This window comes from Brassica rapa, chromosome A02, assembly GCF_000309985.2.
Source record: "Brassica rapa cultivar Chiifu-401-42 chromosome A02, CAAS_Brap_v3.01, whole genome shotgun sequence".
Classification (NCBI taxonomy): Eukaryota; Viridiplantae; Streptophyta; class Magnoliopsida; order Brassicales; family Brassicaceae; genus Brassica; species Brassica rapa.
The window spans coordinates 14682218-14826396 of record NC_024796.2 but is presented as its reverse complement, the minus strand read 5'-3'; the positions used below and the strand labels follow the sequence as shown (position 1 = coordinate 14826396).

At 33.5% G+C, this 144179-nt stretch overlaps 16 protein-coding genes and 3 long non-coding RNA genes across 27 annotated transcripts in view; 9 read left to right on the top strand and 10 right to left on the bottom strand.

The window, feature by feature from the left end:
- Positions 1-1249, bottom strand: part of LOC103853138 (B-box zinc finger protein 22) — a 1988-nt gene extending 739 nt beyond the window's left edge. Inside the window, exons 1-2 of the mRNA XM_009130055.3 lie at positions 550-1249; positions 1-361 (exon numbers count right to left, since the gene is read on the bottom strand). The exon at positions 1-361 is cut by the window's left edge and continues 65 nt beyond it. Of these exons, the coding sequence (XP_009128303.1) occupies positions 1-361; positions 550-732 (544 nt within the window). The 5' untranslated portion in view covers positions 733-1249. The remainder of the gene's footprint in view (positions 362-549) is intronic.
- Positions 1250-1633: 384 nt separating this feature from the next.
- LOC103853136 (NADH kinase) lies at positions 1634-3855 on the bottom strand. Its single transcript, XM_009130054.3, has 5 exons — positions 3652-3855; positions 3084-3329; positions 2704-2784; positions 2475-2626; positions 1634-2214 (listed from the first exon to the last, which is right to left on the bottom strand). The coding sequence occupies exons 1-5, from the start codon at positions 3742-3744 to the stop codon at positions 1833-1835; spliced, it is 954 nt and encodes a 317-aa protein (XP_009128302.1). The 5' UTR covers positions 3745-3855; the 3' UTR covers positions 1634-1832.
- A 13934-nt stretch (positions 3856-17789) lies between these two features.
- Positions 17790-20439, top strand: LOC117131754. The gene is made up of 2 exons (XR_004455088.1): positions 17790-19404; positions 20037-20439. It is a non-coding gene; the product is annotated as an uncharacterized LOC117131754 (long non-coding RNA).
- Positions 20440-20893: 454 nt separating this feature from the next.
- Positions 20894-23180, bottom strand: LOC103853449. Its single transcript, XM_033284163.1, has 3 exons — positions 22931-23180; positions 21610-21770; positions 20894-21541 (listed from the first exon to the last, which is right to left on the bottom strand). Exons 1-3 carry the CDS (start codon positions 23121-23123, stop codon positions 21332-21334), a joined length of 564 nt encoding a protein of 187 aa, XP_033140054.1. The 5' UTR covers positions 23124-23180; the 3' UTR covers positions 20894-21331.
- Positions 23181-38462: 15282 nt separating this feature from the next.
- On the bottom strand, positions 38463-39898 carry LOC103853448. Its single transcript, XM_033285215.1, has 3 exons — positions 39791-39898; positions 39440-39628; positions 38463-39269 (listed from the first exon to the last, which is right to left on the bottom strand). The coding sequence occupies exons 1-3, from the start codon at positions 39896-39898 to the stop codon at positions 38463-38465; spliced, it is 1104 nt and encodes a 367-aa protein (XP_033141106.1).
- Positions 39899-44134: 4236 nt separating this feature from the next.
- LOC117131746 (alpha,alpha-trehalose-phosphate synthase [UDP-forming] 1-like) lies at positions 44135-45522 on the top strand. Its single transcript, XM_033284155.1, has 4 exons — positions 44135-44566; positions 44851-44948; positions 45032-45420; positions 45495-45522. Exons 1-4 carry the CDS (start codon positions 44182-44184, stop codon positions 45520-45522), a joined length of 900 nt encoding a protein of 299 aa, XP_033140046.1. The 5' UTR covers positions 44135-44181.
- Positions 45523-49993: 4471 nt separating this feature from the next.
- LOC103853134 (alpha,alpha-trehalose-phosphate synthase [UDP-forming] 1) lies at positions 49994-53574 on the top strand. 3 transcript variants are annotated; one of them, XM_033284126.1, is made up of 11 exons: positions 49994-50170; positions 50276-50377; positions 50464-50614; positions 50812-50900; positions 51060-51108; positions 51194-51294; positions 51375-51562; positions 51668-51785; positions 51859-52239; positions 52308-52395; positions 52826-53574. In XM_033284126.1, exons 2-11 carry the CDS (start codon positions 50342-50344, stop codon positions 53440-53442), a joined length of 1818 nt encoding a protein of 605 aa, XP_033140017.1. In that variant the 5' UTR covers positions 49994-50170; positions 50276-50341; the 3' UTR covers positions 53443-53574. The 3 variants fall into 3 exon arrangements, with proteins under 3 accessions (XP_033140017.1, XP_033140015.1, XP_033140014.1); XM_033284124.1 differs by lacking the exon at positions 49994-50170 and having other exon boundaries at positions 50178-50377; positions 51859-52035; positions 52117-52239; XM_033284123.1 differs by lacking the exon at positions 49994-50170 and having other exon boundaries at positions 50178-50377.
- A 3386-nt stretch (positions 53575-56960) lies between these two features.
- Positions 56961-64168, top strand: LOC117131753. Its single transcript, XR_004455087.1, has 2 exons — positions 56961-59193; positions 59284-64168. It is a non-coding gene; the product is annotated as an uncharacterized LOC117131753 (long non-coding RNA).
- Positions 62815-75107, bottom strand: LOC103853132 (putative F-box protein At1g67390). The gene is made up of 4 exons (XM_009130050.3): positions 69362-75107; positions 67874-68500; positions 65108-65281; positions 62815-64557 (listed from the first exon to the last, which is right to left on the bottom strand). Exons 1-4 carry the CDS (start codon positions 69686-69688, stop codon positions 64219-64221), a joined length of 1467 nt encoding a protein of 488 aa, XP_009128298.1. The 5' UTR covers positions 69689-75107; the 3' UTR covers positions 62815-64218.
- Positions 75108-76806: 1699 nt separating this feature from the next.
- On the bottom strand, positions 76807-87052 carry LOC103853131. 6 transcript variants are annotated; one of them, XR_004455059.1, is made up of 7 exons: positions 80143-87015; positions 79658-80066; positions 79494-79581; positions 78961-79171; positions 78680-78793; positions 78240-78500; positions 76823-78137 (listed from the first exon to the last, which is right to left on the bottom strand). It is a non-coding gene; the product is annotated as an uncharacterized LOC103853131 (long non-coding RNA). The 6 variants fall into 6 exon arrangements; XR_004455058.1 differs by having other exon boundaries at positions 78961-79152; positions 80143-87011; XR_001957197.2 differs by having other exon boundaries at positions 76807-78162; positions 78961-79581; positions 80143-87052.
- Positions 87053-87071: 19 nt separating this feature from the next.
- On the bottom strand, positions 87072-89021 carry LOC117131960 (zinc finger BED domain-containing protein RICESLEEPER 2-like). The gene is made up of 3 exons (XM_033285214.1): positions 89007-89021; positions 87125-88888; positions 87072-87080 (listed from the first exon to the last, which is right to left on the bottom strand). Exons 1-3 carry the CDS (start codon positions 89019-89021, stop codon positions 87072-87074), a joined length of 1788 nt encoding a protein of 595 aa, XP_033141105.1.
- A 2266-nt stretch (positions 89022-91287) lies between these two features.
- Positions 91288-92365, bottom strand: LOC103853445 (hypersensitive-induced response protein 1). Its single transcript, XM_033284157.1, has one exon. The coding sequence runs from the start codon at positions 92291-92293 to the stop codon at positions 91430-91432; it is 864 nt and encodes a 287-aa protein (XP_033140048.1). The 5' UTR covers positions 92294-92365; the 3' UTR covers positions 91288-91429.
- A 1743-nt stretch (positions 92366-94108) lies between these two features.
- LOC103853128 (gibberellin 2-beta-dioxygenase 1) lies at positions 94109-104060 on the top strand. Of its 2 annotated transcripts, XM_033284151.1 has the most exons (5): positions 94109-95521; positions 95822-96176; positions 96656-101654; positions 101766-102092; positions 103448-104060. In XM_033284151.1, exons 1-3 carry the CDS (start codon positions 95172-95174, stop codon positions 96911-96913), a joined length of 963 nt encoding a protein of 320 aa, XP_033140042.1. In that variant the 5' UTR covers positions 94109-95171; the 3' UTR covers positions 96914-101654; positions 101766-102092; positions 103448-104060. The 2 variants fall into 2 exon arrangements, with proteins under 2 accessions (XP_033140042.1, XP_009128297.1); XM_009130049.3 differs by having other exon boundaries at positions 96656-102092.
- Positions 102582-103355, top strand: LOC103853444 (glutathione S-transferase T3). The gene has a single exon (XM_033285213.1). It carries the CDS (start codon positions 102582-102584, stop codon positions 103353-103355), a length of 774 nt encoding a protein of 257 aa, XP_033141104.1.
- Positions 104061-104637: 577 nt separating the features above from the next.
- Positions 104638-105878, top strand: LOC103853443. The gene is made up of 3 exons (XM_033285212.1): positions 104638-104727; positions 104922-105240; positions 105517-105878. The coding sequence occupies exons 1-3, from the start codon at positions 104638-104640 to the stop codon at positions 105876-105878; spliced, it is 771 nt and encodes a 256-aa protein (XP_033141103.1).
- Positions 105879-106334: 456 nt separating this feature from the next.
- LOC103853127 (E3 ubiquitin-protein ligase DA2) lies at positions 106335-109209 on the bottom strand. Its single transcript, XM_033284150.1, has 9 exons — positions 108894-109209; positions 108479-108828; positions 108342-108393; positions 108214-108259; positions 107940-108021; positions 107702-107846; positions 107539-107617; positions 107141-107198; positions 106335-107044 (listed from the first exon to the last, which is right to left on the bottom strand). The coding sequence occupies exons 2-9, from the start codon at positions 108671-108673 to the stop codon at positions 106574-106576; spliced, it is 1128 nt and encodes a 375-aa protein (XP_033140041.1). The 5' UTR covers positions 108674-108828; positions 108894-109209; the 3' UTR covers positions 106335-106573.
- An 830-nt stretch (positions 109210-110039) lies between these two features.
- Positions 110040-112826, bottom strand: LOC103853126 (VQ motif-containing protein 10). The gene has a single exon (XM_009130047.3). The coding sequence runs from the start codon at positions 110838-110840 to the stop codon at positions 110376-110378; it is 465 nt and encodes a 154-aa protein (XP_009128295.2). The 5' UTR covers positions 110841-112826; the 3' UTR covers positions 110040-110375.
- A 15488-nt stretch (positions 112827-128314) lies between these two features.
- LOC103853125 (9-cis-epoxycarotenoid dioxygenase NCED9, chloroplastic) lies at positions 128315-135266 on the top strand. The gene has a single exon (XM_033284127.1). The coding sequence runs from the start codon at positions 131038-131040 to the stop codon at positions 132799-132801; it is 1764 nt and encodes a 587-aa protein (XP_033140018.1). The 5' UTR covers positions 128315-131037; the 3' UTR covers positions 132802-135266.
- A 6006-nt stretch (positions 135267-141272) lies between these two features.
- Positions 141273-141895, top strand: LOC103853124 (glutathione S-transferase U19). The gene has a single exon (XM_009130045.3). It carries the CDS (start codon positions 141344-141346, stop codon positions 141686-141688), a length of 345 nt encoding a protein of 114 aa, XP_009128293.1. The 5' UTR covers positions 141273-141343; the 3' UTR covers positions 141689-141895.
- The last annotated feature ends 2284 nt before the right edge of the window (positions 141896-144179 follow it).

The window sequence follows — 144179 nt, the reverse complement described above, 5'->3', positions numbered from 1 at the left end:
TCTCCTCTAATTGCCACTGACCAGTAGCTGATCCACTGCTTGCAATAGGAAGCTTTGTGGAAACATGATCACTGACTTTAGTTTCAGGTAAACCCACCTGATGATGATCAAAGTCCATCTTCTGAGGCTCAGATGTAGTTAATGTAAACTGTTTGGTCTCCATGGCTTTATCATCATTAGATGCTGGTGATGATGATTTTGTAGAAGGACCTGTGTCTATAGCTTCAAGACCAACCCTGATCCCAGTCAGAAGAAACCTCTGGTGAGCTGAGACATGAGGGTTCACAGTGTGGATTGCCACATCGCATTTCCGACATAGTAAAGCTCTGTCTTGCAGACAAAAGAAGAATCCAGAAGCTTCCTGTCAAGTTCACATCACGAAACAGAGCATTAAACAGAGCATAAAACAGAACATTAAACAGAGCAATGACCTCTCTAAACGTATAAAGGTTCAAACTTTTTATAACAAAAGCCAAAAACTCAGACAAACTTTTATGTCAGAGCTTAAAGCCTCAAAACTTTTGAGATGCAAGAGAGATGAGTTCAGACCTGACAAATGTCGCATTTGGGTATGGAAGAGGAAGAGACAGAGAGAGGGACTCTCTGGTGTTTTTCAGCGAGTTTATTAGCGGCGTGAATTTTCTCATCGCAAGCCCAACACAACGCAGCTTCATCGGCGCAACATAGCACCGCCGCTTCCGCCGCCTCGCAGACGTTGCACTGTATCTTCATCCAAAAAACCAAAGATTCAAATCTTGAGAAAACGAAACTTATCCTTTCGTTTCTTTGATTTTGTTGTTTCGCTTGTGGATCGCTGTCGGAGACTTGATTTGTCTCCTCAAGACTTTGAGGTTTATGGTTTTAAGAAACTCTTACGTTCTACCAATTTGTCTGTATGAGAATTTTCTGATAAATATTTTTCTGGTCAAAATGAATTTATTTATAACTTCCTGATTAAAAAAAATGTTTATTTGGATTCTAAAGAAAAATAATTTTACAATATCAAGATTATATTCATACACGTATGCTTACACAAGCCATAAACAAATTAATCAACAGTGAGAATCTTAATCAACCAATCATTAATAAGATCCCATTTTGAAAATAAAAATAATAATTTGTACATTCGAATTCTAGATTAGTCGTTGGCCTTTGAGGAAAAGTATCATATAAATTAATAGATTAATAAAATAATAAATAGTGGTGGGTGTCTAAGCACAGTATATAAGCGGTGGGGTAGAAAAGAAAATATGAAGGAGTCTAGGGGATATTTTTTAGACTGATGAGTGAACACTGGGAGTACACGTGGCAGTCTAAGTACATGTGTCTTAATTGCAGGAGACCATCTTAGCTGTAACTTGCAGAGTAAACACATCTCTGCATCACTTGAATTTTCTTGTACTCATGCTCAGAATATCTACCGTTTGCATTATACAATCTACATAATATAAATACTATAATTATGGGATGATAACGAAATTTTTACAAAGAAAAATATCCAGTCTTATAATGTCAACATTATATTCAAACACGTATGGTTACGCAAGCCATAAACAAATCAATCAACCAATCATTAATAAGGTCCCAGTTTGAAAAAGATCTTTCTCCAAAATCAACAATTTGCACGAGAAAAGAGATTATTCTAGATGATTAATTTATTTTTATTCAAGAGGATCAGACACATCCACGTTCTTGGTTCAAGAAAGATAGCTACTGAATCAAAGAATCAACGAATCTTTCGGTCCAAGGAACCTTTGCCATAACTATCTACAGACAAGTGGGTTGAAAGCTGTCTCTCAATGCACCAACTCTTTAACTTTAATGAACGCATTCTAGTACCTTGATCTGATCTGAGTAAAGCCTTGAGACAAGAACACGTTTAAAACCGGCGCATCAGATGATATCTCGATTGTATCGCCGAGCTGCACGTTGTAGTTAACCTGACAACCGTCGATGTAGATAGTTCCATGGTCTGAATACCAGTTAACATCCAAGAATTGGTCCGGTTTAAACGCTGAATGCATTTGAGAAAGGGTTGGACCGGGAGAGATGGGCTCTCTAACCATAAACTGTAGATCACGAGACAACATAGGCATCAGGAACCCACCTGCTGACAGCATTGCTGCAGTTGACCCAGCTGCTGTGCAGACTCTTAGACCGCTCGAGCGGCAGTTCACTGTCTTTGGATTGGTATCACAATCTTTGTTCTTTATCCTGCGCATGTTGTGAAAACATTGGTACATAAAATTACTTAGAGAAGGTTAATGTATAAAACAGTGTTCTAAAAATCTGTTTAGGCAGCGGCGCTGCCCATATAGTTCAGCAAACAACACGATTTTTTTAACAAACCGGTATAGGCATTCCTAGACGCCCACCTAAACAATAATACTCTATAAGGCGCCTAACCACCACTGCCTAGTTTCCTTAACATTAGTCTAAAAATTGTATACTTTGTGATTCTAAGAAACTCTTACTTGAACGAGAACTTTGAAACAGCGGCAGGGCATGGGTGTGCGATCAGAATGTCATTAAGTGCGTGTGAAAGAAGAGGTTCTGAGTTTAACTTTACTGATATTCTCGATACTTTGGAAGGAACTACTCTGCCAAACAAAATGTCATCTAGTACCTGTGAAACAAATAGCTGAATGTTCAAAACCGATAAGTAAACAAATAGGCTTATTCCTCTATCAAAGCTTTACTTACCTGTTCAAAGTTATCAACTGTTGCAGCACAAAGATGACCAGTGCTTCTACTAGCGTCAAACTGATCACTTAGTTCTTCCACCTATAGTTATTATAAACAACACACTTGGTTCTTTCCACATTCTTTACGAAAAGCTAAATCCAATCAGGTAATATGAGAAAAACCAGTCTAGATGGCCTCGAGGCGCCTGCCTAATCGGGCAAAATCTGGTTAAAATGAAACTATTTTGCTAAAACAATTTAAAAAGAAAAGCATAAAAACTGTGTAGGCGTTCAAAAAATCGGTCTACGCGCACGCCCACCTAAACAATAATCCTCAAAAATCGTCTAAATACGGCCTAGAGATTTCTTGAACATGGAGAAAAACAGAGGCTAAAAGACCTCGTGAGCTTGTGTTGGGTCAGAGTTGACTCCAAGAACATGAACAGAATCGTCTATAAAATGACTAGCGTGCAAGAGGGTGCCATCTCCACCAACGGTGATGACCATATCAACATCACGAATGGGATGTGATAAGTCATTACGTGAGATGGGTTTCCATTCGACTGGCTTCTTATTTAGTATCTCCTGACAAAAGGTTATAGCATCCCTGTGTACTTTGCACCTGCTCTCTAGATACTGAAGAACCTAAACAACAATAACAACATCAAAAAACAAAACATGAGTCAACAATCTTCTTTGTAATTAACACATCTTGTCTTCACATTGAGAACCAAAGATGGAAACTTTTTTTCTCAAAGGGGACACGAAGGAAGCAGAAAGATTTGTAATTTACGTTATTACATATACGAGTTCACAAGACCCAACAAGAGTTTCTCTTCACGACATTATCAAAACGTTACGGTCATGCTCTCTCAGGAATTACGTCGAACATATTCGATTCGAAACGAAATAAACGTGATCTGGCTAGAAAAACTTCAAAATCAAGATGACACGAGGAGGGCGATACCTGATGATTTTTGATGAGCGAGACACCATCTGTTTCAAGGAATGGGTACAGATCAACCGGTTTCAATAGAAGTAGAAGCTTCCTGATCGCCATTCTCCTTCAATCAATCTCTATAGAGAGAATGAAGATGACGATCTCCATAAAGGCATAGGACCCTCCTCTTAAGTGAGAGTGTTTCTTTCTTGAAAGTGGCAAAAGATTCAGGCCCAAATACAAGGTCGGCCCATTATAAACTCTACTGAAGTGGCCCAATTACTCGGATCTAAATTTCCGACCGGTTTAGCTGCATCTAGGGGTGGGCATTTCGGTTTAGTTTCGGGTTCGGTTTAGGTTCGGTTTGGTTTGGGTAATTTGGGTTTTATAAAACTCAAACCAATTAAAACCAAAGTAGCTTTGGTTTGGGTTCGGTTTGGGTTTAATTCGGTTCGGTTCAGTTCGGTTTGGTTTAGATTTAGTTCGGTTTACATTATTATGGTCTAGTTTGGTTTGGTGTAGTTCGGGTTGGTTATAAAATATGAAGGCATCAGTTTTATAGTTTTATTAAAAAATAATCAACTCATAAACGATAGAGTAAGAATATAAAAACTTATGCTACATGATTTTATATATAATAGTATTATTTGAATCGTATTTATAATTTTTTTAAAAGATATGGAAGCTATGAAAAAATGAAAAACGAAACTTTAACTAAAATTTGCAATATGTTAATACATATATATATATATATTATATATATTTTTACTATATATATATTAGATTATCGGTTTGGTTCGGTTTGGTTCGGTTTAAACCCAAACCAAACCAAACCGTTCGGGTTGAGTAAAACATGAACCAATTGGGTTACATAAAGAGCACGGTTTGGTTTGGTTCGGTTTAACTTCGGTTTGGTTGGTTCGGTTCGGTTCGGTTTGGGTTTTTTGCCCACCCCCTGCATCTAGCTCCCTCTGTAGTGGCTCTAGATTTTTTTTTTTTTTTGAACTTTAGTGGCTCTTGATGTTTAAAATATATTTTCCAATTTATAATTTTGAATTTTGTAGTTAATTTTAGTATTGTGTTTTAAGTATTTTATGTTTCTTGTATATGAGCACTTAATATTTTAGATGATTCAAAAACAAATTTAAATTTAAAAATCGGATTATTTTTTTAATCAAATATTTGAGATGTTTGGGTATTCATTAATGGTACCATGTCAAATCCTAGGATCCTAGCCGGTACTATTCAGATCTAAACCTGGTCTCCGACGTTTTGCCTATCAGGAACAATCCTTAGTAGGATCACATCATTCGAATCGAGTGGGCAGTCCTTTAAAGATTGTTCGGTCTAGAATCTGATCTTGAAGTGGGGTTAGTTTTGAGATCGCACCGGACCGGTTAGGATCCACGTGTTTTCATAATGGTGATACCACCACTATTGCCGAACCGAACCTATGAATTTGACCTAGAAATATCAGAATTCACGTGATTGTCTCTGATTTGACCAATTGATGTAGTAAGCTACTGACCTACTGTACGAGAAATCTAGTTGAACAACCTAAGACATATCTTATAGTTTGTCCAAAAACATTTTGCTTGTTTATAAAACATTTGTGTGTGTATGTATATGATTTGAATGAGACAAAAATAAATAATGCTCTAAGATAAGAAAACTATACCTAACATTATACAGACAAATTATGGTGGATTGTACGAGAACCACTGAACCACATGAAAACAATTACCCATCCATGTAATTATGTGCATGATCAATAAACTACTCTTGTCCATGTTGTCATACTGGTGGGCTTTTGTGCAAATTTAAATTACTTTATCTTATTTGTTAACATGAAAATAAGTAAATAACTAATAACCACATCCATGTACTTATATCTGCATGGATAAACTACTCTTGTCATACTGGTGGATTTGTGAAAATTTAAATTGTTTATTTTTTCTTAGTTATAAAAATGATAAACATAAATCATGTGTTAAGATTCGACACACCAAAATATGATACAAGCCAAGAAAAATTGGCTTTTATAGAATGTGTGATCAAAATGGAAAATATTCGCCTGTTCGAATTATTCGCCAAAGCACTTGACTATGATCTTTCTATTAACTAGATCTTTTTTCCGCGCTACGCGCGGATAATATATTTAAATTTGTTACATTTATCATTTTTATTTGTATGTAAATTTTTCTATATTAAATTATATATAACTAATTTTTAAATTTGATTTTTTTTTCGTTTGAAGTAAATATTTCTATTATATGTAACATAATTAACTAATAAAATATGAAGAATCAAGTCCGAGATTTTGGAGTTATGTAAAAAAAATATAATTATGTATAGAACACAAATTATCTTAGTTTAAAAGATCAGAATCTCATCTCGAATAAATTTACGAAAAGAAAAATTACTCTAATAATCTACTTAAAATATAAAACCTCCTTTAAAAAAAACGTACTTAATAATATTTTTTTACGTGTAATAGTTGAAAACTGACAATTGAATATCGATCTAGAATATTATTTTAATATATCTAATGTAAAATATTAATTGTAATAAACAAATTTTGAATTTTGTAATATTACATGAATTAGAAGTCTATAAAATCTAAAATCTATCTTATTAACATACTATATTTTTTATTCATTTATTATTTTAACGTTACAAAATATTGCTTTAGTTTTATTTGTATATTTTTTTTTAATAATTTAGTTTCTTTTTAAGTAATTTTAAAATTATCAAGAATATAATATATTTAAAATTATTTATTTAAATATATCCAAATATGATGTCTCATTTTTATGTGTGTTTGCGTTGAGCATATTTAATTTGTAATTTGTATATTTAATAACACCTTATTGCGTGTCGTTATATGGTTTTAATAAATGTGTTGTCATTTCATTTTTATTACTACTAACATGATTTTTTAGTGATCAGTGATAATGTATTTTTAACGTTATGTATTATATTTTTTAGTATATTTTTTAACTCTTCGTGCTGGCACTTTTTTTAGAATCATTTTAATTAGATAATAGGTTTCAAGATGTAAATAAAACTGTGTATGTTGTAAATTTAGACTTTTTAGTGTGGGTGAGCACTATCAATTATGGAAATTATATTATGATTTTATTTTACTAAATCTTTCTTTCTGTGTATTTTTTTTGTTTTATTTTGTATTTTTACAATTTTATTGCATTATTCTTTAAATGCAGAGAATTGATATTTCCAATTTTTGTTTCATATACCTTAAAAGTCTTCGGTTGATTTTTGTTTGTTTTCTTTCTCCAATTATAATGTACAGTTCGACCGTTTCTTCTTTTTTTTTGGATCAAACTACTAATATCATCAGATAGAAAAGCTTAAACTCTAAGAATGGAGTGAGTATTTGTGCTAGAGAAAACTGATTTAACCAATAATATAGTGAGATATTATAATATTAGAAGGTATGGAAACTCTTCTATGTTGTCATACGCTGGACATAATTAAGTTGTTGTCAATTGATTCTATATTTGTGATAACTGGTATATTTGTGATAACTGGAAATACATCTTTATGTCTTTCTTACATAATCCTTAATTGGTTTACGGTTTGACTATTTTTAATATACTGAGAGTAACATAAAATTAGATGTTGATTATTTCCTACCAATTAGGAATGCACAGAATGAGAGAAATTCAAGATGAGACCATTTTACAATTTTGTCCTCATATTTATATAGAGTTAGTTTATAGATTACTCTATCTGTTTCAAAATGTAATCAATTTTAGTTAAAATATGTAATATTTAAAAGTTATTACTTTAGAAAACTGTCATTTAATATATAAATTTAATCAATTACACATTAATTTACATAATTTAATTAGCTACACAATATCTAATAAATATAAAGTTATATTGAAATATAAAAACAATTTATATAGTGAAACAAAAAATACTTTTAAACCATTATATTATAAAACAAAGAGAATATTCAAATTATATTGAAACATTAGAATAGTAAAAATCAGAAAAGCTGAAATCTCAACGTCGATCATTTACGTTGGCCATGTTATTAACTTTGAAGATAACGTGAATGATCAAGAACAAAAAAATTAATTTTAGCTTCAGTTTTTTTTTAAATCATTTTACCAAAAAGAAAAAAATAACAGGAAGATAACTAATAAAAGAAGATACAAACAGAGTACTGTAAAAATGTGTTGATCACAATAGCAAACATTATAGTCTCAAAAATAGTTAACTTTATATTAAATATTAGTCAAAAATAATAAAATATAGAATATTAATAAATTTTATTTTAAATATAATTTAACTTTTAAAAAATATATCATTGCACATGGTACAGAAAAGCACCTAGTATTATTTGAATTTCAAAAACTATCTGATGCACTAACTTTTTGTGACAAAACAAATTTAAGGAACTGGGCAAGAGATTGAAAGAAGGGATGTGGAGAGGTACAAAGAGTCTTCACTTCATGAGTTATAATGAAGCATTGAAGTGCCATTGTTGTAGTCGTAGGAGTTACACCGGTGAAGTTGGATAGACGAACATATTTGGAGTCGCTGGAGACGTCTGAGGCAAGTAGGCTAAAGAAAAGGAAGCTATATGTTATACAATGAGCTGACTATTTTGATGGGTTTGGATGGTTCGAGATCCATCATCTAAACATTCGCGATGACGTGGCAGTTTGATTGGTGAAGAATATTTTGTCCTATGTGGCATTCTTAAGAAGCCTCAAAATTAGTAGCTTTTATATAGTAGGATTATATTATAAAACAAAGAGAATATTCAAATTATATTGAAACATTAGAATAGTAAAAATCAGAAAAGCTGAAATCTCAACGTCGATCATTTACGTTGGCCATGTTATTAACTTTGAAGATAACGTGAATGATCAAGAACAAAAAAATTAATTTTAGCTTCAGTTTTTTTTTTAAATCATTTTACCAAAAAGAAAAAAATAACAGGAAGATAACTAATAAAAGAAGATACAAACAGAGTACTGTAAAAATGTGTTGATCACAATAGCAAACATTATAGTCTCAAAAATAGTTAACTTTATATTAAATATTAGTCAAAAATAATAAAATATATAATATTAATAAATTTTATTTTAAATATAATTTAACTTTTAAAAAATATATCATTGCACATGGTACAGAAAAGCACCTAGTATTATTTGAATTTCAAAAACTATCTGATGCACTAACTTTTTGTGACAAAACAAATTTAAGGAACTGGGCAAGAGATTGAAAGAAGGGATGTGGAGAGGTACAAAGAGTCTTCACTTCATGAGTTATAATGAAGCATTGAAGTGCCATTGTTGTAGTCGTAGGAGTTACACCGGTGAAGTTGGATAGACGAACAGATTTGGAGTCGCTGGAGACGTCTGAGGCAAGTAGGCTAAAGAAAAGGAAACTATATGTTATACAATGAGCTGACTATTTTGATGGGTTTGGATGGTTCGAGATCCATCATCTAAACATTCGCGATGACGTGGCAGTTTGATTGGTGAAGAATATTTTGTCCTATGTGGCATTCTTAAGAAGCCTCAAAATTAGTAGCTTTTATATAGTAGGATATGAAGTTATCTTTAATTATTGTTATGCTAAGCTCAAGCGTCTTGGACTAATAATTTTCTTTTTTTTTTTGAAAAGGGGCTGTCTTGGACTAATGAGTTAGGTAATCCTTGCTATATCCCATATGGTGTGAACGGAACAACAGATTGAATAAAGTGCTCATGTACTCTTAATGAGGCAAAAAATGATCCGGCGTACTTTCACGTGATCTGAGCGTTTAAAAGCAGGAGTACCTGAGCGTTTAATTCCAACAGATTACACAACAGCGTCTCCTCTTCACCGGTGACCTTGTTCAAAGAAGGACTCTTGCGTCAGTGGCTGGCTAACGAGTAGGCAGTAGCGACCTGGTTCACCTGATCTGTTTGATACCTGTTATAATTCAAAAAAAAAAGTTATAATTCAGGATTTTACCATGTTTTTATCATTTTTGCCATGGTTCTTCCCTGTTAGCTTAATTTTTTTTCTTAAGCTTAAAATCTTTGTACCACACAAACAGCGATCATTCTTGTAATGCAATTCATATTCTTAGTAAAAAAAAAGCTTGCTCTATAAGAATCTCAAATCATATATGTGATATAATTCGTTGTGCTGATGAATGATTTTTCCTATAAAAATCTTCAGAAGCTGGCAAACAATATTAACTTTTTTTTTTGCTTTTGTTAGAAAAGGAAGCAACCAAAAAGGTTTGTAAGAACTAGAGTAATAATTTAAAGCTAGCAACGCTACGTGCATGGAAAGATCAGACTAGAAACCGTGACAATTCTCTAAGAGCAGGCTTAGACCATAATTAACCACCACTACAAGAAAACAGCGGTATTCTGACGGACGTTCCGACGGAAAATGAATTACTCGGAATATACAGAGGAATTTCCGAGGCAATTCCGAGGAAACACAAAATTTGGCTTCCTCGGAATTTCCTCGGAATATTCCGACGGAATTCCGAGGAAAATTCATCTCGTCGGAATATTCCGACGGAATACCGAGGAAACTAGTATTCCTCGGAAAAAACCGATGAATTCCGAGGAAATATTATAGACGTTAGAGAGCCGTTGGAGAGCCGTTGGGGGATTTTAAAAATTCCGAGGAAATTCCGACGAACTAGCCGTTTGCATCGGAATTCCGTCGGAATTTCCTCGGACTGTCGGCAGGATTTCAACTATAAATACAAGCACCCCTCTTCCTCTTCATTCACTCCATATCTTCATCCTCCCTCTCACTTTCTTTACACACGAATTTGATTCATAAAAAACATGTCTTCTTCAAATTATTTTCGTTCTTGGATCGATCGACCTCATTTGGATCCGAACACGAGATTGCTTACGGAAGAATACCAACAAGGTATAACCGAATTCATGGGGTTAGTTCACCGACAACCGGAAGCAAAAACAGGTATGTTAAGATGTCCTTGCTCTAATTGTAAAAATAAAAAAGTTATTAAACAATGGGATGTTTGGACTCATCTATATTTGAGTGGGTTTACACGAAGTTACAAAATTTGGTATCATCATGGAGAAACTGATTATGAACATGGTAGTACTAGCGAACCTCAGCCAGCGGTTAGATTAGAAGATCCAATTAGAACGGATGTAGATTACGGTGTAGGTACTGAGCAGATGGTAAATGATCATTTTAGAGGGGAAGATTTACCCAATGCCGAAGCTAGGAGATTTTATGATATGTTGGATGCTGGAAAGCAACCATTGTACGAAGGTTGCAGAGATGGTCATTCAGCTTTATCATCTGCTACAAGATTGATGGGCATTAAGACGGATTATAATTTGGCTGAAGACTGTGTGGATGCGATTGCTGATTATGTAAAAGGTATTCTACCCGAAGATAATGTAGCTCCTGGCTCATACTACGAGGTTCAGAAACTCGTAGCTGGTCTTGGTTTATCGTATCAGGTAATAGATGTATGCAGAGACAACTGCATGATTTATTGGAGGGCGGATGAACAGCGGGTTTCATGCAAATTTTGTGGGAAGCCTCGTTATAAAGATACGAGTGGAAGAGTTCCAGTACCATATAAAAGGATGTGGTATTTGCCTTTGACGGAAAGGTTGCAGAGGCTGTATCTGTCTGAACGCACAGCGCAACCAATGAGATGGCATGCGGAGCACTCAACAGATGGTGAGATCAGACATCCTTCAGATGCAAAAGCGTGGAAGCATTTCCAATCAAAGTATCCCGACTTTGCGTATGAGAGAAGAAATGTCTACCTTGGATTATGTACTGATGGTTTCAGCCCGTTTGGCAAGAGTGGAAGACAGTATTCTCTATGGCCAGTCATTCTTACACCATACAACCTACCCCCAAACTTGTGCTTGCGACGAGAGTTTTTGTTTCTCTCGATTCTCGTTCCCGGACCAGAGCATCCTAAGAGATCACTTGATGTGTTTCTTCAGCCACTAATATATGAGTTGCAACAACTATGGGCTCAAGGTGCTGAAACATACGATGTTTCGTGTAAAGAAAACTTTCAAATGCGGGCAGTACTAATGTGGACAATAAGTGATTTTCCAGCATATGGTATGTTATCTGGATGGACAACGCATGGAAGGCTATCATGTCCATATTGTCAAGATAACACTGATGCTTTCCAACTAAAACACGGAAGGAAAACGTGTTGGTTTGACTGTCACAGGAGATTTCTACCACCAGATCATCCATATCGTAGAAGTAGGAATTTGTTTACGAAGAACAAGAGGGTGTTTGACAGTCCACCTCCGGAAATTCGTGGGAAAGATTTGAAGACACAACTTAGAGATTTTGGTGCAGAAAGGACGCCAGACGTCGGTGGACATGAGCGTTTTCCGGTAGATGGTGTTGGAAACCTACATAACTGGCACAAAAAAAGTATTTTTTGGGATCTGCCATACTGGGAGGATCATCTACTAAGGCATAATTTAGATGTCATGCATATTGAGAAGAACTTTTTTGACAATCTCATGAACACGATCCTTAATGTTCAAGGTAAAACAAAGGATAATTTGAAGTCAAGACTGGATTTAGTCGATATATGTGATCGTTCAGAACTTCATGTTGATGAGAGTGGTAGGGCTCCTTTTCCCATATACCGACTTGATGCAGCGGGAAAGGATGCGTTCTTTGATTGGATTTCAAACGATGTGGAATTTCCAGACGGTTACGCATCTAATTTGCGTAACTGTATCGACAGAAAGGAAGGAAAGTTTACTGGCTTGAAAAGCCATGATTGCCATGTAATGATGCAGCGCCTCCTTCCGTTTGCCTTCAAGGAACTATTACCACGAAATGTTCATGAAGCAATTGCAGGGATAAGTGGTTTCTTCCGCGATTTATGCACAAGATCAGTGACTCTTGAAGGTATTGAAAATTTGAAGACTAACATAGCTGTGATTCAGTGCAACCTTGAGAAGATATTTCCTCCCTCATTTTTTGATGTTATGGAGCATCTTGTTATTCACCTGGTAAGAGAATTGGAACTTGGTGGTCCTGTGCAGTATAGATGGATGTATCTGTATGAGCGGTATATGTTCCATTTGAAGAAGATGGTGAAAAATTTAAGTAGGGTGGAAGGGTCTATAGTCGCACAGATGATCAATGAAGAAACTTCAAACTTTGCCGAGTACTACTTTCCAGCAGAAGTTCAGACCAAAAACAGAAGACCTGCTCGGCATGATGATAGAGGCGAACGGGCAACATATCATTGGAAGGTTCCAGACATTTTCACAGACGTTGGACGACTTAGCGGAAAACCAAAGGACCGTCGACTTACTGATCAGGAGCGCAGTCATTTGCAAACATATTTACTCACCAACTGCGAAGATGTTCTTCAATATGAAAGGATTTTCATGGCAGAAAAGCGGTTCGAATATAGATACGCCACAGAGGACGAACTAGAAGAAATGAAGCAGAGAGAATTTGGTGGATGGATGTTTACTTATGTGAGTGATGGTTTGGCAGAGGTGAAACATTTGACGATTGGATACGCGAGATGGTCGTTGGACCAAACTTTGTTGTGAAGTCATATCCGAGATTTTGTACTCGAGGATATGCATTCACAACTCAGAAGAGGAGACGTTCGAGTACGACTTACGATGCTGGTGTTTGTTCTGCATCAGGAGATGATGTATACTACGGACACATAAATGAGATTTTGGAAATCAAGTATTTGGGCATGGTTGGATTGCGCTGTACTGTTTTCTATTGTGATTGGCACGACAACACTCCAGATCGAGGTGTGAGAACAGATGCATTTGGTGTTACATCAGTAAATTCAAGACGGAAGCTGCAATATTATGATCCTTTCATTCTTGCTTCTCAGGCCGATCAGGTTTGTTATATCAAGTACCCCCGGGTAAGGAACAGAGATGATCCATGGGTTACTGTTACAAGACTCAACCCGAGAGGCCGAGTTCAGGGAAGTTCTGAGCTGGAAGACCCACTACAACCAAGCACATCCGGCAACTTAAGTGCAGCAGAAGATTTAGGTGGAGTTGGCCTTGTAGTCGATTTAACCGACTTCGGAGAGGAAGCCGCCGTTCACGTAGAGGATGAACCAGTGATTGGAGAGTTTCACCAAGATCCAGATTCAGATTCATCTGGTGATGACGACTCGGAAACAGACTAGCGTCGACTTTTTTTTTTTTTTTTAAATATAAATACCGAGGAAATTCCGAGGACAGATAGGTTTTCCTCGGAATTTCCTCGGAATAGATCTTCTCGATTTAGGGACTTGATTATAGATTCCTTTTCCTCGGAATCTCCTCGGAAGTTTCCGAGGAAATTCCGACGAAGTAAGAAATTCCTCGGAATTTCCTCGAAAATTTCCGAGGAAATCCCGAGGAACATGGGATTTGATTATAGATTCTTTTTCCTCGGAATTCCTCGGAATTTTCCGAGGAAATCCCGACGAAGATAATTGTTTCCTCGGAATTCCCTCGGAAATTTCCGAGGAAATTCCGAGGAACTTGGGGTTTTAAACCGAAAACAACGTTTTACGGATTGAATAACACGTATATAACCTTCATTAAGTGTCTTAACCAGATTATGATGTTTGGAACTAGGAACTTTGGTGTTTTATCCAATAACAAACACTTTTACGATTCCATGAACGAAAACCACACAACATAAGAGAAACACTTATACACTTTAATAAACGGTAAAGGGAATACTTACAATTATTTTTGAAATTGTGTTATTTCATGGTTTATGATCATCTATACAAAGAATCCTCAATGGTATGCATTATAATTGTATAAGAAATGAAATACGGCGAAAATAATCGATGTTTTAAAACCCCAAACCCTGGTTCCTCAGAATTTCCTCGGTAATTACCGAGGGTATTCCGAGGAATCATGGTTCCTCGGAATATTTTCATTTAACCGGGTAAACCAAGCCGCCAAATATTTCGCGAAAATTGAATCAAAGAATTCCGAGGAAATTCCGACGGATGCATTAAATAATTCCGACGAAATTCCGACGGATAGTTTCCGTCGGACGCGTCATTTTATTAGGTCGAACGCGATCTTCTTCCCCATTTCTCTCCGCCTCACTTTCTCTCCCTTGCGATTTCCGCCGACTCCTCTCTTCTCCCTTGCGATTTCCGGCGATTTCTCTCTTCTCCCTCGCGATTTCCACTCCCATAATCATGTAAGAACCCTATCCCACTCTCTTAGGGTAGATTTGTATGGTTTTGAAGTAGATTTGATGATTTTGGAATGAGATTTATAGATTTTTGTTAGGTTGAATGGTAGGATTGTGTAAAATCGAGTTTGATTATGTATTTCACTTGATTTGGATTTTTTTTTGGTTTTTATTGATTTTGTGGTTATAAAAATCGAATTTGTAATTATATATGTATATATTCAAAACGTTTTTTGTATATAAAATCTATTTTTTGCATTTTAAAATCATTTATATATTTATTAATGATTTTTAAAATCTATAAAACTTTTTTGTGATTAAAAATCATATATATATAATATTAAAATCATTTTTTTGTGGTAATAAAACGTTTTATGTATTTTATATATAAAATATAAATTTTTATATTTATTTAACATTTTTAATATTATTAAAACTATTTTTTGTAATTATTAAACATTTTAAATATTTTTAAAACTATTTTTGTAATTATTAAACTGTTTTTGGGGTTTATTAAAACTATTTTTTTAATTTTTAAACTATTTTTTATTTATAAAAACTTTTTTTGTTAATTATTAAACTATTTATATTTTTGTGATTAAAAATTATTTTTAATTAAAACTATTTTTTTTTTAATTTACAGGTCTAATGATGATCAGATCCGGCCTCGCCAGCGTCGTAGCCGGGGTGGTATGGGGAGCCAGTCTCGGGGTTCGTCCAGCCATGTTCAGGATTCCGTTTCGCCCCACAGCTCCTACCATACATCTCCTTCTCCATTACCCGCTCCTGCTGCTCCCGCTCCCGCTGCTATACCCGCTCCTGCTCCTACGGGTCCTCCGGGAGTGATGAGTGTTGCGGAGTTGGTTCGACAGCCCGGTCGTGACCATCTTCCCTATCTCACTGAGTATCCACATGGACATGGTCAAACATGGTAATTAAACTTTTATTTTTTTTCCTTAAAATTTGATTGATTATTAATAATTTGTTCTTTTTATTAGGTTCAACCGATCCGGGAACGGGATCAGCGCATGGATCAACCGTATGATGTACTCTGCCCTCGACAAGGGACATCCGACTTTCACTCACTTCCCCGTCGAGAAGCAGCATCTGTGGTTTCGTCAGTTTGCGGTAAGTATTCAAATTTTTTACTTATATTTTTTATTTATTAAAACTATTTTTTGTGATTATTAAACTATTTTCTATATTTATTAAACATTTTAAATATTTTAAAAACTATTTTTTTAATTATTAAACTATTTTTTATTTATTAAAACTTTTTTTTGTAATTATTAAACTATTTTCTATATTTATTAAACTATTTTTTATTTATTAAAACTATTTTTGTAATTATTAAACTATTTATATTTTTGTGCTTAAAAACTATTTTTAAACTATTTCAGCAAGAATTCAACTGGAATTCCGATGATACGCTCTCTATCTATAACCATTTTGTCCATAAAGTTATGGACAACTATGGGAAGCAGATGTACGAGTGGAAGAAGAAGTGGGAAGTAAACAAGGTAGTTTTTAATTTATTAACAATTTTTAATTTATTAAACTATTTTTTAAATTATTAAACTTTTTTTTTTTAATTAAAAGGTCCCAAAGTCGATGAACGACACGGTATGGAAGGAGTTGTGTGAGCATTGGGATAAGGAAGAGACGAAAGAAACTTCTTCCACCAACTCCAACAACCGCAGGAGCGACCGTAAAGGGAAGGGCATCTACAAGCATAACTTGGGTGCCCAATCTATTGCCACTCTCGCGGATCGCATGGTAAGTTCAACCGCTTTTTCTTTAATTATTTAAGTTTCAGAATTTTATTTTTTATGCATTTTTTCAAATTTCTAATGTTTGTTTAATTTATTTTTTTTTCAAGGCGGAAGAAAATGAGGGCGAGCCGGTTGATGATCTCGCCCTAATGAAAAGGGCGTATACCAACAAGAAGACCGGTCAGATTGATGATGGTCTTGTGAGGGACGTGGTCGACCTGGTCCAAACTCAGGTGTACGACGAAGTGTCTCAGCTTCAAACCGATGATGACGATTCGACGGCTTCGACCAACTTGTCCCGGGTTCGAATCAACGAAATCGTTGAATCGGTAAGTTTTTTTTTTAAAAGTTCAATTTATTTATTTCTTGATTTTTATTTTATCATCAATTTATATTATCTAAATTTGGTTTTTTATATTTCAGTCGGTTCCAAAGAAGAAGGGACGTATGGTCGGTTTGGGTCGTCGCTCCCGGTCGGCTGCTCCTTCTTCTGCACCACCGCCATATGTTGATCCGGAAGTTCTTACGGCTCAGCTGAAGGACAAGGATGATCGGATATCTGCGTTGGAGACCCAGATGGCAGCTCAACAGGCGGGCTATGAGACCCAGAAGAGGCTCAACGAGCAGATGATGGAGATGATGAAGAGGATGTACCCGAACGAGGTGTTCCCGAACATCCAAGACCCGTAGTTTTTTTTTTTTTTACCAAAAACTCTGAATGTTTTATTTAACTTTGAATATTATCTACTATGTTTTATTTAATGTTTTATTCAATTTTAATTTTAATTTTAAATTTTCAAATTTAAATTTAAAAAATTTAAATTTTTTTTAAAAAAATAAATTTTTTCGAAATTCCGAGGGAATGGAGTTCCTCGGAAAATTCCGAGGAACTTTCTTCCCTCGGAAAATTCCGAGGAACATATTTCCCTCGGAATTTTCCGAGGGAATGGAGTCCTCGGAAAATTCCGAGGGAGTTTTGTCCCTCGGAATTTTCCGAGGAACTCCATTCCCTCGGAAAATTCCGAGGGAAATATGTTCCTCGGAATTTTCCGAGGAACATATGTTCCTCGGAATTTTCCGATAAACATTCCGAGGAATGTTTTGTCGAAACTTCCGAGGATTTGACCATCGGAATTCCATCGGTATATTCCGAGGAACCATCCGACGAACATATGTTTCTCGGAGTTTCCTCGGAATTTTGTTTCCTCGGAATTCCGTCGGAAATTTCCGACGGAATTCCGAGGAAGTATGAATTTCCGAGAAGATATTTCCGAGGACTTTTTTCGTCGGTATGTCGTCGGAATAGCGTTATTCCGACGACATACCGACGATTTTTTCCCTCAGTATCCCGATGTTTTCTTGTAGTGCACATTCTCTTAACTGAAATTCTTACCTTCAGATAAGAGACGATTCTTAAATTTTCTTAGATTTTAACTAAAAAAAATAAGAACTATCTTTTAAATAAGAGATATAAATATATAATAGCTGTTTCTTAACCGAAAAATATAAAAAGAAAAAACAAAAAAATATCAAATCATGAATTAAGAACTCCATGCCCACTAGTGAAGAAATCCATAATAGGTTCTCATTGTTTTTTTTATATTATTATTTGATGCACTTTTTGTAAATAACTAAAAAAAAATTTCAGACTAAACTACACAAATAAAAAAGTGCCACTTTTTTTGCTAAACTACACAAATGAAAAAGTGCCAAAGTAAATATGTAAAAATGTCTTAATCAATTCTCTACCCATATACGGTATGACCATCTCACCTCTCACTTTTCTTATTTTCTAATATTATAACGTTAGATATCTGCCTCCATCCTATTGATGGAGGTGCTCTAACCTTTTATCCTTTATTATTGAGTGTGATACAGTCTCCGCAGCAATTGGTCTCTGAAGCAATTTCTCTATTTCTTTGGAAACGCCATACAAATATCAGAGCAACCTCAATGGTGGCTAGAACAACTTCGATGGTGGATTTCCACCATTAAATTCTCAAAATACATATACTAAACATATTTGTGTTAGATATTTTTGGCTTTCTTGTAAAATTAAAATATCCACAATTTAATAATATATATATATATATATATATGCTGTTATGCAGCCAATCAACTTATTCTACTAATTTATTTAACGTCAAAATATTAATTAAGCTTTTGCGACATTTGTAAATTTGAGATTTAGGGATGTTGTCATGTCGAACCTTGAATGTTTTGCACAATAGATTGTCACTTAGTTTTACGTTTTTCTATCTATAATACTTTTAGATCAAAACCAAGTAATAATTGATTATGGCTGTTTCACAACTCATAACATTTCTCCTTAATATGATTTTTTAATTTAATTTATATGTTATTATTTTGATTATTTTAGATGAGTAACTTCTGTGAAATAATGTTTTTTCCAGGATAATTACTACTTTGACTTAGCAACAAAGATAATAATTATATTTACAGAAAGCAGCCAGCATTAATAATACGAATTTTTTTATATCCTTACTTATAGTTTTGTGAGAGTAGTCCTTTTATTTTTGGCTATGTTTTGTTAAGGAAGAGAATTACCAATAAAAAAAAGAATTTCAAAGGTGAAAAAGAGAACAAATTCCCTCCAAATGATTGGGCCATAAACCACAGAAGGCTTCTCTCTCAGCCGAAAAACGAGAGGAGCCAAACACATACACTCCTCATAAAACCTTCACAAAATCTCTACTGATCTCTGATATATTGTTGGTGACTAGATCGCTTTTGTTGCTTTCTCCGGCGGCTGCATCGTTCCTCGATCTAGGTTAGTTTTTTTTCTGCACTCGTTATATTGCAAACCGTTTCCGCTTAGTTAGATTTGCTGATTTTGATTTTGATTTTCTCAAGCTAAATTTCCCCTTATCTTCGCGATGATTAGGCTTTGGTGGTTTTAGATAACTTGGTGATCGTCTCTTGATTTTTGCCTGACCGGTGATCTGACTTCCTGTTCAAATTGATTTTGTTTTGTTTGATCTCTACCCTCTGATGAACTAAGATGAATGTATTTAGCCGTGTTATTAAAACCGGACCCACCCGATGGTTGAACCGGGTTCGACCATAAATCGGTTAAGATTGGGTCTACTAATCGGTTTTTCAAGTAGCTGGATTGGATCTCAGAATTATTAAACTGATAAAAACCATTAAAACTATCAAAAATCTATAGAACATCCATATAAACATAAAACTAATTTATATTAAGAATATTTTATGTTTTAAATTCATTTATATTTTAGTTATGTATCATATTTACTAACATTACTTTTAAATTTATACACTAAAAATATATTAAACTATATTACTGAACTAGGTTTGATCCGGTCAAACCATATTGAACCGTGACCCAAAAATTATCCGTTTTTCATCTTCTGATCCGGTTTTTAAAACACTGATATTTAGGTTCTAATAGAGATGGCAAAATTTGAACCTGCCCGCGGGTCCAGCCCGTTTGGACCTGTTGCGGGGCGGGATTGGTTACTAAGATCCAGGCCCGAATTTTTAGCGGGCCTCGCGGGATGAGCTTGTGCGGGATCGGACCAGAAGCGGGATGGGTTCAGTGTATCCCGCGGGACGTGCGGGGATCCGCAAAGACTGGTCTCTATCATTGATCATCGTACGTTCTTTCACCACTCCTTTCAGTACATCGAGTATTTGCTTCGGTTAGGTCATAAACAACTTGATCAACTCAAAAGTCCTGATATGGTATGTCTAAGCAATTTGTTTTGTATTCTTTCTGTTGTATTTCGTTGGTTTGTGCTGAACGCTGTAGTGAACGATCAATACATAAATTATGTTGCTCAAATGTAATCTTATAAAAGTGAACGATCAAGCCATCTAACACAACAACACTAAACAGTTACACGACTAAAACTACGAAAAGATTGACCTAAATCATCCCAAAACATATCGTTTTCTTGCGTCCCAAACAATCTGATTAGTTCTCTTGGGTGTGTCTAGTAACTCTGTTTTCTCCTAAAACCCATCGCCCTCTTTTCTCTCAATCCCAATATCTGGTAATGCCTCTCTGAGCTGATCAACGTTGCTGGTTAGAACTCTCGGTTTCATCTGAAAGAGAAGGACAAAAAAATATCATGTGAATATTCAATACCCTCTCAAGACGCAAACGAGCCTGCCTCCTCTCATTATCTATCCGTAGTCTACGTTCCTCCTGCGCTTTCTCTTGAGCCTCTCTGTTCTGCCTCTCCATATCTGCCTGTTCTTGAGCGTTAACGTTGCGGTTCTCTGGAATCTAGTTTGAAGGAAAAGAAACCAACTTATTCAAGGACTCAGGATCAGTAAACCAAAATAAGAACATGATCTTGTTTCTTTACCTCCAATCTCTGTTCCGTTTGACTCCCTCCTTCGCCGGATTGAACATTGGGATCAATTCTCAAATTTTCCACCCTCCTCTTCTTCTGTTTATGTTCCTCCAGATCATGAGCTTGCCTCTCCTGTGAAGAATTAAGTCAAAAACAGAGAAAACAAACAGAATAAGGTGCTTATCTCATATTCTCTGTTTCATTTCCTTACAATAACTCTCGTCTGAGAATTAACTTAAAACAACAAACAAATGTAAAGATTTAGCTTACTTACCCTCTTCCATGGCCTAGAGCTTGACTTGGCTGCGTGTCTTTTCTTACCCCAAGTTGTATCCTGAGTACCAAAATTAAAATAAAACGTTAAATGAATAAAATTTAAAGTTTGGCTGATAAGAATAATATAATAGTAACCACAACCTGACGCATAGGTTCTGCTTCTGCACCATCCCTATATATATATATATAGCATAATAAGAAGAAGAAAAGATGCAGTATCACAAACATCCATGAGAGGGTTATGAGATTGATCAAAGTTGGTGGGATTATAGTTGTAGCAGATATATCAATGACCGCAAGATTCCCCACCTGCACAGTTTTTAATGATACAATGAGTGAGATTCATAACCAGTACAAGCACATGTGCATTCAGTTACCTGTAGTCCTCGGTCAGTGACAATCTTCAGTGCACCAAGGGACTTGTACTTTTGTCTAAGCTGTCTTTCACAAGCTTTCTTAGCGTCAATCTCATCTCCTAATTCAACAGCGACCTTCATATCTTTATGAACAACAAACACAAGGAGAAGAACGGGTGTCACTGCCGTGGCTTGGACGGGACTAACGTTTAACGCTCATATTTTTTTCCATACAGACGTATGACTCATATTTGCGTAAACTTACGGTATGAGACTTGATCTTTTAGTCTAATAATTTAGGAGTAATTCTTGGGTTCACCCCCTAAGGTGAACCTCTAGGTTCACCGACCAATAGGATTTCATTATTTCAAATTCGATATTTTCTAAAAAAGGAAACAAAATATTGTCAAGTTATATTATGTTTTTAAAATAAAAAGGTAAAAAAATAATAGTTACAAAAAAAAAGATTTTTTTTTTAAATATTGTTAACCGTCAGCAAAACACTAAACCCTAAATCCTAATCCCTAAACCCTAAATCCTAATCCCTAAACCCTAAATCCGAAACCCTAAACCCTTGGGTAAATCCTAAACCCTTGGGTAAATCCTAAACCCTTGGGTAAATCCTAAACCCTTGGATAAATCATAAACTCTAAATCAAAAACACTAAACACAAAAATCCTAAACCCTTGAATGTTTTAGTGTTTTTGATTTAGTGTTTATGATTTATCCAAGGGTTTAGGGTTTATCCAAGGGTTTAGGGTTTCGAATTTAGGGTTTAGGGATTAGGATTTAGGGTTTAGTTTTTTCCTGACGACGTTAAAAATATTTTTTGTAATTACTACAATTTTTTTTTATTTTTATCTTTTTATTTTAAAAACATAATATAACTTTACAATATTTTGTTTCCTTTTATAAAAGATATCAAATTTGAAATAACTTAATCCTATTGGTTGGTGAACCTACAGGTTCACCCTAGGGAGTGAACCCAAGAATAACTCATAATTTAGATAATAAAAATTTCTTATAATGCTTAAGTCTCTGACCAATGGGAAATAAGTAAATAATAAGTATAATTTTCAAAATTACATAAAAATACAAACAAAACCCTAAAACAATATTACCTAAACAGTTTAGGCTAAACTTACGGCTTTCACGACCTAAGGCTTAAGGCAAAAAGAAACGACCAGAAACTAAACCTAACGAAGAAGAGAGAAAGAGATGACAGATGATGATTCAAGTTTCGATCCAAATTTTACGCCTTTGAATACAATGGATTTAGAGAGTCAGCGACTCATTGGAGTTCTTTTGGCAGCTGACGAGGCTGGTGATGTTTTTGGTTCATCTGATGGAAGAAAAAAGAAACACAGAAGAAAAAGAAGGCTTACTGAGGTTGCTGATGATGAAGATGATAGTGATGTTGAAATCACTCCTCCACCAATCCAAGCTACTACTCTACGCAAACAATCCACCTGCAGAACCGGGCAAGCCTTAAAATAAAAAAAACCAATGATACAGTCTACTCTAGACGATGGCATTGGATCATCTTCTAAGGCCAGTAAAAGGAAAACCAAAACCAAATCTATTCATTTTACCATCCGTGGGGGGAGAAAGAGTTCCAGGCCGACACAAAGCAATGGTAAAAAGAAGAAGAAGATACAAGAGGAGCAGCTTGATTCGGAAGGTGAATTTGAAGAGGACGAGATGGAGAACGAGATGGAGAACGAGAAGGAGGGTAGGCAATGGTCTGATGTATGGCCCCATTTTACTAAGATTCGAAATTCCAATGGTGAGGAGAAAGCTAAATGCAATTATTGTAAGAATGACTATGCATGGAGTTCCCACGGGCATGGAACAAGTGGTTTGAGAAGGCATCGTGATAGATGCAAACTCTTTCCAAGGAATCTCCGAACCAAAAAACTCGATGCTGAAGCCAAATTAGTAAGTGGCAAGTATGATCATGTTGTGTTCAAGCAGCTGGTAACCAAGACTATAATTCAGCATGACCTACCTTACTCATATGTTGAGTATGAGCAAGTCAGAGAAACTTGGAAGCACTTGAATCTTGATGTCAAATTCATTTGTCGGAACACAGCTAAAGCAGAGGTCTATCGTTTTTATGAAAACGAGAGAGAGACATTGAAGAGGGAGTTGGCTAGTCTTCCTGGAAGAGTAAGCTTCACTTCTGATTTGTGGTCATCACTGAAACGGGAGGGTTATATGTGTCTGACAGCACATTACATTGATCGGAATTGGAGACTGAACAGTAAAATACTGACTTTTTGTGCTCTCCCACCGCCTCACACAGGTATGAATGTTGCTTTAAAGCTTCTCGAATCTGTGGAAGAGTGGGGACTAGAGAAAAAAATGTTCTCTCTCACATTAGACAATGCTACTAGTAATGATTCGATGCAAGATATAGTGAAAACTCAGGTGCTTTTGAGCAATGATTTGTTGTGTGGAGGTGAGTTTTTTCACGTCAGATGTGCAGCTCACATACTTAACCTCATTGTGCAAGATGGTTTGAAGGTTATTAAAGACTCTTTGCACAAAGTTAGAGAGAGTGTTAAGTATGTAACAGCGTCAGAGACGCGTGAGATGACGTTTGCAAAATGCGTGGATGCTGCTGGTATAAAGGAGAATGCTGGTTTGATAATGGATGTGCAGACAAGATGGAATTCGACATTCTATATGCTTGAAAGAGCCCTTCCGTACCGTGAAGCGTTTGTTAAGTTGGAGATATATGATAGGAGAAACTATAAGTTTTTGCCTACAGCTACAGAATGGAGCAGAGCTGCGAAAATATGTGCTTTCTTGGAGCCTTTTGCTAAGATTACTAGTTTGATGTCAGGTTCGAAATACCCAACATCGAACTTGTATTTCTATCAGGTATGGAAGATCCATAATTGGCTGCAGATAAATGAGGAAAGCGATGATGAGATTATCCGAGACATGGTGATACCGATGAAAGAGAAGTTCGATAAGTATTGGGACGAAGTCAGTGATCTTTTTGCAATGACAGCTGTCTTTGATCCACGCCTGAAGCTTCCAGTTGTAGAATATTGTTTAGGGAGACTTGACATGAGTACACGTGATGCAAAAATGAAGAACTTGCGTCTGAAGCTGGAAATTTTGTTTGAATCATACGACAAAAAATCAAAGTCAACATCACCTTCGGCAGAGCCTCGTAAGATGGATTAACAAAATGTTAGTGGAGGACCGAAAGGAACATTTGAGAACTATGGTGTAAGTCTCCTGTTTCATTTTTTTTTTTAATTAATTCTGAACATGTGCTATAAGTTATGGATAGCTTTGAAAGTTTGGATGTTCCATCAAATTTTTTTTTAATATTTTTTTAAACTCTACAGGATTTTTTTGCGTTTCGCAAAAGTAGTGTTGCTGCGAGTGGAAAGACAGCTCTCCAAGCTTATTTGGATGAACCTGCGCTAGATATGGATAGCTTTGAAAGTTTGGATATTCTTGACTGGTGGAAAGATAATACTCACAGGTTTGGTGATTTGCCAGCAATGGCTTGTGATCTACTTAGCATTCCGATCACAACAGTGGCTTCAGAATCCTCTTTTAGCATCGGTTCGAGAGTTCTGAACAAATACAGGAACCGTCTACTTCCCAAAAATGTGCAAGCTCTGATATGTAGTAGGAATTGGCTAAAAGGATTCGAAGCTTATGAACATGGTAAATTATTTACATTATTATATATTTTAGGGTGCCATGTTCTTTAAATCTACTTAACTTCGATTTTTTTTTAATATTTCAGAAGGTGAAATAGTTGGTGAAGAAGAGACAGTACCATGGTCTGATGATGAAGTTGAAGAAGAAGAAACTTGATTTTTATTTTGCTCTGGTGTTTTTATTTTATTTACATTATGGATTTCGTGGCGCTCTTTTTCCCTTGTCGGGTTTTGTCCCAATGGGTTTTCCCGATAAGGTTTTTACCGAGGCCACATTACATTAGTTGGATATTGTTTTGGTGTTCATTTACATTACTTGGATTTGATTATTTGGATTTGCCATCGTTCACTCATGTAACATGTACGGTTAGACACATGACACATATGAAATGTTGGGATCACGCAGGAAAGGTGTGAAGTATGAATGCTTGTATATAAAGTTCACACTTGAGGAAGAAGCTTCACGTGAACTGACATGCAAACATGAACCTAAAGACAAGCCTACTACAGTTTCACCTCTCAAAAGGGTTAACAGAAGCTTCTCTGGAACTCTAAGCTATGATTCACCATTGAGGAAGAAGAAGAAGGCATTAACCAAATCGGCGTTGAATCCTTCTCTTGGCTTGGGTAAGACAAAGATCGGAGTCCCGCGGGCCTGTACCGCCAAGGCTTGTGTAAGTCGCGGGTCGGGATTGGGCAGCACTTCTATGAACCGTATCCCGCGCGGGCATGTACCGCCAAGACCCGCATTGACAGTGTTCCGCGGCGGGGCGGGACAAAGCGGGTCGGTACAACCCAATTGCCATCTCTAGGTTCTAAAATCAACTTGAGTTCTTTTTTTTTCACTCAAAATCTAATGTAGGATTTGAGCTAATAGGTGATTGCAGCTTGTTTGGAAAGTTTTGGATCCTTAGATATTCATCTTATGGAAACATAGATCATTGACGATTAATTTAAGATAAATGAGATGTGACACGTGTCTTATTTCTCCATTAAGATGTTCGCAAATCTTTGGTTTCTTGGCAAGCACATATATAAAACATGTTGAAAATTAATTCATATACAATTCAAGGATGCTTTTCTTTTGCAAGATCCAAAAAGTAGCAATGATGGTGATGACTTTGTGTTGGTGGAGTTAAAACATTCTCATCTCAACTATGACTGCATTAATTGTTTTAAAGGAATTATAAACCGATGACTAAATAACTCACTTGCATGTAGTTTATAAAAGGAATATCTCTCTAGAAACCTCTGACTTCTCTCTAGACTCCTTCCGGTGAGAAAAGTGTCTCCGGCCGACGGAGTGGGCTTTCACAGCCACCGTCGGTCCGGTGTATATGTTTTTTTTTCCTTTTCGTTGCATGTTCAAAGGAGAGAGATCATTGGATCTCTTTTCTGTTTTTGGTGCCAACTGATCGGCTTTTTGACTCCGGAACGACGAGGCTCCTTTAGTTCTGTTTGTCGCCGGCTTATGACTCTGGGGGGTGGTGACTCCTTAAGCATCGCGTCGCCGGCTTTGGGTTCGAATTTTCTCTTATGGGTTTGGGTTTTCCTATGTCGGCTTTGGTGTGTTGGATGAGATCTCGAACAGATCGATGACGCTCTCCGATGGTGAAGCCAAAGCGACGTAGATAACGATGGATGCTTTAGATTCAGTTAATCAAGTGGTTGGTGGCTCTGGATGAGATCCCGACGATGTTCGATGGACTCTATCCGTTGAAAAGAGCACGGCCGTAGATGATAGAGGTGGTCTCCGATGTGATTCCGGTGAAGGGATTCGTGGTTCGTCGACGGTGGGAAAGGTGAAGCGGTTAAGTGACACGTGGTTACCTTGCTGGGAGGTTTAAACACGTGTTGTTGTTGATCGGTTAGTCATGGGATTAGTGGGCTAGCCTTTTTGGTCTTTTAGTTATGTTGTTTCGGTTGGGCCTTGTTTTTTTTTGTCGTTTGGGCTTTGTTGTAAACTTTGTATAATTGGACTCTATCCATGTTTTAATAATAATACTAGGTGGCAAAAAAAAAAAAAAAAACTCACTTGCATGTAATCATTTTCAATACATCTCCCCGATACTTAGAACAAATAATGTTAAGTAATTATCACTTTTTGGTGGGTGCTACATGCATGGTCAAACTTTTTCAATACATCTCCCAATCCTTTTTTTCTTTTTTCAACTAGTGGCTGGCCCGCCCTACGGGCGGGTGAGTTTACAAATAAAACTATTTTATATTAACTATATTTTATTCCTTGATCAAAAAATATTTTAAAATTATTTGGAAATTTACTTTAAATTGTATTAATAAATATACTATATTATTATTCAAAAATTAAATTGTATATTTTATTAAATTTTGTTTGTTTGAGTTGAAAGGACCACTAATATTTATTTTGTTAGTGAAAACACAAAATTATGAAATTAAACAGTTAAGAAAAATGTAATAATTTATATTCCTCCTTTTTATTTTTATTCCACTTTGATATAGTTGAGGAAAATATAAAATAAAAATAACTAATATTTTTTAAAATTTCTAAGAGTATAATTTTAATACTATTAGAATCATTAATTTTATCACGATAAGAAATTAACCCACCTCTAAACTAAATCAATTGAAAATATAAGGAGTCGTCGTCGTGCTGCACCTCTAAACTAAGATTTACCCGACTTTTATATGGAGAGCAAGAATATGCACATCAAGTCGTCGTGCTGCATTATGAAGCGTTCAAAATTGTTGTTGGAAATTACAGGAATCTTTGATAATTAATCTTTGTTAAGAAATATATTATATGTCGAAGGGTACACATATTTCTCCTGCTGATATGGAAGAGAACTTGATGGCTGTGTGAACCATAAAAATGACGTTGTTGGATCCTAGAAAAATTTGATCGAAGCTCTGGAAAAAAGATAACATCGGAGAGGAGCCAATATGATGAAAACACGATGATAAGCAACAATTTCGGATTATATGATGATGATCACTGATTACTAATTTACTATATTTTAGCTCGTCTTCAATTAATGAGCTTATATTGTTTCTATTTTATATAGTATTGATTCCACTAATTTTGAAATGTTTTTGTTAAAAGATATTTTGTTTACCAAAAGATCATAGAAGATGAAACTCAGTGGAATGGAGAGATTTCTTTGTAGTGGGTATTTATAAACTACGTATGAGTTACGAAGATGTAGCTTAGGTTTCAATCTAGGCAAAGTTCACAAAAAAGTTCAAATCTATCCAGGTATTTTTCTTTATAAGCTTTCCTAATTTTGTTTATTTATAACCTATTTCTAAAAATATTTTATATTTTCCAAAATCATATAAATCTAATAATTTTTATTTTAATTATAATTAAATCGAGTTTTAAATACAACTATTGGTAAATTAACCAAAAATAACTACAAAAAAAAAATAATCAAAGTTTTGTAGAGTTTGCATGAATACTGTTTAAGAGAGACAAAGGCATCATCAAGTTGTTCCCCAACCGCATATGCAACCGCAAGTTAGTGTGAAAAGCGTCTCAAGCCAAGCTAATATTCAGGTACAGGATCAACAATCTCAAAAGTTTAAAGCCAAAACTGAAGGAGATAATCCAGTTTCAAGGAGTAGCACACTCATATAGGAGCGCTACATGGCCAGATCATGACTGCTCCTATGCAGCCACAAAACTTTTCCATGTCGTTAACCTCTTTTTCCAATGGTACTGCCCCCTGCGAATTTGAATTCCTCTTCCAAAGGCTACCAGTTCGTATCTACAGTTCCCGTTGTTCACCAGCAAAAAAAAACTTCAGGCAAGTGACTCAAAGACAGGAGATGGAACTGTTAAGCTCATGTCGAGGACCCCGAAAAGACTTACTGAGGACCCCATCAATGAATGGTCCGACGCTGTTTTATGACAGTCCATCCATAGACCGCAACTTTCTTTCTAGTACTTGGCCTCTTACTGCAGCAACAACAATGGATGGAGACCCCTTAATGTTTTCCCATCATCTTACACAGATCAGCAGCAAACTGGTTGGAGTTAAATGATGACTCATTCTCAACCTGATTCTGTTACTGCCACATCATCCCAATGGAAAAAACCTGCAGCCTCATTATTGACGTCTTACAATTGCTTAAATCTCAAGAAGTTCCAGTCTCAGCAGCAGATACTTACACACGGACAGACACAGATTTTTGGCAGCACCATCAGAGCTACAACAGAAAAGATCTGGTGGTGGCTCTTCTTCTGCAGTGACAGGGACTGCTTCCCATGGAAAAGCAGAAAGACACCTTAACATAGAATAAGAGTGTGGTATCGCCTCCAAGCTCCTGCAGAAAGACATTCTTCAGTAGCTTCTTCGATTCCATAGTATAAGAGTGTCTCATTCTTGGCGTCCTAGCCCCTGTAGTAAAAAAGTTTGTAAATCCTGTTATAATGAGAATGTCACTACGACTAACCAGTATGTGGAAAAGACATACATGAAGTCTGCCATTCTCATCACTGAGTGCAATCCTGCATTCAGCACACAAATTGCAGTAGAACTGTTCCATGTGATTTCTCTGCACCATTTCAATGTTTCTTTCTCCAAATCCTCTAGCTGGAACAGAAAACATGTCTCAGTGAATTAAGAAACAATTACCAACAAATAAAAAGAACAACAGTATTGATAAGCTGTCTAGAATCACGTCATCAACCATGTTTCTCTTTCCTTGTTGAGCGTCTATTTTCGGTTTTTAAGCTGTTGCATCATACGAAAAGGAAACATGAGCTAATATCTTTTTTTTTCAAGTGTTTGACAGGTTATAAGTGAATTGTACTCTACATGTGATATTTTTCAATAATGATCTAAATAATATAACAAAAATCTTATGCGCATAAAATTCTTTCTTATGAGATGGATTCTCATGATTGCTGCCTCTTCAATAGCCGTAGTCCACCATGGATCCTAAGTATTTCAAAAAACAAAGAGGATATAATCATCATCACCATTTCTTCAAAATGGATTAGAATTTAACCGCAAGCTTGAAGACGACGTTTGAAGCTGCGGTCAGATCCAGACCGACTCCTCCAGCTTTCAGAGATGTAACCAGAGCCTGTAGAAGCATAAAAACTTTTAATCTCTCTGATCCAATAAAAAAAACGTTTGAAGTTTTGTTAGAAACGATCCACCGACTTACTGTTTCTGTTTGGTTTCACTGAACTCCTGTAAGACTCGCCTTCGGAGCCAGCTTTCCATCAAATTTAAGAAACTTAATTCCTCTTTTTCTCAGCTAAGTAAACTCAATTCCTGTGGAGCTCAGACAGAAACAGTTGAGAATTTACCATGACTGTAGAGAGGCTTACAAAGAGTAACAAATATGAAAGCCGAAGGAGATTTGGAAGCTTGTTTGGGTTCATATATATAGTGCAGAATATGGTTACAGAGGGAAGCTGGACAGATGAGAAGCTGGAGATGCACCGCCTGGAAGAGAGGTAAGATGCATTGAATGAGGGAATTGTGATCGGAGCGGGTTGAATGAGTTACAAAGGTCGTTAATGGATAAGAATAAATGCATCCCGTAACGGTTCAGGCAATAAGAAACTGAGAAGCTCGGAAAAAAAATCTCAATCCATCTATTCGTCACAAAGTTTTGTCTCAAACCCTCCTGAAACTCCATTCTCAGGTGAACAAATCGGAGCTTGAACAACATTAACCCTAGAAGTCGATGGCAAGAAGATGGCGTCTCAAGAAGACAGTGAAATTTTTTCAGAAAAAAAAAAAGAACTCGGTGAATTTCAATATAATTGGGCTACGAAATTGATGATTAAAGAGCCCAGCTAAACAACATACCAGCCCAACAATTAAACCGTACAACCCCATTAACCATGGAACGCAAAAAGCAAAGAAGAAACTTTAGTAATAGCTCGACACGTGGCAACAAAGCCCCCTCCCTCCAGAGTGACGTGGCAGCCTGTGGTGAGAGAAAACTCTCCTTTATTATTAAAGATACAAGAACTTGGACAAATAGTCAAATAGTTATATTTATGTTTTTTTTTTCTTTTTTATATAAAATGGTAATGTTACATTATGAAGATAAGCCATTTCTTTTAGTGAAAATGGTAATCTTACATATGTTTAATGTAGTTTTTCTATTTTTTTTATGTTGTATGTTTACATATTATTGTTATTTTTAAATGTAAAATGGTAATCTTACATATGCTTAATGTATTATTTCCATTTTTTATGTTGTATGTTTACATATTATTTATTATTTTCTAAATTATATATGGAGATAAACCGTCTTTTTTTTAGTGAAAAATGGTAATTTTACATATGTTTAATGTAGTTTTTCCATTTTTATGTTGTATGTTTACATTTTATTTTTTTTAAATAAAAATGTAAAATGATAATCTTACATATGTTTAATGTAGTATTTCCATTTTTTATGTTGTATTTTTACATATATTTATTATTTGCAAAATTATATAGAATGTTTTTTGTTTTTTTTATAAAACGGTAATGTTACATTATGAAGATAAGCCATCTTTTTTTTAAGTGAAAAATGATAATCTTACATATTTTTAATGTAGTTTTTCCATTTTTTTGTGCTGTATGTTTACATATTATTTATAATTTTCGAAAATTAGTAAAATTAAAATGTAAAACTATATTTTATGCCACGTGTCATCTTTCGGGAGAAGTTTTTTTTGCTGATGTGGACGCTCTATGGAGCCTTAAAAGGTCAATTTTATTAGTATTTTTTTTATAAAACGGTAATGTTACATTATGGAGATAAACCGTCTTTTTTTTTAAGTGAAAAATGGTAATCTTACATATCTTTAATGTAGTTTTTCCATTTTTTATGCTGTATGTTTACATATTATTTATAATTTTCGAAAATTAGTAATATTAAAATGTAAAACTATATTTTATGCCACGTGTCATCTTTCGGGAGAAGTTTTTTTGCTGATGTGGACGCTCTATGGAGCCTCAAAAGGTCCCTTTTATTAGTATAGATTGAGAAGATCTTGGTGGGGTCCTAGTGATTGTGGACTCCGTGCAGAGCCGGGCTTGAACATACACCCACGAAACATTTGAATGGGGCCCCCATTTTTGTGGGGCCCCCATTTTACAAAAAAAATTATTTATACATATATATTCATATATATTTATATATAAATGTGAATATTGAATTAAAAATAAACAAAAATACATTTATATTATGCATAAATTTAACTGAAAGTAACAGGTCTTTTCTTATTATAATTTAAAAATGAATACTTTTTTTTGATAAACAATACAATACATAATTCAAACTAAGTTTTGCTAAAATAAAAATTAATAAAAATATTATTAATCTTTAAAATATTTTTTTTTTAAATAGGGCCCCCAAAACTTCAGGACCGGCTCTGACTCCGTGCCTACTTGAATAAGTCACTGCAGTCTTCACGGGGAAAAGCAATATATCTCAATCTTAAACATTTCTCATGTCTGTATTATAGTTTGATAAAATGGTTGATATAGTGCCACCTGGTTACAGGATAGTCTTAGACGTTAGAACAAGTACAAGGTGCGTGTGAGATTCTTGTTACCTAGTCATGGGGGGTTTTCTAGTGTTATTTATTTATTTCACTCACATGTTTTGTGGGGTTAATCAACAAACAGTTAGACTTTCAACTATATCGAATTACAACGTATTTTTATAGCCACATGTCATCACCACAATCATTCTTAGAATCTTTAAAAAAATATGTTGGTCCATATAAATATATAATAAACTTTTTATTAAACTAACCATAAATTAATCATAAATATTTTTCATTGTTTCATTAAATAAAAATCACGCAATTACCTAATATGGCTAAAGTATAAATGACAATTAATGATTTTAAATAATAAAGATTTGATAAAAATTACTCTATTCTCTATCATTTTAAAAAATTTAACTAATTAAAATAAATTAAACAACCACGTTAACTATATAATAAAAATTTAGATTTTTTTCGTATATGCTATATTTTGGTCCATATAAAAATATATTGGTCCATACAAATATATAATAAACGTTTTATTAAACTAATCATAAATTAATCATAAATGTTTTTCAATGTTTCCTTAAATTAAAATCACGGAATTACCTAATATCGCTAAAGTATATATGACAATTAATGATTTTGAATAATAAAGATTTGATAAAAATTACTCTATTCTCTATCATTTTTAAAAAAATTAACTAATTAAAATAAATTAAAAAACCACGTTAACTATATAATAAAAATTTAGATTTTTTCGTATATGCTATATTTTGAATTTTAAAAAACGAATATAAATAACTAAAGTTGTTAAAAATCTCACATTGAAATTTTTGTGATCCATGGTTTAAAATTTATGTTATAACAAGATACAAATGATTATGAAATTACAGAAATAAAAAGTCTCATTTAATAAATAGTGTATATATGTATATTAATATTTTTTAAAAATAAATTATATACCATATAAAAAATACATAAGTATTTTAATTTCGAATTTGCTTTGATTTTTTTTTGATAAACATTTTATACAATTATTGACAACTTAATATTTAGATTTTAAACTTTGCATTGAATGTTTCTAAAATTATAAATTGCTAAAACTATTAATCATCCCATAATTTTTTTTATTGTTATCATTTATTTAAAATTTTTGTTATAAAGAAATACAAACGATCAAAAATAATATGAGTATAAAATATTTTTTAACAGATGTCAATATTAAAAATGTACTTTATATCTATGTTAATATCATGTAAACTTAATTTTATAACATATAAAATAGAAAAAGTATTTGTCTCGATTAATAAAATTTATTTAAGTATATGTACCAACTTAATTACATATGTAATAGTTACTAAATTTTTTATTATTCAATATATATTTATTATTTCATAATATGTAAAAAAATATATAATACTTAAAAATAATTTGTATATAATATTCATCCTAGTATATACATATAGGTAAAGCAAAAGTGAGATCAGCAAATCTTTTTTTTTTTTAAACACTAGAATTTTATAGATATATAATCCTAAATTGTTACACAAGGAACAATTACAACCATAAAACATAGAGGATATTTTGACTTAAACAAAGAGATTAGTAAGCCAAGAAGGATGTCCTCTAGCAATGTAAGATTGAAAGAGATCCTTTTTAATCACACTTTCCGCAATAAGCATGGCTCCCTTAATGTTGTGTCGAGGGCTGAATTGAGCTTTCCGGTCTTGGAACTCATTCAAAAGTGGTAAAATCTGTGAAGAGTAGAACTTAAGAGAAGGCCAAGCATGAGGTTTAGAAATAGCTTCAATCAAGTCATGATCTTCACTTGAAAAGATGATAGAATCATACTGAAGTGTTTTTAAAGATTCCATAGCCCACTTCCAACTTTCTAGAGAAGCATCTTGTTTGTTTTGTATATTGGTGAATGATCTTCTTCCATGAAGAAGAACTTTACCTTCTCTGTTGCGAAGTATCCAAGAGGCTCCACTTTGCTTTCTGATCTTATCCCATGCACAACCAATATCACATTTTAGCCAGGATATAGGAGGTGGTTTCCAACAAAAAATGTTCTTCTTTTTCTTTTCCAAGTCAATGAGTTTTTCTTGTTTATCAATAGACTTGATAAGAAACCAATGGTCTACACTTTTGTAGATTGAGCTGATGAAGGGAGGCCCCAGATTTAAAGATCCTTCAAAAAAGAAGGCGTTTCTGTTTTTCCATAATTCCCACAAGATCCAAGCTCCTGCTCTTCTGATTTCTTCTGGAATGAGGTGATTCTTCCTCGTCTTTAGCACGTAGAAGATGTTTGAGAAGACTGAATCAGGATCAAAACCACTTAACGGGGAGGGGAAGTTACTCAATGCCCAAGTTTGCTTAGCAATAGTACAAGTAAAGAGAACATGATTCACCGATTCTCCTTCTAGACCACAGACTTGGCATCTTGTATCAAGCTTAATGTTCCTTTCAGACAGTTTGTCAGCAACAGGCAAGGCTCCACTAATTGCTTTCCATAGAAAAATTCTGATTTTTGGCTCTGTGTCAAGAGACCATATGTAATCCTTGATACCATTCAGAGAAGGAAGAGTGTTCCCATGAACAAAAGCTTCCTTTTTAGCCTCTTTTTCAGCTAGCCAGTAACCTGATTTCACCGAGTAATCTCCAGAACGAGAATGATTCCAAATGTAAAAATCTGATGAAGAAGTAACCGGTTTGATTTTGAGAATGATTTTTTTATCTTGAGGATAAAAAAGATCATCTAACAAGGTTTGATTCCACGCTTGAGAACCATCCAAAATTAAGCTGCTGACTTTAAGATTGAGATCGATCAATGTGTTCTTCATAAGAGGAATTCTCATTCGATCTCCATCAACTAACCAAGGAGAGGACCAAACAGATAAAGAACTACCATCTCCAACCATGTGTCTGAGACCTTTACTTAATAACTCTCTACCAAAAAGAATACTTCTCCAAGCATAAGATGGCCGAGAACCTAATGAAGCAGGCAGGAAGGAGTTATTAGGGAAATACCTGCTTTTGAGAAATCTACTAAGGAGAGAGGATGGAGATGAGAGAATTCTCCATGCTTGTTTGGCAAGAAGAGCTTGATTGAAGAGTTCAATATCTTTGAACCCCATGCCTCCTAAGTCTTTAGAGATACATAGCTTGTCCCAACTGAGCCAATGTATTTTCCCTTTGTCTTCAGATGAGTTCCACCAGAAGTTAGCCATTGCTGAGGTGAGATTATTACAAGTCGTTTTAGGTAACCTGAAACAGGTCATGGCATGAATGGGCATGGCAAGGGCTACTGACTTCAAAATAATCTCTTTCCCGGCTTGAGAAAGAAATTTAGTATACCAGCTAGACATCCTTCCTTTCAATTTGTCTTGAATGTAGTTTAGGAGTTGAACTTTCGAACCACTAAAACATTCGGGTAAACCTAGGTAAGCACCTGCTCCACCTTCAGACAGAATCCCAAGTGAAGTTTGAATCTGAATTTTCATCGCAGGGTCAATATTCTTGCCGAAAGTGAGAGAAGATTTTGCTAAGTTGATGACTTGCCCTGTAGCCTTTTCATATTTTTGTAGAATCTCTTGAAAAACCTGACATTGGAGAATGTCTGCCTTGAAGAGAAACAGACTATCGTCTGCAAAAAACAAATGATGAATAGCTGGGCCTTCTCTCGAGAATTGAATACCATGAAGACGACCTTCATCAGAAGCTTGGTTGAGTAAATAAGTTAAACCTTCAGCACAGAGCACAAATAAAAAAGGCGAGATGGGATCTCCTTGTCTTAAACCTCTTTGTGGAGATATTAAACCATGAGATTGCCCATTGATAAGAACAGAGTACTGAACAGAGGAGACGCATGCCATAATCCAAGATACCCAAATAGAGTGAAAACCAAGAGAAAGCAATAATGCCTTTAAATAATTCCATTCAACCCGATCAAATGCTTTCGACATATCAGTCTTGGCTGCCATAAAGTTGCTTGAGACAAACTCATGAGTGTTAAGACTATGAATAGCTTCATGCGCCATGATGATATTGTCGGAGATCAATCGGTCTGAGACAAAAGCAGATTGAGATGGTGAAACTATATCTGGAAGAAACTCTTTAAGCCTGGAAGCAATAATCTTCGAGATTGTTTTGTACATGACAGAACAAAGACTTATCGGTCGGAGATCAGACATAAGAGTTGCATTCATCTTCTTAGGAATCAGAACTAACTGTGTGTAATTCCATTCAGTAGGCATAGCACCAGAATCAAAAAAATGCAAGACTTCTTTCGTTAGCTGTTCACCGACAATATCCCAATAAGATTGAAAGAAGAAACCAGACATACCATCAGCACCTGGTGCACTGTCTGGTTTTATAGATAAAACTGCTTCTTTGATTTCTTCAGATGTTACCTTCCTGATTAACTGATGATTCATTTTCTCTGTGACTCTTGGAGTTAAACCTCTGAGCATAGTAAAGTAGTCTTCCGAGTTTGAAGATTTAAAGAGATCACCAAAATATTGTATTGCAACCTGAGCTTTCGAAGCTTCTGATCTTTGTGCATTGCCGTTTTTGTCTATGAGTTTGACGATTTGATTTTTTGCCCTTGATATTTTGACCGCAGTATGGAAGACCTTGGTGTTTCCATCACCATATAAAATCCAATTGTCTTTAGATTTCTGCTTCCAAAAGTTTTCTTCATCTCTATAAGCCAAAATAAGAGAACCTTTAAGTTTGCTGATCTTCGTATATGACGGGTTCATTGATGATTCTTCAAGTTCCAATTCATCTTGCAAGCTAGTAATTCTTTCCTGAGAGTTTGCTTTGTTAGCTTTTTTCCAGTGACTTAAAGCTTTCCTGCATTGTCTGATACGAGCCGAGACTGAATGTTGATAAGAGGCCGGGCTGTTCCAAGCATGAAAAATGGCTTCTTTAACTGAGGGTTTGTGAAACATTATTTTATCAAATTTGAAGGACCCTCTGTAAGAATCTTGAGATGAAAGGAGTTTGATCAGAATAGGACGATGATCAGAGCCCCTTTTAGCTAAAAAAACTTGGTTAGATGCAGGAAATTGATTGAACCATTGCTTGTTACCGAAGGCTCTGTCAAGTTTACATTGGATCGAGAGATTATTTCTTCTACCGCCCCAAGTAAAACTATTCCCGGAGCTGGGAAGTTCAGACATGCCACAACCCTCAAGCATATTAGAGAACGGAACAAAAGAGGAATCACTTCTTCTAGGACCACCAGTTTTTTCCGAATTGTTGAGGATTTCGTTAAAGTCTCCAAACATGCACCAACTGTTCTTCCTATTTATCCCAATCCTTGTTAGACGTTCCCAAACAAAGTGTCTAAAACTGACATTCGGATTTCCATAGACACAAGACAAGTTAAACTGTTTTCCTTCATAGATTATATGTACATCCAAAAGATTCTTGTCTTCATACAGAAAGGTTACATCTACACTGTTTTTCCAAAAAAGGGCTAGACCACCACCTATATTTACAGGGTCAACAGTGAATAGACGATCATATCCTAACCACGCCTGGAGATCTACTAGAGTATTCCGAGAATTCATAGTTTCCATGAGAAAAAAGACTTCAGGGAAGTGTGCGCTACGCAATTCCTTGAGTCGTTGAACTGTCAGTTCCTGAGTACGTCCCAGTCCCCGGCAGTTCCAACTGATGATGCTCATTTACGCGTTGGACGGTCCCTCACGCGGGACCATCTGTGGTGTATTGCTCTTTGCAGCTTTGGATACACCTGCCAAATCATCTTCAGCTTTCCTTTTCTTGCTCACATTTCCTTCAGTTACCTCTTTGTGATCATGAGCTTGAGGTAACTTCTGAGACTTCTTACGAGAGTTGTAAATTCTTTTGAATCTTCCCGGCTTCCTTATTGCCTTCTCTTTGGAGTTAGAAGGTTCAGCAGTGAAAGTAATCAGAGAGCTGGTTGGATTCACCTGAGACTGTTGAAGTGATGGTAGCGACAATTTACAGAAAACGTTGGTTGTAGTGTTAAACATCGTCTGTCCTGATGAGATTGCTGCTGCCATTAACTTAGGTTGCGGGTTCGGGATAGAAGAGTGGCCCATTTTTCCTTCATTATCATCAGAGACAACTATCTCTTTTCCTTTGTTTATGACTGAAGTGAACAGCGAAGTAGGGATGAGTTGCATAACTGATCTCTGTGAATCCAGTTTCATTTCTGCATCTTTCACTGAAGCAATGACCCTTTGTTCACGAACATGTCTGTCTTCAGAGCTTGAAGCTAGTAGATAATTGCGCATCTCTTGTAGAATCTCAGGAGCAATACGCGGGCGACCCGAGAGAGGATTAATTCCGACTTGATCTTCCTTTAAAATTCCATACAGAGGATCAGTAGCTTCAAGAACCCTTTGCGGAAGAGAAGTCTGAGAGATAGACATGAAACCCTTTGACTGATCACTAGATCCTTGAGCATGTTCAAGAAAAGGACAGCGTTCCTTTGCATGCGTTAATCTCTGACAGTGGAAGCATCGCATTTGAACTTTTTCATAATAGTAACGAATTGTTGTCTGTTCACCACCTGGAGATTTAGGACCCTTGTTTTCTTTAGTGGTTTGGAGACTTCAATCCTGATTTTAACTCTAACATAATCTTGTCTCTGAGGTTTTTCAGGATCAAATAAGACCTTTTCAACATGCCCGATAAGATCTCCAAGCTCAGAGATAGCTTCTTTGGTGTAATGATTAACCGGAATGTTGCTGATTCTGACCCAGACCGAGACTGATTGCAGGAATCCAGGCTGAGGTTTCTCTACCCATCGATCCATTGCTAATCCCCAATCATCGAAGGTTTGCATGCCTTTTTCTAGAATTTCCTGAAGATCGTGTTCATGCATGAACACAAACTGAAATTTTTCTTTAGTCAAGGCAATTCCTCTGACTCTTTCTGACTTCTGTCACCTCCTTGGTAGTTCGTGGATCAATTTTGGCAGTCTTTGAAATTCTGGGTTAAGAAGTCGTCCTATTAAGCTGCATGCATTCCTTTCAGTTGCGAAATACTGCGGTAGATTTGGTAGAGTGAAAGGACCATCATCATCATCTTTGAGAGACAAGGCTAAGAGAGCTCTATCCATTTCAGCAGACATAGTTGGTAATTTTAAGAGACAGGAGAAAATTTAAAAGAGTAGTGTGGGGGAGAGATTGACAGAGTTTTTGGTCTAAAGCTCTTTCTGATTGAGGGAATCACGAAAGAGAGGCTGAAACTCTAGAGAGGAAACTCTAGAGAAAGAAAAGTTATTTTGACACTTCTCATATTTGATCAGTAAGCATTGAGATCAGCAAATCTTATCAGCTTTTTTTTTCATAAATATATGGTGCTTATTAGATTTGCTCTTATAAGATTTTAACTCTCTCTAGAAACTCTCTAACTTCTCTCTTAAAACAAAGTTCATCCTCCTTGCCGGTGTGTGTTTTTTCCGGCGGTGGTGCGCCACCAGTGCCACCGTCGGAATAGCTTTGGATTTTTGTTTTGTTTTTGCGTTTTAAGTGTCTATTTAGTTCCCTCTCCAACATCGGTGACAATCGTTTTGCATCGTCTGGTTGGTTTTTGACTCTGGTGTCATCACTTTATACTCCAAGGTGAAGTCGGCTTTTCCGATTGATTCCAAATCAATGGGATGTCTCTGTTTTTAAGTCTTGGTGGTTTGGTGTTGCGGATGAGATCTCGACTTCGGTCGAGCGAAGCTCTCTGTTGTAAGGTGGTTCCGATGTGTGTGAAGACCTTCTCTGGAATTATGGTTGTGATATGGATGAGATCTCGATTAGGGACGATTGACGTTCTTCGATCGATGGATCTGATGCAAAGAAGGTGTGGGCTTCACAGCTGGTGGTTTCTTTGGGTGTGGTACTGTTCCCGGTTAGGTTCCGGTGGGTTGCCGTGTTTCCGGCGACGACATGCAATTTGATGAAGGCGGTGGAGACTTCCCAACACGTGACCTTTTGTCCTCGTGGTAGGGACGTGTTGTTTTCTCTTGTGCTGTGGGTTTACTTAGGCCATTGTTGGGCTTTGTTCGTTTTTTTTGGTTTATGTCGTAGGGTTGTATGTTGGTTGAATGTCTTTTATGTGGGCTTTTTATATATGTAAAAGTACTATCAATAAATATCAGTGAAAAAAAAAAGATTTGCTCTTATAAGGTGGACCAACAGTTTGTTATATTTTCTTTTTCCTTTGCCTTTTGTTACCGACACATGTTATTGGAGGCATCGTATGATGTTGTCCACGCGCACACAATATAATTATATAAACACTACCAAGTCATCGGCTTCTGCTATATAAAAAAAGGAACATCGTGTCTTCATGCTTACTTGTTGGCTTGAAAAAATCATGTGGTTTTTCTTTTCTTCTTCCAAAGTCAATGTATAAACAGTAACTCAATAATGCTTTTCTGTTTATAAGCATGAAAAATGCTCATCCCGACAAATGAGACAATGAAGTGGAAGATTTTGAAACTATTTATTAGTGTATTATTTTCCATTGTGCATATCATTCAAAAGTTTGACATTGTTATCTCTGTGCTAGAGAGTGTGTTGTGGAAAGTTAGGTGTCGGTTTTACCCTCTCAAAAGTCTCATTTAGGTCAGTGCTTAGCAAAGAAATCTACTTTCTGTCATTCTGACTTACAGCATCTGATTCCTTTTTTTTCTGCCTTACCAAACTAAGCAGAAGAGTTGATGTAGCGGAAGCCTTATAGGATAATACTAGAGATCCGTTGATTCTTAGAATACCCAGAAAACTAGGATAATCACAAAGATCTTATTTAGTCTAAGAATGCCTAAGATCAATGTCTTCTTAAATTCGTTGAGATCACCAATGATCTACTGAAAGTAAGGAACAACAAAGAGAGAACTCTCAATTTTATTAATAAATCATCAAAATAAACTACATAAAACCATAGCTTCAAAGACTATATATAAGAAAACATAAAAACCCTAAAACATTAGAGATAATTATCTTAATAATAAATAAATTCTAAATAAAACACTAAATAAATAAAATATTTATTTTAAATATCTTCTCTACACCATTTTCTCCGGGTTGGAAAGATTCGTCCCCGAATCTTAACCGTGGTCTTCGATCCCAAAACCTTGACCATGACACACATATTTTTCCTTTTCCTTGGCCTTCCATCGATAATATCCATCAAATAAAAGAATATAAATCTTTTGCACCATCAATTTGATCTTCACAACTACCGTAGCAAAGCACATCACAAGGATCTGTAATTTTATTTTTATGTGTTCGTTATGATAAAGAGACAAAGCCCCTGATATCTCCATGCTCGTTACGAACACACCTTCTTCAATGGGCTTGGAGTGGCTGCACACGTGGACATCTTCTCTTGATATCATGCTTTGACTTTGATTCACGGCCACGTCTCTTGATAAGTGATAGTTGATGAAGTTTATGTTATTGTCATAGTAGATATCATAAACAGGATCGCCAATAATTTCTTTATAAACAATTTCTTCGCTATTAGCGAACAAATTTTCCATGATTCCAGATTCGAGTTTTAATTAAGAAACCAAAACACCAGCTCTGATACCACCTGATGTAACGGAAGACTTATAGGATAATACTAGAGATCCGTTGATTCTTAAAATACCCGGAAAACTAGGATAATCACAAAGATCTTATTTAGTCTAAGAATGCCTAAGATCAATGTCTTCTTAAATTCGTTGAGATCACCAATGATCTACTGAAAGCAAGGAACAACAAAGAGAGAACTCTCAATTTTATTAATAAATCATCAAAATAAACTACATAAAACCATAGCCTCAAAGACTATATATAAGAAAACATAAAAACCCTAAAACATTAGAGATAATTATCTTAATAATAAATAAACTCTAAATAAAACACTAAATAAATAAGACTCTACACCATTATAGGATAATATAATAACTTGTCTCTGATACCACCTGATGTAGCGGAAGCCTTATAGGATAATACTAGAGATCCGTTGATTCTTAAAATACCCGGAAAACTAGGATAATCACAAAGATCTTATTTAGTCTAAGAATGCCTAAGATCAATATCTTCTTAAATTCGTTGAAATCACCAATGATCTACTGAAATCAAGGAACAACAAAGAGAGAACTCTCAATTTTATTAATAAATCATCAAAATAAACTGCATAAAACCATAACCTCAAAGACTATATATAAGAAAACATAAAAACCCTAAAACATTAGAGATAATTATCTTAATAATAAATAAACTCTAAATAAAACACTAAATAAATAAGATATTTATTTTAAATATCTTCTCTACACCAAGAGTTTGCTTGGGAGTCCTCCCTCTTCTTATCTATGTTCCTTACTTTGTGCACATTGGAACACACTAACTTAACCATCCTCCTTGGAATAGTTTTATTTGACTTCTTACTGTTGTTGAGAACGAATACGATATTTGGTTTTAGTATGATCATGTGTTTGAAGTTATGGCCACTAACCGGAATTGACCTTGAACTAAAGATCATGTACACAAGTTTTAGAAGTTTGTATTAAGAAAGTTCATGTGCCAAAACAAATTTTATATAGAAGTTTTAAGACATAATTTCTTTTTAGTGCAATAGTTTATGGACAATTTTTTTTTAAATGTTTTAGGCGGCTAAGTATACAAGAAAATAATCCTAGCAATACAAGAATATAAGAACGGGCGTGTTACTATATAACTTTCTAGATTGTATACCATAGTAGGGGTAACATTTTTTTTTTCTTGGTCAACTTTAAAAGAATCCATTTCCAATCAAAGCAGAATGTAGATCTTTCTACATTGTATTCCCCCAAAATCAAATCCAACGTCGGGTTCGGCCGAGTGAGAGAGGTCATTTTCAGGTTAATCTTTTTTTAATGTCGCACTCAAAAATATAAAAATACTTCTTGGGTTAGTATTAGTAATATTACTTATATATAAAGTTAAATATTACTTTCTCGGTATTACTTTATTTGGTGTTAAATTTTTTTTTTTAAATAATTGATGTTTTCATTGTTTTAAATATAATTTAATATCATTTGAATTTTGTGACTAATTACAAAATATTGTATTTATTTTTTATTGGTTGAACTAATATCATTTAAATAAATTTTTATATAATCAAGATATATTGTATAAAAAAATATATTTTTAATATATGTACAAAAACTTTAAACACCAGTATATATAAAAAATACTAAAATAGTATATACAAAGGGTTAAATAGTAGTTTTGTCAGGCAGAAGTGAGATCAATATGGTGATAGACAGTGGCGTTTTATTTATTGTTTACTGTATCATTATACTTGACACTTGGTTTTGTTAATATGGCTTGATTTTCTTTAACAACACAATGCAGGTGACCTCAACTTTTTGTTCCGTTTTGGTGTGAGCGTATGCCTGGAGATAAGTACAACTCCAGTTCGTATCACATCCCTCTCTCTCGAACAGAACGGCTCTTGAGAGAAAGAGAGCTTCGAGAGAAGAGGAGGAGCAACCGTGCTCGTAATCCTAATGAAGCTGTTGGCAGTTCTGAAAACTCTGACAACGACCTACGTCTAGAAGGGGACAGTTCAAGGCAATATGTTGAGCAGTACTTGGAAGGTGCTGCTGCTTCTGCGAGGGCGCATGATAATGTGTGTGAGAGGCAAGAAGTAAGGCCTTATAACAGGCAACGGCTGCTTGTAGTGGCTAACAGGCTCCCAGTTTCTGCGGTGAGAAGAGGTGAAGATTCATGGTCTTTAGAGATCAGTGCTGGTGGTCTAGTTAGTGCTCTCTTAGGTAACTCATTATCTTCTCATCCTGGTTATATGAACGCAAGACCTTACTAACCCATTTGATGAAGTCTTTTTTGACCGATGTATTAGTAGCTCAAGGCAGACCCTGAGATTTTTGGGGCTTTAAATAATTTAGTAAGGATTTTAATAAAAAATATTTTAAACAATTTGGAGACTATGGTCATATATATTAACTCGAAGATTTTTGAGGACTCAAGATCAATGTTTCACTTGGCTATGTCTAGGACCGGCTCTGAGTAGGCTGACATAAACTATGGCATTTTGTAGGTGTAAAGGAGTTTGACGCCAGATGGATTGGATGGGCTGGAGTAAATGTGCCTGATGAGGTTGGGCAGAAGTCCCTTACCAAAACTTTGGCTGAGAAGGTACACAGTATATCTTTTTTAATGTTGTTGCCAATGAAAATGATCTTGTGTATACTTGAAGTCCTATGTTGTTAAATTTTCAGAGGTGTATCCCTGTGTTCCTTGATGAAGAGATTGTTCATCAGTACTATAATGGCTATTGCAACAACATTCTGTGGCCTTTGTTTCACTACCTTGGACTTCCACAAGAAGACCGGCTTGCCACAACAAGAAGCTTTCAGTCCCAATTTGCTGCATACAAGAAAGCAAATTTAATGTTTGCTGATGTTGTAAATGAACACTATGAAGAAGGAGATGTTGTCTGGTGCCATGATTATCATCTTATGTTCCTTCCTAAATGCCTTAAGGAATACAACAGTAAGATGAAAGTTGGATGGTTTCTTCGTACACCATTCCCTTCTTCTGAGATACACAGAACACTTCCTTCACGTTCAGAGCTTCTTAGATCAGTTCTTGCTGCTGATTTAGTAGGGTAACATCTCTACTTGCTTCTATCTATTTGCTAGTACTCTTCAATGGTAATGGCTTATATTGTATATTTTTCAGTTTCCATACATATGACTATGCTATATGATTGGCTGAATAATTCTATTATTAAGTATGTAGAGAGTATATATACAAGAGTACATGTAGGGTATTCGTACTATCAGATAATTACAGAGAGATCCTTTTCATATATAGTATTTACTCAACATCCCCCCTCAAGATGGTGGAGCTGTGGTGACACCAATCTTGATTCTTGAAGTCTGAAAAGGAGTTGTCGATAGAGGTTTTGTCAAGCCATCTGCGAGCTGATCTTTCGTGGAAACGTGAGTGACACGGAGTTGTCTGTTCTGTATCTGGCCACGCACGAAGTGATAGTCAAAAGCAATATGCTTCATACGGGAATGGAAAACTGGGTTCGCGCAAAGGTAAGTGGCTCCGATGTTGTCACAATAAACCGTGGGAACAGTAGTAACCGGAATGCCAAGCTCATGAAGGAGAGACGCGATCCATCGTAGTTCAGAAGCCGTGTTGGCCACTGCACGATACTCTGCTTCAGTGGATGATCGAGCGACGCTGCTCTGCTTCTTTGTCGTCCAAGAGATAGGCTGCGAACCGAGGAAGATGATGTAAGCATTAGTAGAGACATAGTCATCAACATCACCAGCCCAGTCCGCATCAGAGAACGCGTGGAGAGCAGGAGGTGCGGTTTGTTTCCGAAGAAATATGCCATGATCAAGTGTCCCGGAGAGATAGCGAAGAACACGCTTAGCAGCCTGCCAATGATCAGATGTCGGACAGTGCATGAACTGGGACAGTTTATTCACAGCATAGGAGACATCAGGACGAGTAAGTGCAAGGTATTGGAGACTACCAACGATACGGCGGTACTCGTGTGGATCAGGAAGGGGAGAACCGGAGTTGAGCGTGAGCTTGGGATGACTGTCAAGTGGAGTGGCGACGAGTTTAGCGTGTAACATGTTGGCCTTTGTAAGGAGGTCAGTGATGTATTTTCGCTGCTTGAGGTGTAGCCCGTGACTCGTACGAAGAGTCTCAATGCCGAGGAAGTATCCAAGATTTCCCATATCTTTAATGGAGAAGCGAGTAGCAAGAGAGGTGATGACGCGTTGGACAGCAGCAGGATTTCTTCCCGTAACTAAGATGTCGTCGACGTACACAAGAACATAAACAAAGGTCGTCTGCTGTTTCAGTATGAAGAGTGACGTATCCGCAAGGGAATTGTGAAAACCATACTGCAGCAGAAAAGACTTGAGCTCAGAGTACCAAGCGCGAGGCGCTTGTTTAAGGCCATAGAGTGCTTTCTTGAGACGACATACATGCGTTGGGCGATCGGAGTCAGAGAATCCGGGTGGTTGTGACATGAACACTTCCTCATTAAGATGACCTTGTAGAAAGGCCGTGTTGACATCGATTTGACGGACAGGCCAATCATTGTTCACAGCAAGCCCAAGGACGATCCTGATGGTAGTTGATTTGATAACCGGACTAAATGTGTCCTCAAAGTCGATTCCTTGTTGCTGATGATAACCCTTAGCCACAATCCGAGCTTTATATCTGTCAATGGTTCCATCTGAGTTATACTTGATGGTGAAAACCCAACGACACCCAACGACATTCATCTTTTCTGTGACTTCCACCAAATCCCAAGTTAGATTTTCATTGGTGGAGTTGAACTCCTTTGACATCGCATCACGCCAATGTTTATGCTTCATTGCTTGCTGCCATGTACTTGGTATCCAATGTGGATCAGACTGTAGAGCAGCAGTGAGATTATACCTGATGACGGGCTTGAAGATTTTATCTTTAGCTCGTGTAGTCATGGAGTGCCTATTTCCAACAGGAGCAGATGGAACAGAAGGTTCTGCAACTGGAACAGAAGGTTCTGCAACTGGAACAGACGGCTCTGCGAGTGGCACAGACGGGTTTGGACCCTGAGAAGTAGATGCCTGAGTCGTAGACTGATGAGATGTTGCAGGTTCTGTTGATGTTGCTGAAGACTGCGGCTGCAGCAGTGGTGATGAATCCTCGCTCAGTGGTCCAGTGTTCGCAGCCGACGCTGGAGATTGTACAAGTGGCGATGTGATGGGGATAACAGTAACGGGATCAGAGTAAGAGGATGTGGGGGGCTCAGGGTGCGAAGCAGGTGTGGGTTTGGTCATGGTCGCAAATGGGTATTGGGTTTCGTTGAATCGGACATGTCGCGAGACATACATGCGACCAGAGACAGGTTCAAGGCATTGATATGCACTTTGAGAAAGGGAATAGCCAACAAAGATACATGGAATAGACCTGTCCTCTATCTTGTTAGGTGCGTAGGGTCGAAGCCAGGGGAAGCACAGACAACCAAAGGTTCTGAGCTTTTGATAGTTTGGGGTTTGTTGGAAGAGTTTTTGGAATGGGGAATTGTGGGAGAGCACGGGTGTGGGTAGGCGATTGATAAGAAAAACAGCAGTGGCAAAGGCTAAAGGCCAGTAGGTTAGAGGCATCTTGGCGGAGGAAAGAAGAGATAGTCCAGTTTCGACTATGTGGCGGTGTTTCCGCTCAGAAAGACCGTTATGTTCAGGGGTGTGGGGTGGGGTGGTCAGGTGTGAGATGCCGTGAGAGGCAAGAAATGGACGGAGCGCAATGAACTCACCGCCATTATCAGAATAAAGGTTGCAGATTTTTGTTTTGAACTTGGTTTCTGCAATGGGTGTAAAGGTTTGGAAGATGTCTTTGACATCAGACTTTTTGGTAAGAGGAAAGAGCCATGTGTACCTAGTGAAGTGGTCAACTAGGACAAGATAATATCTATAGTTTTGGGTGGATAAGATTGGAGATTGCCAGACATCAGTAAAGAGATATTCGAGAGGATGGGTTGAGACAATAGTACTCTGATGAAAGGGAAGCTTTTGAGTTTTATTAAGTAGACAATCATTGCAAGGAGAAAAAGTAGAAGAGTTTGTCAAACAAGGTAATGAAAAACGGGAAACAACAGCTTTTAAAGTAGAAGAAGAGGGGTGGCCAAGTCTCTGGTGCCATTGAGAGAGAGTGGTTTTGGTGTCTGGATAGGAAGCAAAAGATGCTGCGGGTTTAGAAAGGGACACCGGCCACTCATACAAATCATCCCTCGTGCGGCCTTGAAGCAACTGGACCCCCGTGCTCAGATCCTTCACCTGAAAAGAGGCAGGGAAAAATTCCACAGAAACTTGATTAGCATTGCAAAGTCTATAGACAGAGATCAAGTTCTTATGAACACTCGGAACACAAAGAATGTCGTTGAGATTAAGTGTTTTCGAGCGTGTAGGTATAGAAGCAGAGCCAAAATGAGTAATTTTCAGACCTGTACCGTCTGCAATAGCAACTTCATCACCTCCTGTATATGGCTGGTGCAGAGCCAAGTTCTGCAAATCAGAGGTTAGATGGTGTGTAGCACCACTGTCAAGAAGCCACGCGTTGGGATTGTAGAGGTTGGCTTGTGCGACATTCGCTCGAGGCTGCCAGGAAGGAGGATTAGTCACATGCGCGGTAGAGCCACCATGGAGTTGAGGACAACGGCGTGCGCTATGGCCAAACACACTGCAGATTTGGCACTTGCCTTGGTACCCACGCGAGCTGTTGGTGTTGAGCTGTGGAGATGATGCAGTGAGTTGTTGTTGTTGCCACGTCTGATGACCACGGTAGCCTCCACGACGCGAGTTCTGATTGCGATTGTAGCTTGAAGAGCCACGAGAGTTGGTGTAGTTGGCTGTGATCGGAGCAGGAGTTGTCACAGAGGAAGCGGCCTGCAGTTTGGCTTCCTGATTAAGAAGCTTCTCATGAATCTCAGGCAGGGAAGGAGGCGTCTCACGGCCATCGATTTGATCAGCAATGGTCTTGTACTCCTCAGGAAGACCAACAAGGATAGCTTCAATTTGATCTTCATGATCCATAGCCTTCCCAAGCAAAGCGATTTCATCAAAGCGGGTGGTGAGACCTTGGAAGTAATCATTGATCGATTTTTCACCTTTCTTCCAGGTCTGAATTTGTTGACGAATCTGCTTGACATGGGCGCGACTGGGTTTCGCATAGGTCGTCGTGAGAGTGGTCCAGATCTCAGCCGCTGTTGTCGCCGTGGAGAGGATTGGTTGGATCGTCGGGGTTACTGCACCAAGAAGGGCGCTGAAGATCAAACGATCTTGTCTTTTCCATAGGGTGTAGGACGGATTGGTGGTGATCTCATCATCCGTCGTGGTTGTCGGGGGAGGAACAACGATGGAGCCTTCAATATAACCAGCAAGGTCATAGCCATCGAGCAGGGCTAGCACCTGGCGACTCCACATCAGAAAGTTCGAGCCAGTGAGTTTGGTAACATTTGTCATATTGACATTGAGGAGGGTTGGGGTTGCGGAGACAGTGATAGTCTCAGAGTTTGTCGCCGGTGAGTTGTGAGTTTCAGACATGGTGGGTAGAAAAGTTTTGAAAAGGAGAAGCGGCGCTTTTTAATTTTAGGTATTTGCTAGCTCTGATACCATATATGATTGGCTGAATTATACTATTATTAAGTATGTAGAGAGTATATATACAAGAGTACATGTAGGATATTCGTACTATCAGATAATTACAGAGAGATCCTTTTCATATATAGTATTTACTCAACATATGCAAGACACTTTGTGAGTGCATGCACTCGTATACTTGGTCTTGAAGGAACACCTGAAGGAGTTGAGGATCAAGGCAAGCTTACTCGAGTAGCTGCTGTATGGCCATCTCATTACTCTAACCCTCATATTATTCACATTTATCATCTCACAATGACAACACAACTCATAACACCTTGTAACTTCTTTTTTTTTCCTTTTCAGTTTCCCATTGGTATAGATTCTGAGAGGTTTATACGAGCACTTGAAGTCCCTGATGTCATACAACACATGAAGGAGTTGAAAGAAAGATTTGCCGGCAGAAAGGTAAGGGATGCGCTGCAATCTATTTGAAAGCACATAGAAGTGTTTGTTCTCCCCCTCTTTACTGAGTTTAGTTTTGTTCTTGATAGGTGATGTTAGGTGTTGATCGGCTAGATATTATCAAAGGGATTCCTCAAAAGATTCTTGCATTTGAAAAATTCCTAGAGGAAAACGCAAGCTGGCGTGATAAAGTGGTGCTATTGCAAATTGCAGTACCAACAAGAACAGATGTCCCTGAATGTAAGTTTTCATTCTTGGAGTACAAATTTTCATGGTAGTTCTTCTAATGGTTTTTATTACCATTATGTCACAAAGGATCATATCACCAAAAATGTAGTAGCTATTCTAGATGAACTAGTAAACTAACCCTCTTTTCAAAGTACACTATCTTGAAACCTGTAGCTAATGAATGAAACTTGTGGATGTTGTTATTACAGATCAAAAACTCACAAGCCAAGTTCATGAGATTGTGGGACGAATTAATGGTCGTTTTGGGACACTTACTGCAGCCCCAATACACCACCTGGTCTGTTTTTTTCTCCCTCTCATGCATCCTATTATGTTAGGATTTGAAAACTGTTTTAGCAAAGACAATTCTTGATGGTATATGGATAGATAGAGAAAATATTATATGTACCACTATATATGAGAAAATAGTGATTAAATTCTCATGCCCTGTGATCAGGATCGTTCTCTGGACTTTTATGCTTTATGTGCACTTTATGCTGTCACAGGTAAATAGTGTAGCTACTTGTGGGTATGGTTATAGTTTGTATGGCTTTTGTTACTTTCTGTTATCTGATTAGTTTCTTTCATCAGATGTTGCACTTGTTACATCTTTGAGAGATGGGATGAACCTTGTCAGTTACGAGTTTGTTGCTTGCCAAGAAGCCAAGAAGGGCGTCCTCATTCTCAGTGAAGTAATAACTCTCATACTCAGCAGCTTCAAGATGATTTGCCCCATCAAAGTGGGGTTTTCAAAGTTGTATTTGTTTTACAGTTTGCAGGTGCTGCACAATCTCTAGGTGCTGGAGCCATTCTTGTGAATCCTTGGAACATTACAGAAGTTGCTGCCTCCATTGGACAGGCGTTAAACATGTCATCTGAAGAAAGAGAGAAAAGACATAGGCATAACTTTCATCATGTTAAAACTCATACCTCTCAAGAATGGGCTGAAACTTTTGTGAGGTATGCAAGTTACTAATGCCTTGTTTGTGTTGTTGTCAAAATGATGTACATAATGAGATGATCCTTGGAAGCTATTGAAGTGATAACTCTTTAACAAATATGCAGTGAACTAAATGATACTGTAATAGAGGCTCAACTAAGAATCAGCAAAGTCCCACCTGAGCTTCCACAGAATGACGCGATTCGACGATATTCAAAGTCAACCAACAGGCTACTGATCCTGGTAACTAGTTTTGGGGGATGTCTTTTACCATACCTGTGGTCACTTTCTCTTTGTAAGTTTTGAAAACATTCAGGGTTTCAATGCAACATTGACTGAACCAGTGGATAATCAAGGGAGAAGAGGAGATCAAATAAAGGAGATGGATCTTAATCTACATCCAGAGCTAAAAGGACCATTAAAGGCATTATGCAGTGATCCAAATACAACCATAGTTGTCCTGAGTGGAAGCAGCAGAAGCGTTTTGGACAAAGTATGTATCTCTTTTCTTACCCTTGTTTCCTTTCTTGGAACACAAGTTTCACTGACTGACTTGGTTTTTACTCAAAATCAGAACTTTGGAGAGTATGATATGTGGTTAGCCGCAGAGAATGGGATGTTCCTAAGGCTTACAAATGGAGAGTGGATGACTACAATGCCAGAACACTTGAACATGGAATGGGTTGATAGTGTAAAGGTACAAAGATACTTAGTCCAGACAAAGCCTCATAACAATCTGAGTTCTGTTTTTTTTTCTACTTGTAGCATGTTTTCAAGTACTTCACTGAGAGAACACCAAGGTCACACTTTGAAACACGTGATACTTCGCTTATATGGAACTACAAATATGCAGGTAACCTCTCCATCTCTCTATTTTTGGTTATGTTCAGTTCGGGTTGGTTATTTTGGATATCGGGTTGCGGGTTTTAGGATCCATTTAGGATTTTACCAATTTTGTGGTTAGGATCGGTTCACATAGTTTCGATTCAGGTACGTTCCAATAGCAAAAATAGGAACTGGCTAATACCCAGAACCGGTTTGGTTATTTCAGGTAATTTTTAGATAAAATATCAAGTAAGATAGCGTGTAATTTGGATAATTTAGAAAAAAATCTCAGATAATTTGGGCTATCTCAGATATTTGGATAATAAAGTTTCTTAAATACTTTTGGATATCTTTAGATATTTAAATTTTATCTCAGATATTTCGGTTTTGGTTTTGGTTCGGTTCTTCGGACATCGGTAAAGTGCCCAGACCAACTGAAACACTCATTCTCGATGTAGATATTGAGTTCGGGAGACTTCAAGCAAGAGACCTGTTACAACACTTATGGACAGGTCCTATTTCTAACGCATCAGTTGATGTTGTCCAAGGAAGCCGCTCTGTGGAAGTTCGTGCTGTAGGTGTGACCAAGGGAGCTGCAATTGATCGCATTCTAGGAGAGATAGTGCATAGCAAGTCCATGACCACACCCATTGATTATGTCCTGTGCATTGGTCATTTCTTGGGGAAGGACGAAGATGTGTACACATTCTTTGAACCAGAACTCCCATCAGACATCATCCCAGCCATTGCACGGCCCAGACCATCATCTGATAGTGGTACCAAATCATCACCAGGAGACAGAAAACCACCTTCAAAGTCCACACACAGCAAAAAACACGGTTCAAAATCTTCATCCTCATCTAACTCTTACAACAACAACAAGGCTTCACAGAGACTTTCACCAGAGAAGATCTCATGGAACGTGCTTGAACACAAAGGAGAGAACTACTTCTCTTGTGCAGTGGGTCGTACCCGCACCAGTGCTAGATATCTCCTTGGCTCACCTGATGATGTTGTTTGCTTCCTAGAGAAGCTCGCTGACACGACGGTTCCTAACTCATCGTCTTCATCTTAGAATCTGAGAACGTGTGAAATGAGAGTTCTTGTAACTCAATAAGTCATTGTTTGGTAACAATAAGTAACCATTAACCAGATTGCTTTAGTGGTTTTGATCTAATATATAATAAAGAGTAGAGCAAGTGATGAACAAAGAACAAAATAATGAGATCACAGGAACACGACTTCTAAGCAAGCTCTAGTACTACAACCCTTGTCACGTTAGGTTTTCTTGTTTGGTTCGAATGCATACTTGATCAAAGACTCCTTCATTGAGAGTAGCCCAGGGAACTCTTTCTTGAGCTTAGAAGCATCCATCTCGTTGTTACTTCTTGGAGCCACAATAATGACTTTAGCTTCCATTTGAACTCAGGGTTGATGTAGTCTCTGTACATCTCTAGAATCTCATTGTGACCCACCACACCAGGGTTTGTGAACTCTTATCACTACAAGAAAACACAAGTTTTACGAGGGCAGTTTTCCTCGTGATTTCGTCGTAAAAGCAGTGTTACGAGGAATTAGCGAGGAAACCCGTTTCGTCGTTATACGTTTGTCGTAACGCATATATCCTCGCTAATTCGTCGTAACGTAGCGAGGAAATAATTTCGTCGTAAAAGCGAAGAAGAATATTTCGTCGTAAAGACCACGTAAAGCTTCCACGTAAGGACGTCGCTAAATTTCCTCGTAAATACCTCGAAAGCCATTCCTCGTTAAAGCCACGTAAATAACTCGAAAGTAAATACTCGTAAAGTAAACGTAAATATCTTGATAGCTTTTCTCGTAAAGACCACGTGAATTTTCCACGTCATTTCCTTGTAAACATTTTCTCGTAAAAACCTCGTTAAGCTTCCACGTAAAGAAGTCGCAAAATAGCTACGAAATTACTTCGTTTCGTTATTTTACAGAAATAAAAAAAATTATAATTAAAAAAATTATTTAAATTATTAATAAAATTAAAATTCTAAAAAAATCAAAACCAAAATATTTTATATATAAATAAGTTTTGAATTCATAATACAAGAACCGAAATTAAAAAGAACTAAGGGTCGTTAATCGCCCGGTAGAATTCATCACTCCTCGCCGTTACATCCGCCTCGGCATGTGAGTCGTCGGTTGGTGACTACCTGGCTCACCGAACATCTCTCTGTAATGGGCAGTAAGTCTACCTTTTCGAACCTGAGAAAAAAATTTAATTTTTTAAATTTCCGTCAACAGTATATTTTCCAACATTATCCACCTAATCAACACTAAATAACATAAGATCCGTAAAATTATCTAAATTCCCTATACTAACCACCTAATCTACCTAAACTAACCAAATTAGAGAGGAATTAGAGAGGCTTACCATTGCAACGAAACAGGGAGGAAGTGGAGAGGAAGTGGAGAGGAAGTAGAGAGGAAAGAAAGAGTGAGCGCTCGGGGTGTATATATAAGATTACATTCTGTCGCAAATTCCTCGTAATTTTACGACGAATTACAGAGGCCCGTGTTTTTTTTTACGACGAAACAGCGAGAGATTACAAAGGCCCGCGTTTTATTATACGAGGAAGTTACGAGGAATTACAAAGGCCCGTGTTTTTTAGGTACGAGGACGTTACGACGATTTTGCTTACGTGGAATTACCGAGGAAAGCTTCCCTATAAATATACCCGTAACTCTCCTTCTCAACCCACACCCAAACTCCCAAATCACACCCTATCTCACTTCATACTCTCAAATCCAATCCTATTCAAATTATAAAAATTTGAAAAAAAAGGAAGAGAAGAAGATATTGGAATTTATGTTGGTGAGACTTAAGTAATATAATTGCTGGAAGTCTTGCCACATGTAAATCCAGTATATTTCTTCTTTTTTTTTTTTCTAGTTTTTACGGTACGAGGTGTTTACGACGATTTTGGTTACGAGGTGTTTATGACGATTCCGTCCTACGTGGAATTAAAGTGGGCCGCGTTCATCATTTACTTTACGTGGTATTTACAACGAATCTCTCCTACGTGGTATTTACGACGAAACTGTCCTACGTGGTATTTACGACGAATCTGTCCTACGTGTAATTTACGACGAATCTGTCCTACGTGGTATTTACGACGAATCTGTCCTACGTGGTATTTACGAGGAATTCGTCGTAAGTTCGACGTTAACATACGAGGAATTAACGAGTATTCCATTTAAATCCCTAAAACCCGAAACCCAAAACCCCAAACCCCATATTCCTTATCTTCTACTTTATATATTCCAAACCATATCTTTATTTTCATTCCAAACCACAATTCCTTATTTTCATTCACTCAGAGAGTCTTACGTGGAATTAGCGTGCCCCGCTTTCTTTATTTTTTTAATTTCGTCGTAAACTCCTCGTGGCCTTACGACAACCTTACGACGATTTTGGCTTGCGTGGAATTAGCGTGCCCTGCTTTCTTTATTTTTTTAATTTCGTCGTAAACTCCTCGTGGCCTTACGACAACCTTACGACGATTTTGGCTTACGAGGAATTAACGAGTATTACGTATAAATCCCTAAAATCCGAAACTCCAAACCCCATCTTCCTTATCTTCTACTTCATATATTCCAAACCCCAAACCCATCTACCCTTGAACCTCAATCTATTCTTTCACCTCAAACCCTATTTATAAAATATTCCAAACCCCAAACCACAAGTCCTTATTCATAATTAAAATAAACTTTCACATTACCTTATTCATAAATCAAACTCCCACATTATCTTATTCACAAAACAAACTACATAAAATCAAATACATCAATCGGATACATCAACATTCTCGTCATCACTAGAAACATCATTATTTTCATTAAACTCGTCTTCAACAGCTTCGTCTGTGGCATCGTCGGTAAGATCTTCGTACTCGTGATTACGCGGATCAATGAGAAGGATGTCATCAATTTCTTGTTCAGGTTCCTCGACTTCATTTATCTGTTCTTCTTGCAATGGTGGTTCTTCTCCACTGATAATTCGTCTTCGAGGTGTAACTTTGATCACAGCTAACCAATTTATACCCGAATCTCTCATTCGAGGGTATGGAAGGAAGCTAACTTGGTCTGCTTGTGAAGCTAAGATGAAAGGCTCGAATTTGTTGTACCTTCGTCCACCGTTGACATCAACTACACCGAATTTGTTAGACCGAACACCTCTGTTGACGACGGAATCGAACCATTCACATTTGAAGAGGACGCATTTCAGCTTCAATATCCCTGGAAATTCGACTTCAATAATCTCCGTCAAGATCCCGTAGAAATCTATTTCCCCTTTCACACATATTCCATAGTTACTAGTCGTCCGCTGTCTACCATACTCATATGTGTGAAAAGTATAGCCTCGTGTGAAATTACGACGAAAATTAATTGGATGGCCAAAAAAAACGTGAGCTACCTACCAAGTTGGTGGATTCAAAATTTCCTCGTTAAGTACACGTAAAGTATTTCGTCGTAAAGAACTCGCGAAGTTTACGTGGTATTTACAAGGAAATAGTGTTTCCTCGTAAAAGCCACGTCAATTTACATCGTCTTTACGACGAAATTGTTTTGTCGTTACCTTACGACGAAATAACGATGCTTCTCTTTTTCCACGTACTTTCCTCGTAAAATCAACGTACTTTTACGAGGATTATTTTTCCTCGTTAATTATCCTCGTTAAACTTACGTTTTCTTGTAGTGTATATATTGAAGTGAAAAATGAAACAAAAATGTTTGGGTAAATCTTGAACATTTTATTATTGATTTTTTTTTACCATTGGATAATTACGCTATTACACCTATGATAAATATTACAGACAATTTTACAGCCAACAATTCTACCTGCCATATGAGGATTTAAGCCTGACTGCATCACCCGAGCTCCCCTATGGATCCACGTTTGACGTTACTCATTGCGTCATGCTACATATCTTTTATACGATTTTTCTCCTTTATTATTGATTTATTATTGACTTTTCTAGGAATAAAGATTATGCACAAAAATCCATATAAATCAACTATCTTATATATTAAAAGAGAAGTCTCAACCTTGATTCATGTGTGATTTAAAAAAAAAATGAATCTAATGGACCTATTACTAAAAGCTAATGTTACATTTAATATTTAATCAAGGTTGTTATTATGCCTAACTAAATGACATCAATATCCATACAATTCCGTAATCAAATAACCACTAAAATCTCGAAACCTATTCCATTTTGGAAACAAACTTTAACGACTAACAAAATATCCAAACGATTTTTTCAAAAAAAATTACTTGAGGATTGCAACATAGAATATTCTATGGATTCGTATCAAAACTAATTGCCCTTAACTAATCCCGAAATCTTCTATATTTTTCCATAACAACTAATACATAGAATATTAGTCGTTAAAGGTTTATGGAGATACTAACAAAATATCCAAACGATTTTTTCAAAAAAAGTTGCTTGAGGATTGCAACATAGAATATTCTTTGAATTCGTATCAAAACTAATTGCCCTTAACTAATCACGAAATTTTCTGTATTTTTCAATAACAACTAATACATAATATCCTATATTTATTGCATTCATAAAAAAATATATCAATATCCACAATATATTAAGAATAACAACCGAATCATAAATATCCACAATATATTATAGTTTTCACCGAATATACTCACTACAATACCCTAAATATTTAACCATCTATATATACCAACGATGAAACTATCTTCGACGTCAACTAAATTTTCCTTCAGCCATGTCTAAAAATAAGAGTATTTCTTTGCTAAAAGCTATCAAGCCATACAAACAGGGATGGTGCATCCAAGTGAAGTTGATTCATTCATGGAGACAGAAAACCAACTATGGAGGAGATACTCTTGAGTTGATATTTGCAGATGAAACAGTGAGATACATTAATATTTATTTGTCAATATATGTTTCTCATGTTAGTGTACTAATCTGTGTATATATTTACGTTTCAGGGTGCAAAAATCCTCTGTTCATGTAAGATGAATTACATTCAACGTACTCAACGCAAGTTGAGTCTTGGTGAATGGCGACTGATAGAGACGTTTTCAGTCTCTCAAGCAGGGGGACAGTATCGGCCAACAAACCATACCTACAAGATGTCTATCATTGAGGACACTTCGATATCACCGAGTTCTTATGAGTGTGATGATAACTTTCTCAGATTCTCCATTTTTGAAGAGATTGGAAATGGAACCCTCAAGACTTCTTTCCTAATTGGTTAGTGTATGAATCATCTATTTTTATTGTAGCAAAATGAAATACTAATATGAAACATGCATATTTCAGATGTCATTGGTCAAGTGATCAGTTTTCGTGACGTTCAAAGTGTCCATGTATCTGGAAAAGATAAGAAGAAAGTTGAATTCCGCTTGCTTGACATCAAGTATGTGAATCTTATCTATTCGTTATTTTCCAATCATTTATATCAAATATATATTCTTTGTAACTCTATATTATGGACTTTAAATTTCAGTGGCCAAAGCATCGCCTGTTGTTTATGGGGAAAATATGTAGAACAGCTTGAAGAGCATCTCCAAAAGTCAAATGATCCTAGTAGGGTGTGCTTGATCCGATTTGCGAAAATTGTTTTTTACAAAGAAACTTTACGAATTAGAACCTATGTTATTCAAGTGTATTGATTTATATTTATAGATCTTGATTAAAGTTATTATCCCATACTTATGTTTTATTGATGATGTACAAGTAACCAATGCATTTGATGCATCTCTTATCCAACTCGATCCTGAATTGCCCGAAACTCTTGCTTTAAAGCTGAGGTAATATTCATAAATACTATATCCGGATCATTTTCATGGCCATTTTACTGCATTTTTTGTTTAATTTGTTGGTCCTTTTATATTTTTCAGGGTCTCTAATAATGAGTTTGCTCTTGCTCTTACTGATACAAAGAAAGAAAAGCGTCTGACAAAGAACCAAACTGTTCATTGGAATAATGTGGATATCAAATCTATCTCCGAAATCATGATGGCAACTGTGGTTTTGTTCTTGAATCCTAGCTCATTTTATTTACCATCATATTTATATTTTGAATTCTGACAACTATCTTTACTTTGCGCTTTTAGGAGGAGGATTGCAAGATTATCTGCTCAATCGAATGTATGGATACAGATTGAAGCTGGTTTTACTTTGGCCATAACAGTTGTAAGAGTAAAGCCTTAATACTCAAATCTAAGGAAGGTGGAATTTTGTTTTCAAATGAAAAGCCATTGTTCTGGTGCACATCTTGTCATTCTAAGGTCACGAGTGTAGCACCAAAGTGAGTTTAACCTGGTTTTTAAAGTACTCCATTATGTTTTAATATAGATTGTTAATTCAGCCGAACTTATTATGATCTTCCTGATCAGATGCAAACTGCATATGGTTGTCAAAGATGACACAAGTACTTGCAAACTGATAATGCTTGATTCAGTTGGTAAACTCATAGTCGGATGTGAAGCTGAAGAACTTTGGGATGGCTCCTATGATGAGGTTACTATCTATTTGATTTTTTTGTTGGTTTAATTATGGTGGTTTTAGTGAGTCACTAAAGTTTTATTTTTATATTGATCTTTGAGTATGCAGATTGAATATCCGACAGATTTGCCTCAACCTATTCAAGATTTAGTTGGTAAATCTCTGTGTTTTGGTATCACTCTTGGTTCTGAAAATGTTGCAAATGGATCAGATGTCTTTCTCGTTTCACAAGTTTGTTCTGGGGATAAGATTCTTCAGATCGAGTCAAATTCTGAGCCAATCACTAATGTTATTGATGGTTCATCAATCATGTCTGGTAGAGAGGTAAAAATTTAAAAACTATGAGTGTTTATATTGTTTGTATCCTTTTGGTAGTTGTACAGTTTGATTAGTGTTATTCATGTTATGTTGTTTGTGGACTTAATAATAAACAACATTAAAAAACTGGTTAAAACCAGTGTTTGATCTCTGATCGTTGCAGCTATGTACACGATTGAGTTTCAGAAACGTGGGCTGCCACATGCTCACATTCTCTTATTTATGCATCCTACGGCCAAGCTTCGGACAACAGATGATATTGACAAGATCATCTCAGCTGAGATTCCTGATAAGTCTCAAGAGCCAGAGTTGTACGATATCATTAAGGATATGATGATTCATGGACCATGTGGAGCTGCTAATATGAATTCTCCTTGCATGGAGAATGGGAAATGTTCGAAGCTTTACTCTAAATCATTTGCTGAGAAGACAAAAGTGAGTAAAGAAGGATTTCCGATTTACCGTAGAAGAGAAGATACATATCGTTATGTAGAGAAGAATGGGGTGAAATGTGACAACAGATTTGTTATTCCTTATAACAAGAAACTATCTCTATGTTATCGAGCTCATATAAATGTAGAATGGTGCAACCAGGCTGGTTCTATAAAGTACTTATTTAAGTACATTAATAAAAGAAGTGATCGTGTGACAGTAGCTGTGGAACCACCAGATCACATGGTTGCAGAGGCGCTTGGTATTCCAGAAGGAGAAGTGGACCAAAGAAAAAGGAATGAATTCAAGGAGTTCTTTGATTGCACGTATTTTTTTTTGCTTTTGTAACTACACAACGGAATTTATTTGAATCAGTGCATGATATAAAAAAACTAATGAAATCTGTTTTGTTTGGACGTGTAGATATGTTTCTTCGTCAGAAGGATCATGGAGAATTTTTAAGTTCCCCATTCATTATAGGTCTACTGCAGTTGAGAAGTTTAATTTCCATCTACCATGCAAACAAACTATTATTTTTAAAAAAAAAGACAAGCTGGAAGCAGTGATCAGTCGTAAACTCATTGAGAATACAATGTTCTTAGCATGGTTTGACTTGTGTAAAGTTGATGATCTGGCTAAAACTCTCACCTATGCTCAGATTCCTAACTTCTTTACCTCTCCGAATCAACTATGCTCCACGTAATCAAGAACATGCTTATTATCTCCGTGTGCTGTTGAACTATGTGAGAGGTCCTACGAGTTATGATGACATCAAAACATTTGAAGGTGTTGTTTATCCAAGCTACAAAGATGCATGTTATGCTCGAGGATTGTTAGATGATGATCAAGAGTACATTGATGATATCCTAAGGATAAGCTATGAAAGCACATGAGCTGAACTAAGACAATTATTTGTTATGATGCTCATGAACAACAGTTTATTTGGGCCTGAGGATGTTTGGGAGAAGACTTGGGAATGTCTTTCAGGTGATATTGAGCATCACAGGCGTAAAACTTTCAAGAGGCCAGGTAATTTTACTTCTCTAAAGATGAAGCGGATGTTTCATAATTTTTCAATATACGCTCTGTAATTTGGTTGGCTTCTTTACTGCGTGACTTACACTGTCCACTTACTGGTCCTGCAACACTCTATTGTGATATCCAGTCTGCTCTGCATATTGCCTCTAATCCGGTTTATCATGAGCGGACGAAGCATATTGAAATCGATTGTCATGTTGTTCGAGAGAAGCTGCAGAGTGGATTCTTGAAGACAATGCATGTGAAGTCTGCACATCAACTTGCGGATGTCTTCACTAAAGCGGTGCAGCCTGCTCTGTTTCATCAGCTCACACTCAAGATAGGTCTTCACCATTTGTTTGCTCCATCTTGAGAGGGGGGGGGGGGGGGGGGGGTATTCAAGTTATATACCGGTTAAATGTTGTTCCGGTTTAGTACGGTTTAAGTTTCCTTTCGCTTAACCAACTAACTATATATATTGATACATTATATAGTTACAGAACTTGAGCTGAATAATATAAATTTTTACATTTCCTTTCATCATCTTCTTCCCATTGATTCATCATCTTCAATTCTTCTAATACTTCATATTATGCTAGCATTAGCAGATTTTTTTTTTTTGGGGTTATATCAAGCGCTTGACTGGTTTTGCAGCTCGGGGCAGCAGGCACCGACATCAAACTCCCAAGTCTTTCTTCTGGTGTTGTTGTTTGTGGTGAACATGTGAGTCTCATCATTCGCCTAAGCTCTGATCCCCAGCCTCCATATGTTCAATGGCATACATAACCCTTTTTAACCTGAGGATATCTTGACCGAAACCTAACTATTATAAGATTTTATCGTGATAATTACAACTTTTTTTTACACTGAAGTATATTATGTTTAGGTTACTTGATTAAAAAAACCTTATTTATTTAATATTATCGTCCTATTAGGTGATCAGATACTAAATATTTTACTACTAAAATAAATATTGTCTTATGTAGAAATCAATTTGAGAATCCAATCTATATTAAGTAACTCTATTGGTGGAAAATATCCATTAAATTTTAAAATATATAATCATTATAATTTTAATTCTCTTTTGTAATTTTTAATGTAGTTTAACTAAAAGAATTTCCTAAATATTTATTTTATATTGACGAATGATATTTTGAAATATATTAAATTACATCTTAAATATACTTTCTTTTTTTTTTTGTAAAAGGGCATACATTTTAAATATTCTTAATTGTGTTATTTAATTATATTTATTTATATCATTGTACAATTAGACAATAATAAAACAATAAATATTAATAAAGGAAGAAAAATCTATATTTACAATAAATTTCAGTTTTCACATATTTTGAAAATATGTATTTTTATTGATTTTTAGGTTTAGCTACTCTTTAAAATATCTGTAGCAGATCGATCTTCTCTTATGATAGTGCTAAACGTTATCAACAGTTTCGGTCCTGAGTACATGCGTAAGAAATATTTGCATGGGGTTTTTATTTTTCTAAAGCCTACATTTAAAACAAAAATTAAAATAACAATAGATATTTTAAATATTTGATCAAAAATATAGTATCAAAAATATTAAACTAATATAATTTATGTATAAAAACTTATTAAATATGTAAATATGAATTTACAAAAAAAAACTGTTTAGTTTTTTAAATAATGTTATATTTCCTCCGTTTCAAAATAAATGTCGTTTTATAGTTATAATGCAAATTTTATTAAACTTATATTCTAATATATTTTTCTATTGGTTGAAATGTGGTTAGTTGTATTGGTAATGATATTTTTATCTAGTAAATATACAAAATTAAACGTTTTCTTAATTTGTATGTTTAAGTCTAAAACGATAATTAAAATGAAACGGAGAGAGTAACATATAAAATTTTGCATAATTATTTATTTTATGGTAAAATATTTCTATATTGTATAAGGTTTTGTAAATTTCAAGACGGCTCTGATAGTCTGATTAGCAACTATGGGTTTTTGAACAGAGAAGACGTAGAGGAAATAAATCAGCTAAGCAGCAAATGGTTAGATTTCCCGTCATACAATATCACATGTAGTAAGGTAAAAATAACTTATAATCACAGATTCACAGTATATTATAACTTCCCGGAATGGTGTAACCTGCATATTGTTACCAATATTTCGGTATGTTTCCACATATCTCAACTTTTTATCTATGACATTCATATTAGTAATAGTGTCACATGATAGTACTACTTTCCTTTGGGTTCGACATCATTAACAGCATTTCTAAACAATATGAAAGCCATGTTTGTCAGTGGAAGCAACTCACTGATAATCTACATAAATAGTATATATTAACACCTATCTTAACGCACATATCGGTATAATTGGTCAACTCATTATATAATAACCCCTTTTAACAAAGCATATTGAGCAAATCAAGAACTAAACAAGACAATGAGTTAATAACTCAATCAACAGTCAAATAAAATTCAAGTTCATCCAAATTATATCCCAAATATTTAAACATAAAAAGGAAATACAACAATAATTTAATCTAAATTCTGAAGAGTTCTCTTTCTCTATTACCAAAGGCTAGGTTCAACCAGAGCCTCATCAGAACATGTGATACGAAAGTAATTGTGACATTTTGGAAGTTCCTTTAGCTTCGCTATTGCCGCTTTGATTTTTGACTTCTTAGTTGTAGAAGAGGACGATGGTCTAATCTTCATGTTCCAGATTACCGTCCCATGCGTTATCACACGCGAGGCTAATGCAAACTCTTCCTCTGAACCGCTAAAGTTAGACAACCATACCGTATATACACGAAACTCAGCATTGGGAAACGGTTTTGTCTCTTCCCAAATCGTGTTCCTTGTTTTTCCAATGGAAGACTCACTTTCTTTGATAGCATCATTGTTACTCTAGATAAGCAAAAAAAAAGAAAACATGCATCGCTTCCTTAGATATATAGTTGTTAAGGCAAATTAACGTTATGAAAATTAGAGCTGATCTCATTCATTTGATGGGCTATTTAAGCTCAATCGGCTTCTCACCCCTCTTACAAACCCTTTCACTAGGGTATTTCAACGTTTCAGACTATTTGAAACTCTTTCCAGCTGTGGTTTCAAGGATTCAAGTGAAGAGTATCCGTGGATCTCTCTACTTTGAACAAGTCTCCTTGTAGCATACTTCTAGTTGTAATCAAACTGCCTCTGACTTTAATTAATGAAATTTGTGCACAAAAAGGCAAATTATGTGATCATGTTCTAATTTGAACATGACCAAGATTAGACCTAATTACTTATCTATGTGTCTTTTAAAATATATTTTTGGGAATGCATAAGTAGAATTTTTCTTGTTAGCAGCTTGAGATCCAAGGGTTTCCTTGTATCAGTTTGCCATTTCTCATGAAATGAATTCACATATTGGACCAAAAAAAAGTTCTAATTTGAAAACATAGAATGAACGTACCTTAGATACAATCTCAAGTTCTCCCATTTCTACAGGCCATGCAGCTAACACTTGTCTGAGCATCTCAACTTCTTTTGCATTTGTTAAGTCTACACTAACCGACATTAATGACAACATTTTCATACAATCTGTGAATCCGCTCAGCATGACTTTATGCCCAATGCTTTCTTCTCCCTAATATTCATATATATATATATATATACACATAAATGTCAAACATGTCAAGTATTGACAACCTTTCTTTCTATATCTACTAATAATAGCAATCCCAATTAATTCCAAAGGTTGTGAGTCCACTTATGTTGAAAGGTTGTGTCTTTTGAAAAAGAAGTGTAAAGGGTTGTGTCTTTTCTAAAAGTTCTATGTTGGAAGGCTGTGTCTTTTCCAATTAATTCTAAAGGTTGTGAGTCCACTTATGTTGAAAGGTTGTGTCTTTTGAAAAAGAAGTGTAAAGGATTGTGTCTTTTCTAAAAGTTCTATGTTGGAAGGTTGTGTATTTTCCAATTAATTTTTAAGGTTGTGAATCCACTTATGTTGAAAGGTTGTGTCTTTTGAAAAAGTAGTGTAAAGGGTTGTGTCTTTTCTAAAAGTTCTATGTTGTAAGGTTGTGTCTTTTCTAATTAATTCCTAAGGTTGTGAATTTCAATTATGTTGAAAGGTTGTGTCTTTTGAAAAATATGTGTAGAGGGTTGTGTCTTTTCTAAAAGTGATATGTTGTAAGGTTGTGTCCTTCTAAAAATAGTCTAAAAGTTGTGACTATTCACTAGTATCTTTTAAAAAGTGAGAAGTTGTGAGTATTAGAAGAATGTGACTACTCATATTGAAGGGTTGTGACTATTCAAATAAGCTTTAAAAAATCTATAAATAGTCTCTCCCATGCATTTTTCAAATCAAATTTTCACTAATCTACTAATAATAAAATGGTGAAAAAAATAATGTCAAAGTTGCAACTTTTCATCTAAACAAGGTGTCTTTTCATCTCAAAGTGGGATTACTTTAAAAAATATTGGTTTTATTTAAATAATGTGTTAGTTTATATAATAAGTATTGGTATTTTATAATAACTCTCCCAAAAATTAAAAACAATATTATAAATGACACGGGTCATATTAACGTAAATCAACATATATTTATTACAATATTAAATTTTCTGAATATTCATTTTCAATAAATAAAGCAGGTAGATAAATATACAAAATAACAATTACCAACATATAAATTATAATTGTTTAAAATTATAAACTAATAATTTTAATATTATGTTTTAAATAGGAAAAAAAATTATATATCATGCAAAAAAAAATTGCATTTTATTCAAAAAGTGGTTGAAGATAACTATCATGTGAAAAAATATATGAAAAAACTTAAAAAGGATGAAGACACAATTGTATACAAGCAATCCCAATTAATTCCAAAGGTTGTGAGTCCACTTATGTTAAAAGGTTGTGTCTTTTGAAAAAGAAGTGTAAAGGGTTGTGTCTTTTCTAAAAGTTCTATGTTGGAAGGTTGTGTCTTTTCCAATTAATTCTAAAGGTTGTGAGTCCACTTATGTTGAAAGGTTGTGTCTTTTGAAAAAGAAGTGTAAAGGGTTGTGTCTTTTCTAAAAGTTCTATGTTGGAAGGTTGTGTCTTTTCCAATTAATTTTTAAGGTTGTGAATCCACTTATGTTGAAAGGTTGTGTCTTTTGAAAAAGTAGTGTAAAGGGTTGTGTCTTTTCTAAAAGTTCTATGTTGGAAGGTTGTGTCTTTTCTAATTAATTTTTAAGGTTGTGAATCCACTTATGTTGAAAGGTTGTGTCTTTTGAAAAAGTAGTGTAAAGGGTTGTGTCTTTTCTAAAAGTTCTATGTTGTAAGGTTGTGTCCTTCTAAAAATAGTCTAAAAGTTGTGACTAGTATCTTTTAAAAAGTGAGAAGTTGTGAGTATTAGAAGAATGTGAGTACTCATATTGAAGGGTTGTGACTATTCAAATAAGCTTTAAAAAAATCTATAAATAGTCTCTCCCATGCATTTTTTCAAATCAAATTTTCACTAATCTACTACTAATAAAATGGTGAAAAAAATAATGTCAAAGTTGCAACTTTACAATTGTATACAATATGTGTTAGTTTATATAATAAGTATTGGTATTTTATAATAACTCTCCCAAAAATTAAAAAAAATATTATAAATGACACGGGTCATATTAACGTAAATCAACATATATTTATTACAATATTAAATTTTCTGAATATTCATTTTCAATAAATAAAGCAGGTAGATAAATATACAAAATAACAATTACCAACATATAAATTATAATTGTTTAAAATTATAAACTAATAATTTTAATATTATGTTTTAAATAGGAAAAAAAATTATATATCATGCAAAAAAAAATTGCATTTTGTTCAAAAAGTGGTTGAAGATAACTATCATGTGAAAAAACGTATGAAAAAACTTAAAAAGGATGAAGACACAATTGTATACAATATGTGTTTTGATAAAAAATTAAAGGGAACATAAAGTTTATAAAATATATATATATATATATATATATATATATATATATATATATATATATATATTTGAATACTTTGTAAATCATATTTTAATCATCAAAATTAAATTTAATTATTTATATGATTTAATTTTTTTATCAGGCATATAAAATTATAAATTATAGATTATAATATATTCTTTATAAAATGAGTTCCCGTGCGATATCGCACGGGCTCTTTGCCTAGTCAAAATAATACAAAAGCCTACAGAAGAAATATATATATATACCTGCTGGGGGCATGATATAATATAGCTAGTGTGAGCAAGGCATTGTCCTGCAGCCCAATAGTTCCGATGAGAATGGAGCCTAGGGCTCGCAGTGAAGAAGTTCTCTTCCTTACACGAGAGATATTCAATGGAGAGGATATCTAGGTTGGGTGAAGACACGTTAATGCCTTTTATCCCAAGGCAGGATAAAAATAAGAACTTTAGGTTGTGGTTTTCAATCTTCAGAAACCCTTTTTTGTGGCAACTGATCTTTAGTGCAAGCACTTCGAGAGAAGGGCAAGACACAAGGACTGCATTAAAGACTTCAGTTTCGGCTGAGACGTTAATAAGACTAAGATCCTTTAAACTCCGGCAACTGTAAAAAGCATGTGGAGTTTCTAAGTTGTACTCATCTAGGAAGAGAGATATGAGGTCTGGGTGGGAAAATGACTTAGGAAGCAAGTCAAGTGTGACATGGGATCCTGTGATAGGTTCAAAATGGTCAAAAAGGTTTACAAGTTTGAGATGCTTGATGTGTTTCACATTAACCAGTGACTGAATCCAAGACTCAAACACCCCGTCTTCACACTGGAGGGAGTCATGGTAGATTGTGCATCTTTCCAAATGGCCACGGTGATCCTTTATGATCTACAAAGCCAATGACTTATTTAGGAGAATTTTTGAATACATATTGCACCAATATCTTACAATTAAATTTCAATAAACTGTCAAGAAATAACTTTTTAAATATGATGAACAATGCATTTGATTCGTCTATATACACTGGAATTTGCAGAAAATTTATAAGGAATTGCAAGCTTTAAGGGTTACATATCATATTATGAATCCACAAATTCGAATTATGATAGATATTTAGTGCATTGTTTTGGATGGAAGTATTTATTTTCGGTGTAAATGGTAAGAAATCATGTTCCCTAGATTTCATATTCACTACCATAACAATTCAATGGTATGTATTCATCTCAAATCTATTGATTATAAAATCTGAAAATCAAATATTTTCGCGCGAAAAACTGTTAGTCTTAATCTTCAGTAAAAGCACCAATTTCAAAATAACATCTCAATTTATATGGTGTAATTTCTTAGTGCAAGTTTTTATTCTAGATGTAAATGGCTAGAGATCATGTTTTCCTAGATTTCATATTCATCACAATAACAATTCACTGTAGCTTAATCTTCAGTGAAATTCAAAGTAAAATCCCAGAAGTACAGTACAACAAACTACACCAAACATGTCTGATATCCAATAAGTAGGAACGTCTTTTCTCAAATGTTATTATTTGACCGCAAACAAGAGAAAATCTATCATGAGTTATCTAGGTTTGCATTTTGAACTTCAACAATCAAGAAACAAGATCATCTCATGGATCTTAGAGTTGTAACATAATTAACATCAATCTAGTTCATCAGTTTATAACCAGATCTGTTCAAGTAATTTCTTTCTCCTAATTTAAAAATCCTGAGAATAATATCAAAAAAGAAATAGACCTTTGTCACCGATCTAGCAGCTTGATGTGAAACCTCGGGCAAAAGAATTTTTGCTTTTGCGATCCTTCGCATGTCCAAGTATAGATGAGATGTCTCCTTCCACACATCCACCCATCTTTTTGATAGAACACTTGTTCTAAGGACTTCTTCCATGGACAACTTCGATAAGACCTTAAGCAAAAGATCATTTGGGAGCTTACTGATCCAATCAAGGCTATTGACCACCTCAACATGTATCATTTCTCCATCTACGTCGGATAATGGTATTGATCTATCCATTGATTGGGATGCTAGGACAATGGATTCTTTTGTGAAGAAAATTGACATGAATCAGATAGAGAAAGACTGCTTTTGTCTTGAGAGACTTTTTGTATGTAAGAGAAAGTTCAGATAAGTATATGAAGGTTTATATGTAGTTAATTACGAGGAGACACAAAAGATTAATTAGAGAGACACGGAAAATCTGGTGTTGTTGTCAAACTTTAAACCCCATGATTATTATCTTTTTATTTTCATTTGCAATGTTTTCTCTGGCTCTCTTTCACTTAAAAATTGGAAATATTTCTTGCCATCTATGTACGTATTGGTAAAACTACGTGATTTTAAGATGTATACATATAGTGATATAAATTTTGGTTAGGTGATAAAATTAAGGGAAAATTGGAAAAATGAGACACTTTGAACTTTTATTTGTCACAATAGGACTTTTGATATTTTGGGCAATTCTGTACAATTTTTACTCTTCTTTTATGGTTAAAATACTAAACTGAATTTTAAAAATGTTAAAAAATACTCCCTCCGTTTTTTAATATAAGTCGCTGTAGAGAAATGTTTTTGTTCCAAATTATATGTCGTTTTCGGTTTTCTATGTAAAATTTATTAGTAATTAATGTTGTATGACCAATGGTAATATATCTTTTATTTTTCTATTGGTTGAATTGTGGTTAGGTAAATAATTAATGATGTTTTTGTTTAGAAAATATAAGAAATTAATGGTTTTCTTAATCTACGTGCATAGCTATAAAACGACTTATATAAAAAAACGGAGGGAGTATAAAAAATGTTGGAAACATAAGTATGACAATATATATGTTTAAAAGTTTTTTTTTTAAAGTGGAATCATATTTTATTTTATCTTCTAGTTACAGTTAAAATACTCATTCTGGTCATCGACTTAGTCTAGAAATCAGAAACTAAGTTTTATATATAGATATATTTTGGGCATACAACGTAAACTAGCATTTCTTATATATTCTAACCAAGCTATATTTCAAAATGTTATAATCAAGAAAGATGTCTTCAGAATACATACAGCTTGATAACGATACATAGCCACAGCTCAATAATATACCTTATCTAGATTATGTGTCATAACATGTTCTTCCTTTTACCTTATGTGACGCCTAAAGGAATAATATATTTCCCATCTACTCTATTGTATTATGCGTAAGGTAATATACATATTCTAGGCAAATCCGGAAAATATGGAAACTTCTATATTCGGTTAAAGATGTACTTTCCTAATTATACACGAAATCTGATCTAAATCTCGCAGAGTATAATCTTTCCTAAGTCAAAAAATCATCAAAGTTGTTCTTTCCTCCACTCGAACCCGAGTTATTCAAAAGAAAATTATACAAACAAACCACTATACCACATATGATTCACGCTACTTTGATACGTATACTAGCTTATATACTAGAAAGTATAATAAAAAAATTAAAACTAATCCTGGATTGCTCCACGATTAATTTCTGAGTTTTGTATATATTGCATTTTCATATAATAGAGTCAAAAGTGAACGTTTAAAGTTTAAGGCGAAATCATAAAGATATTTCCGCAAATTTAAAAGTACTGGGGCGAACATTAAAGATATTTCCCTGAACCAATAGTACTGGGTGCGAAATCGAGGACTAATTTCAAAAATAAAATTTCTGGGGAAAATAAGAAAGGAACTAATCTCAGGGGCCAAGTGTGCAATATATTAAAATTTAGCCATGTCTGTTTTGTGGTTGGGAACGTTCGATGTGGAAGATAAATGCTCGATCCATCTGGCTTGGTCCAAACGACGAACTGAACATCCGAGAGAACCAATCGAGCGATGCGTGAAGGTGTGGCCTGCTCGATTCAATGCTCTCGGGCTGTGACTGCTTGAACGGAGAAGAGGAGCCCGTGTAGCGGCGGAGATGACACGGCAGTGGTGGTTCCGGTGAGAGAATTTGATGGCGACCAAGAGCACAGTGAAGCGACGGTGGCTACAACGACGGAGCTCAAGTCGAGACACAGTTGGGACCTTGTAACCAGTCTAGATATTGGTAGCTCGAACCCAGAATTGAAAGGATCGTGGCCATGGACAAAAGCTGTTGGGGATCTTCTCCTGAATCTCTTTGAACTCGAACCCTTGCATTTTGTTTTAGCAAACAGATGGATTGTGTTTATCTCAATTTTCTGAGGGTAGTGGATTGTGTTCATCTAAAATTTAGGAGTTTAGAATGAACCGATGGATTGTGTTTAGCGAACCGATGAATCTCCTTTTTTATATATTTTAGCATTTAATTTAAGGGTATAATTGTATTTACAAAAATTAAAGTTCTAAAGGGACAAAAAATTTAGAAAAAGTATTAGAGTGACAAACTCAAGTTGAAAGTGTCTCTTTTTTCTAATTTTCCCTAAAATTAAAGGTATTAGAAAAATAAGTTTGACCTGAACTTTGGGGTTTTTAGTTTACCAAAAAAAATCTTTTGGTTCCACAGAAGAGACTTTTAAATTCTAGTAGCACTTTTTGATAAAAATTATCATTTTCTTTAAAATATAAACCGGTCTGTTATCCACCTCAGCATTCATATCTCTATTTTGCAACATATGGCAGGACAAGAAAAACTCACTAAAGTTTATTTTCGTTTAGCTTCTTCTTCTGTCATTTTGTGTTCATTCACAAAATGGGCTGTCATATGTTAAGTTTGAAAGCTTTTTGGTTTAATCTGCGTAGGCTCTGTTTACACTAAAGTTTATTCCATTCACGCAAAGATGGAGATTGAAAGTCAAACGTTGTGGTTCATAACTCTCGCCAATTACGGTGGACGCCTATCTAACACATTCATTTATCATCACTTAATTCAATTATTAACGTCTTCCTTTACCCACTCTTTCGAATTAAATCGAGCATTGCATCCTCCATGGCAACGGCCTCAAGCTGCACATATAAATGTTTTCGTTGCTTGGGATGAAGAGTCACATGAAATGAAATCCCAAGAGTTTTTCTTTGTGAAGCATTAAATCGACCAATGGACGAATTCATTGAGAAACAAAATAGAAAGACATATTCGAGATGAAAAGTCTGGATCCCAATATCAACAGTGATTTGAAAAGCACAAACTTGGAATATACAGCTTGACGGTTGAGCTGTGCAATAAGCGGAGAGACCACATAAGTCACCAACTCCAATTTATCAACCACTGAAGAAAAAGAACGACTCCTCTAGGTTTGCGATTTTTAATGTGAATCTTGGTGAAGTTTATGGTGTTACCAAATGCTTTGTTGCTTAGGTTGGAGTAAAGTTGTGTGTGTGTTTTACTCTATTTTAACAGTAATCAGAGGAAATGGGAAGAAAAAAATTTCCACTTGATTGGCTGACTCTAGCGTAACTCAGCGGAAAAAAAATATTTACTCCACTACTTTATCGCTAACAATACCTTTCAGTTAAAGCCAATATTCAACCAATCAAGTTGAAAACTTCCCACTTACTTTTCTGCTGGTTACTATTTAAATAGAGTAAAAATGATTATTTTCTTTCTCTGGGTTCAGGTGAAGAAAGTGTGTTGCGCTGGATTCTATTTTTTTCTTTTTTTATGTTACACTATTTAATCTATTTATTGTTACTCTCAGTTCCTCTTTATTTATTATGCTCAGTTACTCTCATCAATACCAATCACACTCGAAATCAAACCTTTTGTATGACCAGTACACTGTCTACCAACACTTCAGTTGTATTCCTTATTCAAACCGCTAAAATTATACTCCATCTACAGTGACAATCAACATTTTGCAAATGGTTTTACTCCTCCAAATAAAAACTGACCACCTTTCTTGGCATTATTGCTAATCTATACATACAAGAACATGTATAAATATGTATTATAACTTAAGTAACAAAACATATATATTTTTTCTGATAGCTTTAATGTGATCTCAAATGCTTTCTAGGTCCAATGACTAATCACCAAAAAACCAATAGAAATCTGGATATTTTTTACCATTTAAAGCGTCTATGGGTGGCCAAAGAAAATCAAACCCATGACGGAAACTTCAGCTGGAACTCTTTTACCACTATACGAAGACTATTTTGTTAAAAACATATATACTTCGCACAAGATAAGTCAAGCAGGACATATATTCAGATATCCTCAAAAGTGAAAACATATAAACAATACTAGAGACTGATCCGTGTACCCGCGCAAGTATTGATTCTTAAATTTTTATATATTGATATTTATTTTTATAATTAGTGTTATATATTTTAGATGGGTCGTAATATAACTAACTGTATTCAAAAGACCTCGACCGAATAGGGTAATATGGTTATTTTTTGGTGCAAATATCTGAACCCGTTTCAGATACATTTGTTATTTAGATATTTTTAGGTTCTTATACATTATAACTGAACTCATCCAGACTCAGCAAAACCCACACATAAATTTATAATATTTAAGGAGGGCCTAATCTCAAAACAAAACACACGATACCCAAAAAGAACATCATGTACCTAAATAGATAGCAAATGTTTATGTCTAACTTATTTTATAAACTAATAAAATGACTCTTTCTATTTTTTTGGCTAAATTAAGTAAAATAGAAAAAGTTTTTTTATTTAGTAAAATAATTATATTGAGTGAAAAATTAAGTGACAATAAATGTAATACATTTTCTTATTTTGATTTAAATTATTATTTTATTTACAAAAATATGTCTTTGAATTATGTTTTGGCTATGTAAATTTTCACCAGTAAAACTAAAATAAAAAATTTAGTAAAACAAACTAAACCGAACGTTTAACCATATGCAAAATCCAGTTATTTTACATTTTTGATTTTATAATAGGCACAAAGTTATTGTTGATTAACTAATAAATAAAATCTGCATTATTATTATTATGATAATAGAATTAATGATGCAATGTAGTGTTAAGGTAATATAATTAATGTAATTATTTAACTGGGTGAATTATACTAATAAATAAAATCTGCATTATTATAATTATGGTAATAGAATTAATGATGCGATGTATTGTTAAGGTAATATAATTAATGTAATTATTTAACTGAGTGAAATATTGAAAAATAATTAATGTAATTATATTAATGAAATTACTAAAATGACATTTTATTTTTTTTATACTGCTATATGTTTTTCAGATAATTCTTATTTAGATTGTTATTCATGTTTTCAAACAGTACCAAAAGGTAATTCACGTTTAATTTTTTATTATATTTTCTCACAATATAAGTCAAACAAAATATCTACATTACTTTAGTTGAGTCCATCCTTTGTTACCATTATCAGATACTAGGGATTAACCCGGGCTACGCCCGGGATTTTTATTTTTTTTCTAATTTAAGTTGTTAAATTATTTATATTTAGGTTATGATATATATTTATATAAATGTTAAGATGCATGTCATACTTAAAATTTATTTTAAAATTTTAACACGTTAAATTAACATATTTTTTACTATTTAAATATTTTTTATAATTTTGTTGGTTATCTAGTTATCATATTTAGCAAAACTATATGTTGAGTGTTGGAATAAATATTTTAGATATTTAATTAAACTGTAGAGTATTTTCGGATCGACCACATGCTCAATAATCGATCGATCCGTAAAAAGATGGTCGATCTCCTTAGCCAGGTAAGTACAATTTTAGCAAAAATATCTTTGATTTTCAAATATTAAGTATATAACTATTCTTTTTTGAATATTGTTTTTTTGAATTGTATTTTTGATTAAATTATTGTATTATAATGTTTATGTAAATATTTTTTGTGATGTTTGAATTTGTGTTGTTCGTATACTTAACCTAGATGATATTGATGTTTAACAATTTATTATTTTCTGGAAATAGAAAATAATGATATATCAAAACGTATCTAATACTTGTTAAATGATAGTATAATGTAAATTACATCCATTATTTGAAAATAACCATTTGTTTTTTTTTTTTTTTTTAAAATCAGAAATTATTTTTATTTAAAAACATTATTCATATATAATATAATAATTTAAGTTTGGATGATTAATCTATAAATATAAATTATGTATATTTAAAAAAAAATAATTTAAGATATTATATATTGAGTAACTGAATAAAAGCTGAATTTCTTATCTTGAAAATCAAATATTTATATTTTTTTCTTCATGTTATACTCACCAATCCATCATTGATATTTATAACTCAGTATGTTTTAAAAAAAACTTAGTTTTAAGTAATAAACGAATTTAATAAATTAAATTCATCACCTATAATGTTCAGTAAACTATATTTAAAAACTCTCTAAAATTATATTTTAAGCATAATATTACTATTATTTAATTTAAGTTATTTTAAGCATAATATTTTCTAAACCAACTTAAATTATATTTACAATAGGACCATCCTAAACCGGTTAATAAACTAAAAATAATTCTAAATCAACATGAACCAATACTTGATTCGGCGAAGAATGAAGTGTTTCGGGATAAACGCTTGAATGGTTATTAACTGTAATGGTTTGATCATGAAAGAGTTAGTATAAATATTAACAATAAAATTATGGATTAGATTAATTTTAATTTGTAAGAATATCTTTGAGTCTATGAAAAGCAATTCAATTCCCATGAATAAGTTTAGCTTTTGAAAGTTGCGGGTTTTCCAACAATGAATCCACCTAACAAAAAGTTCGTTGTTATAAAAAATCTCCTTCAAGGTTATTAAAGGTTTTTCGGACGGCAATAGTTGATGGTGAAACCATTTTTTTGCTCGAGTGCGAGAGTTGATGTTGATGGAATAAAGAGTTTTATAGGGACTTTCTTGATGTAAAATACATTTTTATTTTTTTGTTTAATGTGGTATTTCTATTTTTATATAATTTACTACCATTTTAAGATAGATGTACATTTTAAGATAGATGTTTAAATTTTAATGTATTTTTTCCATTTTTTAAAATGTTTATTTCCATTTCTTACATTTTTTATTTACGTAATATCTATATTTTATATTTTAAAATAGATATTTAAATCTTAATGTACTTTTTCCATTTTTTTAAAATTGTGTATTTACTTATATTATATATTTTACATTTTAAGATAGATGTTTATGCTTAATGAACTTTTTCTATTTTTTAAAAAAATTGTTTTGTTCGAACTTTGTCTTTTAGCAAATTTTAAGTGAGGAGGGATACTATATATTCATTTTACTTAACGTTTGATATTCGTTTATTTTTCTAAATTTTTTTTTCAAATATATTTTATGACATTATACTATTTTAGTTATTATCTTTCTTTTTGTGTTATGTTTTCTATATGAGAACACATTTTTTTATATCATCTACACATAATTAAAATTCTTGATTTTTTATTTTTTATTTTTTATTAGTCTTGTTAGAGTTTATAAGTTTGTATTATCATGACATGATTTTCATGATTGAAATGGTATACATTTTCTTAAATGTTTGCTCAACTTTTTTATATATGGTAAGTAGATTTGAGTTCTTATTGTTGTGGTTTGTTTAATACTCAAAACATTTTTTATTTTTTATTTTGTACATATTGAATGTACTTGTATTTTTTACTTCTTTTACATATTATATTGTAAACTTATTAATTAAATAATTGAACATGAATATATAATTCACTATAATAGGAAATTATTTGTTAAAAAAAGAATCAAAACATAATATTAATTATCAATATTTAAATAAATATATGACTGAATATTTTATATTTGAAGACTAAATAAGCAATATTATCCCAATAACTTATTAGGTTTTCTAAAATAAAATTCACTCATTAAATTTTAGAATAGTTTTAAATAATGGCTTCTTTATATATAATTAATTTATTGTATGTTTAGATAAAGTTACTGTATTTTTATTAATTATTTTTTCTGATTTATTAGACTATCATTTTTTGAAAATATAATTTATCTTATACATATATATCATGTTAGAATAATTCTTTACTATAACTTTAGATTAACCTTGAATGTTATTAATAAATTCTACAGCAATAGTCCCTCAGACTTGGAAAGTTTACTTACCCTGATTTAGAATATATACTATGAAACAAAAGCATCGCCAACCCCCTCAAAAATCGTCAAGGAAGCAACCAATATCATGTAATTGATAGTCACTTAAAGTAAGTCCTTTCCGACACACATAGCCTTGCAAATGAAAGAATAAAAACATATAATAGTACTGGCACCAAAAGCAAGCTGCTCAGACTCATTCTTTTCAAAAATCTTGTAGCATTCTGGATCTTCGGTAGGGTAAGCATTACCATGCATCACCCTGCAACAAATGCCGGAGAGTAAACTAACACTAACTAACCTACCCAATATAATTGAGAAACAAACAAAAAGGTAGTAGGATTTCGTACATCAATAAGGAGCACACCCTCCTTAAAACAACATTAAAAATCAAACATGAATAAACTCTCTTAGATATTGCTTCAGGCACTTGATCAGCAGAGTAAGAAAAGTCTTAATCGTATTGTTGATCCTCTGACCATTTGATTACACCCACCTTGAAAAGAGACTAATCTGAGAGACTGAAACAACAAAATCCAGATAGTTCTATAATAATAAAGTAATACCTTTTTTTTTTTGTCACGAAATAAAGTAATACCTTAATTTCAAATTTAGAGGACAACATAGCGTCATTGTTTCAACATAGCGTCAAATCCATAGGTTCAGCATGAACAAAATCTTTGGTGTAACGAAACGTAAAACATGTGCCTTAATATCAAAACCTCAGCCTCCTAGATTGCCATAACTGAGTCAACCTCACATTGCGTCTTAAGCTTACCCTCCGATAAACTGGTCCCTCACACCTGGCCGCAACGAAGACAACAACATGTAGCGTCTGCAGAACAGAGAATAGCTTTGTCTGAAAACAAAGACTCAAGGCTTTAGACAAAAAAAACTTTGAAAATGTAAGAATGTTTGATGCTATTAGCAGAAGACGCATCAGACTACATGATATCACAATGGGAGAGCGACCATGAAATATGCCAAGCTCTTGAAACTAACATAGTTCTTTGAATATAACCTACAGAAGTTTGATACCTGATTTATAAAGATGATAAGTGTTATACAAAGAGTGGCTCAGTTTATGCAAAGCTTGGTTCAATCTGGCTTGGATAGCCATATGAGCATCACCCATCTCATACTCAAGTGCTCCTGTTAAAAAAGAAAACTTAAAAACGTGAGGAGAGAAATACAGAGCTCGGACCAAACTCAGGGATTCATTATTCACACTGAACTCAGAAGGTAGAACTGCAGGTTTCCAGATCAGAGAAACATAAACTTTTCATCAACTTTCTAATAGATTTCTGAATGGAGTTTACCTCTGATTTGAACACGGTTTGTTTCTATGGATTCCTTGCAGCTTGATTGTTCCATAGGCATATTATCCGAGATCTAAATACTTCTGTTATGTTCATAAATCGATTCCCAAAACTCTTCCTAACCACAACTTTGTGACCTATATTTTTTCTTCACCTCTGTTTATTCTCGCCTCTTCTCCAGTCTCTTCTCCTCTGAAATTTCTCTTAAAAGCTAAAGATTGAGAGGTTTTTAATGATGAATTTCAGAGGGATATGGACATGAAAACATGGAAACAAAATATCTCTTAACACAGCTATTGAAATAGAATATAATATGTAAAGAGGTTAAAAATGACGAAAGGGTTAATTCTGTTTCCAGACTAAAGAGGGTTAGTTCTAACTCCTTAACACTCAGTGAAAGAGTTGATCAAACAATATCTAGTATAATACGTAAGGGGTTTTATAACGATAGTGGAGTCGATTATATGTGTTAGTGGTTGGTTATTTCTTTTCCAACGCCATTTATGCGCAAAAAGCTCAGGTTAGCAACAGACCTTGCATGATCATTTGATCAACACGAAAGAGATCCTACGGTTTCAAGTCTCAACTAAGTGTTTGTTAAACCTTGTGCACAGCTGATGACTGCAACAAAAAAAAAAAAATTAACCACCAATGTTAGATTCCAAGGTTTTAGTTTAGAATATAAACGACACAGTACCTTTTCTGCTCTTCCCTTATCTTCTTCCTTAGCCCTCGCCTTCTTCATCTTCTTCATCAATCTCATCATAATCGTAATCAATCTCAAGGTATGCATCCACCACCAGTGAATCAATAATGGTTGATCTTCATGATAATTGATAAACCGCAGCAGTTGGATCCAAATCGATAGTAACTATCTTGAGAGCTTCATCCACATCTCTAACGTCGGATAAGCTTCTTAGAAACTTGTCGTCAAGAAGGGAAGAAAGATATGTTTCTGAAACATCAGCAGGGGCGCTGGCCTGCATCTAACGAACATTGCTCCAGCGCAGATCTCATCCAATCTTTGATAATTTCTTAAGAAATCAAATGTTGACCAGTGAAAGGAGACTTTTTCCGCTTCTACTGGTTCTCAGCATCAGCCACAACTTCACATGTAAATCACCAACCCAATCCAAATTAACGAACAATAAAAACATATGAGGAATCATAATAAAAGCTAACCTGCAGCCGTAAATGTCACCAAGACTTCGACTTCTGATCAAGACAAATTTTCATCGCCAGCGCTTCATTAATTTTCAGATGCATGAATTGAAATAGGATTCTGATTTTGAATCGTCAAATACAGATGCAAAAAAACGATGAATATGTAACGGGAGCTTTTGGGATTGTTGGGAAGGAGATGAAACAACGCTATCGAATGACAGAGATGGAAGACGGGTTCAACCCTAAAATCAAAACATCTCGTAGGTGAGTATCTGACGTGGTGAAAATCTGATCTCCTATTGGATGATTTAATTGTCCTACGTGGACACACTCTCTGATGCTCATATAACCCTTTTAGTATAGGTTAGATTGAGCACTGAAAAAGTTATCATACGAAAACGTTTTAAATAGTTACTAGAACTTTTGTGTCAGTTTTAGTAACATAAATGTTAAAAACAAATATAACTATAAAATTAGATTTTTAATATTTTTTATTATTTAGAAACACTTTCAGATTTTTTTAGTGTTGATGTTGCTCTAAGATACTTTTTTTGCTAAACTGTAAATATCATTAATCTTAATGAAATGTTTGTCCTAAACAAGTTAAGACTTTTACACACTTATTTCTTGGCAAAAATTAGATAAAAAACAAGAAAGTCAGTAGATTTTGGACTAGAGATGGTGGTCATCTAATCCAAAGGGTCATTAGTCCTAAGAAGTTCCTCTTTTGCTGTCTCGCAGTGATGGCATTCTTGATATCTCGGTCTATGAGCTTGAACACCTGCTGCGGGGAGAGATGCACACTGTTATGAAGGACGTTGTTACGATGTCTCCATATGTGATAAATGGTCCCGTGACAGAGCAGCTTCCTGAGTGTCGAAGGAGCTGCTTGTGATGAAGATTTGCACCAGGTTGCTCTAAGATACTTCTTACTTACCAATTGTTTTTTCAGGTTGTTTAATTTTGCTCAGCACTCAATTATTCATATTGTGCTTTTCCTTATACGTGCAAGTCACAATAATTTGTTGCATAGCAGTATTGTTGACTAATAAATGTATTAACCATAGTTAATAATTAGGCAAATCTCTTGAACTTAGAAAACATTTGCAAACATTTATCAAATAAAATATCTGATCCCTCAAAAGCGTTTCATAAGTCTCAACAGAAAAAAAACATTCATAGTTATCTTGCCATCTGACTCCAATTATAGGTCAAACTTGTACAAAGATATATCTAGTCAAAGATATTAAAAACTTTGATTAGGAAAATTCTTAAGTAATCAAATCCAATAGAACTGATGTTAACATGAGAATGAGTGACATTTTACTGGTTTGTGTAAAGAGACAAAATCACAGAGAGTAAACGGATAAAAAAACATATGGGGATGATCTAGTGGTAAGATCCGACTTCGAAGCAACTCGACGACACTAAACATCTGTGGCTACGCGCGGACATAAGGTTATATTTTAGATCTTATTTAAATATTCAAAATAAGAGAGGAGAGTCCATCTGATATGTGAACCGTACATGGTGATTAGTCTGGATCTGTCCATGGACATGTTGTATTCCTAAAATTAAAAAAACTGATTAAAAATTCAATTGTTTGGAAGAAAGAAAAATAAGAGTAAAAGGTCATCTAGGAACGTGGCATAGAGACATTATCTATGCCTATGGTAGCATATTGATAGGGTTTCTTTTGGACTTTGAATTTAAATTTTTTTTTGTCAGAAACAAAGATTTAAAGATCAATATAAATATGAAGTATCCCGAAAATTGCATCTAATTAAGCCCAAAATCGACCATCGTCTCTCTTCTATGCTATGTGATTTCTCAAACGTTGGTTGTCGTGTCTTATTTACACAGAAAGTAAAGAGCGTAAAAAGCATAAAATATCAAAATAACAATCGTTGGGATCTCGAGTGCATTCCTGGCCCGACATCATTCACATAATTGAAGTAACCAGACACCCAAAAAAGACGAAACAACTTGAAGCCACCCTAGATATTGTCCAGATACTTCTTCTTCTGTACGTTTAGTTTATGGAATAACAAATCAAAATGAATAAAGATTGGAATAGAATCATATATGTTCTTATCATCAATATTCGATGACATCCATTTTCTTACGATGCTTAGAGAATAACAAGACAAAAGACCATCTTGATAAATTATAAAGCAATGATGTTATTTTGGGAACTCTTTGTATTTCTATACATTTAATTAGCAAGCCCGTGATATTTCTTTTTTGTACTCTAACCACCTAAGTCGTTTTAAAGACAAGCAATGTATAAAACTTTGATTTGTTCTTCAATCGTCTAGTCTTAAGTTTGTTATTTCTCGAAAAAAAATGAACCGACAAAACAGTTTATTTGTGCTGTATACTGATTTTAGAATATAGTGTTATTTGTTATGCTCCGTACATGTTGGTTCTTGCTTCTGGCTATCCTTGCAAGGCTATCCAATCGCTAACCTATTCATAGATGTCACTATTTAAATCGGAATAGAATCATTATTATTATTGATACTATAGTCATTATTAAATAATGGAAAATCTAATGCTATTATTTTTGGTAAAGAATCTAACATTATTATTAGTTCACATCAAACTTTAAAAAGGGTGGACAGGCGAGGAACCTACCATTGCAGCTACCAATGCGAAGCTGGGTGTTGTTTCGAATCTTTTCTTCTTAAACACAAGACTTGTTTCTCCTCTAGTTGCCTCCTACGTGGCATCTCATGTACCTTTCAACATATATTTTTATTTGTAACGCTTTCTTATAAAAACTGAAGATGATCGCTCCGCTAATTATTGACCACCGCATAACTAAGCTGACTAAATTAATGTATACCTAACTACATAAAATATATGATATGCATGACAATATTATTCAATTTAATAATATTATATAGTTAACATCATGAATTTAATTTGATCAATTCAAAAAATGACATAGATATCAAAGACATTAATTCTGTTTAATTCTCCCTCTGATCAATTAAAGTCTTATCCCTCGACCATAGTTTAGTTAAAGTTTGACCTATTACGACAAGGGAAAAAACAAAGAAAATAGTTAAACTACAGTCCAATGGGTCGAATTTTATTTGCTCTATTGGGAAATTAAATGAAGTCAATATCTCTCACGTTCTTTTTGATTAATAAAATTAATCTCATCATATTAACTACATAACATTATTAAGTTTTAGGAATATTGTCATGTTTAACATATACATTAGTTTAGTCTTGTTGGTTAGTCATGTGGTTGTCAGTACTTCAAGTAACTAGCAATCTTTTTAATAATACTATCTCTATTTTTTGTACGATGCTTTAGCATAAATACACATATTAAAAAAACTATTTTATCAAAAACGCTCGATACCAACAAAAAGTAACCGAAAAACATTTAATCATTGTTATTTAGAACAAATAAGACAAAAAAATTACACATTAACTTTTTTAATCAGTTAATTTTATAATTTTACAGAAAATATTCAAACCATCATATAAACTGAAACAAAAAAAATATTCTAAAACATCATACAAAAAAAATCGGAAGAAATATGTCTTTAAAAATAAAAACTGTCTCATGAAGATTAATGTATTATTTTTATACAAAATGTCTGATGTTTCATTTTATCATTTTCTCACTTGATCACTCATAACCCGTTAAAAACAAAATAAAATAAGGTTCTGCCGATATAGCAGTAAAGAAAAATGTAGATGAATAAATTCTTCTTGACAAAAAGATGGACAAATTCATCAGATTCCTAAATCGCACATTAAGTAAAATTATATACTCTCTATGTTTTATTAAGTTAGATATTTAAAAAAATTGTTTCACAAAGATATATTTTTTGTATTTTCTATGAAAATTTGTGATCTTCAAGAAAATTAATTGACTTTATCGAATTATTATTGGTTAAAAATTATTGAAAATTAAAAATTACAAAAAATGATACATTTATTATAGTGATTTAATGCGTTTTTTTAATATTTGTGAAAACACTAAAAAAAATCTATCTTTACAAAATAGAGAGAGTATATAATAAGGACAATCCAACCCAAAAACGTTAAATTTTCAAAGATAATAACATCATATCTAGTTTTGGAGCAAGAATAATGACAATAATACTGGTAAATATGTTATTGAACAATTATGTATTGAGAGCTAATTACCATGGAAATGATGATTATACAAATAAAACTGCATCATAACGAACATTTTAAATAGACTTAGTAACATAGATTTCATTAACAAACATATACACAACATGAAAATAATATGTTTACAAGTAAATGTAAGTTTCACTAATGTAACCTCGGTTGATTTTTATTAGGTCGTTGTAGTTTTATATAACTCCCAATAGTTTCCAAAACAATTAATTTTAGTTTTAGAAAATGTACATAAATTTATCATAGAGAATTTTCAAATATGACTCAAAATTTGGAGTCAATCCAAAAAGTAACCCTTAATTTTTTTTTTTAAACTTTCATTTGCCCTATTTATCTTAGAGGTTCAAGTTATTCACGAAAATGTTATTATTTCTTTTTCTTTAAAAATTAGTGTTTTACTCATTCATCCGTCATCTTTCTCATTTATTTACAATATTTTCATTGTAATCAAAACACTAACCACCATGAACAACCAATTTAAAGCTCTAAATACATCTAAAATCAACATATACATCTTCATATCCTCATCTCATACACACATAAACCATTTCTCTTTCACTTTATCTCTTATTTCATCCCAAAATCCTTTTTTTTAAAACCATAAGCTTATTAGAGTTACTCAAATTCATAATTCATGGTCAAGAATGAGTGAGTAACTTCCATTAAGAAGTTTTGTGTGCTTTTAAAAGCTAAACATGAATCTCACCGGATGTAAAAATGATATTTGATTTTTTTTTCAGATCTGTTTAGCCAAGAAAACTTCCAGAATCTTCTGGTCAATACATTGGTTAGTTTTGCAATTGACTTTTTGTGTGTTTTTTTATAGAAGATTTCTAGAAGTCTTCTAATTTTTCTTTGTTAACAAAAAACAATAAGAAGAATTCTCGAGAACTCTTCTCGAATAAACAAGTTAGTTTTACAATTGACTGAATTTTGTCAGAAATTTGAATTTTTATAGAAGACTTCCTGAGAGAAGACTTCTCGAGAAGCCTTTGTATTGTTACATGAAGTTTTCTCACTGTCGCAATAAGTCTACGTATGTTAGTTTTGCAATTGACAATTACTAGTAAAAAGAATTAATATTAATGAGAAAACTTATGTAAAAGACTTTCCAATAAGTCTTCTAATGCATTACATGTTAGAAGATTTCCGTAGAAGTTTTCAAAACCATAAAACCAAATAAATAACTAAATATCAACAAACACTTCATTAAACATATGATCAACTTATAAAGTGTTTAATATACTAAAAACTAAACACATATGAGTCAATTTTAATTTTTCTAAAAAAATATTTAAGATTCCAAAATCTAAAGCTAAGAATACAAACAATACTATAACATATGTTACCAATCCCTAGACCGAAGACTATCATGATCAATCTACATTGACTCACCTATGTTGAAAACAACTCTATTTTAGTAAATTTAAATTACATCGTTTAAAAATATCTATAGTTATATGATTTAGATTTTTGTTTCCTATAGAAATAATTTAATAAAATTTATAAATTATTTTAAAGATCTAATACATGAGAAGATTTATTATGGAAGAGTTTTGGAAGATTTCACATTAGGTAGAAACCTAAATTTCTAAATTAATGATTAGGCAGAAAACCTAAATTCTACTAAAATTTGAGCGGAAAATAGTAGATTTGTTGTGAAGTCTTCAGTAGGCCTGGGATTTCGGATATTCGGGTCGGTTCCGGATAAGAACCGTTCGGGTCCGGGTTTTCGGTTATTTAATAAATGTATCCAATGAGTACTTGGAACACTTACGGTTCGGTTTCGGATCGGGTACGAGCGGTTCCGGGTCGGTTCGGTCTTTCGATAAAAGTAACCATATTCAATCCAAAAAAATGGGTACCCAATGTTTCGGTTTAAAAATATCCAAACTTTTACCCGAAACCAATTGGATACAAAACGGTTCGGTTAAAACCGTACCAAAATCAAATTAGTAACCGAAATAAAACCGATTTTGAAACCAAACTCATGGCGTACATCATGTCTGAAGACTGAAACATGTAAAACCAATTTTGAAACCAAACAAGAACAAGAATATAACATACTTGATGTCTGAAACAAGAACAAAAACTGAAAGCAAATCAAGCAAATCACAAGTTCACAACAGAAACATAAAGAAGTTGATGTCTTAAACAAGAAAAAAAAACGAAACGAAGCAAATGATCACAAATGACACAGTCACTCTTTGTCGTCCACACTCCATACTCCATAGCCACTCCTTAGTCTAAATTGCATCCAGCTTCAAACTCTATGAAAACAAAAACAGAAACGTATAAGTGTTCAAAACTTCAAGTCTTCAAGATTCAAAGCTCTACTATAAATGTAAAGAGTTTAGAAGAAGTGAATCATACCTCTCATAAGATCATCTTGAGTTTCCACATCTGAAAGTAACTGCTCTATTGTAAGAATGCCTTTCTCATTGATGTGAATCTCGGATTTCAACCATTGTTCTGTGCACACTAACACCTCGACCATGAAGTGTGTTAAGCAGCTCCTGTATGGGTCTAAGACTCTCCCACTAGTGCTAAATGCACTCTCTGATGCTACAGATGATGCTTGAACCGCAAGAATATCAGCAGCTATCTGAGACAAGATCGGGAACTTCACACTGTTTCTTCTCCACCACGATAAAACATCAAACTCGGTCCCAAGTCCAGTACCGCCCTTTGAAACCTCTACTTTCTCTCTCAAATAAACTTCTAACTCATTACTAGAATCTTCTGTACCTGTTTCTTGTACAAGCTCCTCATAGAGATTATCCATTCTTTCATATCCGATACCACTGCCTATAACTTGACTCTGGAAAACTGCACCAGCACCACTGTCTTGAGTTTGGGTTTGAGAAGACGATCCTCCTTGCGACTGTGAACCACCTGATCCTCCACCACTTGTGCTGTATCCAAGAGTGTACTCTTCATATAAGCGCTTCATGATCTCCATAATTGAGTCAGAAAGCAGAGTATACTCGATGCTTTCTTTTCCATAGAGCTTCTCAAAGCAGAGGTTAGCAAAATTCATCTTCTTTCTTGGATCAAAGACAGTAGCAACAATCAAAAGCTTGTTCATCTTACAGCTCTTAGACTTACTGCTCTCAGACTCAGATTCTTCCGTAAATGGATTCCAGTACTTCCTTATTTTCCCCATCATCGTCAAAGCATTGACCCGCAGTGTTTCATCAGGACCAGGCGCAGAGCTTATCTTGCTGACATTCCTAGTGATCGTGACAATCTCATTGTAGATCTTGTGCGACGTAATGCCCTTTGTAGCCGAGAGCATCAGAGTTGAATTGTAAAAGATGACAAGAAAGTGCACCAACCTCTCAGCTTCTTCCCAATCTGTTCTAGTCGCTGGCCCAATCCTCTTTTTTCCATTTTCAAGCTCCAAGAAGTAGTCATTGTACGGTTTGTCTTCAGCCTCCATCTTCTCAAATGCTGCTCTGAATTTGATCGCTTGGTCTAGCATGAGATAGGTCGAGTTCCATCTCGTCTTGACGTCTAATGGAAGGCTTCCTCTAGTCATCTTTCCACTATCAACCCGAAATTCGAAAGACTTGAGTCTATTGGTTGAAGACCTCACATACTGAACCCCATTCCGAATGGCAGTCAAGCTATCATCCACCTCGGTTAACCCTTCCTTCACAATCAGATTCAGAATATGTGTTGCACACCTAACATGCAAGAACTCACCCTTTAGAACCAGCGCATCTTCACCATGTTTCATGAATTCTTCCTTGAACTTCTTCAAGGCCGACGTGTTAGCTGTGGCATTGTCAACTGTGATGCAGAAGACTCGTTTTATATCCCACTCTGCTAAACAATCTATCAGGACTCTTGCAATGGTAGACCCTTTATGATCGTCAACATTCTTGAACCCAATTATCATCTTTCTAAGCTTCCAACTTGAATCAATGAAGTGAGCAGTAATCACCATGTAACTAACCGCAGTGTAGGGAGCAGTCCAAATATCGGTTGTGAGAGAGAGTCTTTGCTTGTTCTGTCCGAGCACCTTCTTCATCTCTGCTTTCCTCGCCATATACATTGCCGCAATCTCCTTTGTGCAAGTCTTCCTACATACCGGCGGATCCATCTGGGCTTTCTTGCAAAAGTTTTTCCACGCTAAGCTCTCCACAAAGGATAACGGCAACTCGCCTAAGACTATCATCTCATTGGTAGCTTCTTTGAACACTTCCTCAGACACCTTAGACAGACTCACGTTACCTTCTTCATCGACATTTATCTGTGACTGGTCTCTGGACTTATTTGCAGCCTTCCACGCCATGTATGCCCTACAACCGCTCTTGTGCTTCCTCAGATTAGAGGTCCCAGACTTGGTTGGACAGCTAAACTCTTTCTTACAATAGCGGCATTTGCATCTGTTGTAGTTGGTTGGCAGCCTGCTGTAATGGTTCCAGACATCAGACCTCGTCTTTTTCTTTGACCTAGAACCATCATCTTCTTCTCTCTCGTTCCTTTTTCCCGAACCCGGTGTTTGTACATCTTCATCTGAAGATATTTCTTCATCCATTAGTTGATGGTTGACTTTGTCTTGTTCATGAGTTGGAGAAGAATCCATCTACATAATACATACAAGAACAAGTTAAGAACTGATACAAATTTTGAATAAATAAGTTGTAGCAATCAAACATCAAAACTGTAATCATACTCGACTAAGAGTCTAAGAATTATCAAACATCAACATTCGACATTATCAGATCAAAAGTTATCAAATACGATTGAGGAATCAAAGTTATCATTTATCAAACAATCAATATAGCTTAATCGATCAAAGTATCAAACAATCGAAGATTCGAAGTCGTTGCTCACCTCCGAATGAATTCTCGAAGATGCAGACGGTGGAGAGAGAAGAGAATCGACTAATGTTTCCAGCTTTAATATTTCTGATAACACCAGTTGCTCTATTTGTATATAAACCTTCACAATTCTCGATTGCTATAATGGAGAAGATGAATCGAAAAGCTAGGGTTCGTATTTTGGGAATTGGGGTTTGTCTCGAGCTGATACACTGTGTATGATGTATCATACCCACGCGTGTAACGGTTATGTCGGGACTTAAAGTCTAGATATATCGGATATCCGATTTGGCTCGGGTAAAACCCGGATCCGACCCGTTACCCATGGATTTTTATATTATTATCCATTGGTTATTTTTGGCTGTACCGAAGTCAATCCGAACCGGGCAAAATCGGGTCGGTTCCGGTCCGGTTTTCCGGTTCCGGTTATAAATCCCAGGCCTAGTCTTCAGTAAGTCATCTAGTGCATTATATGGTAGAAGACTTCTTGGAAAGTTTTCCAAATCCTATAATCAAATAACTAACTAAATAACAAAAAAAAGTATTCCAAACCTTATAATCAAATTACTAACTAAATAACAAAAAAACACTTTATTAAACTTAAAATCAACTTATAAAATGTTTAATGTACCCAAAACTAAACACATATAAGTAAAAAAAAATTAAGTTAAGATTCCAAAATCTAACCTTAGAAAATACAAATAATACTATAACATATGTTACCACACCCTAAACCAAAGACTATCATGACTCAATCTACATTCAGTCATCTATGTTGAAAATAATTCAAATTTAGTAAATATAAATTTACATCATGTAGAAATGTTTATAATTACATGATTTCAATATTTTTCCCATCAAATTTTTTTTTTATAAATTTATAAATTATTTTTAAGATTCAATATATGAGAATTCTCTCATAGGAGAAGACTTCACTAACCACAAAAAGGACTTCACGGAGTCATACTCGAAAAAGTGCATACATGATTTTTAGTTTGGTCATAAAGGGTTGGTTGGTTGTTATTTCACTAATGTTTTGGGTTATTTTTGTATTTGGTTCAATTTGGGATATAATCGCTTTTAATATTTTTCATTATAATAGAATAACTATCTGAAATCTATATATATAAAGAAATGTTTGCCTCTCTCCCGTGAAGCCACGTCATCAATTCGTGTGTTTTGGGAGTGACATGTGTCCCATTTTATATTTAGGGCCAAAATAAATAAATGCAGTTAAAGGTAATTGAACCCAGCACCTATAGCACTGGTAATTTCTCTTAGAACCACTAGGCTAAAGTCACTTTTTATAAATATGTGGCCGCGAAAATACTTATTATCATGTCAGCTGGAAGCCCATGCTTCTTCTGCTTGTGGCCAGGGCCGACACTGAACTGACGTCAAGATGAAAATCGTGAAGTTAAAAACTTTGCTCCAAACAGTTTTGCAATGTTTCCAACCTTTATAACTTGATGCATATAATATATATCAAAATACATTTGTTGTATACGCTTTTATTAGTTTTGCTTTTAAAAGAAGGTATTTACAGTTATAAATGTTTTGTGTCAGTGAAGTAATGGTTAAAAAATCTCTATACATATGTCATTTTAAAATAACACTCAACTTTTATATATAGTCAATACATATGTGCATGTTATATTCTAGACTAAATATTTTCTCTTTTAAAAATATAGAAAACAATTTTTTTAGTCTACAAGCAAATGTTGTAGAACAAGTATGCATTATACAAAATGATATATATTTAAAATCCATACACAAAACCATAAAAGTTGTTATAGGCCTCTTTCTGACACATTCACACTCCACTATGAATAAGAATTAAAAAAAAAAAAACAGTATTGTCATCAAACTTTATCACAAATCCACATTTGTACATCTATAATTATGAGTTAGACAATTAGTTAATTTGATACAATACCAAAGCAAAAATAATCGAAAAACAACTATACCACCGCATACTAATAAGTAAGACATAACAGATAACCAAATTCTTGAATCTTAAAACAAATTTCAACTCGAGCATTTAGTGAATATCAAATTAACTAATATCCCTAGTTTCTTTAAAAAAAATTGTTAACTATTTTTTATCTTTTCTTCTGACGAGGTATATAGTAAATAGTTTAAATGGTGTCCTTTTAGCTTCTTTTTTGTACACCCAAATACGTCATATATTAACGAAAAATAAAAGAACCTAAAAGCATGAGAGTTTCTCAGCACAAGATCATAGGATCTTAACACACAGCAAGCTTAGTAGATAACATATAATGATGATCAGTCCATCTAATTCAAGACTGGTCTGCGAACGAGCCTTGAAGGAGGCCATCTCTGATCTGAGTAGCCACATCACGAACCGCTCCTGGTCCGTGGGGAATGAACACAGCAGAGGATTTGGAACTAGCACCAATCTCCTTCATGGTGTCAAAGTACTGCGTAACGAGCACCATGTCCATCACATCTTTAGCAGTTGTCCCGGGAACATTCACAGAGAAGCCCAAGACACTGTCGCGTAGCCCGTCAACGATGGCTTGCCTCTGACGGGCGATACCAAGACCAGAAAGGTACTTAGCCTCGGCTTCACCTTCAGCTCGCTTGATCTGCAGGATTTTCTCAGCCTCAGCCTTTTCGTTTGCAGCCAACCTCATCCTTGCAGCAGCGTTGATTTCGTTCATGGCTCGTTTGACATGTTCGTCAGGCTCGATGTCAACAATGAGAGTTTGGACAATCTCAAAACCGTAAGCAGACATTGCCTTCTCGAGCTCCTCTTCAACAGCTTTGGCAATTTCATTCTTCTGCTCAAAGACATCATCCAGAATCAGCTTGGGGACACTTGCTCTGATAACATCAAAGACGTAAGCTTGGATCTGGCTCCTTGTGTTACTGAGCTTGTAGAAGGCATCATTAGCATTATTAGCCAATGCACGGTATTGAATCGATGCAACAACGTTAACAAACACATTGTCCTTAGTCTTGGTCTCGCAGCGAACATCCAACTGCTGAAGCCTGAGAGAGAGGTAACCAGCGACTTGCTGACCAAGACACCAAGGGAGAAAATGGCAACCAGGCTCAAGAACCTCTTCGAACTTCCCAAACGTTTCTTTTATCGCCACCGTTGATTGGTCCACTTGTACACAGCAAAATAAGTTCCCCATCTTTCTTCACTATTTCCTCTCGAAAGTTGTCTTCTTTTTGATTTCGATGAAAGGTGTCCTTTTAGCTTCTTGACGAGTGATTTATCTTCTAGTATTTTATGTTCTGAATCAGTTTTTCAATTTTTTTTCTTTAGGATAAAGGAGAATTTGCCAAGAAAATTACTCAAAATTTTATTTTAAATTCTACATGTCTGACTCCACCACTCCACCATCTTGAATCGCTCTATTCGTTTGTATAATTCATCTTTCTGAAACTCAAACCCCAAATATATTGATGTAGAAACATTAATAAATCATCAGTTAAACTACTGAACGAAGGGGTTTCCCAGCAAAGTTTACTACATTTGGACAAAGATAATTACAATATCTTTCTTTCGAAAAAGAGCAATAAAATATGTCTTAGATATTTTCCTTAAGAAAACTATTTCATTTGGATAAATATCCCAATACTGTATATGATGTAGGATATATTTTTTCCTTTATAAAAGGATGGATTCTTCCTACAAAAATCATCTTCTAGACAAAGATGCTCGACATACTTCTTAAGCTTTATTATATATAATTAAATACAATTAAAACTTGGTAATATAAAATGAAAAATAGGTTATATGTTGTAAGAAGATCGAAACTGGAAGAGCACCACCAAATATATATAGATTTCTTTCCACGGTCAATGGTTTAGCGAATGGTATCCCGGCAAAAAAGTTATAACTTTTAATATAGGCCAGTTAGCATTACGAGACACGATTGTTCATGAACATACTACGAATGATTTCCATACATGAACACTTAAACATCTATCCAAACTATAAAATAATGTTAGCACTAGTACAAATTACAAGGATAGAAGCTCCGATCATGAAAACATGCATATATAGTCCATTACTCTTTTGTGCCTCAACATATTTGATGTACTCGTCCCTGCCAATGACTATGTGTTCATTTATACATATTATTTGAAGCATCTCTTAAGTAATAATAACAGTAAGAAAGGATATATACCTTGTTCTAAAACGCGTCCGCGTAGCCGCAAACGCGCCCGCGTAAACGCTACTCGCAAGCCTAGCGTTTCGATTAAGGCCAATTCGGTAAAAAAAATCGCCGGTTTAGTAATCGGCCGCTTAATCACATTAGGCGCCGTTAACCCGATTAATAACCGATTTATTTAACTTTAAAAAGTTAGGCCCAACAATTAGTGAGCCCAAATTAAATTGTTGCTGAGTGACTTCAACAAAGGGAGAGATCATGATTATATATAGTGTCGGTACACGTTCATTGCTTCCCAGATGTATCGATGTGGGATGTTTTTGAGATACACTTGTGTCTTTCATTTAATATTTTAGTGGACTTTTTGTTGGGCTTTCGAAGTCTTTATATTTTACTATGTTTCAAATTTAACAACTTTGTGAATTATTGTTGGGTTTTTCGATATGCTATATATTTATGTAGCAATTTGTTTTTCTTTTGTTTAAAAACTTTGCCTATGTTTGTGATCTAATTTGGTATTTATTTACAAATGTATAATTTTAGTACCATATATATTTTATACATAAACATGTATTATATACATAAATACATAGTATTATACATATAAATAAGGTATTATACATATAAAAGTACAAAAACTTCCGCTCCGCGTACTCCCCGAGTTTTTCCCGATTTTCTAATAAATCGCTAGGCCCGGATGTGCCGCACGCGTAGCGCCTAGCGAGTTTCAGAACAAGGGATATATAGCAGACGTGGAACAATAAAGGACTCTAGAATGGAACACGACATTGCTGATTCGTTGACAGCGACATTGCTAAATGTTTTTGTCTTTTAGATATTTTCTGGACTCAGGTGTGGCAAAAAAATTTATAAAGTTTTAGACATCAGTCTTTCAGATTTATGGACCAGGAGTTTGATGTATATGTTTTTTACAACTTATAAGCATTTAACAAATAAACAAATTAAAATTTAATTATATATATATATATTTGTGGTGACAGAGAGAAACACTCGGATACATTCCAAGCCATACCGTACGCATCTATTTTGTAGTAGTTGGTGACAAGTATCAAAACAATGTCTCAAATTTTTATTAAGAGTTATTCGTTACAAACGTTGACGACCATAAAAGAAAGGCTAAGGCTGCTAGAAATTAGTCTAATTAGATTCATCGTACCTGTTGATTCGAGGACAAAGGTCGGTGTTTTGGATATGGATATTTTTTTAGTTTTGGAAGTCAAATATAGCCATTAGGAGATGTTGGATTTGTTTTATGAAAAAGAAAACAATTATAAACTACACAAATTATTGAAGAAAGCTTTGTAAAAAAGTAATATGGATTTTGCGATTATATATGTCAGGGCAACCCTAATCTCCATCAAATGAATCCATCAATAATTTGAATAATATAATTTTGTATTAAGATTTACTTGAAATATTATAATAATCCTCTCAGACTAATAGTCTTAAAGCTTCATATTCCTTGTTTTTTTGCTACATATTCCTTTTGTTCTCAAATGATTTATGTTTTTAGAATTACTTCATTGAAAAATACAATACCTCCATGATGATACCCAAAATAAATGCTGTCATTTTACAGATAATGACTGAAAAAACAATTTAAAAGCTTTTACTATTTAGCAATAACTAACCAGTGACATTTTTCACAATTTTTATGGACATTAAAGAGAGAAATACTAATAGATTTTGTAGCTTGGGTTTTGATTTTGAACAGTTTGATGGTTTTCGTACGGCATTGTAAGATTTTTATCCTCTCCTCTGCTATATATACACACTCCTCCGAGTACATAGCTCCATGTCTCAGCCTTCATAGCTATCAAAAGTGTTACAAGAAAAAGATAAAATTTCTGCGAAACCTACAAATACATCAATGGCAGTCTTGTCTAAACCAGCAGCAGAACCAAAATTTGGGTTTTCTCCAATCCCGGTTATAGATATCTCTGACCCAGAATCCAAACAGGCCATCGTCAAAGCCTGTGAAGACTTTGGGTTCTTCAAGGTGATCAACCATGGCGTTTCCTCTGAACTAGTCTCTGTTTTGGAACAAGAGGCCGTCAAGTTCTTCTCATTGCCCAAGTCCGAGAAAACCCAACTCGCAGGTTATCCGTTTGGATATGGGAGCAGAGAGATTGGTCGGAATGGTGACGTGGGTTGGGTTGAGTACTTGCTGATGAATGCTAATCTTGACTTTGGTTCGGTTCCATTCCCAGGAATCTTCAGGTTAGAATCAACATGTTTGTCTTTTTTTAAATGTCTCTTGTTTTAGTTAACACCTTTCATTATCATACTCTGTTTCTTCCCCTGTTCCATGTTCTGTTTTGTAGTTCATGTTCCGTCTCTTTCTCTGCTTTTACATCTCGTTTCTTTGTTTGTTACTTTTGTATTTTCACTAAACCCGACAAACGGGTGAAAAAATCAACATAAAACATAGCTGAAGGAGAACTTAAAGCATCTCGTGTAAGCTTTTCCGCCATTGTGTACCCGTTTAAAACTAATACTCATGTTTGTTTCCTTTTGCAGAAACGCATTGTCAGAGTACACAACATCAGTAAGGAAAATGACATGCCATGTTTTGGAGATGATTACTGATGGGTTAGGGATCAAACAGAGGGACACACTTAGCAAGCTTGTGTGTGATTCAAACACTGATTCGATGTTCAGACTTAATCACTATCCACCATGCCCTCTTATCAACAAAAACACCAATGGTGGCAAGAATGTGATCGGTTTTGGCGAACACACGGATCCTCAGATCATCTCTGTCTTAAGATCTAACAACACTTCTGGTCTACAAATCAGTCTTACTGACAGCTCCTGGATCTCTGTCCCTTCTGATCCTTCCTCCTTCTTCTTCAACGTCTGTGACTCTCTCCAGGTCTGTCTCAATCGTCAAGTAGCATTTTTTTTTTTGGTAACTGTAGGTGTCTAGACCGAAACTCAAATAAACTCCCACGAATTGATACCGATGAATAGTCCATTTCTGGATTTTCTAAATGATGGCTAAAACATGGTTTTATGTCGTCTGGCCAAATAAATGGCAACTTAATTTATGGCAGAAATCAAATCTAAAATTGGCAGTCTACCTCTTCTCTCAAATTCTCTTTTTACCACTAGGATATCACCGCTTGGTTAAATATTTTTTTTTTAATGATCCTAAACAAAAGCTCAGACTACTACTTGGACAAGTGAATAACTGATGATGAATCAAACCCTAATCTCCCAATTTCAAGATGAATATATATTTTTTTTTTGCTAAAAAATTTCAAGATGAATCTTTCAAGTTTAAACCAATAAACCACCATGAGATGCTTTAAGTATCTAATCTTTTTGTTTGTTTGTTTGCTGATCTTGAAGGTGTTGACAAATGGGAGGTTCAAGAGTGTGAAGCATAGAGTTTTAGCAAACAGCAGGAAATCTAGGGTTTCCATGATTTACTTCGCTGGACCTTCGTTGACTCAGAGAATTGCTCCGTTGACTTGTCTCATAGACAATGAAGAAGAGAGTTTGTACGAAGAGTTCACTTGGTCTGAGTATAAAAACTCTGCCGACAACTCTAGATTGTCTGATAATAGGCTTCAACAATTCAAAAAGAAACCTCTAAACGATTCTTGAGTTTTTGTTCGTGATTTGTAGGTTGAATACAAATCTAAAAGTGTGCCATGCATGATATATATAAAATATATCTGTATATGTGTGTTTGAAGTTAATGTTGATCCAATAATTGTGAAAAATGCGACTGTATTTTTATTTTATTTTTGACAAAGGGCTTGACTGTTTTTGTTTTCTACTATCAATATCGCTTTTATAAGTTATGGTTACATCAAGCATATATTTCGTATTTTATTTTGCTCACATAATAACCGATGGAATCATTTAAGGTAGTGTAAGAAAAAAGAAAACTCTAAAAAGCTAAAAAAATACATGATAATACTTTTTTCTTTATATCGACATGATATTATATTGTTGGATTAAACGTGCAACATGTTATGGCTAACAACTTTATAACAGTAATAAAGATATCGATAAAGACATAACAACAGAAAATCTCAATATTGCAGGTCGAATGTGGTCCGAGAATTTGATTTTGGTACCAAAATGCGTTGTTTGCTTACAGATTGATGAGCCATTCTTTTAAAGGAAAGTGACTCGTCAATGTATTGTCAAATTCACATGCATGGATTGGACCAACTTAGATATATCTCCAACAAGTTGTATTTTGTTCTTAACGTTGTTAACTAAAAGTTTTCTTTCTATATATAAACATCATATCATCTAGCTCGTGATATTTTTTTGTATTGGATACGATTTTTTTTTTTTTGAATGTTTAGAGGGGTCCGAATGCTCGTGCATCTCCAAGGTTAAAACTTAACTATTTTTAATTAATTTTTGTTTGAACAGGAGGCTCTTCCCAACAGAAATTGAATATATGACATTTTAGATTCTTACTTGATAATTTAAGCATTTTAGTCACTATGCCAACTTCAAGTTAGTTATAATGTGGATTGTAGAAAAAAATGTTTTGTATGGTAATGGAATCGAACCGAATTGGATATAATAATCATAAGATGACAAAACTTCGTTGATATTTTTTCTAAGTGTTATTTGAAATATTGATTCGGTCAAAGACTCAAAGTTAGTAGAATATAACTTATTTAGAATAGTTCTTTCACTGTTACTTGGATTGGAACTTGAGAGCTTACTAGGCTTTTGAAAATATCTGAATGCACAAACTAACAAAAGACTGCAGCCGCGTCTACATATTTTTGCAATCGAGTCAATACTTTGATAAGGTGAAGCAGCACAATCATTATCTAAAATTTTCATTTACAATCACTATAAAACTTAGAGAGATCATCCCACCAAGTAAAAAAAAACACACACACACTGCTTTCTTGAGTCACACGCTACCTTTTGTTCAATCACACTTCATTTCTCCCCTTTCTTTCTTCATAAGTTACCAAACATCTGCATGAGCCACTCTCAGTGATTTTACAAACCAGCCTGCATAATGCTTCTCCATTGACCCGCACCGCTCTGAGAACTGACCATTCATCTCAACCCCTCTAGATAGAACATCTGCTGCTTTCCTCCACTACTCGGTTCGTACCTTCAGCTTCTCTCCGTCTCTGCTTCTAAATTCTCTTTTGCTTCTTCCGCATACTCCAGCTTCTTCTTTAGCTGCGTCCTGTTCTCATTGCTTTCAATACGTTGATTTGGTGTTCCTCTGAGTGTCTAATACTCTTTCTATTTCAAAATGATTCATATTGAACTATATACTGAATGTTATATATAACGTCGATATAAACAGAATGATTCATATTGAACTATATATTGCAAACCGACTGAAACAGATACTGCCTAATGTCATTTCTAAAACTCAGTCTGCATTTATTCCAGGACGGCTTCTAGTGAAGAATGTTCTTATGGCCACAGAACTGGTTCAGGGGTACAACTGGAAGAACATCTCTAAGAGGTCAATTCTAAAAGTGGATCTGAAGAAGACATTTGAGTCTCTAAACTGGGATTTTATTCTCCTTATTCTTCGGGCTCTTAGGATCCCAGAATCCTTCGTAAGCTTGATTGCTCAGTGCATTACTACTACACGATTTTCAGTAGCAATCAACAGGGAATTAGGAGGATACTTTAAAGGGTCACGAGGACTAAGGCAGGGTGATCCACTGTCACCGTATCTCTTCGTACTGGCGATGGAGATTCTCTCTCAACTCTTGAATAAAGACTTTCTGGGAGGGAGAGTTGGCCTTCACCCAGCAGCTTCGGATCCTCTAGTAATTCACCTGGCATTTGCAGATGATATTATTGTGTTTTTTGATGGCGAATATGGATCCCTGTCTCATATTTCAGCTACGCTAGACAGCTTCTCTACTTGGTCTGGTTTCACAACCAACCGGAGTAAAATTGAGCTGTGTACTGCAGGAATGACCCCCATAGAAGCCGAAAACTTGTCAAGTAGTGGCTTCTCTCTTGGCTCTCTTCCAGTTCGATATCTTGGTCTGTCCCTAATGAACCGAAAGCTGCGAATCTCTGACTATAGACCTCCGCTGGATCAACTTAAATGGCGCTTTAGTTCATGGTCAAGCCGTGCTCTTTCTTACGCGGGTCGTAAACAGCTGCTTTCTTCCGTCATTTTCAGCAACATTAACTTCTGGTTCTCAACCTTTGTCTCTCTGCTCAAGGTTCCTGTGGAATGGGAGCATAACTAATAGAGCTGTAGCTAGGGTTTCCTGGAACTCTGTCTGTGTGCCATACTCTGAAGGTGGTCTTGGTCTGAGAGATTTGCTATCCTGGAATAAAACCCTCTCACTTAAACTCATTTGGCTCCCCCACACAGAAAATGAATCTCTTTGGGCTTCTTGGTCCAAAAAGCATAGACTTAAAGGTGCAAGTATTTGGATTCTTGATGAGTCTAAGCAAAGCTCTTGGATATGGAAAGCTATTCTAAAACTAAGACCTTTGGCTGAAAATTTTATTCGTTCTGAAGTGGGTAATGGGCAGACAGCAAGCTTCTGGTATGACTACTGGCTCCCAATAGGTCCCCTAATTAAATTCTTTGGCAGTACTGGTCCAAGACAGCTCAGAGTTCCCTTGTCTGCAAATGTCAGTGACTCTTGTAACGCAAACGGTTGGATCATGAGGCCTGCTAGATCCTCGGCAGCAGAAACGCTTCATGTGCTCCTATGCTTTGTTTCGTCGTCAACGGAGAATGACACGTACTCGTGGTATGTTGAAGACTCTCAGGTTACTTCTTTTTCCACTAGTCACACTTGGGAGTTAATTAGAGAACAAGATGATAGAGTGGATTGGGATTCGACTGTTTGGTTTAGTGGTCACGTTCCTAGACACGCTTTCCATATGTGGATGACTAATCTTGATAATCTCCTCATCGTATTTTTAAAGACATAGACAGGCTGATTCGAAATATCATTCTGGCTAGGAAGGGGCGAAGGAAGTTCAGGAAATTAATGCAATCTTGGCTGAGATTTTCTTAGCATATTTGCGTTGGTTATTTTCATTCCAACAAGTAGGCCTTTTCTTGTTTTTTTTTATCTTTTTTGGCATCAATCGGTTTAACCGCATAAACACTTTGTAGATTGTACAAATCCACTTTCATTTTTAATGATAATTCACATATTTATCCAGAAAAAAATGATTCATATTTCAAAATTTTTACATATATTAAAAAAAAATGATTCATATTTTAAATTTTAGTTAAAAAAATATTGTTTTTGTGATTAAATATTCCTCATTACTTTTATACAATCAAATATCAATAATCACAACTGATTTTTTTGAAGTTCACAATTTACAATTACTACATAAATTGAAAATATAAAATATATGCCTTTTAAAAATATTTTTCTAAAACATAAATATTTTTGAAATAAAAGTACTTCTCATATCACAAATACAAATGGTTGAAGTTTCTTTGGTCAATTAGAGGCCCACTTAGTATCATTTCCAAATTTCAACATAAGACCATCCGCATTAGCGGTTTATAAGAGGTTCGTGGGCTCGAAATCTTAAGCCCGGTGGATTTAAAAAAAAAAAAAATGCGATTAGTTTGATGAACCGGGCTTTGCGCATGAACCCGTAAGGGGCAGATTTTGCCACGCGGCGTATGCTGGTTGGTCAAGCGTTCCGCGTTGACGAGGAGGAAAGTCGGGCCACATCGTGTTTCTTCTCATTTTCCCCTTTCTCTGAAAATACTAGGGTTTCACCGTGAGAGGCGACTTTTCGTGCGACGACGATTCCCGGCGATTTTCTCGACGTAATCGACGACGAGCTCTTCTATCCACGAGCGTAGGTGAGTACCTTGTAGGTTTATAGCTTTATTGGGTCGATTTTGGGGTGGGAAGCAATTATTCGATTTTGAAAAAAATTTGGGGGTTTCGAGTAAGGGATCTAAATCGATATATGGGTTTCGATCAAGGGTTGTAGATCGTGATTGTTTTTTGTTTTAGGGTTCTTTTTTCTGAGATTTGAAATCCAATTAGGGTTTCGTTTTATGGGTGAGTGATGGGTTTATAAATTGAGTGATGGGTTTTGTTTTATGGGTTAAATCGAGTGATGGGTTTAGGGTTGTAGATCGTGATTGTGGTTTACGAGTAATTATTTGACAAAATCTTGATTTATTTGACAGATGGATCCGGAAGAAGATAGAAGATATTCAAAGAAGCAACACGAACACATCAACATGTTAAGTTTCGTGGCGGATTCTGAGTACGGTATTCCTAAAAGATGTCCGTGTGGTGGGAGACTCATTAACGAGGTGCGGGGGAAGGAGGACTACGACACTCTTCCTGGGAAGCGGTTCTTCACCTGCAAAAACTACGAGGTAAAGTCTCCTCTGTTAAACTTCACTTTAAGTTGTATATCATAATCTGATCATTCTTTATGTTCTATATTGTAAGTTGTATATCTGATCATTCTTGATGTTATAACCAAGGCTGATGGGCTCCATTATCGTCAGCCTTGGGTGATAGGTGTGCAGGAGGAGCTGGAGAGGCTAACTAAACGGGTGGAAGAGGCTGAGCAGGTGATTCTGGAGGTGTCCAATCTTAGTAAACAGTTTGAAAGACTTGAGGTTAGTCAAACATTTTTAGCTCTTTCATCGCTGTAAATTTTTTTTCCTTGTATTTGTATTACAGTTAACACAAATGTTATATACTTTTGCCATGTCCAGGAACAGGTTAATTCACTCAATGAGGCTGTCTATGACCTCACTGTGCAGGTCCATTCCCTCGAGAAGGTCTGCTTCGATTGACAATGAAAGGTTAGAGTCAGCTAAACTATATCTATGGTCATTGTTATCTCTGGATTGAAGTAGACGTAGGACTAGAAGTAGAACAAAAGTATAACGATTTGTAGAACTAGAACTAGACATAAACTAAACTAGTACGAGAACTAGAAGTACAAGTAGATATTATAAAATCCACACATTAATTGTTGGTTGGTTGGTTGCTGTGATTAATGTTGAATTGTACTTAGGTTGGTAGAGATAGTTTAATTTTCTCTCTTTTGAAACGTAAAACTTGCTGTTTTTTCGCCTGATTTGATGTCTATTGACTGCTCATTACTATGTAGTACTTCTGTAATGAATTTTGGTTGGTATAGTTAGTTAAATTTTATCTCTTTTCACACGTAAAAACTTGTTTAAAAACATAGTAACTCCACCCTTAAAATTTACAGAAACATCTTAACACCAAACCAAAACAAAAACACGAAACCCTCAAACCAAAACAAAAACACGAAACCCTCAAACATGGACCCTTTTTCCCTTCACGCTCCCGGGTTTGTTAACCTATTATCTTCGCAGAGCAGTAGTCCAATAGACGTTGACTCTGCTGAGGCTGCTGTTAACTCACCCGGGTTAATTAAACCAGCGGAAAGGAGAAAGTGGTCAACCAAAGAAGACCTTGTACTGATCAGTGCTTGGTTAAACACCAGCAAAGATCCGATAGATAGTAATGAACAGAAGTTAGGGGCTTTTTGGAAGAGAATTGAGGCGTATTTCAATTCTAGTCCTCAGCTCATTGGCTCCCTTCCTCGAGAGTGGGGTCAATGTAAGCAGAGGTGGGGAAGGGTGAATGCAGAGGTCTGCAGGTTTGTGGGTTCCCATGAAACCGCTCTGAAGGAGCAAGCGAGTGGGCAAAGTGAAAATGATGTCATGAAGACTGCGCATGACATCTATTTCAATGACTACAATCTCAAGTTCACGCTTGAACATTGCTGGAGGGAACTTCGGTTTGATCAGAAGTGGAGGTCACACTCTCAGCCGAAGGAGAAAAGGAAAGAAGCTGGTGCGGAGGCGGTGCCTAAGGAGGAAGAGGTTAGGCCTCCTGGTGTTAAGGCTAGCAAAGCTGCTAAACGCAAGAAGCCAAATGAAGCAGCTTATGATCATATACATAGCATCCTAGCTGAGAAAAACACCATTTCCAGACAAAAGATCCTTGATCGTTTGCTAGCCAAAAACATAGACACACTTTCTGATAATGAAGTGGCTCTCAAGAATAAAGTCATCTCTGAAATGCTTTGATGTCTATTGTGTGTATTTCCTTGCTTTGCTTGAGTAGTTGATGTGTATTTCCTTGCTTTGCTTTACTGATTATGTTATCTTTTCTTTTGCAGGTCACGGGTTGGAGGTGACAGTGTTGCAGGTCACGGGTTGGAAGTTTAGGTTGTTGCAGGTCAATCTTAGTGGTCGTTACCTTTGTTTGTTTGCGGTTTACTCACGGGAAAGTGTAGGTTTTGTTTCTTTCTACACTGCAGGTCACTCATGTACTATGTCTCTCTATGTATTATGCTTTTGTTGTAACTCTGAACTTGATTCACGGATGTACTAAACCAGATCACGGATGTACTATGTTGTAACTCTATGTCTCTATATAAATGAAGTCTCTACTCTCTGCTTTTTAATCAAAGTTATCTTCCATTTCTTCTCTTGCTTTTGTTTCTCTTCTCTGTGTTGTTCTTGTTTCTCTTGCTCTTGTTTGTCTTGTTTTTTTTTTCTTTTCTCACTACAAAACGAACATTCAACAACATACAACAAACTACAACAACTAAATTCAACTAGGATGTCCTTGATCGAGTGAAGTCCGTGACCAACAAACAACATACAAGAGCAACTACCTTCAACAACAAACAAGAGCAACTACCTTCAACAACAAACAACATACAAGAAAAAGTCATCAAGGTAAGAAGTAAAAAAAAATTATTGTTAAGGAAAAATGGATAATGAAAATTAGAAAGAATTATAGTTAAAATAAAATATGCATGAAGTAAAAAAAAAGATTGGTAAGAAAATATGGTTTATGAAAAGTAGAAAGAATTATAGTTAAAATAAAATATGGATGAAGTAAAAAAAAAGGATTCTTTAAAAAATAAGGTTTATGAAAATTAGAAAGAATTATAGTTAAAATAAAATATGGATGAAGTAAAAAAAAGATTGGTAGGAAATATGGTTTATGAAAATTAAAAAGAATTATAGTTAAAATAAAATATGGATGAAGTAAAAAAAAAGATTGGTAAGAAAATATGGTTTATGAAAATTAGAAAGAATTATAGTTAAAATAAAATATGGATGAAGTAAAAAAAAAGATTGGTAAGAAAATATGGTTTATGAAAATTAGAAAGAATTATAGTTAAAATAAAATATGGATGAAGTAAAAAAAAATTGGTAAGAAAATATGGTTTATGAAAATTAGAAAGAATTATAGTTAAAATAAAATATGGATGAAGTAAAAAAATGGATTCTTAAAAAAATATGGATTATGAAAATACAAATCCCCTTTTGTCATGTTAGGAAGAAAACATCAACAATGTCTTCCTCATCAAGTGATGAAGTTGATGAAGCTATAGAAGAAATGGTCGACCAAGTAGTTGATAATTACATCGACTCAATAGTTGAGGTTCAAGGAAACAAGCCGAAAAGACGAGCTTATATCAACAGAGATCGGAAACAAGAACACAATTAACTACGGAACGATTATTTCAAGGAAAATCCTACATACCCACCGAAATGTTTAGGAGGCGTTTTCGAATGAACAAGCCATTGTTCCTTCGCATTGTCGAACGTATAAGTAATGAAGTTCCATACTTTCAGCAAAGACGAAATGCTCACGGAAGGAACGGGCTATCTGCACTTCAAAAGTGTACGGCAGCTATACGTATGCTGGCATATGGTCAATCGGGAGATACATATGACGAATATCTCCGACTTGGTGACAGTACATCACGTTTGTGTTTGGCAAATTTCACTGATGCAATAATACAATTGTTTGGAAATGAGTATCTACGAAAACCTACAGCCGAGGATCTTCAACGCTTACTCGATGTTGGAGAGGTACGGGGGTTTCCGGGGATGATAGGCAGCATCGACTGCATGCATTGGGAGTGGAAAAACTGCCCAACGGCTTGGAAAGGTCAGTTCACATGTGGTTCAGGAAAGCCGACAATTGTCTTAGAAGCCGTGGCATCACAAGATCTTTGGATATGGCACGCATTTTTCGGCTTACCAGGTACCCTCAACGATATCAATGTTCTTGATCGGTCACCTGTTTTTGATGACATCTTACATGGTCGAGCACCTAAAGTTAAGTTCAAGGTCAACAACCACACTTATCGTATGGCCTACTATCTTACTGACGGAATTTATCCAAACTGGTCAACATTTATCCAATCCATCCCACTTCCTCAAGGTCCTAAAGCCGAGAAATTTGCAGAAAAGCAAGAATCCGCCAGAAAAGATGTCGAACGGGCTTTTGGAGTATTGCAATCGAGGTTTGCAATTATTAAAAACCCAGCTCTACAATGGGACAAGGAGAAGATAGGAAAGATCATGAGAACTTGTGTCATATTGCACAATATGATAGTAGAAAACGAACGACACGGATACGCTCAAATTGATACTTCTGAGTTCGAGTCAGGAGAATCAAGCAGAAGTTCGAGGGTGACAAGGAGAGAAAGTATTCATGTCGGTGATATGTTAGGCATGCGCAGAGAAGTTCGAGATCCAGAGAAGCATGCTCGTTTGAAAGCTGATTTAATGAAAAATATATAGCAAAAGTTCGGTGATGAAAATGAATAAGCTTTGTATGTTATTGAATTTCTTGATTTATGTAATCTACTCTTAATTTATTGAATAAAAAATTTTAAAATATTTATAATATATTTTAATATTTTAATAATGTATTCTGAATATTTTTAAATTTTTAAAAAATAAAATAATTATTATTATTTTATTCCTATGAACTCTTTCTTGAGGTTCACCAATGCAGAAAACAACAAATACAGGTTCATAACTATTCATGGACCCACTAAAAAATATTAAAAAATTTTGTGAACCCCAAAAGGGGTTCACCAATGCTCATGCTCTAAGAATCAAAGAACCTAACACAAACATGAGTTGAATATTAAGAAACTGGTTAGTTACTAAACCCTTCGGCCTGGTTTCTTCGACATTCTCTGGAAAAAGCGTATTCGTAAAATAATTTGGAAAATGAAGGGATATTGGACATCCTTGAAAGCCTCTCTTCTCATTTCTTTTAATATCAAAGAGACAAAACACATGTGATATCCTTCACTAACAAAAGAAAGAACCACAGAGATTTAATAACATAAGAAGCTTTTGAACACAACCCAACAATTTTCTATTAAAACAGGATATTCTGTTTTTTTTTTCTTTTTCTTTCATCCTATAAAAACAGACATTATATGAATGAAGTGACTACCATGAGTTTCCATTACTACACTATTTTATTGCCAACTAACTTCAGTTGGTGCACTTGTGGTCGTGGCATGAACCTCTGCCAAAGACACAGCCATAGCCATCATCATCTGCTCTTCAAAACTCTCTGGAACAATGACCATAGGAGGAGGAGGAGGAAAGTTGTGGAAGCCCTCTCCGTTCATGTACGAGCTTACATAGCTGCTGCTCCCTGTTTCTCCCATCTCAGTGTTGTTATGGTAATGATTATGGTGGTGGTCAATGTCGTCTACTTCTTGTTCTACGTCGTAGTAACTGTCGCAGTTGCCAGGAAGCATAGTGTATGAAGAAACGTTGACGTTGTGATTGTGATTGTGATTGGAGGATTCACCAACCATTTGCTGGCGTTCAGCAAGTGCAGAGATTGCACAAGAAGACGGCATTGCTGGTTCTTCTTCTGATACATACTGACTACAAGGTGCAATCTCTCCATTACCTGAACTTCTCTCCATCTCTGTTTCCTGTTTGAAACAAAGTGAAAAAAGCCATGGAGAATTGATATTTTTTTTCATTTCATAAGAGGTATAAAAATAATTAAATAAACAAATAATTATTACCTGAATGGAGAGCCATATTGCTTCCATAACCATTAATTCTTCAAGGTCAACATCATCCCTGAAGAGTTTTCAGAAAAAAAATTACATATATAAAGTCCAATACTGAATCACCTCAAATTAAAGTTACATCAATGCACATTGATGAGATTCAATTGTTGTTGGAAACATGGAAGCATACTTTAACCTCACAACATCCACTTATAATAGAAAGCACAGTGGTGCACTTGAGTCCTAAATGATACAGTGTTCCCCAAAACAAAACAAAACCAAGTCTACGTACTTAGCTCCCCCAAAACACTGGATGATCTCATTACACATCATGCTTTACCACTAATACATTACTTCATTGCAGAACTTGAGAAAGACAAAATAAAGAGCAGCCAAGTAGAAAGACAGACCTGTTTCCTCTCTGTCTAACTGACGTGTTCTGAGATGAAGCAGTTTCCGCATCTTCCATAGGAGAATTATAAGACATAGCTGCAAACCCAAGGCAAACAAAAATGAAGACCACCACCTTTGTGATACCAAGATTTGACACTGAAGTAAGAAAAAAAGACTGACCTGAAGCTGAGCCATATTCAATTTCACCAGTCACTGCGCTTGTGCTAGAGGAACATGATTCCAAACGTTTCTGCATTTTCTCTTCATCATCCTGCATTTCTTTCTGCCTCATCCTTATCTTGGCTTCTATAACCAGTTGCTCCTCCTTTATAAAAAAGGAACATTACATATAAACAAAGTCATTACATCAACCTTGACTGAGAAAAGGTAACAGTAAAAGATCATTTCCAAATCTTACAACTTGCTCAATGCCCTTCTCCTCCTTGCTCTTTACTCCACGGTACTCAACAGCATAGTTGGGTGTTTTACAAAAGGGGCACCTCATAATGTTAAGGAGGACATCAAAGTACTAATAAAAAACAAGTCCCTAAAGGCTCGTGAATTATTTTTCAATAACTAGGAGGTTCTGGAGGGACATGAACCTATGACTCCTTAGATACCTACTAGATAATCTAAGAGTTTTAGCCACTAGACCAGCTCCTCGTTGGTTTATGATTGAGATTTAAGGATACTGAGTAGGCCGAGCTGAATTAGGATTCTTCATTTGCAAAAAACACTCTGCAAACAAATTATAAAACAAATCAAAACGGTGGAAACAAGAAGCTAATAAGCAAAAGCTGATGAGATAGATATACTTCACCTGTACAAATGCTTTTCATGCAACATCTTGACCTATTGAGGCTAGGATAGTACTAGAAACAAACACAAGAAGAAACATCAGAGTTAGATCTACAATGAATGAGATTGCTATGCATTCTTGGAAAAAAAAACACAAACCAAAAAGCAAATGGGGCATTCTTCGAGTTCATGACAGCTTTCATCATCTCCAGGGTAGCAAGGAGCAAGCTTAGACTCAAGAATCAGTTTCCTAAGCTTTTTAATGTCGACATCTTTGTTCACATACAAACCTTGTGGCTTTGTATACTTTTCTTCCACCGCTTGTCTCCTCCTTCCCACTAGCTTATTACCCATCTCACAAAGTTCTAATCTTTCTTCACATTAACAGCTAACAAAAAAAAAACAATTCCTTCTCTACAAATTACAGTCACTATCACTAGTCTAAACTCTAAAGGTAAAGGAAGGTTACAAAGGTGAATACAGTTTCAGCACATAGTTGGGCTAAAACCCTAAACTTTACATTAATTTTAAAGGAATTAGCAAACTTAAAAGATAAAATCGAAGAGGGAAAAACCTGAGAAGTTCAGAAGAGAACAAGAAACGAGATCGAGATGGGTTTTGAGGTAAACGATAGGAGACACGATCAGAACTTTACTCTGGAGAGAGAGAGAGAGAGAGATGCAGTGTTTGTTTCGTATTATATAAAAACAGAGGATTAGATGAAGTTCTGTATCTGAAAATTGTATTTTTTTCTTTGCTTTTATTTTCTTTTTAAAAAAAAATATTTTGACGGAAAATCTCTTTCTCGAGAGAGAGAGAGAGAGAGAGAAGAAGAAGATGATGATGAGGTGGTGGTGGTGGCGGAGAGAAGCAAAAGGGTCACAGGTTACGATGGAGTAAGAGGTGATGCAAAGAATCACTCTCTGCTTCTTTCTCTTTGACACGCTTAAAACGATGTCGTGTCATTCAGTTTTTGGTTTGTTGACCGGAAAAAGATTAGAATATACGAAATCTTGTGGAGGCGGTTTTGTCTTAAGTACCGAGTTTGGGTTATGTCTTTTTGATTATCGTTATCCATTTCTTTAATTGTATGCTTTGTTTGTCGTATTACATAATTAATCTAAATATTCGTAGTTTCTTTACTATCATAAAAGTTGAAGAAAACACAAAGTATCTTTGATTGTTTAAAAATTAGATTAGTCGGCGTTAGTATTACGTTTTATTGAATTATATAAGTTTCTTGACGACAATACTTTTTACGGGATTCTAATAGCTACCTAGATTTTTGTTATACATATGATATTTTATGTTGACGTATAAAATTTCTAATAATCGTTGAATCAGCCCCCACTGATTACAACAAGAAAAGGTGAACATAAATGCCAGAAAGCTAGCTAAGTAAAAATATATGTGAGACGGGAAAAAATCGTATGTATGTGTTTGGTTGATGGAAAATAATTTTGGTTCAACCAACACAAAATGAGCTATGGTTGGTTAGAGAGGGTCAACAATGAGCCATTTACGCACTTACACAAACCTCTTTTCATATATAAACACAAAAAAGATTAGTTCACATAATCCTGATTTGGTTGTTGTGAACTAACATATTTAAAAAAAAAAAAGCTGTAGAAGTTTTGTCCAGAGAATATTATGGTACCGTGCTTTCTAAACATATATGGAAGTATACATTAATATAAGTACTTTGTATAAAATTTTCAAATCCAAAAACTTAAGAAATTTCATTATAGAACATCAACAGTAACACACTCTTTGGACTTTATGGGCCATCAAAAAACATAAGTAGGTCTTGAGAACGTTCAAGAAATGGGCCGTACTATAATGCAATTTATATTATTGAGTTGTCAAAATATAATCTTCGTAATTTGACCTAATCTCAGAATGACGATCCACTTAAGGAGATGATTAATCCACTAATCACAACATTATCTAAGCAAATGAAAGCGAGATTTGATTTTTTTAAGGAGAAAAATATTAAATCGATGTCAACAAAAAACATGAAAATGTTCAACCAATAACATAAATGCAATTTAATGACTCAATTTTCTGACCATAGCTTATAGAACTCTTCCATGGCAGGCATCTCCTTGAAAAATCTATCAAACTCCGTCGTCGTCTCCACGCCTCCTCTTCCACCGCCACCATAAAGCCGTCTAGTATCATGGCCACTTTTATTACCTCCATCGTAAGCGTAAGCGGAGGGAGACTCGTAAGGACCGGCGGCCACGATAGCATCCTTACCGGTGAGTTCTTGAACAACATTCTTGAAGCTACGTGCATCCGTCTCAACGTACTGTGTGTTAATGAACACAACTTTCATTGGCTCCTGTTTCACTTTCCCTCTTCCAGACATTATTAAACTAAGTTTAAAGGAAAAAAAAAATCTGAGAGTTTTAGTGTTGATGACGATGATGATGAATGATCTTTTAGAATGCAGTTTTAGAGCTCTCCCAGATGTTTGTAATTTGATATGCCTGCTTGTGTGTGTATATATACAGAGCATATGATATATCTTTGTGGGGCACTGAAGTGGGTCAATTTTAATATTATTTTTTATTATATGGTCCTACATGAAATATACATGACGACCTAGCTTTTTATTTTTTTCTGACGCCATGATATATGTCATTTTAGTAGTGGTCGTTGATTTCACTAATTATATATGGTTCTCTAGTTCTAGAAATGCTTACCTTTGATGGTTTGTCTGGACATTTATATTTATACGACTGTTATATGCTAATGATATGACTACTACATTTTTTCCAAAATACATAAACTAATTTATTCTGAACAGTATAAACTAAATAAAGTTGTTTACAGTCATCATATCCTTGCTGATTACACTCATAATCACATGGTAATCGATTTTGCGTAAATACGAACTCTTTTTATAGTTAGGACATGTTGACCGTTAACAGAGTCCAGCAGCCTTCACGGACCAAATATTAAACTGTCATATCACTGTTACTATCTAACAATATTGAATTTACGGAAAAAAAACATATTAACATTTTTCTTATCGCGGTCAAAGCACACCTTCTTTGATGAAACCCCATCACATCAAGTTAAATGCAGCCTATGAAAATATATATATATAGAAAGTTTAGAAAGTGTTTGCACGTGGTGTAGAATTTGCACGTCCCAAACACCATTTCGCCATTAAAAAAATTTACTGGTCTGATGATATTCATGCTTCTAGAAAAATTAGTTATGTGATTATAATTTCTTTAAATTACTATCCATGTTTCCTGTTTTGGAACAAAAAAAAAACTATGTGAAAACATCACATAATGAGGTGGATATTGATACATAGTATAATTTTACTCGATTGAAATAAACTCAAACTATTATGGGGTAACTTTTGGTTATATGTCTCTGGAGCTAATCAATTCATAACTTGATAGACAGGTATAGTCAGGGGAGAACCGAGGTAGGATGAAGGTGTGGCACGTGCCCCACTCTATTTTTTATAAGATTTTTGGTCAAAATTTAGGTAAATGCCCTTATTTTATATGGTTATTACATTATGTCCCCCATGTTTTATAATTTTTTGGGTCCGCCCCTGGGTATAGTTAATCATACTTTTTAGATACTTTTGTAATAGAGGTTAGAAATTCCACAATGATGCAAGAAGTCAAGGTCCAAGGATAGTTACAGACGATGTTTCATGGAGAGCTTCAAGATGGACCCATCTTCCCTCTATTTATTGCCCTTTGTTTTGTTGACTCATATTCATTCATTCCACAAATTATCTTTCACAAACTGCAAGTACTTCGAAACATGCGTACGGCTATACCTTTGCGATGTCTCTAATTATGTGTAACTATGTATAACCATGGCAAAACTATTAGACTTATTCATTTTGTCATTTTCGTATGAAGAAATCACTGGGTAGAATATACAAATTAAGGCAGTAATCAATCAATTATCATTATGATATACAAATTCATTTAAAAAAAAAGATTTACAGATTCATTATTGTTTATGTAATATTCAGAATATATATTCAGACACACATAAACATACAAAGGCAAAGTCAAGCTTGGATATGTATAACAAATCAGAGTAAGATTTTGACTAAAAATATATACTCGGACCCTGCATGTTTTCTTCTTTTATATTTTATCGCCTTTTAGATAATTATTAAATCATTTAATAATTTTGATAAAGTATCACAAAATCTCAACTCTGGTGACAGTGAGCTATGTCGGAAAGGCCAACCCACAGTCTGCTATATCTATGAAGTTTAATCATTACAACCAGATCCAAAATCTATACATTTTACACCTAAAAGCCGCTACTGCCCAAAAAATCAATCATCCAAGGCCAAACACAACCAACCTTAAATATGATACAATGTTTATGTTGGGTTCAATCAAATATTTAATACATTGGGATATTTTCCACTATTTATATTATATGTTTGGGGTTTTTGCAAAATTGACCTACAACTTAAAGTCAAACACAAAACTAACCTCCCTTTTTTTTGAAAATTGGTTTTGCCCTATTCACCCCACAAGTTCATATAATTTACGAAAATGCCATCAATTTTTTTTTTTTCAAAAATGACATTTTTACTCTCTCACCTTCATCATCTTCAAGTAATTACAAGATTGCCATTGTCATCAATACTACAACCACCATGAACAACCAATTTGAAGCTCTAAATGCTCCCAAAATCGATTTACCCTTCTTCTTTTTCCATTCTTGTGAACTAAACACAAGATATCTCTCACTTTCTCTCCACAATGAGCTAAAAAAATCCAAGATTTTGATTCTAAAATTTTTATGGTTCATAGAGTCATAGAAGCTAACGATTCTAGGTGGGTGACTTTCGTTTGAGATTCTGTGTGCTTGGAGAAGCCTTATGTATGCTAAGGAACTTATCTCACCAATTTAAGGTATGACATCGAGTTTTTTTCCAGATCTGTTCATCAGACGACTTACTTGGGAAGTCGTCTGGCTGTAGACGACTTACCTGGAAGTTGTCTGGCTGTAGACGACTTACCTGGAAGTCGTCTGGTCAACGCAGAGGTTATTTTTGCAATTGACTTTGAAATCTGTAACCTGAGACGACTGAAAGTTAAGTCGTCTACTATTGTTTGGTTTCAAAAAAAATTTCAAAGAACCTAGACGACTTACATTTCAGTCGTCCTAGATTAGTTTTGCATTTGACTGGATAAATTCAGAAGTTTGACTTCCCAAGACGACTTACATTTCAGTCGTCTGGCGAAAATTAAAATAATAATATTTTTTAAAAGTAAACGACTTACAATTAAGTAGTCATAGGTTAGTTTTGCAATTGAAAAAAAAAATTCAAGATTTAATTATACAGAGACGACTTATAATTCAGTCGTCCACCAGACGACTTACTTGTAAGTCGTCTAGGATTTTTTTCCGAGATTCTGGTCAAACCTCGTAAATCCTGGACGACTTACATTTCAGTCGTCTCGTGGACGACTGAATTATAAGTCGTCTGTATATAATTAAATCTTGAAGTTTTTTTTTCAATTGCAAAACTAACCTATGACGACTTAACTATAAGTCGTCTACTTTTAAAAAATATTATAATTTTAATTTTCACTAGACGACTGAAATGTAAGTCGTCCAGAAAAGTCAAACTACTGAAATAATCCAGTCAAATGCAAAACTAACCTATGACGACTGAAATGTAAGTCGTCTAGATTTTTTGGAGTTTTTTTTTAACCAAACAATAGTAGACGGAGTTTGGCAAACGAGATTTCAGATCTGAAAAAAAGGAAGCGGACGGTCAGTTTAAACTACGAAAATACTCTACGGCATGAAGGAGAAACGAGATTCGTCGTAATCGGAGAGATTACCGGCGAAGGTAACGGCGGAACACGACCACGGTAGGGTTTTCGTCTTATCGCCTTCGAAATTGCCGTTGGAGAGAAACGGCGCTAGGGTTTCGTAAAGTTGTGAAATAGTGAAAAAATAGCTTTTATATGTCCAGTAAATGATCCGGTTAGGTTAAAACGTACATTGGTAAAATTAAAGGTTCGGTATGATGTGGACGACTGAAATATACGTCGTCCGAGTAAATTATTCAACAGACGACTGAAATATAAGTCGTCCACACCCTAAACATAACCCCTAAACTTAATTATCTAATTAAACACTTCATAAAATCAAATCAAATTTGAAAAGTGTTTACTATACATAGAAATAAACACATATAGGTGAAAACTAATTTTTGAAAGAAACATTTTAGTTTTCCAAGATCTAACCCTAACAATACATACAATACTACAACATATGTTTGCCAAACTCCTAAACCAAAGAATATCATGATTCACTACTTCCACTCATCTATCTTCAAAACAAATCATTTTTATCATATCTTAATTTATATCACTTAAAACTGTTTATAATCACCTGATTTTTATTTTTCACGCATCAAAATATTTTTTTACAAGATTTATAAATTATTTTTAAAATAAACTGGTACCAGGTGACTTAAATTTCAGTCGTCCAGACGACTTCCAACATCTCAGACGACTCAGACGATTTACTGGAGCAATATTCGTAAAAATGGCTTCTGTTTTTTTGTTTGGTCACAAGGGCTGAGCTGTAGTTTTACTAGGCTTTTAGGTTAGTTTTGCATTTGATTCAAGTTTGGATATAGGTTTGGGGTTAAAATCAAGTTGTGGGTTAGTTTTGGCAAAAACCCCTATATGTTTTTTGTAAGTGATCCCAACTTTGGTATCTTAGAACACCATCTAAATATTTACTCCACAACTTAAAATTAACCCTGATTTTTTCTAAAATATTTATAGCCTAACACCAGTAGTCTAAACCGATGCTAACACTAAAACCAAACCTCCTAAATTCAATTGTTTTATTTTTCCATATAGACTCGTGTTAATATTACTTCTCCTTCGCAATAAACAAAGAACAAAGTTTTTATCTGAATCCATCGCATGCTATACTAACAGCCATTCTCTTTGATTCGAATGAAAGTTTTGGCTTCTTCAATCATTTGGTGAAAGAAATCTTCGGATGTCAGCTGCAGTTGATCAATAAGCAAGGCCATATGTAAGTGTATCAGATATGTCTGAATCCATCTCATGCTATACCTTTCGATCCTTCAATCTTCTTTCTAGGGTTTCACTGCTTAGGTATTGAATCATGGGAAATAAAAATCTCAGCAATTTCAGATAATATGTTGGTTGCGCAGTGACGAGAAAAAAGAAACTCAAATTTTGAGAATTCATGAGATGAGAAAACGAATTGGTTCTTTGAAGAAGAAAACCATCAATGCTTCTACCAAATTCAAGCACTCTCTCAAGAAGAAAAGGTGAATTAAAAAACGAAGGCTGAGTCGGCTCTGTCTCCATTGAGGATGTTCGTGATGCCGAGGAGTTTCAAGTAGTTGATGAGTTTAGACACTCTTTGGTCATGGACGAGATGCTATCCTCTAAACACACATGATGATGAGGTTCTCGAAGGCTAGGAAATTTGATATTGAGAAAGCAAAGCAAATGTGGGCTGATATGATCCAGGACTTTAAGGGATTACTGATGTCTCTTATACACGTCCTTTGCTGTTGCTACTGTTGTTAATGCATGGGTTCATTAGTTATTAAGTACAGATATCCCTGGTGGAAAGAGAAGGAGATAGTCTCAGAGGAGGGAGGGAGAAATGGTTGTGTCCTCTGACGCTAAAAGAGACGGCGTCGGTTCTAAAAGCACAAGGATTCAATAAAAGTTGATATACATTGCAGTTGGTGAGATTTATGGGTGCGAGCATACACTGTCTGTCCTAAAAGAAGCATTCCCGAATTGTCAGTCTACCAGTACCAGTCCTGGTTTCCCTACCGAGTGGTCGATCGCGTCTCTCATTATATGTGCAATTGGTTCTTCTCTTTTTACTCTCACATGTGACTATAGCTAATGAAATGCTATTGGAGTAGGCAGAGTTGCAACAGTTTCAGAACCATTCGTCTCAAATGACTGGTCTATATTTTATTGTGTTTGTGGCTAGCAACACTTTTATTCCCATTTATGATGGAAACATGGCAAAAATAGTGGAAGGCCATCAGATGTGTAATATTAAAACTGAATCCATTTAATTTTTATGAAAACCGACAAAGTAGTGCTAGGAAAAACATATATGTGATTCTTGAGTTACTAGATTGAGTTCGAAGGTATCTTGGGTTTAGGAAAACAGTCCTGCTTGACCGCAAGAGACTCTTGCTGCTACTGGACTTACATCACAACAAGCACGAGGGATCAGTTTGCAATAGCTGTCAAGGAAGCCCGTGAGAGAAGAACAGGAGCACCAACACGTCGAAGAGTAATCTCACATCAAACTATGGAGGAAGAATACTTTTATGCAAACCCTCGGGAATGTCTTTGTGAAGGTACAAATTGCCACAGCAAATTTGGTCATAGAAATTCCAGTTTAACATGTTGTAAGTCATGTTTTTAGATATTTTTTTTGTCAAGTCATGTTTTTAGCACGTTATCTCATTGCCCATGAAAGAGGACGAGATGCAAAACACTTGGAACATGAACTGCTAAGTAGTTCATTCGTTGAGTATATTTTTCTGCAGAGTTGCTGATCATTTATTTGTTTTTATGTAAGTTAAGATGTAACTAAAACATCATTGTGTATCTCCTTATAGAAATTTCACAAAATTAATTAGTATATATTTAAATACATAATGTATTCCAATTATATATCTTATATATTAAAACAGAAGTCACAACCTTGATTAATGTATGATTTTTTTTTAAAAAAATGGACCTAATGGACATATTCCTAGAAAGTCATATTACATTTAATCTATAATTTTATCATTCAAATTTTGGACCTACCAGAAATTTTTATTGGGCTATCAATAATTGGATTTAAATAATAGATAATCCATTGGATTTATAGATAATATAAATTAAATAGATATAATTTAATGTTGTAATATTATACCTCCATATGTTAAATATTTAAATATTTGTCTATGATAACTTTTAAAATTGTAAAGATTTTTTTTAAATAACAAAAATTATATCATCTAACAATGATTAATCTTTACTACCTTAAACCAATGAAAAAAAATTTTAAACTATATTTTTTATTTTAAAAAGTAAACAAAAACTAAATATTTAATTATTTACTTGATAATATAAATCTATGAAGCGAAAAGTTTAATTTTTTAAACACTTTCTAAATTTGTGAAATGTTACAATATATTTGAATATGACAATAAAACAATATTTTACTAATCTTTATATATATAGTTATGATTTTAATAACAAAATAGTAATCCAAAAATATATATATAGAAGAAGATACAAATACATGTGAAAGTTTGAAACAATCTATTCAATGAAAAAAATATACCGTAAACTTATTATGTTTTAAAAATTGATAGACACATATATATATTATAATATATACTAATTTAGAATTAAAAACAAAATATTTATATAAAAATAAATGAAAACAAAAATCTGCGCGGTTGCGCGAGTCGATATCTAGTACTAATTAATTTTAGACCAGGGATTTGAAGTAAACCCGGCGAGTTGTTAGAAATTTTATACCTAGATTCAACACATATTATCTAGACCAGAGATTTGAAGCAAACCCGGTTTTAAAAATAAAAATTAGAATACAATACAGAGAAATTTAAAATTGAATTGACTCAATCTTAAATTAAGATGTTAGTATTTAAAATTTAAATTAAGGATTTCCATTGCATAGTTACTTGATATTAAAATTTCTTAGATAAATCATTTTTGGTGAAGAAAGAATGAAATAATGAGTTTACCTACTTTATTTTCATATATATTTTTTTTATTTTAAACTAATATTAAATTTTGGTATAAAATGTTACATAAATAAAATAGTACAATATATAATATATATATAATCAATAATCATATTATATAAACATACAATTAATAAACACTGATTTAAAGTATATAATGTTATTGTCTACCCCTCAAAAAGGGTCTATCAATTCATCTCAAATTTTGATTTCGACAAATATATTTCAATACAAAGTAGAAAAAAATTAAAAAAATTAAAGTATCATGTGTTTATAACATGTCAAAATTGAGTAAACTATATAACACATTATACCAAAATATAAAACTGATAACACATCTCAAACTTTCATATCTATAAATAAATCACTTAAAATAGAACCAAACTTAATACAAAAATAAATTTGTTAAAACTATGCAAAGTATTAGTAAAATACTACATGAGCTCAATAAAACTTTTGTCAAAGAAAGTATATCACTTAATTGGTTTAACGTCCAAACACAATATGAATAACAAACACAACATGAATAATGAACACATGTCAAACATTAAAAATGTTCGATCATTTATAAATGTTATACATTAAAAATGAAAAACAATCAGCGCGGACGCGCATATCAAAGTATAGTTAATAAAAAGAGATTCGCTTAAAACAAGATGATTAACTACGAAAATTGTTGTGTCGTGTGCATTGATAATAAATTTAAAATAATTTATTATTTTCCAAAGTAAAAATTCGAATTTTAATATTATTATTTTCTTAGCTTTTTCAGTATTAATATAAATAATTTTTCATAAGTTATATTTCTTTGGTTTATCCATTTTATTTTTATTTTTATATTTGGTAAAAATTAAACTATAAAATATTTTTTGTTTATTTTATATTTTATTTATGATTTTATTTATCTTAATACGTATATAATGTATAAATTTTAGGTTTTTTTTGTTAAAAATATTAAAATAATAAATTAATTTATTAATAAAATATGAATTATATTTACATTTAAGTTATATAAAATAATTTATTAATTAACTCAATAAGTCAACTAAAAGTCGTTCAATAGACACATTTTATGGTGATTACATACAAATTGTTTTACTAATTTGATTAGTTTTTTCATACCAATTAATGGATTAAAGCATCTCAAGTAAAAGAATATATTCATAATTAATTTTGTAAATTTTAGATGTTTACATATTTTATTTTTCAATGCTAAGTTAATGTAAAATAATTATATATTTATAATTATGTTATTAGTTTTAATTTTTTATTAATGGTTACATATAAGTACGTTATTTTTATAATTAAAGTATCTTACCAAAAATGTAAAACTTCATAAATACAATTAGAAGTGTCATAATAAGAATTAAGACGTGTCATCATTTTCACTAAACCATGACTTTTTTTTCCAAGAAAATGAATGTGGTAATAATACATAAGCCAAATTCTGAAAAAACAACATTTGTCAAATAATGTTTGGAGATTTTGTTTTTTCAACGGAGGCTATGCTAAACTTCAATAATCCCAAATCCTAGAGCCAATTGGTGGAAGCGAAGTTTTGAGGATTTAATATTTTGATAAATTTAGTTTTATTTTTGTAAAATTATATTTTAACCTAAAAGAAAGTCAGTCAATGATCTTCTATAAAAAATCTGAAAGTATCTCTAACAAGAATCGTTTTATGTCTCTCTCATGATTTCTGTTTGTCAATATTATAGACTTATACTCATCATGAGAAACCAGCGTTAGTGATGCTCTTAAGTTTTGAAACATGAATTTTTGCAAAACAAGATTTTATTTGTTGGGACTGAATTTACTGATAATTTTCATCAACAATTGATTGAGCAAGATTGGAACAATTGAAGAAAAAAAGTTTGGGAGTTCCTCCATCAAGATTTTTTTTCCTCCATGATTTCTGTAATAGAGTTTCTGCCTAACAATTACTTATTCTATAAAGGCATAATAGGAACGTAAAGGCCCATAAAGGAGTTACTATGGGAGTTACTTAGACTATGGGAGTTCCTCCATTAAGGCATAATAGGAACGTAAAGGCCCATAAAGGCTCCTTCCATGCTAAATTTCTGCCTAACAATTACTTAGGAGGTGTTAGTGGGAGTAAGATTTATATAGAGTTTGTTGATTTTAAAAGTTGAGGGATTTGTTAAATTTGGAAAGAATTGTAGAGAGTTTTGTATTTTATGAAATTCTATGAAAATACATTGATATAATGATTCTAAGAATCTAGGGTATATAAGTAGTATTCTCAAAATCTTGTGTTATGAGTTAAATGGTGAAGAATACAACTCTCAATAACACCAATTTTAATAAATTTAAAAAATCATTAAAATCTAGACTTTTTGAATAACAAAAGATTGTATATAGAATTACTAAATCATGAAACCAATAACACTAGATTTTAATGAGAATGTGAGAATGTGTAAACCAATAACACTAAATTCTGTAAATTCTAACAATCATCATAAATCTAACTCCTACTAACACTCCCTTATTCTATAAATTCTGATGCATTAGCTATAGACAAAAGTCATAGGAAAACGGATTATTCATGCCCGAACTAGGAATCGTTGAAAAATATATACCCCAACTTTTATTGCATGTCAAAACATACCTTCATTAATCAAAAATTTAAAATTTATGCTTAAACTAGGGGTCGATAAAAAAATACATACCACAACTCTTATTCCATGCCAAAACATACCTTAACTCAGTGCCGGTCCGGATTATTACGGCGCCTAAAGCATACCAAAAAATAATGCCCTTAATTATAACTAAGAATTTTATATAGTTAAAAATATTAAAATAATACTATTAAACATTATATTATTTTCAAAGAAATAAAATACAAATCGTCAAAATATTATTTTGAAAAAAAATATAATATTTTCTTGAAAATAATTTTCTAATTTCAAATAATCAAGTATTTTAGTTAAGTTGTATATCATTTATCGTAGATAATTCTTTATAAAATTCTATAAAAATTGAATTTTTACATAAGCAACTAAAATCAGAATTGACTATAAGAAATTTCTTTTGTGTTTAGACAACAATCATTCATTTGTTTAGAAATTACAGGATGTTAGCCGTTTTTATAATTGCATTTGACAACAATTCTAATTATAATCAAAAATAGTAGTATTTTTTTACAAATCCAAAAGTTATTATATATATAGTAGAACAAAACATATGATACAATCATGTATATATCAATTTCAACTTGTTTTATTTTATTGAACTTCAAAAGTTTATAAAATACTACAAGAACTTTCCCAAAAAAAAAGAGAAAAGGACTTAAAAGATACAACTATTTTGACAAAGAAGATTAATCACACTAAAATGTGTAATATGAGAAACTAATAATTAGATTTTTTGTTTAAAAAAAAGATTGTTATGGTTGAAGGATTACCGATTAGAGCCAATTTTGATAACATTATCTTATGGATATAGAGAAATAGAAAAGAGAGTTATAAAGAAATACATAACAAAAAGGGCTAATAAATGGAAATCTCCTAATAAATGATGTTACCTAAATCTTCCGTAAAAGAGAATCAAATCTATAATTAGAAAAGGGACAAAATGTTATAAAAAAAAATAAGAATAAAAGACTTGAGATTCGAACCCGTTACCTTTATGACCAGATGCCAATAACAAAGACCACTAGACCAGAGCAAATATTGTAAACTTTGGCGCCCCTATGTTCCTATATTTCTTGACGCCTAAAGCCCATGCTTTACGGGCTTTAGCCCAGGGCCGGCCCTGCCTTAACTAATCAAAATTTTGAAATTTATGCCTAGTCTTTAGAAGTCAACGCTAATCTCAATCTATACTATTATTACGAAGTAATTTTTCGCAACGGAACTCTCACGTTAAAAATTAGAGTGACTATAGTTTATGTTATTCTTAATGAATTTATATATATATATATAATATATATATATATATATATTCTATTATATAATAAAACAAATTTTATATTAAAAATCTTATATTTTTAAAAAAGTAATTATGATGATTCTTATATATTATGTTGTTATCTTAAAATAATATTTTACTATTACAAAAGAAAAAAAATTAAGAGAATTGATTTTTTGCAATATTATATTCAAAAAAATATATAAGATAATTCTTATATATTGTGTTGTTATCTTAAAATAATATTTTACTATTATGAAAGTTCAAATTTAAGATAAAAATAATATCTAAGTAAATATTAATGAAGAAATATATTTGTATAAAGATATTTTCTAAGAAGTGATTTTAAGATATATTTGTATAAGTAAAATTATAAGTAAATATTGTAAGTAAAATAATATTTACATCAAGATAACAACACACTATATAAGAATTATCTTATTTTAAAAAAAAATATAATATTGAATTCTTTTAAATTTTTTTTACTTTTATAATAGTAAAATCTATACTATTAAAGCAGGATCATATTGTCATTTTTACCTTAGCCTGTCATTTTCTTTACTAACATTGCATGATTCATTAAGGGCAATCAAATAATATTAATAACACATCTATATTGAGTCATTTTTTTCGGATTCAGCCCACATCAGATCTCTCTTGGGCTATTTGGGACGATTAAGAAATCAGATCCAATTCTCACATTTTTTTTTCATTGGGCCATTGAGTCCAAGTGCAAATAATTTTTTTTCAACTATTCCTAATTATTATTTTTTTTCTTTTCTTAATATAATTTAAGCATTCATAAAAAAGTTGAATTTTTTCATTGAAAAGTATAAATCTTTATTAAAAGTATATAATTTTTTTATTAAAATATTAACCACATAATAAAATTAATTTATCAGAGTTATACCAACTTAATTCATTGAAGAAATAAAGTTTAATTTTTTTAACATAAATAGTTATTTAAAATGAAATACGATAAATAAAGATAAAAAGATTAAGTCTTTTATAAAATAATAACACAAATATATGAAAATATGACATTTACTAAATATTTGTCAATTGAAGAAAAAAAAACCGCGCTTTGAAAGCGCGGATCAAAATGTGATATTAGTTTAAGATAACAACATAATATATAAGAATCATCATAATTATTTTTAAAAAAAAATATATAAGATTTTTAATATAAAATTCATTTTATTATATAATAGAATATATATAAAATTCATTAAGGGTAACACAGAGTTTAGCCATTCTAATATTATGAGAGCGAGTCGTTATACGTAAGCCTTCCTCGTAGCGATAGTCTGCCATAAGCCTTATTGAGCTCAGCCTATTACGGACTGTCTTCTCGATGGTTCTGATAAGTGTTTCCTGTGTGGAGTGTGGCTCTCGACGTCTTCTGCAATTTCATTCCCTCCATAAACTATGAGCAGTGATTTGAAATAAATACCTGTTGAGGAACAGTGTTGTCTTGTCAAATATGAGGCCACTATCAGCCCGATAAGTTTGTTCCAGTTGACAGTAAAAATCCTGGAGTTTAATATGATTTTTTTACACCATAAGTAATATGATGATTTCATAATCTGCAAACCTTTTGACACTTTCAAACTTAAAATTTTGAATGTATGTGATTTTTTTCCCCAGTTGTATGTGGAATGAATTATAATAGTTTGGGAATATAAATATAATGTCATCTCTATAATATTATTTGGAAATCAGTTCCTATGGTGTCACGTTCATGTTAATTTTTATAGTGGTTAATTATAGAGTTAACCCTCATGAATTAAAAATATTAAATCTAATTATCATTATTAAATGTATTTTTCTTTTTATTTAGTAGTCTTTGTTAATTAGATTTTATTTATTTTCCTTTTTATTTTTTGTAAAATAACATATATAATAAAAAGAAAACATTACTAACTTTTATAGATTTTGTATTATAAAACGAATTTTATTTTTCTTACATTATATCTTCCTTAAATAACATAAAAAAGAAAACATTACTAACTTTTATAGATTTTGTATTATAAAACGAATTTTATTTTTCTTACATTATATTTTCCTTAAATAACATAAATAAACAAAGGAAATATCAAGAAAGTTTATATATATATATATATATGAATATATTTTTGATCTAATGATTAAAAATAAAATAATTTTAAACAACAAAACTGAAAATCGAACACCATATTTCTCAAATCACATGCCAAGTTAAGAAAAAGACAAAATTATAAATAATATTTTACCTGATTTTAATAGATATAAATTATACAATGTCTTCACAATTCTAAAAAAATGATTAACCAATTAATAGGATTTAGTTATTTTATAAATATTCATATGTGTACATGAATTTTTTAAAAAATAAATAATTATGTTTATTAATGCAACTCGAACATTATATTTTTTGTTTCCAGTTTTCTCAAAATAACATATATTAACATTTATAAAATAACATATAACTAACATTTATTAACATATATTAATATTTAAACAATACAGTTTGGTGCTTGAGGTGGTAAACTAATCTCTTAAGTTTACGACGCACAATCTTTTAATTCAAGATTACTTTTCAATTGAAAACCTCATTTCCACTTTAGATTTTTTTGTTAAAGATCCTTTTCGATATTTCTGTTATATATACGATACTATTTCTACAGAAAAATCATGAATCCATTACTTTATTCTCTCATATTACAATTGGGAGTTTAGAACATAAATCTGGTGCTACGAAACAATGGGCACAACTGATCTGTGTTTCCCGTTACTTAAGAACGAATTATTAAATGTAATTAATTAATGGTGTATTTAGTGGAATATGATGTATCAACGAACGACTGTTTTTCAGTTTTCAAACCAACCAACTTAACATAATCACTTATGTAGCTTGGTATAATTGAATCTCCTTGCTAATTGTATTTTATGTATCAATTTATCGATAATACTTTACCAACCACGACAATCAATGGATGAATAATAAAACCCGTTGTTTTCCCAAAAAAATAATAATAATAAAACCCGTTGACACAAAACTTTACTCCGGTTACATAAAGAATATCACTTAGGCATTTTTCACACATATTAAAAAAATAATAAATGTATTTATGTTTTCATTAATTACAACAGTTAACCTTATTATTTGAGAAAAACAAATTTATTTATAAGATCAAGTTAATTAATGCAAAAAACTTTTCTTTTTTTTATTGCATTTTAATTAATATTTAGTTAAAATTAATTATAAATTACATTAGAATTACAGAATGATATTTTTTATGTAACAAAAAAAATGTTAAAGTGACACTTATTCAGAAACAGAGAGAGTATATAACAAGCAAGCAAAGAATCTTTATGACCTCTTAGGTTCTCATTTTTTTGCCAAAGGACCTCTTAAGACCATCATTAACTCAGTCTCTTAACTGGGATTCTTAATTTCGGCTAAGAGACGGTTCTTAACTTTTCTTAGATTTTAACTAAGAAAAATTAAGAACATTTTCTTAAATAGGAGATATAAAAGCCGTCTCTAAACCAAAAAGTGTAAAAAAAAATAAAAAAAATATCAAATCATGAATTAAGAACTTCGGCTAAAAAACCAGGGTTAATCATGCACTGAGGTTTTTCGGACATAACAAAACCTTTTTTGTTCATGGTGTATAAATAATTCACGTAACTTCCGTTTGCACAACGCAAAGATTTATACAAAATATATATTTATTTCTAAAAAAATCGAAGTTTCAAGTCTAACAATGAGGATAAATTTTTTCTTCAAATATTCGAGTGAAATCTAAAACATAACTCTATATTCAGTGGCAGAAGTAAGGATTATTTTCATGGGGGTCAGTGCTAATATATACAGCTATATAGTAATATTAAAAGAGGTATAAGTTAACAATATAGATATTAACTTTAAATAAAAAGTCAATATACATGAATTAACCAATTTTTCATTTTACCCTAACAAGCTTTCACTATAAACAACAACAAATAAAAAATACGGGGTCAGCTGACCTCATCTCCTCCGCAAGTAGTTCTATCATTGTCTATATATATCTACATGACCACATATACTTAATGTTATTGGGTTACTTAAACCCTATAATTTGTTAATCTCTAAGAATAATGCAAACATATAAACATGCATCCCTTGTTTGTCATGTCTACTGTATTTTTCTCTTAAGTTATAAACAAACTAGGATAAGACCCGCGCCTTGCGCGGGATTAAGTTATTATTTTTATTATATTTTGGAGAATGAAACAATAGTTTGGCTTCATTTGGATTACGGGTGTTCAACCCGGATATCGGGTTGGTTTCGGTTCGGTACGGTTTTTTCGGTATTTGGTTAGTAAAATATAACTACTATTCTAAATCCATATTTACTTTGACTTTAGTCTTTCACATACTTTTGAAAGATTTCAACTGGACGACTAAATTGATCAGCCAATCTTGTTGCTTTAAATCATTAGTGTTTATATATATATATATATTATTTAGTTTGAATATTTATTAAATAAAAATTCATATGCGTTATATTTTATGATCATTTGTAACTTATTATAACAAAAAAATAATCTATTGATCACAAAATTTTCAGAGTGGGAATATTCAAATTTCTAATAATATATAGACGTTTTGAAAAATTCAAATATAATATATAAGAGAAAATATAAATGTTTTTATTATATATTTAATGTGATTTTTAATATCTTTCAATAATATAAAATTAAAAAAAAAAAGAACTAAGATACCAAAATTGTTATCAAATATTTATTATTCATAATAATTAATTTTCATATATACGTTAATCATATTAGGTAATTTCGTAGCTTCTAATTAAGGAAAGTGCAAAAAAAATTTTGGTAGATTATTTATCAATTCGATAGTTAGTTTAATAAAAAATATAATGTAAGTCAAGATGGACCAACCTATTTTTCTAAGAATAGTATATTTTATATAGTCATTTATTAAATGAGAATTTATAATCATACAGTTCTATGATCATTCATATCATTTTATAACTGAATATTTAAATCATCGATAACAAAATTTTCAATGTGAAATCTTTAATAAGTTTATAATTTATAAATGTTTTTGAAATTCATTGAAAGTTTTAATATTAAAATATTTATGTAATCTTATGGTATATAGTATAATCTATATATATATATGTTTTATTATTAAATGATATTTTTTACTCATATGGTTTTAAAATAATGTGTATCTTCTTATAATATTAAATAAAAGTTCATATTAATACAATTTTATGATCATTTGTAACTTATTATGACAAAAAAAATAATCTATTGATCACAAAATTTTCAGAGTGGGGATCTTCAAATTTCTAATAATTTATAGACGTTTTGAAAAATTCAAAATATAACATATAAGAAAAATTATAAATGTTTTTATTATATATTTAATGTGATTTTTAAATATATTTTAATAATATAAAATTAAAAAAGAACTAAGATACAAAAATTGTTATCAAATATTTATTATTCATTATAATTAATTTTCACATATACGTTAATCATATTAGGTAATTTCGTAGCTTTTATTTAAGGAAAGTGCAAAACATTTTTTGGTACGGTATTTATCAATTCGATAGTTAGTTTAATAAAAAATGTAATATAAGTTAAGATGGACCAACCTATTTTTCTAGGAATAGTATATTTTGTATAGTTATTTATTAAATAAGAATTTATAATCATACGGTTCTATGATCGTTCATATCGTTTTATAACAAAATATTTAAATCATCGATAACAAAATTTTCAATGTGAAATCTTTAATAAGTTTATAATTTATAAATGTTCTTGAAAATTCATTGAAAGTTTTAATATTAAAATATTTATGTAATCTTATGGTATATAGTGTTTAATATATATATATATATATTTTTTTATTATTAAATGATATTTTTTACTCATATGGTTTTAAAATCATGTGTATCTTCTTATAATAAAAATGTTAAACCATTGATCATTAATTTTTAACATAATAATTTTAATAGTTTTAGTCATTTATTGTCGTTTTTAAAAATTCAAAATATAACATATACGAAAAAATCTAAATTTTATTTTTATAGCTAATTTGATTGTTTAATTTATTTTAATAATATAAAATTAAACAAAAAATGATGGAGGAGATATACGTTGTTATCAAATCTTTATTATTAAACTCATTAATTGTCATATATATATTAGTCATTTATGGTAATTCCGTAGGTTTTATTTAAGGAAAGAACATATCATATCATATCATTATATCATATAGTTTGACCAACTTATGTATCTAACAACATATAAAAATCGAATGTGGACCTACTTATTTTTCAATTGAATGTAATTGACTACCTAATTGAGTGCCACCTATGCATTGGGGCCTCTTTTAATTAATACAAAATTGAGGTTACATCTTTTCAAATGTTCCTCAATTAATATATAAGGGATTTATTTCATATAATTGGATTTTCATTATGAATTTGTTGGGTATAAGTGGACCGAGGAACCATAGACGTTTATATTATGAGAAATTACATTTCTTAACCTAAAAATAATAATTCACTCCATACACATAACAAACCAAGTGCTATAATATGTTATATATTAATGCATTTTTTAGACGAAATTGCCCATGTAAATTTGGAAGCAAAAATTTGCATCTATCCTCTCTTTTATTTTGTTTGTTTTATAATATGTTATTAAGATTGTTCACCCCATATCATATTAATTGATTTTAATGTCTTCACAACAACTTTTTGAAACAGCTAATCAATCATACATGAAAAACATTATTTTTACACGTACATCATAACTTTTTTTTTATAAAACGGATATATATTTCTTATAAGGATATAATATGTTTGAATGAAAATATTTTATTTTGTTCTATATCATTTATATAGAATATAATACCACTCTAAAATATAAGTAGTGTTTTAAAGCTATATTATATTAAATATTTATATAGTATAGTTTAATTTTAATTTTACATTGGAAATCATATTTAACCATATAGATTACAGAAAATTCGCATAATTATTCAAAAACTACGTTCGAGAACTTCGATATATTTGAATCCATAATGTTGTAACTCAACCTTTCAAAATGTACACACCACTTGTCGAAATATACAAACGAATCAAAATATATACTTTCACATGCTATAGTACTAAATAGTTACAAAATATATAATAGTATACTAAATGCTCTCTCTCTCTCTCTCTCTCTCTCTCTCTCTCTCTCTCTCTCTCTCTCTCTCTCTCTCTCTCTCTCTCTCTCTCACACTCTCTCTCTCTCTCTCTCTCTCTCTCTCTCTCTCTCTCTCTCTCTCTCTCTCTCTCTACCTCTCTCTCTCTCTCTCTCTCTACCTCTCTCTCCATCTTCCATGTTTCTCCACCTTCTTTTCATTCCTTTTACCCTCCTCGGTCTTCTACTTGTCCTTCTTCTTTTTTTCATCTTCTCTTCATCATTCTCATCTTTTCTCGCCCTTCTTTCTTCCCGTCTCTTTATTTTGATTGAGTTGACTAGGGCAGTTGATAATAAGATATTGTAATATGTTTTAACCCGGAAAGTAGTCCGATCAACTCATTAGCTAATGGTCCATAGAAAGCTCAGTTCCTCCGAAATTGCTAGAAAAAATAAAGCATAATTGTCTCTGATGGGGTATGATAGATTCTGCGAGATTAATGGTAATACGCACCATTATATCGAAGGAGAGTGTTGGAAAGAAGATCTCACATTAGAAATATGGATGAGACTTGAATAATATATAAGAGACTTGGACAAATCCACTCAATTGGTTTTAAATTGAAAGCCAAAGAAACTTGTCAGTTTATATATGTTTCTCCATGTTTCTCCATCTTCCATGTTTCTCCACCTTCTTTTCATTCCTTTTACCCTCCTCGGTCTTCTACTTGTCCTTCTTCTTTTTTTCATCTTCTCTTCATCATTCTCATCTTTTCTCGCCCTTCTTTCTTCCCTTCTCTTTATTTTGATTGAGTTGACTAGGGCAGTTGATAATAAGATATTGTAATATGTTTTAACCCGGAAAGTAGTCCGATCAACTCATTAGCTAATGGTCCATAGAAAGCTCAGTTCCTCCGAAATTGCTAGAAAAAATAAAGCATAATTGTCTCTGATGGGGTATGATAGATTCTGCGAGATTAATGGTAATACGCACCATTATATCGAAGGAGAGTGTTGGAAAGAAGATCTCACATTAGAAATATGGATGAGACTTGAATAATATATAAGAGACTTGGACAAATCCACTCAATTGGTTTTAAATTGAAAGCCAAAGAAACTTGTCAGTTTATATATGTGGTATGTCCACCACACTTAATTTTCTTTCTATATGTCACTTTGATTATACTATCTTATGCAACAATGTGTAGTATAGTATGCCACATTTTAGTATGTCCAATGTGTTTCTCCAAAAATGCATGCAACCGTCATTATCCTCCTTCCATGTATTATGGGTATAAACCAACTCCTTCCTCATGCTATGTATTATTGCTATAAATTGATTCAACCATCATTATCCTCCTACATGTATTATGAATATGAACCACCCCTTCCTCATGCTATATATTATTGCTATGAACTGATTGTTCTATCCTATGTATTTAATAAGTGTAGTATATAATAAAATGTAAGTTATGCAGAGAAATGAAGAATCTTGTCCAATTTTCTTAAAAATTGACCCCCCCCCCCCCCCAAAAAAAAAAAAATCTTTAGGTGGTTGTTTTCTTAGTTTTTCTTTTAAGACATGTAAAATTGAGTAGCAAAGATGCGATAACACCCATCTTTCTTCCTTATATATATACAGAGAACCTCCTGCCTTTGTTTCCGCAATATACATACATCTCTCATTCTCTCACGAAATAAAAATAAACACACAAACCTGGTAATGAAGAAACCAATACAAAACCTATAAACGCAGCGTTTTATCAAAACACGACAGGATCAATCGACCATGGCTTCTACTTCTTCTGCTTCGAGACCCCATCTTAAATCTCTATCATTCTCCTCTTCGTCAACACTCAGAAACAAGAAACCAACCCCTTGCTCTGTTTCTTACCCCGTCAACAAAACATTTCCCATCTCCTCGTCTCTCCAACCTCCGGCTACGTATAAACCAATTTCTTGGAAGAAACTATGTAAAGACGTCGCATCCTTGATCCCTAACACGACGAACCAAGCACAGAGAACCGCCGCTACGATTTTAAACGCGGTGGAGAACGCCATGGTCTCCTACGAGCGCCGCCATCATCCGCTCCCTAAAACGGCTGCCCCCGCCGTACAAATAGCCGGAAACTTCTTCCCGGTCCCGGAGCAACCAGTCCAACATAACCTTCCGGTGACCGGAACGTTGCCAGAGTGTATTCAAGGAGTTTACGTCAGAAACGGAGCCAACCCGCTTCACAAACCAATCTCCGGCCACCATTTATTCGATGGAGACGGTATGGTACACGCTGTCCGGTTCAATAACGGTTCAGTTAGCTATTCTTGCCGGTTCACCGAAACAAACCGGTTGGTTCAAGAGCGAGAACTCGGTCGATCTATCTTCCCCAAAGCAATTGGAGAGCTTCACGGACACTTGGGTATCGCCAAGCTCATGCTCTTCAACGCCCGAGGGCTATCCGGGTTAATCGACACGACCCGCGGACTCGGTGTGGCTAATACCGGTTTAATCTATTTCAACGGTTATCTCTTAGCCATGTCAGAAGACGATTTACCATACCATGTAATAATCACCCAAACCGGAGATTTAAGAACTTCGGGTCGGTACGATTTCAACGGTCAGCTCAAAACCACAATGATCGCCCACCCGAAACTCGACCCGGAAACCGGAGAACTATTCGCTCTCAGCTACGACGTCGTATCAAAGCCTTACTTAAAATACTTCAGGTTCACGTCCAACGGTGAGAAATCTCCAGACGTCGAGATTCCACTTGATGAACCGACGATGATCCACGACTTCGCGATCACTGAGAACTTCGTGGTGATTCCAGACCAACAAGTGGTGTTCAGATTAGCCGAGATGGTCAGAGGTGTCTCTCCTGTGGTTTACGACAAGGAGAAGAGATCAAGATTTGGTGTTTTGAACAAATACGATAAAGATGCCTCGTTAATTCTATGGATCGAAGTGCCTGATTGCTTCTGTTTCCATCTCTGGAACGCTTGGGAGGAGCCAGACACAGACGAGGTTGTCGTGGTAGGGTCATGCATGACGCCACCTGACTCAGTTTTCAAAGAACACGACGAAACACTTCAGAGTGTTTTGTCGGAGATAAGACTAAACCTGAAAACAGGGGAATCTACACGTCGACCGGTTATTATCTCCGAAGAATTAAATCTTGAAGCTGGTATGGTAAACCGGAATCTTTTAGGTAGAAAAACCCGGTTTGCTTACCTTGCTATAACCGAACCGTGGCCTAAAGTGTCCGGTTTTGCTAAAGTGGACTTATCGACCGGAGATGTTCAAAAATATGTTTACGGAGATGGAAAATACGGAGGAGAGCCTCTGTTTCTGCCAGAGGTTTCTGGTTATGGAGAAGACTGTGGTTACATTATGGTGTTTGTTCACGACGAGGAGAAAGTGAAATCGGAGCTACAGATCATTAACGCCGTGAGTATGAAGCTTGAAGCTACGGTTACGCTTCCTTCGAGAGTGCCTTACGGTTTCCATGGAACGTTCATGAGTAATGATGATTTAATGAAGCAAGCTTTGTGTTAATTCACATTTTGACAAAAAAAAAAGCTTTGTGTTAATCTCACATTTTTATTTATTTAGGGTTTTGCAAATGTTACAGTCTACATAACGAGAGAGGTGTTGCATGAGGGATTGTCATGCATTAGTCCCAGGCAGTGCCGTGCGAAGGGTTTTATGGACCTAAGGCAAGTTTAAAAAAAAAAATTATATACAACTATAAAAAAAAAAAATCTAATACGATATATCACCTTCACGAAATACATAAGTTTAACACTTACAAAAATAAGTTTATTACGTAAATATGCTATGTTATGTCCTATAAGAAAAAAATATATGGATTTAAAAATTGAGTTATTCGATTCTCATGGAAAGTTTTTTTTAGAAATAAATTTAACCAACTAAACTAGAAATTATTTTAAATTTTGGGGCCCTAAAAACGTAATATTATTCGGGGGCCTAAGGCGAATGCCTTTTTCAATACACTGTAGGCACGCCTCTGGTCCCAGGCTCGTATCTCTTAATTACAAGCTGACAAAAATAGAAAGAGTTACGTACATTGTAAAAACGCCGTATTACTTCTGAAAAGTTTGATTATGTAAGTAATATAATGTGATTTTTTTACATTCTAGGACACATTATGTCTTTGGAATTGCATATTTAGACACTTGTTGCTTGAAGCACACAATTTCTATGTGCAATGTCTTAGATGCCCTCAGCCTTATCTAACAATAACTAGAAAGATATTAACTAACAACTCTAACTAAATCCAAAAGTCTTTTTATTAAATCATTCAAAAATTTATTTATTTTAGAATTTCAAAATTCAAGTTCAGATTCACTTTTATTAAACTCTATTTTTCTTTTTATTTATTTTCATAACGCATACTCAAATCCAATAATCACGATACACTCTCCTTCATCAAATCGAAGAAACAATTAATTCTTAATCCTCTTGGCTTGTCTCCTTCTTCTCAACTTTTTCTTATTCCTTTGTCTATCTCTATTTTTTGTCTGTTTTTCTATCTTTTTATTACGAATCATGACAGAATCTACGGATAAAAAAAAGAAAGGGAAAACGCCTCAACATGGATTTCGAGCTCAACATCGCATCGGTGAGCTCGGTGGCTCAGTGAAGCCATGGGGGTTCGAGCTCGTCGAAATCCTCCGCCACCACGAGATCTGCTGCTCAAGTTGACTCCTCGCCTTGCTCAACTCATTTCCGAAGTCTCATCCATTATATAGGTGAAGCTGCAGTGGTTTGAGCTTGGTATCACCATGGATGAAAGCTCGATTAGATCTGCAATAAGAATGATGAATTTACATATTTGGTCCTTATATTTATGTAAGTATTTGTTTTCACCCTCAATTTTTAAATGTGCAGATTTGTATTCTAATTAGTATCAAAATTTTCAAGTATACACCACAGACATGTTTTATGCAATTATGTTCTTCATGATTACAATGTCCATATAAATATATCCTAATCCATGTCCACACCTACTAGCTCACAAATAATCAATAATGGACATCATTTAACATGATCTCTTTCAGAAACTTTGATGTGGATACAACTTGTGTGTCATACTAATATGTCTAGATATTCTCTTTTACACATTTATATCCATGTCCACATATCTTACGTTCACACTTTTATAATCCATATCCATACATTCTTATAAGTTATATATATAAAATATATATAGAAAATTAGATAAAACAATAAAAGTATATATCATTAAATAACAAATATATATCACTTTGTTATACTAATTTTTTTGGTCATATACATCTTTAAATAAAAAATAGAAAACAAAACATAGAATTTTGTAAAAAAAAAATATTGTGTCCACATCCATAAAACATATGTCCAATTAATAAATTATAATTTAGCAATTTAGTTAGACATTAAAATATAAAAATATATATATATGGATATCAAAATAATAAGAAAAAAGAAACATGTTTTTATATGGTTATTATATATTTATTTAATCAGAAACTGAAATAGTGTATGAATAAATATGGTTTTGTGTCCATGTCCATAATTAATTTATAACTATATTATCCACACTATGATATCCATGTCCATACTTTTTTTGTATATATATTAGTATATATATATGAAAATAGATGTTAAAAGATAGAGAATTTTATACATAATTTAATGTGATAATTATTTTTGTTTTATATATTTTAGAATTTGAAATAAAAGTAAATGAAACATTAAGAGAAATAAGAAAAACAAGTTACAATTTATACTTACCCAAACATAAGCGCATCTTCCGTTTCTTCTGAGCAAGGGCATTTCTGTCCAAAACAGCTCTCAGATTCAAGGAAAGTGTCCCTCCAGCGGATTGTGTCTTAAAGTGTTAAAAAAGATAAAAAAGTGTCCTAAATGGTAATCGACTCATATAATGTTGAGTGATTATGGTATTAAAAATGATTAATAAGGGGGGAACAATAAGTGTTTCAAAAAAAAAAAAAAAAAAAGGGGGGAACAATATTTTTGTGCGGACTGAAGAAAATGCAATTTATACAATTTACTTCAACTATAAACTAAAATAATTATGTAACTTTTAGATTTTGAATGATTCATATTTTAGATTTTGCTTTTGTATTTGAAAATTTGATGTTTTAAATATAATTAATGCATTTGTTTTTAAAATTAAAACATAAATTAAAATATAAAAATATAAATAGTAAAACTTTATTGGTAAAACCAAATAAAAAGTACATAGTTAATTTTTTTTTAATATGTGTGAAAATTTTAAAATATCAATTTTTTATGTAGTGTTATTTGGAAAAATTGCAATCGTGTACTCTCCACCAAGAAGGTGTGTATTTATATAAACTATACCGAGGCTGTTTTCCTAATTGATAAGAAATGTAAGGTTATATAGTGTACAGCCCCGTTTAGAAAAAAATTAAGCATAACCAGTTTTATGAAGAAAAACCACTCATACAATTTGTTCAATTTTTTTTTTTCTGAAAAAGATCTTTCATATTAAAATTGCTGTAACAAAACAAGCTATGATATATCATTTTATACAGAAGAGACTAAGGCTACCCGCATCGGTCAGCTCTTGCCACCGTCCTAAGCAATCATCTAAAATATTTTAAGAGAAGGGCTGTTTTTTTTTTTGGTAAAATGTTAAAGGATATGGTCTGTTCTCTTGAAACGACAATGGTATTTGCAACCTCTAACAGTGGTCCATTGCATATCTTGAACTTTCTAGCTAAAATATTACAGCAAACTCGACTGTCTAGCTAGAGACATTTATTTGAAATTTTTCTCTATACAATAGGAAAATGTATTTGATATTTCTATCAAAAATAAAAATAAAAAATATATAATTATATTTGAAGGGAGTTAAAATCGAAAGACTATATTACAAATACCTCTGCGAGCTATGTATGAGCTGCAAAGAGATCAAGAGAAGGTTCTTAGAAGAAATTATGCCCTTGGAAAGTTGAAACCCAAAATATCTCTCATGTCATGTGATATCTGTTATGGGAATGGGTCCTACTCTTATTTTCCTGCTTCTTTTTGTTGTCTTCTTCCGATTATCAACTAGTTTTTTTGTTGTTGAAGCAATTATCATCCGGTGACAAACTCAGAATTTAAATGATATTTTCCTTCTAATTAGTGGACCACTAAAGAATGCAACTGCTAATTGATTTCATGAAAAATACTGAAGCATTTTAGACCCCGCAATTACATCTTGATGTTGGTTTTCAGAAGCAGACGATGTTCCTGAATCGGCTAAAAACATTTTTTATTTATTCTTAATACAAAAACAAAAACTTCAAACCCCTTTTAACTTGGATTTTTCTACATGAAAATGTATCATTTATGGATATACGTCCACGTTGTTGCGGTTTCAAATGTAGCATACTGATTACTGGACACATCTCAGAGTTTTGGCTTGTATTGGAGGAATACTTTATCATATCTTCTTATTGGTTCTGAAGCAATCAGTTTTGATTACGATCTTTTATCCTACTCTTATTGGTTCTGAAGTACGTATACGTAAGCTTATACATAAGCACTCGCATTTCACATTACTACATTAGCGATTGATTCTCCTCTTTGAACATGTAGTTTTTTTTAAAGATTTGAACATGTATTTTATAGCCACTCTTACATATGACATACATATTCATTTATTTATATACAACATATAGATATGTTTGATTTCAGATTCTGTAGAATTTATTGAAATTGATGACAAGAAAAGTTATTCATACTCAAACTAATTAGTCGAACAAAATTCACAACAATATATCATATTTTACCTATTTTTATATTAGATATATAGTTGTTTAATTTCCTTCTTTGTAAAATGTATATACATATAATATAGTTACTCCCTTGAATATATAATTACCGAAAATATGCTGAAGTTGTCTCGGAATTTGACGCCTCAAATCATTTTTGAACAAATATTATAGAAAATCATGTAACGAGTTAGTAGATAGAAGTAAATGCCACGATGTACAGTATGTGAGTTCACTCGATGTTTCAATAAATCGTATTGTAATTTGGTAGGTCTATATAGAGACTTCTAGATACAATTTTAAATGAAAAAAATAATCTCTTGTTTCTATACTGCTGATCTCTATGTGTGTGTGTCAAGACTCAAGACTGCGTGTTTTTTTGTCAACTGTGTATGTATCACGTTACGATCATAGTCTGTCCCTACGTGTCGTGACATATGTGTGATCGCAGGAAAATCCAGGTTGGTTCTTAGCTCTTACCCTAATTTATTATTGATGAAACAATCTATATGTATCCACATGAACTGATCACATTATCAACATGATATGTGTTCAGTCTCCTCTATAACAGACCTTCCTCCATCAGTAAAAGAACATGATTTGTGTGAAAATCCTAAATATATTTTCCGCCAAGAAAAAAACACACACACACACTCAGTTTAGCTGATTTAGAATTGAGAGATTGCATGTGTTGTATATTAAAATTGAAAGATTGCATGTATTGTCTTCCTGGTCCTCTACTTTTTTGATTAGGTGTCGTTCTGTAAATTTAAACTAGATTTTGACCCGCGCAGGCGCGCGGGTGTATATTTTGAAAAATATGTTGATATTTGTTTTTCATGTAATTATTAGGATTTGGAAAAATGAATCCGAAGAACATAACCGATACCGATCCAAAGATATAGTACCAAACTCAAACATAAATTGATTAAATATTCTAATTATTCAAAATTTTGTTATTTAGAGAACCGAATCTGATCCGAACCGAAGTATTTGGGTATCCGAATTTATCTAAAAATAGATTTATATACTTATATATATTAATTATTTTTAGATTTAACGTATATAAAACATAAAAAATGATACTTTTAAATTGGTTTAAATACTTGAAAATATATATAGATAGTCAAAAGTAAATATCTGAAATAGTTAAAGTATACTCAAATCACCAAAAATACTTAAAATAATTATTGATTTCGTATCCAAAATTTTAAATCAAGCCAATTGATATGTTAAGCTTAAGTATTATGACATATGTTATTCAAATTTATACGTAATATATTATTTTATTTATACATTTTGAGAAATTTAAAATATATAATGATTTAAGACTTTAAAAATAATTTAAATTAGTTATCCAAACCCAAACCAAACCCGCAAAGATCCAAATCGAACTCAAACCAAAATTTAGAAACATTCTAATAAGGCTGAAATCTTTGACCCCGAAAACTCAAAATACAAACCGATCAGAACTAAACCCGTATGGGTATCCAAAAGCCTATCCCTAGTCATTATTATATATCGTATTTTATCATCATATAATTAATCGTATTTTATATGTACCATCATATACGTAATCATATAATTAATAGTATTTTATACATACCATCATATAAATAATTACATATATTATATTTTTAAAACTTAATATGAAATATGAAAACCATAATTTGAGTTGGTATTTTAAATTGGGCTTTGTATTATATTTTTCTTATATATATTGACAATATTTTTTTATAATGGTTATTGAAAAATAGTTTAGTAAAAATCCATTTTTGAATATATGTATATTTTTGAATCAATTTTTGATATAAATCAAATTTGAATTATTATTTTGATTTGAAATATGTATATAAAGTTTAAATTTTGTTTTATGGTTAGTTTAGAAAAAAAAATTTTAGGGAATTAGATTGACCCATTTTGGTATATTTTAAAAGTGGCCTAGATAACTTTCAATTTTTTAAAAAAACATAAGCCCATTACTTTTTTTTCTTAATACTACTATCCTTGTTTTCAAACAAAAATATTTTTTTTTTAAAGACTGCAATCCATGTTTCCAAACACTCCAAATTTTTAAAAGTCCTATTCAAGTCTCCAAACACTCCAATTTTGTACTTGAGTTTTAATAAGATAGATGGCTATAGTTGAGGAATTTAATTCCTCCACCTAACTTTTATTAATGGAAGTTGTGTTAAAAAAAAATGGAATGTCTTTTTGTTTTCTCTCTAATTATCTTTTTTTTTGTGTGTTTATGTTAAATCTCACACCATGTGTAGTTGTAACCCTTATTTTAATGTTTTTTAGCTTTGTATTGAAAAAAGAATACAAATCTTATTACAACTAGATTTTTTAACCGCGCTACGCGCGGATAAGATATTATATGTATTTCTCAATTTTGAAAAAAAATGTATAATATTGTATTACATTATTTAAAGAATATAAAATAAGACTACATAACATAAATATATTTTTTAAATTTTTTTTGTGGAAATCATTATGTTGTTTGATTGTTCTACTTGATTCACATATTTGCATAGTTATTTGTGATAAATGAATAACTATATTTTTATTATCAGTAAATAATATATATTTATTATATAATATAAGAAAAATAAAATTATTTACTTTTAAAACAAACTTGTCTCATGTTGGGGACACGGTTATAGACATATCATATTCGAATGAGGTATTTTTTAGTTATCAATCTTCTTAACAGTCAAGAAACAAATCTGAATATCAAAACAATATCTCATACGATCTCTTTGTGGAATAACTGCTCTGAAGAAATTGAATTTAGGCATCAAAAAAGACTGAAAATGATGTGCATATGTGTTATCTAAGTCAGTTTTACAAAGTATTACTATTCATAGTTCATATATCATTTAAGTCCATCATTTCTTAAACATCTTGAAATAAATGATCCTAATTAATAATAAACTTTTGGGTGGAAAAAAAAATCAAATTTGTCTAATTATCGCTTAAATATTTTATTAATATTATCATAGAAACTTTCAATTGATATCATAGTTTAATTTTTATTAGTTTTTTTGTTAATTTTAGAGTTTTTTATATTTAAGATTTTTTCCATATTAAGCTTATATTTCTTTCACATAATATATATGTCATAAAAATTATCATCAAATCAGTTTTACTTATTTATTATTTTGTTTTTAATGAAAATGCACTTTTTAAATAATTTAATTTAAAATAAAATTATATATTAATTTGTTGTATTCTAACAATTTGATTGATTTAATTAATGTGCTTTGGTGGATAACTTTAAAAGTTTTCATATGAATCGGGGAAAGCAAGTTTATGTTGTTATATTATATTTATTTGTGTATATGGAATCTATATATAATGCTAGTGTAATAAAGAAAGAACATTATTTTTTTGTAACTTCAAAAAGATACATTATTACAATTTGAAATTAATCAAAATTGAATAAAATGGTAATTAAATAAATCTAATTGTTTTTTTATCTTGTTTAGTTGGATTCTCATGAAAAAAAATCGATAGGTTAAACAAATGTTTCAAAATTTGTTGTGTTATTGTTTTATCTATAAATTACAAAATTTATTGAATTGATATATTTAATTATTGCACCCTTAAATAATATTTTATTAAGACATTAGAGAACTATGTTTTAAGTTGTTTTGTCAAAATTGTACAAAAATCTATGCTTTTTCATATTTGTCACGAAAATTTATATGTTAAACTTACTTTTATAAAATTGTTAACTTTGTCACGAAAATAAAAATCTTTTCTTTTTCATATTTGTCAATGTTCTCACACTTTCAAAGAATATATTAGCTTAGTCACTTACTTATTTTTTTTTACAAAACAAAGTATCGGAGTTTTGAAAGTTGAATCCATATTATTGTAAATGTACATAAGAGTGTGATTACATATTTAGTGATTCTTGTATATGTGTCCAAGAAAGTTTCAATGGCTTAGTGGTATACGTCCTATATTTATGTCATACTTACCCGGGTTCGATCCTTACCTTTGCATTGTTTTTTCATTTTTTACAAAAAAATAAATGAGATGACGTGGCAACTTCGGACTCTCCGATTGGACGATTTTTTGTGCCTACATGGACACTCTAAGGGGAGCTTATATCCCCATTTTAGTTTTTTTCCATATTAAGCTTATATTTCTTTCACATAATATATATATATGTCATAAAAATTATCATCAAATCAGTTTTACTTATTAAAAATGTTTTATAACTCTCTAAATTAAAAATCAGTCCCTGTTTCTGACATAGTTGCATGTTGTGTTGTTAGATGTATGATGCCCAGAGGAAGGTGTGGTGGACCAAGGGTGAGGAACAAGAGACTGGCAAGAAAGAGTTTATTGAGTTGCTCAAGACACTTGAATCTGAGCTTAGAGACAAAACTTACTTTGGTGGTGATGACTTTGGCTACGTAGACATTGGATTGATTGGGTTCTACTCGTGGTTCCATGCATGCGAGAAGTATGGTAACTTGAACATCGAGTCAGAGTGTCCGAAACTGATCGCTTGGGCTAAAACGTGTATGCAGAGGGAGAGCGTGGCTAAGTCCTTGCCTGATTCTGAGAAGGTTATTAAGTTCGTCACTGAGATCAGGAAGAAGTTTATGATTGAGTAGATCGTGTTTTCTTTGTCCACTTGGTTCTTATCTACCTTCACTTGTCATGTGTTTGCCTTTGATGATGTCTTCTTTTATAATGCTAAAGAATATCTGTGGATGTAGAGAATGTATGTTCTTGTTTGGGTGTGTTTGTGGGTTTGGTGATTGTCCCTGGCTTGTACTTTGTATGCATCTTGGAGTTAATGATATGATTTAGTAACAAAAGATCTCTAGTTACATCAAACACTCATAATGGTCTCGTAATCCCAATCTAACACTCATATAACTCGTGCATGGAAACCCATTTAGTCCATAGTTTTGAATGAGAGTTTATTAATGCTTCTAACACATGAAGTTTTGGAAAAACCAAATTATGCAGATTAATTAAGGAATACTTATGGAATTTTTTTTATCATAGTGCAAATAAAACCATAAGGCGACTCAGGTTGATAATCAACCAGCCATAAAAGAATAACTCACATAAAGCAGTTATGAATGGCAGTGTCTTTTCATTCTCTATTTCCTTTTGATTTGTTGTAAAAGCTTTTAGTTTACCATAAAGAAAACCATCTCATAGTTGGGTTTAGCATTGCAAGTTTAGGGTAACAGTTTTTTGGTTCTGGCCTTCTCGGCTTGTTAAGGGCTAGGACACACCTCCGTGACCCAAATTGGAAGCAAGACTTGAACTGTTAGTTTCGGCGCTATCAATAAGATGTTCAGAAGAAACCTTCTTTTTTTAATGCTTCAGAAGAAACCTTCCTGGCTCAAATGGCGAGTCTTGTTGACAATCAAACACAAAAGAGTTCAGACCACGCACCAAGAGAGTACGTTTACGTGGGAACTTGTACAAAATGCACTTTAATTACTCATGAGCCCCCCCATATTATGTTTTGCCTTTATCCAATTACTTTTTCTTGGTAGAAATAATGCTTTAAATAATGTTTTCAACATAGAAAACAAAAGAATGTTTTGTTTTCAAATTCTTCATAAATACTCCATCCATTTCAAAATGTTGCATTTTAGATTTTTCACACATTTGAATAAAACACATTAAATTTGCATAATTTTGTGATTATCCTAATTTTTGTATAATTTTTGCAATTAGTTAATACAACATTCATTGAAAATGTTAAAAAATTGATTTTTTTGAAACAAATATTTTCTCTAGAATATGTAACTTTATGAAACGGATGGAGTAGTAATACACACAAGAATGGTACCAAAAACAGTGCAAAAAATAAAATTATATGGATTGTCCAAAGAAAAATTGTATGAATGAATCAAAGGTTCCAAAATTTATATGTCGGTTGTATGAATTTTATTAATGGTTACCCGGAATTATACAAAAAGAAATCTTAACCGTTTTACTTTTCAGATAAATGTCATAAGCACCTAAAAGAATATTTAATATAAAACTCCATATTTTTTTTAAAAAAAAAAATAAAAAAAAATATGAAGTAAAAATGGTCAAATCTTACTGTATTTTCTACTCCATAATGGAGTAATGAGCAAATTGAAAATAGATTACTCCATTAATTGAATAAATTTTATTATGAGTTATAAATAGAATAGAATTGTAGTATTTTTTACTCTATATTTTTTTTTTACTTTATTTTATAAGAAAAAGTGACATTGGGTTGGAAATGCTCCAAAACTTTCTATAATATGTATATTTTTTTGCCGTCAAATGTTTGCGTAACACGAAACAAGTAGACTTTTTCTTTTGTTAAAAAACCATATATTCTACAGAACCCGACAAGTTGATTTTAAAGAAAGATGTAACCAAATATTATAAATGATAAACGGGATTGATCTGGTCAAACTCATACAATCTAAAGATATCCAAAACAAAGTATCATAATCCATGTATTATACTACCATACTAGGTTAAAACCCGCATCTTGCACGGAATGAACATTATATATATAAATTATTTTATATGTTATATGTTTATAACATATTATGAAATAATAAATATATATTGAATAATTAAAAAGTCATTATCTACTACTTATATATTTAAATTGGTGCGAACATATAAATAAATTTTATAAATCGAACAAATATTTTTTCTATTTGATATGAAATATAATTAAATTTAAATGATAGTAACATATATATGGTATATTTTAATATAACTATTTATTAGATGATGCTTTTTGCTCATATTTTTATCATTTGTATTTGTATCTGTTATAGCAAAAAGTCTAAATTAGTGATAACAAAATTTTCCCTGTGGGATTAATGGTTTAAGTAATTTATAATATTTTAAAAAATTAAGATGTCCATATTTTTTCAAATTTTTTATCAAAAAAATGTTCAAAGTAAATTTCAAAATTAAGATATTTATGTATTTTTATATGGCATATAGTTTAATTTAAAATGATACATATATTTATATATCTTTTATTTTTGATACTTATTAAATGAAACTTTCAACTTATATAATTTTTTAATTATTTGTATCATGCATAACAAAAGTTTTAAATCACAGATCACAAAATTTGAA

Coding starts and splice junctions, on each gene's coding strand:
- LOC103853134 (XM_033284123.1), top strand. CDS start 50,225: ATGACAACACAACTCATAACACCTTGTAACTTCTTTTTTTTTCCTTTT. Junction 51,109..51,193: donor TGCACTTTATGCTGTCACAG/GTAAATAGTGTA, acceptor TTCTTTCATCAG/ATGTTGCACTTGTTACATCT. Junction 51,786..51,858: donor CCAACAGGCTACTGATCCTG/GTAACTAGTTTT, acceptor GAAAACATTCAG/GGTTTCAATGCAACATTGAC.
- LOC103853132 (XM_009130050.3), bottom strand. CDS start 69,688: ATGTCAATTTTCTTCACAAAAGAATCCATTGTCCTAGCATCCCAATCA. Junction 68,501..69,361: donor CTGCTAGATCGGTGACAAAG/GTCTATTTCTTT, acceptor TTGGCTTTGTAG/ATCATAAAGGATCACCGTGG. Junction 65,282..67,873: donor TTATATCATGCCCCCAGCAG/GTATATATATAT, acceptor TATGAATATTAG/GGAGAAGAAAGCATTGGGCA.
- LOC103853448 (XM_033285215.1), bottom strand. CDS start 39,898: ATGTCTGCTGAAATGGATAGAGCTCTCTTAGCCTTGTCTCTCAAAGAT. Junction 39,629..39,790: donor ATTTCGCAACTGAAAGGAAT/GCATGCAGCTTA, acceptor CACGATCTTCAG/GAAATTCTAGAAAAAGGCAT. Junction 39,270..39,439: donor TTATCGGGCATGTTGAAAAG/GTCTTATTTGAT, acceptor TTCCACTGTCAG/AGATTAACGCATGCAAAGGA.
- LOC103853125 (XM_033284127.1), top strand. CDS start 131,038: ATGGCTTCTACTTCTTCTGCTTCGAGACCCCATCTTAAATCTCTATCA.
- LOC103853136 (XM_009130054.3), bottom strand. CDS start 3,744: ATGGCGATCAGGAAGCTTCTACTTCTATTGAAACCGGTTGATCTGTAC. Junction 2,785..3,083: donor ACCCAACACAAGCTCACGAG/GTCTTTTAGCCT, acceptor TAATAACTATAG/GTGGAAGAACTAAGTGATCA. Junction 2,627..2,703: donor CAGTTGATAACTTTGAACAG/GTAAGTAAAGCT, acceptor TTTGTTTCACAG/GTACTAGATGACATTTTGTT.
- LOC103853126 (XM_009130047.3), bottom strand. CDS start 110,840: ATGCTCTGTATATATACACACACAAGCAGGCATATCAAATTACAAACA.
- LOC103853444 (XM_033285213.1), top strand. CDS start 102,582: ATGGACCCTTTTTCCCTTCACGCTCCCGGGTTTGTTAACCTATTATCT.
- LOC103853445 (XM_033284157.1), bottom strand. CDS start 92,293: ATGGGGAACTTATTTTGCTGTGTACAAGTGGACCAATCAACGGTGGCG.
- LOC103853443 (XM_033285212.1), top strand. CDS start 104,638: ATGTCTTCCTCATCAAGTGATGAAGTTGATGAAGCTATAGAAGAAATG. Junction 104,728..104,921: donor ACATCGACTCAATAGTTGAG/GTTCAAGGAAAC, acceptor CCATACTTTCAG/CAAAGACGAAATGCTCACGG. Junction 105,241..105,516: donor CTGCCCAACGGCTTGGAAAG/GTCAGTTCACAT, acceptor CACTTCCTCAAG/GTCCTAAAGCCGAGAAATTT.
- LOC117131746 (XM_033284155.1), top strand. CDS start 44,182: ATGCCTGGAGATAAGTACAACTCCAGTTCGTATCACATCCCTCTCTCT. Junction 44,949..45,031: donor CCAAAACTTTGGCTGAGAAG/GTACACAGTATA, acceptor TTAAATTTTCAG/AGGTGTATCCCTGTGTTCCT. Junction 45,421..45,494: donor CTTGCTGCTGATTTAGTAGG/GTAACATCTCTA, acceptor TATATTTTTCAG/TTTCCATACATATGACTATG.
- LOC103853124 (XM_009130045.3), top strand. CDS start 141,344: ATGTATGATGCCCAGAGGAAGGTGTGGTGGACCAAGGGTGAGGAACAA.
- LOC103853128 (XM_033284151.1), top strand. CDS start 95,172: ATGGCAGTCTTGTCTAAACCAGCAGCAGAACCAAAATTTGGGTTTTCT. Junction 95,522..95,821: donor CCATTCCCAGGAATCTTCAG/GTTAGAATCAAC, acceptor TTCCTTTTGCAG/AAACGCATTGTCAGAGTACA. Junction 96,177..96,655: donor ACGTCTGTGACTCTCTCCAG/GTCTGTCTCAAT, acceptor CTGATCTTGAAG/GTGTTGACAAATGGGAGGTT.
- LOC103853127 (XM_033284150.1), bottom strand. CDS start 108,673: ATGGGTAATAAGCTAGTGGGAAGGAGGAGACAAGCGGTGGAAGAAAAG. Junction 108,260..108,341: donor CATGAAAAGCATTTGTACAG/GTGAAGTATATC, acceptor ATTTGTTTGCAG/AGTGTTTTTTGCAAATGAAG. Junction 108,022..108,213: donor AATTCAGCTCGGCCTACTCA/GTATCCTTAAAT, acceptor TAACATTATGAG/GTGCCCCTTTTGTAAAACAC.
- LOC103853449 (XM_033284163.1), bottom strand. CDS start 23,123: ATGCCATCGTCTAGAGTAGACTGTATCATTGGTTTTTTTTATTTTAAG. Junction 21,771..22,930: donor TTTCTTTTTTCTTCCATCAG/ATGAACCAAAAA, acceptor AAGCCACGGCAG/TGACACCCGTTCTTCTCCTT. Junction 21,542..21,609: donor TCACTGACCGAGGACTACAG/GTAACTGAATGC, acceptor AAAACTGTGCAG/GTGGGGAATCTTGCGGTCAT.